The 142,747-nt window shown below is 38.9% G+C and overlaps 8 protein-coding genes, 2 long non-coding RNA genes and 3 other non-coding genes across 18 annotated transcripts; 6 read left to right on the top strand and 7 right to left on the bottom strand.

Moving 5' to 3' along the window:
- The first annotated feature begins 304 nt into the window (after positions 1-304).
- LOC126410326 (uncharacterized) lies at positions 305-787 on the top strand. Its single transcript, XR_007574137.1, has 3 exons — positions 305-552; positions 629-688; positions 776-787. It is a non-coding gene; the product is annotated as an uncharacterized LOC126410326 (long non-coding RNA).
- An 11,403-nt stretch (positions 788-12,190) lies between these two features.
- Positions 12,191-20,984, top strand: LOC116258645 (putative 1-phosphatidylinositol-3-phosphate 5-kinase FAB1C). The gene is made up of 11 exons (XM_031635914.2): positions 12,191-13,995; positions 14,203-14,997; positions 15,083-15,233; positions 15,317-15,661; positions 16,448-17,296; positions 17,395-17,726; positions 17,843-17,969; positions 18,053-18,223; positions 18,515-20,035; positions 20,136-20,393; positions 20,478-20,984. Exons 1-11 carry the CDS (start codon positions 13,376-13,378, stop codon positions 20,718-20,720), a joined length of 5,412 nt encoding a protein of 1,803 aa, XP_031491774.1. The 5' UTR covers positions 12,191-13,375; the 3' UTR covers positions 20,721-20,984.
- A 6,995-nt stretch (positions 20,985-27,979) lies between these two features.
- LOC116259465 (uncharacterized) lies at positions 27,980-32,412 on the bottom strand. 2 transcript variants are annotated; one of them, XR_004173941.2, is made up of 4 exons: positions 32,261-32,412; positions 30,468-32,143; positions 28,492-30,382; positions 27,980-28,303 (listed from the first exon to the last, which is right to left on the bottom strand). It is a non-coding gene; the product is annotated as an uncharacterized LOC116259465 (long non-coding RNA). The 2 variants fall into 2 exon arrangements; XR_004173940.2 differs by having other exon boundaries at positions 27,980-30,382.
- Positions 32,413-43,071: 10,659 nt separating this feature from the next.
- TRNAW-CCA (transfer RNA tryptophan (anticodon CCA)) lies at positions 43,072-43,143 on the top strand. Its single transcript has one exon. It is a non-coding gene; the product is annotated as a tRNA-Trp (tRNA).
- Positions 43,144-45,710: 2,567 nt separating this feature from the next.
- Positions 45,711-52,848, top strand: LOC116259254 (alanine--glyoxylate aminotransferase 2 homolog 1, mitochondrial). The gene is made up of 9 exons (XM_031636980.2): positions 45,711-46,066; positions 46,828-47,058; positions 47,809-47,979; positions 48,603-48,746; positions 48,816-48,995; positions 49,156-49,381; positions 51,978-52,091; positions 52,211-52,297; positions 52,500-52,848. Exons 1-9 carry the CDS (start codon positions 45,851-45,853, stop codon positions 52,541-52,543), a joined length of 1,413 nt encoding a protein of 470 aa, XP_031492840.1. The 5' UTR covers positions 45,711-45,850; the 3' UTR covers positions 52,544-52,848.
- A 1,359-nt stretch (positions 52,849-54,207) lies between these two features.
- TRNAR-ACG (transfer RNA arginine (anticodon ACG)) lies at positions 54,208-54,280 on the top strand. The gene has a single exon. It is a non-coding gene; the product is annotated as a tRNA-Arg (tRNA).
- Positions 54,281-54,718: 438 nt separating this feature from the next.
- Positions 54,719-54,792, top strand: TRNAV-AAC (transfer RNA valine (anticodon AAC)). Its single transcript has one exon. It is a non-coding gene; the product is annotated as a tRNA-Val (tRNA).
- A 552-nt stretch (positions 54,793-55,344) lies between these two features.
- LOC116258933 (transcription factor TGAL6-like) lies at positions 55,345-61,842 on the bottom strand. 4 transcript variants are annotated; one of them, XM_031636433.2, is made up of 9 exons: positions 61,299-61,842; positions 60,145-60,349; positions 59,995-60,069; positions 59,057-59,116; positions 58,892-58,969; positions 58,719-58,785; positions 58,052-58,323; positions 56,039-56,275; positions 55,345-55,818 (listed from the first exon to the last, which is right to left on the bottom strand). In XM_031636433.2, the coding sequence occupies exons 2-9, from the start codon at positions 60,274-60,276 to the stop codon at positions 55,666-55,668; spliced, it is 1,074 nt and encodes a 357-aa protein (XP_031492293.1). In that variant the 5' UTR covers positions 60,277-60,349; positions 61,299-61,842; the 3' UTR covers positions 55,345-55,665. The 4 variants fall into 4 exon arrangements, with proteins under 4 accessions (XP_031492293.1, XP_031492295.1, XP_031492292.1 ...); XM_031636435.2 differs by having other exon boundaries at positions 58,052-58,122; positions 60,145-60,335; XM_031636432.2 differs by having other exon boundaries at positions 60,145-60,335; positions 61,299-61,834.
- Positions 61,843-84,950: 23,108 nt separating this feature from the next.
- On the bottom strand, positions 84,951-90,920 carry LOC116258901 (ABSCISIC ACID-INSENSITIVE 5-like protein 2). The gene is made up of 3 exons (XM_031636349.2): positions 89,304-90,920; positions 89,145-89,216; positions 84,951-85,444 (listed from the first exon to the last, which is right to left on the bottom strand). Exons 1-3 carry the CDS (start codon positions 90,120-90,122, stop codon positions 85,367-85,369), a joined length of 969 nt encoding a protein of 322 aa, XP_031492209.1. The 5' UTR covers positions 90,123-90,920; the 3' UTR covers positions 84,951-85,366.
- Positions 90,921-92,955: 2,035 nt separating this feature from the next.
- Positions 92,956-100,629, bottom strand: LOC116258765 (nuclear pore complex protein NUP96). Its single transcript, XM_031636142.2, has 6 exons — positions 100,492-100,629; positions 97,286-99,930; positions 96,930-97,053; positions 96,011-96,156; positions 94,934-95,031; positions 92,956-93,734 (listed from the first exon to the last, which is right to left on the bottom strand). The coding sequence occupies exons 1-6, from the start codon at positions 100,535-100,537 to the stop codon at positions 93,527-93,529; spliced, it is 3,267 nt and encodes a 1,088-aa protein (XP_031492002.1). The 5' UTR covers positions 100,538-100,629; the 3' UTR covers positions 92,956-93,526.
- Positions 100,630-102,522: 1,893 nt separating this feature from the next.
- Positions 102,523-108,439, bottom strand: LOC116259324 (UDP-glucose 4-epimerase GEPI48-like). Its single transcript, XM_031637076.2, has 9 exons — positions 108,071-108,439; positions 107,180-107,229; positions 106,835-106,970; positions 105,600-105,701; positions 105,281-105,508; positions 104,225-104,306; positions 103,635-103,717; positions 103,405-103,496; positions 102,523-102,784 (listed from the first exon to the last, which is right to left on the bottom strand). The coding sequence occupies exons 1-9, from the start codon at positions 108,251-108,253 to the stop codon at positions 102,691-102,693; spliced, it is 1,050 nt and encodes a 349-aa protein (XP_031492936.1). The 5' UTR covers positions 108,254-108,439; the 3' UTR covers positions 102,523-102,690.
- A 3,401-nt stretch (positions 108,440-111,840) lies between these two features.
- LOC116259709 (uncharacterized) lies at positions 111,841-119,864 on the bottom strand. Its single transcript, XM_031637617.2, has 8 exons — positions 119,562-119,864; positions 119,257-119,461; positions 119,023-119,113; positions 117,335-117,483; positions 114,767-115,010; positions 113,092-113,379; positions 112,806-113,001; positions 111,841-112,718 (listed from the first exon to the last, which is right to left on the bottom strand). The coding sequence occupies exons 1-8, from the start codon at positions 119,809-119,811 to the stop codon at positions 112,159-112,161; spliced, it is 1,983 nt and encodes a 660-aa protein (XP_031493477.1). The 5' UTR covers positions 119,812-119,864; the 3' UTR covers positions 111,841-112,158.
- A 4,183-nt stretch (positions 119,865-124,047) lies between these two features.
- LOC116258512 (sodium/hydrogen exchanger 8) lies at positions 124,048-140,102 on the bottom strand. Of its 2 annotated transcripts, none has more exons than XM_031635683.2 (23): positions 139,605-140,102; positions 138,988-139,038; positions 138,733-138,824; positions 137,345-137,422; positions 137,089-137,246; positions 135,137-135,238; positions 134,941-135,058; positions 134,118-134,170; positions 133,972-134,037; positions 133,026-133,070; positions 132,797-132,852; positions 132,406-132,590; positions 130,570-130,623; positions 130,379-130,486; positions 129,221-129,452; positions 128,699-129,001; positions 127,363-127,460; positions 127,086-127,217; positions 126,791-127,009; positions 126,487-126,693; positions 126,096-126,348; positions 124,674-124,975; positions 124,048-124,583 (listed from the first exon to the last, which is right to left on the bottom strand). In XM_031635683.2, exons 1-23 carry the CDS (start codon positions 139,798-139,800, stop codon positions 124,233-124,235), a joined length of 3,459 nt encoding a protein of 1,152 aa, XP_031491543.1. In that variant the 5' UTR covers positions 139,801-140,102; the 3' UTR covers positions 124,048-124,232. The 2 variants fall into 2 exon arrangements, with proteins under 2 accessions (XP_031491543.1, XP_031491542.1); XM_031635682.2 differs by having other exon boundaries at positions 133,972-134,057; positions 134,135-134,170.
- Positions 140,103-142,747: the final 2,645 nt, after the last annotated feature.

Below are 142,747 nucleotides of genomic sequence, written 5' to 3'. Positions count from 1 at the left end.
TCGCAATTGCAGCTGTTTTGGATCCTAGGTTGAAGTTGTTATACTTGAAGTATTTGGTTGGCAATTTAGATAAACGTGAGCAATAGTGAAATATGAAATTATAGAGAGCACTCTTCATGAATTGTATGTTGAGTACAGAAATATGTATGAGGATAGTGATATGTGTGGTTTGGAAAAGGCCAATGCATCCACTAGTATCATGATTGCAACAGAAGAGTATAAAAGTGTGTTTAGATATGAGTTTAAAGCATATGTCAACTCTTTATCTCCTGTAGTGGTTCACACAGATTTAGACAAAATGGAAGAAATTTCACCTATTGTAGAGTTCAACATATTATCTTGGTGGAAGACAAATGAAAGCAAATATAAAATTCTAGCAAAGATGGCTCGAGATGTGTTAGCTATTCCTGTATCTACAGTTGCTTCAGAATCTGCATTTAGTACATCATGAAGAATTATTAATGATTATCGATATTCAACTACGTCTGAAAATGTAGAATCATTAATCTGCACACAAAGTTGGATTCGTGATGCAAACAACTTGTGTGAAAGGTAAGATGTTCATGTTTCATAGTTTATACATATTAACATAATAGTGTGCTTAAATTAATAAGTGTCTTTGTTACAGTTCTTATGATGCAGAGCACCGTTTTGACGAGGAATGTTAATCGAGTGCATGCTTATTATGGTAATTTTTTTAATTAATGCTTCGTATTCTATGCGGACAAGCACATGTTAATTTTTATTAACATTTCTTTTTCATGTTAAATTGCAGATGGACATTTCAGTCAAATGTCTCAGAGATCTTCTTCTCTTGCACGGGTTTATGCTTTATGGAATGCTACTTCGCTTTCCAACATCATAAGTACATTGTCATATATGCTCCTCTTTTTATAGTAGTTTTGTAATATTGGTTTGGAAATATTGAATTACATGATATATACAACTATGTACCATTTTGGAATCTCTCTCTCTCTCTCTCTCTCTTCCTGCTTTATTTCTTCATGCGAGCTAGTTCATTACAAAATGTAAAGGTTGAAAAGAAAAGTGTAGAGAAAGCTCCTGAGTCTCTCACATTGCTGGGGCCTATGAAGGCCTCTCGGTAGGCAATTGCTGCGTGTATAGCATCAAAGGTAAAGGTAAGCAGCTCCTTTGTTTCGTTCAAATCTTAGATGTTTTAGCATTATTGCCGCTTTTTTGAATCCTGTGTTCTATGCAAGTTTAAGAAGTTATAATCAGTTGTGAAAGAACGTGACCTTAATATTTTGAACGTAAATGTGCAACAAAACGCTTCTTGTTTCTCATTTCAATATGTATCTGGCCACAATGGACACTGTCCTTGAACCCTCCATTGTCGTTAAGATCTGGTTCCTTATTTGCTTATGAACTTTTACTATAATTGTTTAAGTTTTTCATAAATTACTGAAACTTTTTTCAGCCGTTTCAAGTGAACTCTGTCAGGGTAGCAGAACCATAATACTTCATCTCAGCCACCAGAACAGACAGTAGATCTAAAAGGTATGAAGTTGGAAAGGAAGCACTGAACACAAAGATGTTATGCAGCAGTGCAAGGTCACAGTGCTTAAATGAACACAAAAGTACTGAAGCCAATCTTAAAAGCAGGAGGTGATGAACAAGATCAGTGCAAGGGGGACCTGTGTGAAGAAAAGGAACATTAACTGTTGTTTCTCTGAAGTGGACCGATCAGTTGACAAGCATGCCGAGGCAACCATCACTGTGGGAGACAATGCTTCCAGTCAGCTGGATTCAGCCACCACTGCTGGTGGGTGCTTGTCAACTAGGCAGCCTTTAGGAATCTTCCTTCGTAATAACGTCGACATTGCCTTGTCTAAGTCGAGACATTCGTTGCCGAGTATAAGTTCAAGACATTAACTTCAACAAGAAATTTTGGGTTGGCACGGTTGACATGGTCATGCTGTTAATTCTTCCGTTAGACGAGTTCTTAGTTGTTAAAAGGAGACCATGATTGCTCTGAGGATCATATAATATGCTTTAAAGCCTTCAATCTTTTTCATTGTTATTTGTGAAATTGTGTTTTTGGTTATAACTTGTGATCCTCTTTTTTTTCCTATGCAGAAATAGGGAGGGTGATGGATGGTGGGTCTTGCCCGTTGTTCTTTTTCTCTTGAAATGCACTCAAGCACGGGTCTGGAGGTTTGTGGACTGGCACATTGAGAATTTGCCCGTTGCATTCTCGAATGTAAATATCGGTTTTAAATGTAAATTATGATTTGTCCTTTTGACCTCGAGGTTTTCGCAACCCCAAATCTAAAAAATACAAGGTGACGTTGTTTGTGTTCATAGTCACCAAGATTCCGTTGATAAAAAATTGTGAAGACTTGCTCAAGAAATGAATGTATAGCGAAAACGTATAGGGAAACAATTTGCCCGACCCGGCCCGGCCCAGCTAAACGGGCCGGGCTGGGCCTCAAACATGGTGGACCTGGCCCGGTACCCGGCCTGGCCCGGCCCAGCTAAACGGGCCGGGCTGGGCCTCAAACATGGTGGACCTGGCCCGGTACCCGGCCTGGCCCGGCCCGTCAATAATCGGGCAGGGCCCGGGCCCGGGCTTCGGGCCCAATGGGTCGACCCGGGCCGGGCCGATACCCACCCCTATGTGTGAACACTGAATTGATGGTGTTAATTAGTTTTTGGATACTTGAAATACACATATATGTATATCTATTTTTAATGTTGCAACCTTTAAATCATGTGATCTTAAGGGGCCCGTCTCTCATTCGGTTCTCATGAGTCAAAGACTCTGCGTCTTAAATGACGTGCCACTATCTCATTGCTGATGCCAATGTAAGCTAAGTTGAAGGGCTTACCATGCCATTATTGACAGCTAAGTTGAAGGGCTTACCCTGCCATTATTGACACTGATGCAGACCAGAACTCACTCTAGCGACAAGGAGAATAAAAAAACCTTCATGTCATTAGCTTCTCTGTGCTTTTGACATAAGACATACTTGTAATCTTGTCTCAACAATTCTTGACACTGCTTCACTATTTGAAATAAAAGGTCACGAAGCTGTACTTTTTATAGAACCTTATTCATAGGTAAGAGGGAATTTGATTCAACAATGACTTTACGAAAGCCACGTTTCAAAGCTAATTGCAAACCATGAAGAATAAAAGTAAGTTCACCCTTAGTTATATGGGACAAGTGAAACCAAATAACCGTTCTCTACTATCATTGTGAAATAAACCACATTAAGTCTTATGGATTTGTTCGAGCAGCCGCATTAACATTCAACTTAACAAAACCCAAAGGAGGTGAAAGGTATGAGCTTTTCATTGGGGTAATCAAAGTTATCTAAAAATTCATCCTAAGATAAGATTTTACACTACAAGTCTATCATATATATTGTTCACATTATAATGTCACACGTACGAGTCAGATTAATGATTTAAATAGTGGTACTCTTAACTAAACACCGAAATTACTAAACGAACAAGTGTTGAAACAGGTGTGTTTGCCATGACATACAATTGCCATTCATTGACATGAGCTCAGCGCTGGGCATGGGGGCTGGGGCCAGGTCGAAACCAAATCAGTCTGATATCTGACATTCAAGCCTGTGCCTAACCCAGTTAAAATAAAAAAATAATTTTTAATATAAAATAAAATTTTTAAATGCAAAATATATTTTTAATAATAATATATATATCATTATTAAATAAAAATATTATTAAAAAATAAATCAGGCCGAATTGGGTTCATCGGGTCAGCCTGAACCAATTTTTTTGGACCCGAACTCAGATCCAATCAAACCGGGTACCAGTCGGATAGCTAGGCCTATGCTCAAGATTAGGCTGAGTCTAAGGGTGATCCGGATCTGCACGTGCATACCGGTCCAGATAAGATCAAATCAGTGAAACGCCAGGCTCCTTGACAAAGGTACTCCAGTCGCCTGTGCCATGCATTCCCTTTATTTTCCCTCAGCCGGGCATTTGATTTCGACCAGCAATTCATCTTTCTCTGAAGCCCTTTAGCACCACCTCCCTCCTAATGCTTCCTCCTACTGTTGGAGTTTCTCCATCGATCGATGACATTTTCTGTTATGATCTTGTAAAAGTAATCTCCCTGGAGCGTCTCTCTTTCTTTCATAATAAAACCACATTTGAAATATTAATCTTGGTTGGATGTTACTTTTTAAGTGCTTGACAGAGTTGTATATTAAGGGTAGCACATTATATGTTTGGGTGAGCGGGGTTTGACCCACCGCCCAAAGAAGGTCAAAGCCCCCACTCAACCTCTCATTCCTTAAGGTACAAAGTCTGCGTCAGTGCTGGAGGTGCCACCCCTGCTGCTCTTCAATTTGCATGTCGATGGCTCCTTGTTTACAATACAGTGAGTTAGCACTTTCGGAGCTCGAAATGGTGACTGGTCGTCTGCGAGCCCCTACCCGATCCTGTTTTTCCAACCCCCTTGGGGATACACATCATATGTTATGGGCGACTTTTATGTTTGTGTTATTAGTTTCTCATTTATTTTATTATTTCTCAATTTTTAAGATTTTTATTTTCTTTTAAATTGACCATATCTTTTCTTTTTTTTCCTGCTCATTGTATTATACTCGAAAAAAACTTTACCATTCAAAATGCGAGAACGAATTTTGTAACTGTGAAGTTTATATTACCAAACACCCCAAAGAACTGTGCCAAGATTTGCCTACTACACAATACGTGTTATTTCTGAATCTTAAAAATATGATGATCCTCACTTACGAGGACATCTGATAAGAAAATTGTGGTAGTCTTAGAGCACATGGTTTCACAATACATATTCCCCAAAATACTACTGCATTCTTTTTTCAAGAATTACAGAGTCATTATAAGTAGCATTTCGTTATTAAATTTAGAACACCTAATAATCAGAATATGATTTCCAAAACAAAAACATAGTATATTTGTTATTAAAGATGATGAAAATCGATATCCATTAAAGGCTTCGAGATTTGTTAGTCGTAGAGAGCAAGAGGATCGTTCATTCATGTACTGGATCACGAGTTACACATTCTTTTCTGCCGTGCCTAGCTGAATATTAAAGTTTGTTATTTTTTAAAATTGTGAAATATCACAAACGTGATTCAATCAACACAAACACTCATACAATTTATTATTAGTTGATAAAAAAAAATCATTCTTCATCTACTTATAAAATAAATGCAAAAGTTACCAACAGATCCAACTGAGCCACCAAGTCAACCCTTCGATCCGGCGATCCAGTATTTTCAACCGATCCAACTTAAGGGGGCGTTTGGTTGGCAGGAAAAGCACTGTTCAACAGGAAAAAAAATTCAAATTTTTGAAACTTTTCCATTTCATCAAACATGGAAAAAAAATTTGGACCGTTGGAGATGATTCTGAAAAAATATTTCCGAAAAAATTTCTCCAGCCAGAGGGGTGGAGAAATTTTTCCGGAAAAATTTTTGTGACCGTTGGAAGAGGAAATTTTTTCTCCCTCCTCCCTCCTTCTCTTCTTCCTCCTTCTTCCTCACCATTCCCATCAAACAAAGAATTTTTTTCCTAGAAAAATTTTTCTTCCAAAACAAACACAAACCGGTTTTGGAAAAATGGAAAAATTTTTCCGTTTCTTCAATTCTAGAATTTTTTTTCTGAAATTTTTTTTTCAGAAATTTTTTTCTGACCATCAAACCGCCCCTAAAGGGGTCCAAAGTTTGAATCCTATCCGTTGTCACACTCTCGTGCGTAGCTCATCTAGCTAGGCTACAAATAATGACAACTGTGAGACCCAAATTAAAAGGACATATCATAGGTCTATCAATAAACAAGTCAGAACCTTAGAGACATAACGGCATGACTTTAAGGGTTTTAAGTCGAATGTAATTTTGCCTAAGTATATATTAAAAGAAAAGAAAAAAAACAGGTGATCGGCCAATCTAAGAAGCTGATGAGCGCCAATCCTCCTAACCTGTTTGGTGTTTCCTGTACATTTTTTTATCTTCGGTTCAAGTATCTACTGTCCGCTTCGAGAGACATAGTATAGCTGGTCAACCTGGTGGTGCTGGTGAAACTCTACATCATCAGTTTGATTCCAATAAACATCACAATTCTCATCAATTAGGCGGAAGTGTTATCTACGTTAGGTCTACAATAATTACAGTGACACACAGCCTTAGACGGTAGGAGCAAGGAAAAGGAAGAGTTTGGCCCTTATTCAAAGAAAAATGTTCCTTACTGTAAAAACATTTACTGTACAGATTCGAGTTACCAAACATTCAAATATTTGACCATTCCCAAACGAGATCATCCCAAAAAATTCAAGACTCCAACAGGAGCACCCCGAGTCCTGAACACAAGAGACCAACCGCCCTTCCACCGACGAACCGGCCTTTTCTGTGGAGGAAAAAGGAAAAAGAACTGTGCGGACGTCATCAACACAAGGGGCGGTAGGTGCAGCGACATCAAATGACGTACTTTGGTGGGGGACAAAACATATTACATATGACCATCCCTTTTAATTCAACCACCTAACCATCGCCATTCAACTATCAGCAACATGGAAGTCAATGTAAGAATAACTCAGTTCCTTCACCGCTTGCATGAGCTACTGCCTTTGATGGTTAGGCAAGATAGTTGGTAGATTTTCTTCTTCTACGTCCGCATAAGCAAGCCTTTCTGTAATTTATGTACATGTTTGGAGTGTGTATGTATGTGCAGCAAGCATTCTTCTGTAAACTGGTAAAGAATCTGCAAGGTTTTTGATGTCTCAGATTTCCCTTCGTTTCCGTCCGTTGAATTGATCTCCTCCTGTTCAAAGACTCGTAGATCTTCATGACTCTCTGAAATTTGAATGCGTAAGTCGATTAGTCATAATCTGCAAGATTAACCATTAAAACTTGATTTACGTGCAAGATTCTGCATAGCGTTAAGGAACGCGATTTATACACCCTGAAATATTTTAAGTGAAAAGCCATATTTTTCATTGAGGATGATGTAAAGCTGACGGGATCGATCTGAAGAATCAATCTGTACATATCTTTTAGTATTGCTAAAAGAAAAGGCAGATAAGAATAAACTTGTACAAGGGGATGCATCTTATGATGAAGCTGGAGCTTCCCATTTTGGTTTTTCTCAGTAAAACCCGCAGTTACCATTTCCTTATCCTTCCCATCGCAATGCATGCTCCTGCGTTTCAATAATAGTAAATAAACCATTGTTGTTGCTTTTTTTTTTAATATGTTCAACTTGCTCACCCGAAATGAACATAGTTTCCATACTCTGTTACAGTCCTCTTAATACACTGCTTAATTTAATTATACCATATTTATTTTTATCAAGAGCATAACGTAACTAGTCGGACTGGCGGAGCGGTGAACAACCGGATTCTTGTAGGAGCCACTCATTCAAAGGGTATACCGCTTTCCACCAAAGTCTTAAAGCAGCCCTATACCCCGAAAGCAGAAAGAAAAAGAGCAGGAGCTTCGGCCTCTTTGGGCTATCTCTCTTCTCCCAATCTTTATATTTACAGTAAGGTATACATGTTTTGATCAGTGTCAAAATCTTCATCATTATTACTTCAGAGTTTGCGAGAATTTCATTTCTTACACCAGTAGAAGTTGATATTAATCAAGATCAAACCAGACATTGGAGAAATGACAGAAACTGCAGACCAGTAACTGATAATATTTTTACCAAATATATGAATCCAATGGTACCTATCACAAACTGAAACCCCAACAAATATCAGACAGCGAAATGCATAGAAGTGGGTCTCAACAATCATCTTGGATTGTGTCTCACATATCAATGCCCAGTCTTGGTCACACTGGCAGCAGATGAAGATAATGACGTTTCACCACTTAAAGTTTCTGATACAATTTTCACCAACTTGCCAATAAGGACAGAAACATACATAGGTGACATGAGTCTAGCTGTTAAGAAAAAAAGGTTCTCATTATATTTCATCCAAACTTTGTTAGTTTGCCTGTCTTGTGAAGCAAAGAGAGCTCACTTTCTTTACTAGCAAAGGACAAATTGCAGGTGATGGGACATCAGAGCTTCTCTTTTTCTATTAGAAACCTTCAACATAACATTATTCCCATTTCCTGCGTGCATTATTGGTTCATCACTTGGAAACTTTTCCACTTGTGCGCGCAAAAGCTGAGTAGATTACATATGCATATATCTTCAGTGTCTGCTGATTCTTAGAATCCAATGTGAATCATTTCACAAGAAGACAGAAGAAAAGCGGCCTGTATGGGCCACGTCAAATCAGCCTAAACCTACTTTTCTGAAAAGTATTCTTTCTGTTTTACAAATACATTATTGAACATAAAGATTATATATAATTGATATGGTATTGTAGGTAAGGAGGGCGGTTACAACATGCATGCGTGCATGACAGGTATACAGACATAACCACAAGGATCTATCCATAGGGTGTCTTGTGGAATCTCTGTAACTTTAAGGAGGAAATGATTTTAAAAAAGTCATATCATATCATAATTATGTTAAAGTATGTGTAGGTGTATGTGTGTGTTTGTAGAAGATTTAAAATCCATCTTGAACTCCATCCCATCACAACCATTTAATGCATTGCATCGAGAGGTGTGATTAATTACAAATGCATAATATATCAGGTGGTTTACTGTGAAAGGTTAGAGGATTTCTCCACCCAAACCTGAACAAAGATTATATATAAAATACCTTAAAGTTTAGTTTCTTGTTTAAAATTGTAAGAGATTTTTAATAGCTTATAACAGATCCCCAGTAGTTTTTTTGGTTAGAATGGAAACTACTGGGGATCTGTTAGACCAAGGATTCGAACCCGGGCATGGGTTAGGTTATTAAAATATATATAGAATTGAAATCAACTAGCCAACTTTCATTGCCAAATGAGTAAATTTAAATTTCACGACAACAAAAAGTATCACAAAGAGCACATTCCACAATGACAAATCATTAGCCACAGTTTTCTAGCCATAGAATTATGATAGTTTTTAGTGTTGCAAAATTTTCAAAGACCCATCCGATAATGGATGTTGGCTATATATATGTATATATATATGTGAAGGAAACAGCTAGATAGCATATTCTTATATACCCGATTGTATGAGAATCACATGAGCCGTCGATTTTTAAGAAGATTAAATGATGGAGATCAAGTTAGAAAGAATAAAGACCAAACCATATTTTTAAGAGGCAAGAAATCTAAAGATTTGCTCTCTTACAGAAGAGAGCAAATCACATGAACAGATTTGCTGTCTTACAGAGAAGTAGTGTTTCATCACCTAGGTTCATATGAATGATTTTTCTACGTTCCATGAAATGCATACTTAAGTTTTACAGGTCTCAAGAGCCATCACCAACGCCGACGACTACGATCGTGGCCATCACGATAACACGGGAGAGTATACGAAAACAGGGAATTTGCATTTTAGGTCCCACCATTTGCCTGTAATTTTAATTAATCAACGGACTTTCGCTATTTTTTTTCGTAAGGGACATATTTTGCATGGAAATTGACTGTTCAATGAGAGTCTGAACTGAATTTCCATTGACCTGAAAAAAATACAAGGCATTCGCTCTAAGTTTTTTTCCTCAACATATTATTCTCTGGCAATCACCGACTTATAATCCTGCTGTTTTAGCTAACTTATATTATTTGCTTCTTTGACCTTTTTTTTAATGAAAGTATAGCTTTGATTAAAAAAAATATTTGTAGAAAAGGGTCCCTTTTTTAAAACCATATATAAGCGAAAGGTATTAACATGTGACGAGAGCTTTGGAAAAGATGTGGTGCGATTTCCAAAAGGTGATGTAGGTGCGGGGCGTGATAATTTGAAACAAAAAACATCTATGTTGAAAATAATAGACTTTTATATGTGAGGGTGCCAATGCATCAGAAAACATCAATAATTCTCTGTTGTTGGATATGATCCAAGTTAATTATTAGTGACACTCGTTTATTTTTCAAAGATTTTCAAAGTCAATTCGCAACCACATCAAGATCGCCCATTGCTTTACTCAAAGTCAGATTAAAGATTTCAATGCCTTGCGTGTATATATATATATACATGTCTCGGTCTCGGTTCATAAAATATAAACAATGCGTACCGATCTTTAACTGTTTGTTGTATTACATTAGATTATCATAAAACCATGAAGTGGAAAAAAGGAAGCATCAACTAGCTACTTTTTGAAAAGTTGCAAAAAATTAATTTACACGCATTCATTTGTAGGTCATCTGATGTTATGATAGTTGAATTTAATGTTCGTGTTTAGCAGCATTAATAATTTTCAGAGACATAATATTTCAAAGAACAAATATTGATAATTTGTCATTTTTTTGACATCCAAGTTGTGTGGAGCCCTAACTTGGAATTTCAAAGGCGGGTCCCTACTTCTCTCTCTCTCTCTCTCTGATTGTGAGTAAGGGTGAACAACGGCTCGTGAACGAGTTTGAGCTGAGTCATTTGTTTAACGAGTCGAGCTCGAGTTCATGAGTCGACTCGTTTAAATAATCGAGTTCAATTTAAACTCAACACGTAACTGTCGAGTCGAGTTCGAGCCTTAATCAAATCGATATATTCAAACAAGTTTACAAGTTTGTCGAGCTTAATCAAGTCGAGCTCGAACTCAACACGTAACGATGAATATCAATTCTATTCAAACTAGTTTCTCGAGTATTAATTGAGTCGAGCTGGAGCTCAACACATAACCGTCTAATCGAGCTGGAATTGCTTCTATCAAACTATATTAATGGGCCTTCATTAATTTGTACATACTAATCTTCCACAATAAAAAGCAATGGAGTGGATGTACTTGGTCAACCGGCATCCTCAATACTTGTTCTTATCTATTTATTTGTTTATTTATTTTAATGGGTTCAACTCAAGTGGGTCGGGTTAGACCAGCTCAGTGTGGTTTAGAATTGATATTAATACAAGAAATAATGAGAAACTATAAAAGTACTAAATATATGATTGAAATGATTCTGTATTAAAAAACGAAGCGTGGTAAGACAGAACTATGGAAAGTCATATTTTTTTGAAACCCATTTTCCCTAATAACTAGAATCCAAATCAAAAGGTGAAGCTTTATTAGACAAGGACCAAACAAATACACGAGATTTCCTAATGAGAATCATATTCAAGAAGGCCAAGCTGAAAGCTAGAATTCAAAAATATGTTTGATTCCCTTCTTCTTGAAAATCATATTCGAAGAAGAAAATTTTATGAGATCCAGAAGACTTGGACCTTATTCGAGATTGGATATGAAATGAGAATGAGAATTCAGAAGGGGAACCGGATCTCGTGAAATCCGTCCGGTTTGGGTTTGGTAAAAGTCACCACCTGAGCAAGACCTGCCCGTAAACCTAACGATTAAGGGGTTGACCGTTAGGAATCAAACCCGCACCCACTTTCGTGTTTGTCAGAAAAAAATTACTTAGAAAAGTTTTCCCACGGAACTGTTATTGGTGGGAAACCTTTTCCATCTTCGTTTTCTAAGTCCAACTTGGTTTTACACGTTAGTACAAGTCGCTTTTATTTTAGATGTTTTTGGGCAGGCAGTATCAAACCCCTTACTAAATTCGAGTATAAACGGTTTTGATTTTAGCTTTTACTCGATTCAACTTAATGAGATTCTGATTATTAAATTTGTTGCTTGAATTTAGACCATTCTTTAAAAACAAAATTGAATCCAACTAGCAGGATATTGAAATTTATATGTTACCAGGTCAAATCTTTATTGGACCTTACTCGCCTAATAAATTCAGATTACAAAATTGTATATTTTACCTGAATCTGGCCACTAATCCTAGTCGGTTTCAAATTTCTTCAGCCAATCCACTGAACCAGTCTGCGTCCAACAATCTGACTCCCATGCCGTCTAGATGATATTTTCTGGTTTCAACTCTCAAATTAGATTAGACCCAAAGCAAAGAGGTCGATCAAATCCATGGAAAACGCGAAAATCAAAAATTTCCCCGAAGATTTTCACCATACTTTCTTCTACAAGAAGGTATAAGATTCATAGGAAAAATCAGATACGACCCGACAAGGAAAGAAAAGAACGTCCGACGTGGGGCCCCGCCTCCACTTTCGGTACGCGCATCGTCAGCACTGCGTCTGCCGCTGTCCCAACTTCCCACCACTTCACCCTCAAATACGAAACTCCTCTCGGAGTTCCCTCCATTCCTCTTCAACGCCATTGCATTTGCTGCCCCTGTTTTTCCGCTGGCTGCTTCAGCCATTCTCATTAAGAAGAATTCAACGAAGAAAAAGAAAACCAGAGACACTTTGTTCGACTTTTTGTTGTTTTCGTCGTCCCTATAAGCGTGGTCATGGGAGTCCTGTTTTTGGATGTCATAGCTGAGAATAATTGTCGGGGAAGGAGGAGGAGGAGAGGAGAACCTCTTTCCGTCGCATTGTTGTCCTTCTTGCTCTTGATCCTGACCCTTATTTGAGTTTCTTGGGTAGGATCTGTTTTTGGTGGTGGTCAGATAAGTTCCGCCAGTTCAATCAGGCTTCTTCTTGGTCTATGTGATAGTTTCTGCGGTCTCGATTTCTGATCGTATCAGTCTTTCTTTGTTTCTGCTCTTTCTTTTGGGGTAGAAACTGCCCGTGCTTTTTTGGAATTAAACATTCAATCCGCAGAATGGAAACGGATTTCTTGATTGGTGTTTGGCTATGGAGTATGTATGTCATTTTGGTTTTTGGATTGGGTGTAATTGTGCTTGGGGATTAGGGGTTTGTGGCGTTCTTGGATTATCTGATGCCTGAAGAATTGTTTGGACGATTTCTCGATAAGTTGGGGATCGGTTGACTGGCTTTCTCTTGTCATCCGAACTGATAATTTCCTTGGATTGATTGGTTTCTCTTTTGATTTGTGCACGAAACTGTAAATAGCTTAAGCTTAAGGATTGTTGCTCCTTTGTCGTTGATGATACTTTGAGCTTCTCCACAGAGAGTTGTTTTGGATTTCTCAAGGAGGTTCTAACTGCTGTATCGAAATTTTAGTAGTAGAGGAACTAACGAAGACAGGCGAATTTGGTTGTATCTTAGTAGGTCTGCTTGCTGACCGGTTGTGTGAATGTAAGCATTTTCGTTGAGTGTTCATTCACACCGGCTAATCTTCGTAACTTATTTTGTGCAATCTATCATCTCGTCACCCTCTTGGTTTTAACTGAGGCTTGTTCCTATACCTGCATAGTTTTTCTCCGTTGAACACTCAAGCTTGTAATTCTAAAGATTCCTTGTTTTGCTTTCGCGGGATTCAACTTTAAACCTCCATATTTTTCTACGGAAGGTTGGGTTTGTTTATCCTTTTGTGCCATCCTTTTTTTTCCACTTCTTTGGAGAACGAAGGGTCTTGCTTTATCATGAATGACAGCAGCTTCCATCTATATGGATATTTAGATAGTTCTCTTTCCCATTTGTTTGAGAAAGTGAGATCTTGGCTAAATTTGAAGAGTGATTTGGCTGATTGTTCTGGGAATACTTGCACTTGTCATGAGGTCTACAACACGTGCTTTGAATGCAATTTACCTTGTGTGGCGTTCAACCATGGAAGGCGATGCTGTGTCTGCGGCAGGCCGTTTTGTGCAGGATGTATGCAGAACAGCACGGTTTCTTTGAAAAATTGTAAATCAGAAATCCGTTTAGGCAATATGCAGTTCACCACCACATTGTGTAAGCTGTGTCTTCGTGGTTTAGAACAGGATGGGCATGTGAAGCAAACTGAGAATGACACCCTTATGAATGCTTCAGAAAATAGTCTACATTCTTCATTTTCTTTCAGTGAGACAACTGGTGTTACTACCTTGGGTGGTGATTCAGAAGTAGCTCGACTCTGTGGCGCTGAAGAGTGCAAAAATGGCCTGGCCTGCAAACCTGATAATGCTAATGGCATTGGCAATGTTGTACATGAGCGAAATTGTTCCTTGAATATATTAAGTCCTGCAGATCAGCTACCACCAGTGTCTCTTAGATGTTATGACAAGTAAGTTCCCCGTGCCTAGATTATATTTTTTGTGCTTGATGATGTACGATACATTGGGAGAGAAATAATTTGGATTTTATTCTTGTCGGTGTTCGCTCACTGTACAAACTGATTGTCTTTTTTTTTTTTCTTCCGTTCTGTTACACTTCGTATTTGTTGTTGAGTTACTATGGATGGTGATCGGTTTTTTGATGCTTCTTGTTGTAGGACTTATGATGCAGAAACATGCGATTGTACAGACCCTGATGATACCGAGAACTTCTCAACTCCAAGATGTGAATATTATCGATTTATTTCTGATATAGATGCGAGTAGTACTTACACTATAAGTGATGTATGTAGTTTCAAGTCAGCTACATCGACTCCCTTTGACAACTCCTCTTTTACGGGCCTTAGCCCTGAGAAAGTTGATTCACCTGTCCCTGATTGTCAACTGGAATATGAAAAATCCCAGGGTTACTTCCACCTACACCAAAAACAGGTGCAGACTTCAGGGAGGTCGAGAAAAAATGTTGAGGAAATCGAAAGTCCTGCTTGCAGCGTTGATTATGACTCTCAGAATCAACAGCAGAAATTTTTGTTGGTTTTGGACTACAAAAATAATGACAAATTTTGGTTGCCTCCAGAGGATGAGAATGAGGAAACTGAAAACACTGTTTTCGAGTCTGATGACGAGTTCTCTGGTACTACTGACTTACAGTTTTCATCAAATAGTGTTGGAGATGATATTGTGAAGAAAAAAGACAAACTGAATGAGCAGCACAAAGAGTCTCTGAGAGCTGTGATTCATGGTCATTTCAGGGCTCTTATCTCACAGCTGTTGAAGGGGGAGGGTATTGATGCGGGGAGTGGCAAAATAGAGGATGGTTGGGTAGAGATAGTTACTTCCTTGGCTTGGCAATCTGCGAATTTTGTGAAACCTGATACAAACGATGGTGGCAGCATGGACCCTTGTGATTATGTAAAGGTTAAATGCATTGCATGTGGATATCCAAGGGAAAGGTAATTTTTTATGTTATCTTCATTTAATAACGCCTAGTTTCTTGCCTTGTACTGTTCTATAATAGAGGGGCTTTGCATTTGACAGTGTTTTAATAAAGGGGGTTGTTTTCTCCAAGAAAATGAAGCACAAGCGGATGACTTCACGGTACAAAAATCCCAAGTTGCTTCTGCTTGGAGCACTGGAATATGAGAAGCTTCCAAATCAGCTAGCATCAATTGATACTTTGATTAATCAGGTAGCATGTTTTTTCTCCATATCTGCTAACATGTTGACTTCATTTGGATGACAGTCTCTGAAACCTTGTGTTTTCTTAAGCAGGAGATGGATGATATTAAGATGAAAGTTTCAAAGATTCAGGCCCATCACCCAAATGTTGTCCTGGTGGAAAAGAGTGTATCACCTCGTGCCATAGAACACCTTCTGAGCAAGGACATATCCTTGGTCTTAAATGTTAAAAGATCAGTTCTGGAGCGCATTGCTAGGACCACAGGTGCTCAAATTATCCCTTCAGTTGATGATCTTATTTCACCAATGTTGGGGCAATGTGAGATTTTCCGGTTAGAAACATTTGAGGAATATCAAGCTACTGACACTCCTAACAAGAAACCGGCAAAGAAGACTTTGATGTTTCTTGAAGGTTGCCCGAGACGCTTAGGCTGCACGGTAAGATTGTGCTGACCTATTCCTAAATCATAATTTGGTTTGCTGATGAAAATTTTGCACTCAGTCTGATGTCATCTCAAGCGAAATTGGAATGTAAATTTTATCAATAGTTTGAAAATCCAGCACATTCCATGGCTTGCTAAATCAATCTAAACTGGATGGATCAGATGGGCTGCATGTGAAAAGTTTAAATTTGACCAAACTGGATCATCAGGAATGACTCACTCTCTTCACCGAGATTGCATTGACCTGATTGTATCTTGGCTTCACATGCACCAAGTCATTTGCAGTTCGGGTGTTTTGCCATTCAGGATGCACACTTCAAGTTGATTGTCGTCTCATGTAGTTATTCTTTTTGATCTGCTTGAGACCACCAGTATCATAAATGGTCACAGACTCAGCTGAATCTATTTCTGCTTTATTTGGCTATTATACAAGGATTATCAACTTGGTAGATTCCCCATACTATGTATTGTTTCTGAGAGACCAAATGAATAAATGGTTATTTATTATTATTATGTCTAATTTACAATTTATTCCTGTGTTTACAATGTAAATTGTCCATGGACATTTACCATTATTAGGTTTCTCCTGCAAAAATTTGAAAAGCTCTTGTTGCATCATGCACCTGGCACTTTTGAAAATGGTGTGCCTAAAGGGGAATAAATTTTCTGTCTAGTGCCTTTGTTGCTTGTGCAGTTTGCAGCTTTAGGTAGCAGATGCCATCTGATTGTACTGCAAAGATCTACACACTGACTAATATATATATATATATATATATTGAAGGTCCTACTTAGAGGAGCACCTCGTGAAGAGCTGAAGAAGGTGAAGCACGTTGTGCAATATGCTGTCTTTGCAGCTTATCATTTATTGCTTGAGACATCCTTCCTTGCTGATGAAGGTGCAACCCTGCCGAATTTCCCTGTGGAACCCCCGACTGCTTTACCAGAAAAGCCATTGAATGTTAACAGAACCAATTCAATCTCTAGGTCAAATGCCTACATAGGCACTGTCCAGGCTGTTGATAGAATTCAAGCATCTAGCTCGCTTAGTGAACTAACAATTCCTATTCCGAAGCTGGAAGTTCAAGCACAAAATACGTGGACATCAAGTTTCAATTCAGAACATGAAATCCTCCAGTTACCGCATGAATGTGCTGAGTCAAGCTTCATGTTTGCTTCATCTCCTACAGCTTTAGATTCCAAGACGGATAGAGACATGGATATGACTGTGCCTCCTGGAGGTCCTGAGGCTTTTGTTTCACATGTAATGCCAAGCTCATGCCTTGAATCTCAGTGTGAGAAGGTAAAGGATTTGTTGGTACATTCTTCTCATGATGCAATTATGACAGGGATGCCTAAGGAGATCTGGGCAGCGGAAGAAGGAGGTTTAGACATTGCGAGCAAGAATGATAGTTCTGGTGAGAGAATGAAAATGAATGCCATTGAAGGAGAAAACCTATCCCAAGAATTTATACCAAGAGTAGAGACAAAGCAAGGTATAGCAGTTTTGTTTTCTAGACGATGCTTGACCAAAGGAACAGTATGTGAACAATCCCAGCTCTTACGGATTAAGTTTTATGGTATTTCTGATAAGCCACTAGGAAGATTCCTTCAAGACGATCTCTTTAACCAGGTTAGTTTAGTGCCTTCATGTCTTTGCTGTTTTATTTATGCATCTGGTTAACTTAATGCAATGTTCTGACTGACTGCTTGCTGCTGCTTGCTTATCAGGCTTCACCCTGCATGTCATGCAGTCAACCAGCTGAAGCTCATGTTAGACGCTACATCCACGAGCAAGGTAGTGTAAGTATGTACGTAAAGTGTATCCCTTCATTAAACCTTCCTGGAAAGCCTGAAGGGAAAATATGGATGTGGCATCGATGTTTAAAGTGTGCCCGTAAAGACGGAGTTTCAGAGGCAAAGAACAGAGTCATCATGTCTGATGCTGCCTGGGGATTGTCTTTTGGAAAGTTCTTGGAGCTTAGCTTCTCAGATAATGCAACTGCAAAACGTGTTGCAAGCTGCAGCCACTCTCTGCAGAGAGATTGCCTTCACTACTACGGGTATGCTATTAACTTCTTTTAGCTTGTGGCAATCTGTCTTCGTTTAGAACCTCCTTTTTTTTGTTGTTGTGGTTTATATCTGCTGGATACTAAAGGTCAAAAGTTGACTCTTATAGGTACGGGGACACAGTTGCCTTTTTCTGTTATGATCCCATTGACATATTCACCGTGTTCCTGCCATCATTACTCCTGGAATATAGAAGTCAGGTTCAACAGGAGTGGATCACAAAGGAGGCAGCTGATGTATGCTGTAAATAGTGATTTTCACATCTTGATAAAAAAAGGCATCGGTACATATTTAATATTGTTTCCTTTTCGTTCTACAGGTTTCTGAAAAAATGAAAATTCTTTACACTGAAGTTTTTGATGCACTTCAAAGGATGGAAGAACAATATACCACTGTTGGACCTGGTTCTGAGTCCATGTCTCTAAATGACTTCATCAACTACATGGCAGAACTGAAAATTTTGATCAGAGCCGAAAAAAGTGAATATGATGTAAGTCATTCTGTCCCTAGACTTGATTGTTAGCTGTTATGAATAAATTATCTCATAATGGTTGCAGTAATAATTGAACAATGGTGTGAAATGTTTTTTATTTACATGTCACTAGTAATCGTGAAGAATGATTGATTGTTAAAGTGGGTTGGACTTATCTTAGTTTGGCAAACAATCCAGCCAGAATTCTGCTTTTTGCTCCTGCTTCTTTCATTTATCTGGTTAAATTTGATAAATGTATTTACAATACAGATTTTTGTAATGAAGTTGTTTGATTGGTAAATCTGCCAGAGCTTGCTGCGAGGAGCTGCTATTGAGAATTGTTGTCAGGTGGTGTCAGGGGCAAGTATCTTTGAGCTTGCTTACCTCAGGTGGTGTCTCCTAGTTGACTCGTACGTTTGGGATCATCGTCTCCATACGTTGGACTCATTGGTTAAAACAACAAGATCCCCAACAAAGTTTGACCTCGGAATTCAGTGCATAAGTTCTTCTGCATCCAATAGTTGCACTGAGGCTGATACATCTCTTAGAGATGGTGCCTTTGCTCCTCTACATAACGGGAATTCTCCAAAGTTCTGCAGTGCCTTGGACAAATTCTTTGGTTTTCAGGAAAATCTGCTTCTCAACCATGATTCCAGTGATGTAGATGTATTCGATTATGTTAGATCTACTGAAGGCAGTCCATATACTGAAGATCCTCAATCAGATTCTTGTCATCTCACTGAGGCATCTGAATCCATGTCATTAGAGTGTTCCATTCTGTCTGAGAACATAGATGTTGCCTGGACGGGCTCCACAGAATCTCTGAGTGGTCTGAACACCCAGGTGTCACCATCAGAAGATGCTGAGAAATTTGGTTCCATTTCCCGAGCAAATCAAATTGTTAGTGACCGTTGCCGGAAAGCCATGGCTCCTGTGAGAGTTTATTCTTTTGATTCTGTACTGAGATTTGGAGAGAGGAGTAGAAGAAGCCTTTTCCATACCTCACCGGGTTTATCTCCAGCCAAGTCCTTTCATGTTTCAGGGGATTGCGACAGCTTAGTTAAGACCCCGGTTCCAAACATGCGGAAATTCTACTACAGAGGCCTTCCTAAAACATCTCAAAGATTTGATGCCATCTTAAATTATACTCCATCTTTTCTTACATCTTCATATCACATGTTAAGTGAAGGACCAAGCTTGCTGTTGCCATCAACAGGTCGAAACAATATAGTGGTAGCTGTTTACGATAATGAACCTACAAGTATCATCACATATGCCCTTAGTTCCAAGGAGTACGAGTCCTTTATATATGATAAATCAATTCATGTAGATGGATCTAAACCTGTTGATGAAAATAATTTGGCCCATAGTCAGATCAACTACCAGATAGGTTCTGATGATATCCAGCTCAGAAGTTATGGATCTGATGCCAGTGCCTTATCTCCCAGACGACTTTATTGTTCTGACTCACCAAAGTCACCACATTTTAAGATGTCATTTGATGGTGATTCACTACTCCCCGGTGGCAAGGTCAGATTTGCTGTTACATGTTATTTTGCAAAACATTTTGATGGTTTGAGGAGAAAATGCTCTCCGAACGAGATTGATTTTTTGCAATCTCTAAGCCGTTGCCGGAGGTGGAGGGCCCAAGGTGGAAAAAGCAACGTCTATTTTGCAAAGACGCTGGATGAGAGATTCATTATAAAGCAGGTCACAAGGACTGAGCTGGCATCCTTTGAGGAGTTTGCGCTGTATTACTTCAAGTACTTGTCAGATGCACTTAGCTCAGGTTACCCGACCTGCCTCGCAAAAGTCCTCGGCATATATCAGGTTGGTTGTGTTGTGTGTTACTGATAATCTCCTTTAAAAGCTTTAAAGTGCTTCTCCTTTTCTTGTGTATGATCTGGCTCTCTTGCTGCAACATATCTAGGTTACAACAAAATATCTCAAGACTGGAAAAGAAGAAAAGATGGACTTCATGGTGATGGAGAATCTGTTTTTTGGAAGAACAATTTCACGAACATACGATCTAAAGGGGTCTACCCGATCACGTTACAATGCAGACAATTCTGAGGTTCTGTTAGACGAGAATTTTCTGGAGGTGCTGCGGACAAACCCAATATTTCTTAGGAGTGAGGACAAGCACTGTTTAGAAAGGGCTGTGTGGAATGATACCTCCTTCTTGACGGTAATTTTGGTATCTAAGTTCCATCTGATTTCTCCATCAATCTGTTTCCATATGCTCATTTTAGTTTTCTGATTTATTTTCCAGTCAGTGGACGTGATGGATTACTCGTTGCTCGTTGGAGTCGATGAAGAGAGGAAGGAGCTGGTTTTGGGAATAATTGATTTCATGAGACAATACACATGGGACAAGCATCTCGAGACATGGGCGAAGACTGCTGGCATTCTTCGCGGGCAGAATTCCGAACCCACTGTTATTTCACCCAAACAGTACAAGAAGAGGTTCAGGAGAGCCATTGCCTCCTACTTTCTCATGGTCCCTGAGCAGTGATCCTCATTGCCTGTCCTTCGTCCTTTTCTCGTACTGAGTTCGTGGTCTAAAATTGATCTTCATGTAACCAATAAGGAATGCCATTCCATTGAATATGCCTGCATCTTTTGTAAACAATACATGTATCCATGTTTCCAATATTTTTGCTCCTTTGATTGCATAATTGTATGATATTCATTCGTCAGCAGGAGATGTTACTGGCGATAGCAGCAACAATTTCTTATTATCCAAATGTTGGTTTTTGTAAAGGTCATGTTAAGGAAAACTTCTCCTCCTCTCTTCCTCTCTCTCTCTCTCTCTCACACACACACACACACACACACACTCCTCCACGTGAATGCATCATTGTTGCAAATGTTTGAAAAATCTGGTACCTTCCAGTTTTTTCATAACATCAATCCAATTTCTAGGAGGGCTTGAAATATTCGGCCCTCATGTAAAGCTTCTGAATAACCTTAGCGGTGGCATCTCTGAAGAGCCCAGGCATCCTGTGAAGGCTGTGAGCCGCTGAAGAATGGGAATGGAGTCTGTTCATGCTGCGACAGTGAAGGCCATGGCATGAAGAGAAGACACTCCGCCATCCTCCTGGGAGGCCCCTTAAAAGGGACAGGAGGAGGCATCGGCCTCGCGCACAGCAGACAGCGTGGCTGCTGTTGCCTACCGTGGCTACAAGAAAAACAAAGATCCCTGAGGGTGTCCCTTTCGCCGCCGTCAGAGGCTTTCAGTATCCTTGACGATGCACACGACTCTCACCGATGCTCGCAATATTTTCTGATGCCGGCAAGCGACATCGTCAGTCGATAATCGTTAGAAGGAGCTCCTCTAACGCGTCTCGTTGCCCCGTCGTTGCCGTGACGTAATATCTTTTTCAGTGCTTTCTTCCCTCCATCAATGCATGTTTCGATTGACGACGCCTCATGTCGTTGATGACCGTCGTTTTCTTAAACGCTGACCGATGGTTCTGGAATTAGAGATACCCCGACGGTGGAAGGTAAACAGAAAAGAGCGACTCGGTGATGCAATGACGGGATCTTGCTTATGATCAGAAATCGCCTTTTCCGATGCGTTAAAGCTCTGCCGATGAAGGTGATTTTGCAATCTCTATAATGAGGTCGCCATTGAATCCGATTATGATGAAGACCATTTGTTACCGCGGGAAACGTCACACGACTGTTGGACTTCTTCGTTGCTTTTCTCCAGTACTGTTCATTGCGAGTGTTGGTGGGCGTGCTTGGCCAGGTGAAGAAGGTGACGTACGGCAGAGACTGTTGTTTAGCGGAGAAAGCGTAAGGCACTTCTCTTTCTATCGCTATATAACTCTCATTTCTGTCTCTTTGTCTCTGTTGTTATCTGTTTCTCTTCATTCTCTTGCCCTCTTGCCATGTAGCTCTAATGGTGTGAACAGGAAACTTCAAAAACAATTATATGCACCTCGTAATAACGTTCCAATACAGGCTATTTGTTTCCTGTATTACCGATGCCATGAACAGCCAAGGTGTGAGAGAGATAGAACCCAATGATATAGATTCAGCTATGTCCGCAATCAAAAGAATTCGACAACATTTGGCATGACCCTCAAAATATATTTTGTTCATTTTAGATCAAAGGTTTACTTTATAACCTAATCCACTCAAACCAACTACAAACATCAGAAATTACAAGTCGATTCCATGATTATAAGTTCATAACCCCAATTCTTTAACTTTAGTAAGGTTTTCTAATGAAACTAACTCGACGATCTTCTTCTTTCCCGTTGGCGACACACTTAATTTTCACAAAACTGAGTAGTAGCAAATGTTCTTAGGTATCATATATTTTGAAAAAATTTCTTAAATTGATTTTTTTTAGAACATGTGTATGTGTATCTATATGTGAGCTTGCTTGCATGCCCAACTTCTAAAAACTCTTTCAAATTCATGTCCCATATGTAAGTAAATACATATAACATTTCCATATCATTGTGGGATAGATACTTGCCAAAGCATGACTGTTTGCCAGAGAGCACATCAAGCCACACCCTTAGACATAAAATGTTTCCGCCCATTAAAATTCAATCAATGTGAAAAAGACTCCATAACAACCTAGCTTCCAATGTCAATCAATCAATTAGCAGAAGTATTTGCCACTCCTGACTTCACCCTTATAAAGGAGCGAACACAAAATCAAGAAAGAAAACTGCATAGAAGCATGACATCTGTCCCCATTACAAAAAGAATTAGCGTGATCCACCCCCAACCCCCAGTCTCCATATGACCAGCTCTATTTATCCAACACAAAACTGTCTTTTCTTTTATCTCCACAGCAAGAAATTTCCTATTGAACTTGATCCCAAGTGGATCATCAAGTCTGCAATCTGCAACTTAAGAGTGAAAAACCAAAACTCAAGGCACTCAGAACAGATGATTTGTTTACCTTAAACTATTAGCACATAGAACAGAGATGGGGGAAGGGACGATATGGAACAGAGATAAACTTTTAGCATATAACCTACAATCAACAAAATCATTGTCTTCTTAACTCTTTTGACAAATACTATCATACTTTCCTAACTCTTAAAAGATCTTCTTGTGAACCACTTCTAGACATCAATTTCAGAAGTATATTGTTCTAAATTCAAATACTTTAGAAACCAATGCGTGAGGCACTTAATATGTTTATCATCATATAAGGCATTCCCTATATATATATATATATATATATATATATATATATATATATATATATATATATATAGTGTGTGTGTGTGTGTGACGTTATCTTTTTATACCCAACCCTACAGATGTAATATGTCGAGTCAATTTCCTGGATTTGAACCGCGGGAATCCAACATGTACTGAGGATTTTTCGTGGTCCAGGAATTCAATTGCTATAATTAAATTGTTGTATAATTTCTTCACTGCACGTCCTTGCTATGTATGATGGTGGCACACAACAGTGAAGGAGTGAAGGCTTCTTTCTTGGACAATTTAAGTTTTCCCAAGTTGTTATTGGAACATTGTTGCGTTTTGACTATTTGAATCTTGTTGCTTTTGGGCTGAGTGGGTTTTGTTGTTTTTGGGGGAATTTTGTTGCTTTTGGTTGTTGCTGCTAGACCATCTTCAATATCTATACAAGTCCATGTTCTTTTTGGTTAAGCATGTAGACTCTCTCTCTCTCACTCTGTTTTCAAGAGAGTTTATTTAGCTTGACTTAGCAGCTAGCAGAAGGAAACTATGACAGTGGGCTTGTTACTCAACATCGGGCAACGTTCTGAGAGGCCGGATTGCTCCGGCTGGCCCCGTCTTGCGCGACTGGAATACAAAATGACCAAACTAGTCATGGTCCATCAAAGAGAAAACTCCTTATAAGGACAAAAGATGGGAAGCAACAAGGTGAAATCCTGAATGTAGGCCTTTGGTGCACGTGCGTGCATTCCCTGAACTAACGCTTTTTAATATTCTCGTGCATGATGCATGGGAATGGGAGAGGGAGAATATGTGGAGATCTACCTAATGAATGGCTTGAACTTGGAGGAACCTTCCGTCCAGCTTCAAGTTCAATTTCTTTTTCCAAAAGAGAAATTGAAGAACAGTTGAAATTTCGGACATGAACTCTGAAGCTTCGTTGAGGATGACAAGCTATGGAGTGGGAGAGTCAGAATGTGGTGCCACATTGTAATCATTTATAATATGCTCTAATTGTTGGGAATCCATATATATAACTAGGCCTATACATCGATAATCATCCAGTACATGTCCATCTACTTAAAGTGGCCATTTAAAGTGATCTAGTTTAATTGAACCTTGTATTGACAATTTGATGTTAATAAATAGTGATCTTTAATTTTCTTCACAGTGACAATTTGAGATGTAATTCTAATATATACAGTGTATTATGCCTACTAACTGCTTATTTTGATGACGTATCGCACTATACTACAGGTTGGTTCAAGCTGTTTACACTTCTCTTAAGCATGACAGAAGCCGTGGTTTGATGGGCTGGAAGCTGAAAGACCTTTCCTTACACTCGATAAATCATCGCCGTTCATACCATCCTCTCATCAGCAATCAAACTGACAATAAATCGTCAGTCTCCGTCAGAATACGATATTGTTCAAATTTCACTACCCTGATCAAGTCCACTAATCAGATGGTTGAAAGGGAAATGAAGCAGAGAAGGAGAAGAAGACGACTCTTCAAAGGAAGTCAGTTCCCTCCCTTGCCTACTATTTCCTCTAAGCAACTGTTATCCTCGCTTTACTCGACATTGAAAATTTCATTTGCTCGGCTACCATGTGCCATTGTTGCCACAACCTGTGCATTTACTGGAGAAATAGTTATTTCTCATGTGTTTCCTTTTCACGTATGACCTAACGCCATGCATGAGAAGCTTACTGAGCATAAGGCAGAATATTCCACTCAACGTCTTTGTGCCAGAGCTATGCAACATTTCACATACAATTTATAAAGGTTTATGCTTGACTTAGATCTAATTGTTAATTTCCTTCAACAAGCACCATTATCAACATTAGCTGCATTCATCACTCACAATTGAGATCGATTAACAGTGTGGATTTGAGTTTGAGGTGCCTTTCTAGTGATGGGAATTTTGACACTTGTTTAGAGGCCTGACCCAGAATTTCACTATCACCTTGTCTGTCCAAAGTTACGTCCATTATCTTAATGCTTTTATAACTTTTGAAATTTGTTCAGTGTTCCAGAAAAGAACTCTGCTCGTCGATTGTTTCTATATATGTTTAGAAAATAATTTTTGTCAAGTAAAATATTGTAAAAACTCGATCGATGCATGCTTTTTATGTAGAACAGATACAGATCTGTTAATGCCACTCGAGCCCCCTGTAACCGCCACATGTCTGAAACACCACTTCACATTAATCATACCCTGCAGATTCTATGATAAATACGAACTAAGCAAGCTACAATAGATCAAAAGGAGATGCTATATCCGTTAGGGCCTTTTACAATGTTTTGTGCTTGAGAAATTATCTAACTTTCTTTAAAAGAATCTTTTCTTTGCAATATTATGGACAATCTAGCTCCATACTTTTATGAACTAATATTGAATCAATGACGAAAAGATGAAATGAAAACTATAGAACACAAGAATTGTAGTAGACAATTGAAAGAATGAAGAGTCGGCCTACTTTGTGAAAAACATGCACGCCCGGTAGAAGCAACAACGACTTCAAGCGAACCATAGTTCAAGATTTTGGCTCACAAGTGAAAGCTGCTTCTGTACTAGAGGATTAATTGACAGCATCAGGGGCCCAGATTGGTCTGGCAGGGTGAACTGCTTGAAGAAGCCAATGGCCCCTTCGGGAACATGTTGCCTAACAAGCTTGTGCGATCAGAGTTCATGGCGTCCGATGAATGAGATACCTTCAGCATCTTCCTGCACCAACAACTAGAGGCCATTGCGAGGAGAACCAACAAAAGATACAAGAAGGTCTGAGCTGCAGCCTGATCTCGTCTTCATCTTCTTGCTTCTCCTTCTTAGAATATGTTGTCAATTTGTGATTGAAGCTCACTTTGCGAGATTCTGTTCCATGGTTAGAAGCTTATATATACACTTCTGGAACACTCCAAGTATGCCCTTTTCTGGGAAGTTGCACCCTGCGTGTTTTACATGTTTGAATATGGGAGAAGGTCATGGCTAGCCAGAAAACGCTTGCGTCGGTTCTGGAAATCTGATTTGGCGGATTTTTTTTTTCTTCCTTCTAAAAACCATTCAGAGTAAGAGCCCAGTTTCTTGAAAATACCTGCTGGATTGCATTCACGAACCAACTTTTTGCTCTCATTTAAGACAAAAAGAGGGCAAGCGTCTGAATACTTTTCGATGAATTTGTTTTGCAGAAATCACCAAAACCACATGGTTTAATAGCTGACAGTCAAATTGAAACGTGGTAGAAACAAGAATTTTTTTTTTCCTTGACAGTCAAATTGAAACGTGGTGGAAACAAGAAAATTTTTTTTCCTTGCGACATGGGTCGAGGGCTATTTTGAGACCAAGGTGAATACTAAGGTGATAAATATTAGTCAACCAAAGTGTCATATAAAAAATTGAACTAATGATCGCTGACCCACTGGTCCATAGTCCAACCAGCTAGAATAGGCCCTCATGGCTTTTTTTTCTGTGAACTTTAAAAAGTAAAAAGGTTGTCCTTGGAAATGGAGGAGGTAAACTTGGATCGCTTTTGGCAGTTTCTTAAAACTTTAGAAAGATCCATATCCAAAAGTCGTGGAAATGAAACTCTTTTTTGGTAATTAATATATATATATATATATATATATATATTAATAGGTAAGAAAGGTGATAAAAATCAGACCACTTGGATAAGAGACAAAAACCAAACCTTTTTTTTTTTACAAAAATGACTTGAACTAAAGCTTGATCTATATTGAATTAGTATTTATAAATTCTTATAAGGTTTGCATTTTACTTAAAACACCTTTTAGAAATCGCAGTGGGTTTTTTTGTCCACAAGGGAAGAGTCGATCGAAGTGGGGGAATTCGGCCAGGGAGGGTTCCTTGTCAAACAGAAAGTCGCGTAAATGTGGAGAACGAAAGTGGCAGAAAAGATGAGCTGGTGGGGAAACACAGAAGTTAAGAAGCCAGTGGCAGAAAAGATGAGCTGGTCGGGAAACACAGAAGTTAAGAAGCCAGTGGCAGACATTTTTGAGAAGACATGAAACGGAGGTGAACAAAATAATCCAAGAACAAAAACGGACGGCTAGAAAAGGCACTTTGACGGATTCGAAAAAGTGACGGCCCTGTCTGCATGCCAGCCGGAGGCACAACTTAGGCGCTTTTTTCAGGCCACAAATGGAGGTGGAGGTGAGGATTTGATGCAGATCAAATGGGCATTTCAATTCAATCATCATTTCCGTTCATTACTGCTTAATTTTTACCGGCAATATATAGGAACATGGATGAGATAAAAATTGAGATATTAATTTTTACTGCACATATAGACCTCCTCTGTAATTTCTTATCGCTGAACCCCATTTTCCTACCTTTGATTGAAGAAAGCTACCAGGCCTCCTTTCCTTAATCAATTTCTTAGCTTTCTTTCATTCTGTTCCCCACTTATGCATACATTTGAGGCATACCTTCTGCCAAATCTGGAGCAAAATTCAGAAGAATCGGCTATATGAATTCGAGAAAATATTATTACATTTATCTTTGTTTAAAAAATAAATCCTTAATTTTGAACATGATTGACATTAACAAGAGAAATGACACATGACACCCTTTATCCGTTGATGAATCAATTCTGTTCGTCGCAAGTAATAAGGTTCAAGCCATTAATCCTGCAACATGCAGTACTGGTTCATATATGGCCATCCGATTTTTACAACCATGTTGTTTTTTGATGTTCTAGGGGGAACGGAGAGATCATCCAATTCCCGAAACAAAGGATTCCTGATGCCCGATTACATGCAGGAATTAATGGAAAGTTGGGCTCTGGTGGCTGGAATACGCGCCCTGAGTGCTGATGATACCACCCTCTTCTCCTGACTTCAACATGAGGTTAAGCAATTCTCATGATTCATTAAGAAACTAAAAGTAGAAGCCCTTTCATCCTGTTTATAAAAGAAGAAACTTAATGATGCATTTCTAATAGAAATTACCAAGTCAATATGTACATACTAGACAGTGTGAAGACAACTAGCCAGCCAGGCCATGTTCTGTTCCATGCAAGTTAAATTACAAGCAAATCAAAGAAACATGGAGGAGCAAATCAAGAAATGTATGTTTTCTTTTCCTTTACCTCAATGTTGTTTGACTGATCTGTTGGGAATCTCAGCTTCGTTCTTCCACTCCAGGGTGTCAATATCCATGTCAAGCTTTGCCACGTACACAGTCCTCGCTTTCCCTTCGATTTCGTCGGCTGTCCGACCTATTCGTTTTTTTTCACTGGATCGATCTTCGGCTTATTAGGCATCCTTTTTTACTTTCATTAACTAAAACTAGCTAGTAGTTTGGTTGTATTATTTTAATATTTAATTAAGAAAAACCACCTTCAGCCTAAAACCCTCAAACCTTATACCCCTATACCTCTAAGGCTCTATCTTGCTTCGGGGCTAGGGTGTACTTGCGGAGTAAATATTTTGGGTGCATCTATTATCCATAATTTTTAGGTCAATGTATAACTTGTTTGCTTGCAATTTTCTGATATGGAAAATAGGCAAGTATGCATATGGTTTAGTTAGAATACACAATTAACCATCCTTCTGTGTATAACTTTGACAGTACTTGGAAAAAATTTCATATAATATTTGTGTTAAGCCATAAATGCATGAAAGTACTTTCTCATCCCAGATGAAATGTCAAGAACAGAAACTGCAATTAATTGCCCCGGGGGAAAATTAATCATATGAAATCGAGCAATAAAAGTTAAAGTCATGAAATACTTCCACCCCCACCCCCCACCCCTAGTACTTGGAAAAATTTTCATATAATATTTGTGTTAAGCCATAAATCCAAGACCAGAAACTGCAATTAATTGCCTCGAGGGAAAATTAATCATATGAAATCGAGCAATAAAAGTTAAAGTCATGAATCACACACACATAATCCCACCAAAACACTACTAGTTGTAGCTATCATATATTGTAAATGAAGGCGAAATGGCCTGTTGGATAGTGGCCATTGAGCCCTATCCGGATATCTCGTAACTGCAAGGCAGTTACGAAGGCAGTTACGAGATTCACTCAAAACTTCTCACGAGATAAAGTTCATTTTTATCTCAACATTTTTCTAAAAAAACTCTCACGCTAACCACTGATGGGCTTTGGAAAAAACCTAAAGAGCTGGCTATTTATACTCAACAATGTTTAATGTTTAATTTCTAAAAGAGGATCATGAGGAGCAGGAAACCCTAAATCCCTAAATCTGACTTATTCTTCTTCTTCTTCCACTTGCTCTGCAGCTTTTTACAAGGGACAGTCGCTGGTGAACTTACTGGCGACAACTGCAACTTCGGCTGTGACTTCAATTGCTCCAACATGACCATACTGAGATAATGCAGCCGACAGTCGTATCTTGGGTAGTTGACATTTATTCTACTTGAAAAGTGTGATGTACCTCTGTTTCAAAAAGGAGAGCCAAACTGAACAACCCCCTCACTTTTTCCAAAACAACCGAGATATCCCATAACTTGGCCTCAATTTCTCGGCACTCTCAATGCATGTCATCCACCACACTGTAACTTTTCTAACATCCTACATCTTTCTCTAACCTAATTCGAGCTCATACTTACGTTTAAGAATCCAAGCCACAGCCTTACAGTCCTCTGCAGAGTTCAAAGCCACTTCCATTACTGAACTAGGATCAATGTTCATTCCTGATCTCTCTCTCTCTCTCTCTCTCTCTCAACCAGTGATGGATTTAGTTGTTAGGATTGCTTTCACTTTCTCTTCCTCCTAGCGGACACCATGCCAACAGCAATAACATCACATGATCCCAAAGAACTATTATTTGGACTTGCAACTAAAGCAGCCAAACACAGCAGAAATGTGAGCAGATCTGCCACCAATAGAGAACCAGAGACGAAACAAGTGCGTCCGAGCGTAGTAGAACTTCGAACACACAGTTGAAAACTAATTAATGGGAGTCACCTTTCATGTCTGTGCACTATATATGTATATGTCACTGCGATTCTGCATAAAGAAAGAAAGATGTTCCTCAATCATTTGTCTTTTCTTATGAAAGGGTTAAAATTCAAACGATGATCTTTGGACTCACATGCGAAGTGGCCGACATCTTCTGGTTTTGAATTCTGGAATGGAAGTGTACGAGTCTATGAGCATAATTGTTCTCAGACTCTTCCATTTAGGACAGGAGGAAGAGAGAGAGAGAGAGAGAGATTAGAGACCTTTCACATCACCCCCTCGAGGCAAGGAAGGGACGGTTTGCCTTGAGTCGCGGCACCGTCCATGATCCCTTCTGCCCCTCTTCACTTTATCCTTTCATCTTGCCAGCAGTCAAGCTACAGCAAGCAAGGGAGTAGACTTGTCTAAGCCATTGTGGCCGTGGCAATGCTACTATCACCATTCATGGCGGAAAATGAAAGGACCCATCTAACACGAGCACGTACCATGACTCTAGCACTGCATGCAACTACAATTCCGAGCAGGCCTTCAAAAAGAGCGTACCTACCCTCCCCCAGCCTCTCTGTCTCTTTCTGGTTTCTCACCTAACAAAGCCCATGCTTCCCCATTATTGCATTCCATAGACTTTGGACGATGACGGCAGCCCATGCACATGACGGCATCAGCTCCTTCTTTATGAGTTTTTCAATGTCTTCTTTCCGCTTCTTCCGTCCAGCTCCCCGCCATTTTTAGCAGCCTGATCAGTGCTGTAGCTCGTGGCTGCACTTATTCCTTTAATAATGGCAGTACTATGCAAAATATCACATCCCCACTACTCCTACCTCAAAGAACTTAGGGACATGCCTCCATGGGCCGGAGAGCACTGTCAAGGGTTAGCTGACAAGCAAAGTCCGGTCGTTTCCCGGCAACAATGGCCGGAATTCTCCGTTTGCTTAGGCAAAACCAAGGAACAAGGGCACATGCACTTCTTACCATGGTTTAAACAATACAGTACCAGTCATAAACCAAAGGCCGCACTGTTTCCTCTCTTTTAGACTCTCAGGGTGTAAACAAATGTAGATCTTAGATGGAAACAGTCATCCAAATACTTGGTTTATACTCGGATCACTACAATTTGTAGAAGGAACTCGGACAAGCTCGGCCTTTAACGAAAGCAACCAGTTTAATTTACTTAACGAACCGCTTAATTTGTCCATGCCCGGTGCATCTCCCAGGTCTGATTGAGCAGATCTACTTATACAACCTTGATTCCCGCAAGATGTTACAAACAAGTGCATCGGCACCTTATTCACACACACCAGCTATATATGAAATCCCTATTATATGTAAAAATTCCCATATATTACATGTATTGTGATTTATATATGCTCGCGTTTATTGGAGTATAGAGGAGGAGATGGTGAATGATTCACATCTGATTCACAAGAAAAGGTCAATCAGACATTAAAATCTCACCGGAAAAACTGAACTGCAGTATCTCCGATCACCGGAGATGCGAACTGAAAACTTATTGATCTGTTTTGCAACGCTGAGGGGGATAGGTCCTCACTTCTGTTATTCAAAGCAAACCGACTGATCTGCTTTCACGCATACACACACACACACGCACATACATATCCTTTTTATTATTTTGTGTAAGCTCTGAAAGATCCAGGTTTATGCAAGGTCGAACAGACAACGAGAGCGAGACCCAAAAGCGTAGGAGTGTTCACGTAACAAGCATAACATGGAGATCACTCACCCAAACCGTTGCACCAGAGGAAGAGTATATGGTCTGTGTTTGCTTCTTGTCATGCTCTTCCACGTTACCTGCAAATTTTCAAAGCATAAGAAGAAGAGGAAGGTGGGAGCTCAGATCAGGAAGTTGCAGAGATGATATTTTGCTTCTGTGTTTTACATATCACAAGATTTCAAGAAAATAATTACCATGGAGGAGCCGATGAACGGATCATCAGACCCTGATTCCCTTGTGTTTCTTGTCTCAAAACCATGGGGGGCTCATCTTGAAGCTTTATAGAGAAGAAGAGAGGCGTGATGGACTCTCCCTTCTCCCTTTCTCACACACATACAGAAAAACAACATCACCATCATCATCATATCCTCTTCCTCTAGCACGCAAGCAAAGACGTACACACACGCATCATCATCATATCATGATGATGTCATCATCTACCCTCAACAGGGGAGAGCGATTGACTCACGGGTGGCCAACGAAGAGCGCGTGCCCATCGGTTTGGACAACCTCGTCTTCCTCACCTTCTCCCTCTCCAACCACCCTTTGTTTACACTAACAAACACAGAGCACAGACGAACTTCTGAATATTTTACCTTCCACTGAATCCTCCTCACGGTATCTTGCTCTTGTAAACTCTCTGCCAAGAATCCTGCAATCTGACCTTCTCCCTATATAATTACTGAGAGTTGAAATCGGAATTCTGTTATCTCGCAGTCAAATAGGTAAACTTTTTGCAATCCCGAGCTTTGAGATGCGGACAGCGATCTGTTTACACTTGTAGAGTTAGTTCTTTGGAAAAAAGAAAACGACAACTCGATTTCACTTTATATAAGTGCAAAAAGAACTCTGTAAGTCCAAAGATGGATTGGAAAAATACATTTTAAAGTTAATTGTTAGGTTTTTCAGCATAGAGTTAGCATGAAGTTGACTTTGAAAACCCTCATTATTTGACAATTAATATATATATATATATATATATATATATATATATATATATATATAACATACTCACAAAAAACACATTTTAAAAAAACGTCATTATCTTGGAAAAAATTATCAAACTAAAAAACATGAAAAACCTCGTTTGTAATTATTTTTATTTTTTTTTAATTTTCAGCATTTTTCACGTTTTAATACCAATCTGCTTGTTTCCATTTTTTATTTGTTGTTTATTCACTTACATTTTTATGTTGTCTTGCTAGTTCATTAGTTCCCGTTCGTTTTATTTTCCTTAACTTTTATGATTTTTTAAAATTTATCTTATTTTTCTTTTTCTTTTTTCAAACTCGTTATATTATAATTAAAAAAAAAACTCACCATTAAAAGTACCATTAAAAATCTGAAAACGATACTTGTGACTATGATACATGTATGACATCGTCATTTAAAACTTTAAAAATGATGTTTGTGACTACGATATATTTAGCTGTTCACATTATATTTCCAATATCATCCTTATGTTTTCATTAAATGATGTCCAAACTCCCCTATCTAAGCAAGGGTAAATCTGTCTTTTCCTAACAAATATTGGCCATTCGATGGATTTGGAAATTGTGAAAATGAGAAGATGCGGCCGGAATATAGCTAATAAGGTGAACCATGGCTGTGGAAAAAACTGTAAATCTTACTACCTCTACTATGAACGTTCAATGAAAGGAAATATCTTGGTCCCCTCATTGCCCTGATCGACCATATCAATATGTTGGCTCTTAGAAGCAAACAGGTTAAATTTACTTTTGCTGGTAGGTATTCAAAAGGTGCAGTCAAATAATTTCATTTATTTCTTCAATTAAACAGTTATTATGTTCTTCAATATGAGCTTGTTTTATCGGTTAATAATGGTCGTAATCTTGGTTCAGCGAGGGGCATTCATCCTATGATTGATCCTCTAATTAATCAGGATCAGCTGGTTAATTATCAGCAGCCGGGAGCAAAGTTTGTTGTCCCCTCAGCCTTAGACATTATCATATAAAAAATGTTTGTTTGGTCATATCTCACTTTCACGTGTTGTTTTCGCGGTTGGAAAAGAGATGTAAAAGGTTTGGGGAGATACTGGGAAGAGGTTAAAAGGCTAAAGCATTCTTCTTTCCTCTTATTCGGGCTCAGGATTGTTTCGGGATCTTGGTAAAGAGCGATGAACCTATTAACGAGAGTATTGCATATCTACCATTTGTAGTTAAGAAAAATAGTTCCCATGAAACCAAACTTGCACTGCTCACCAATCCAACCAACTATTCTACGCCCTTTAAAGAGAGAGGTAAAGGATTTGGATTTAAAATCTACAATCTACCAAATTCCATTTAGTTGGATCCTATGCATTTGGCATTGGATCAGGTCTAAATCTAAAATGCCAAGTTAATAACAAATATATAGACTGACGATATATGTCACTAATCTATCGTATGTATCAATTAATCCGTCAGCCTAATGATCTTGGTACATTAATATATGAGATATTCCTATAGATCTATTGATATGCTATATGAATGTCAACACTAATGACATTAATTGGTAACTACTAACAAATTCAAAGACTGCAGTCGGTCAAACTTATTGAAAGTGTGAAAATTAAAATAGAGAGTGAAATGTCATGTAAAACTACCACTCGATTAGAGCATGTCATGATTAATATTGCCTTGGTGGATGTGTATATCTAGAGATCAAGTTGAGTGTACAATATGCACCTGAAAAAAAAAAAAAAACCAAAGAGTTGGGTATTTTAAAATATTTTTTAAAGGAAATATCTTTTCTGGACTTTTAACCTTTTTTTTTTTGGTTGGTGTAGGAGGCTCCCTTTTTTGCTGGTTAGAGGTATTCTGATCATCACGTACTTGGGTACATTTTTTTTTTTGTGAATGAATGTACATCAGCTTCGGTATACCTAACAATATGTCGCGAGATTTAATTCACACCGTACTAGAGGAATAAAGTCCAATTAATTGGCGATTGTAAAGAATGGATCTTTTGGTATCCTGAGATGGCTTTTGGATGCGGACACTCTTATGCGGCGTGTGAACTAAAACCCTAATCCTAGACATTCGACATGTTGTCAATTCCTTTGTTTTAACCGTGTTTGGTCCGCCACTAGCCTACACAAATTGTCTGGACACACTAGCCCACACAAATTGTCTTATTTATATATTGATACGTTACTTATTTATATATGGTTTCCCTCGAAGTATAAACTTTTAAATTTTAAATGTCCATAGCAAAAACTTTTTGACTCCGCCACTGATTGGCGGGGTGCAAGTACCGACCTCACGGTTCTGAGCCGATGAGTCAGTTACAAAGTCTCTCAGTCCGAGTGCAAGTCACAATTGAAAAAGGAAAGCTATTGTAATGGATAAATAGGTAGAGATCTGCCTAACCACAGCCTGACATGGAGGAAAAAAAAAGTAGTCAAGACCTTGATTATTTCCAACAAGTTGTAGATCCAACTACATATTAAGGTTATGAATAATTAAGCTTACCTAACTTGTACCATAGTAAATTGGATTGGTTCAAATTGTGCATGAACTGAACTATTGAGGGGATGAACAAATGAGATTGATTTAGCAAAAAGACCCAACGATGGAGTACTATAGAACTGCAAGCAGTACTTAAACGCGGTTAAATGGGAAATTCCGCAGGTCTACGGCGGCATTAATCAAGTGTCTCAACAAGAGAAAATAGTATTATTAGGTCCATTCAAGTGACATTTTAACCAATTATGTGGGGTTGTGTAAGTAGTTCATGTCCTTCTACCAATTAGTAATCATAATGATCGGCGGTTTGGGTATTATCTTCTCCTCTAATAATGGTGGATTCCGTCTGTTTTAGCGAAGTAGGTGAGGCCCATCTCGCACCAACCCCCAGCAATTCTTTCTTCTACCATTGTTACAGTTTCAGATAAAAGGTGAGAAGAAAAGGGAAGAAGACAAAGAACAGAAAAGGATGGTGGTTGGGATGAGCTATCTATATCAGCATGATTCATGTGGCAAATTGCAATCAACGTTGGAAACACTTCACATGTGAGATTAAATTATAATTAGTAGGCCAGCACATGTGATCTTGAGTTTTCTATGAACATCAAGTTATTTTGGTATATTTAATTAGTAAACGGCACATGGAATGTACTTCATTGGCTTCCCTCCGAATAAAATTCAAGGCGAAAAGGGTGTGTTTGATAGCATCAGATCTAAGGTTGATTTAAGATCCTTATGGCATACACAAGCACAAGACTTTTACCACTATGTAAAAAAAAAAAAAGGTCATATTATGGTCACAAACTTAGATTTAAGGTCGATGAAAGGGAGATCTGGACCTAAGATTCGCGCCTTGGATCTCAAATAGAAGGCTATCAAATGCTTAGATTAAACAGATTCAAGGTGTTCTGGAAGAGGTCAAAGTGTGAGGGCTCAACGCTAGGATAGATCATAAATATACAAAAGGTCGGATCAGAATCGATCTCAGCATACCAGATCGGACCCATTTATAAAGACCACCGCAAAGAAAATATGCTGGTAAAAAGAGATTCTTGATAAAAAAAAATATGTTGCAATCACGTAAAACGTTGTTCATGCATGCACAAAGAGAAAGAAAGAGCATATACGGTAGAAAGCGAAAAACCTTTCATTTTCTTCTCAATTGGATTTACATTAGAACATCATTTTCATTTTCTCACTTTCCTTTTCCTCCCTTTGCAACCAAACAAGTTTTTTACTCTTCTTTCATTTCTCTTCTTCTTAATTAATCAACCAAACATAGGATTGAAACCAAACAAGTTTTTTACTCTTCTTTCATTTCTCTTCTTCTTAATTAATCAACCAAACATAAGATTGATTGTTCTTTCCTTCCTTTTTTCTTCCCTTTCCTCCATCCAAACAACGCTTAAAAGTAATTTTTATTAACTATATTTTTTACCATAAGACTAGTGGCCTAGAGGCACGAGGGTTCCAGTCCATCAAAAGTTTTATAGGTAAAATTCAAAATTACATTTCCATGACTTCAAAAATGTACAAGACCCTACAATCTCGCCAATGGTCCCTTCCATAAGTTTTCATGAAAAAGGAAGATTCATCGCATCCGGCACTAAGGGTGCTGGTTTGGATTGATAAAGGAAGAATCAAGCTGCGGTCACTTTCTCAAAAGTGGCTGCGTACGTCAAATCAATTCCAAACTTCAAATATAATATTGAGTACGAAAATAGAGAAGGACATTGATTCCTTGCTTTCGTTTCGTTTTTATCTTTCAACAGTAAGATGCTTCAACTTTATTAGGTCTCACCAATTTTATCCTTCTAATTTAATGATTTATAATCAGTTGAACGCAACTAATGTTAAGTACACACATTAACGGCAGGCTAGTCAAATAATAATTCATTCTCTTGCTATTTTTTCCATGTAACTTCTCGGCGATAGCCTCGCTAATGCTTCAACTTGTATGTAGGTGCCCCTTTCCTTCTAACGTACAATAAGTTTGATGTTTTGGGAGCTCGAAACAGCCACCTACCAAGCCCCTCTCAGTCTCCTGGCCAACACCTTATAAAATTTGCATACTTACTAGTTACTATTAAATAGATGAAAGCAACATTCACATCTACCTTTCTTACCATGTTGGAACCCTAACTTTTTTACCCACTCTTGGACCTCATATCTTTTGTCATATCCAAAAGGTACTTTCCTTTTTTGTGTAAAAGAGGTTCTGTACTCACTTTTCTCTTTTCATATTGGAAAACAGTTTTAGTCTTTTTAAGATATTTTGGTTTTTTTTTTCAAGGTGGTTAAATTTCTCGATGGTCAAAAATTAAAAATCCATCATTAAAAACACCATATGCCAGTACTAAGAATCATGCATGAACCATTGCTGCATCGGCATCTTGCATATTTCAATCCTTTTACATACATACATATGTGTAAGAGAGAGAGAGTGTGTGTATGTACATATATATTAGGGAGAAAGAGTAATTGGGGTGCAAGTGATAAAAACCAGGCCTCTTAAATTTGTGTTGAAAAATATTTTAAACAAAAATATGAACTTCCTAATGTGTTTGTAAACACTAATTTTATATAAATCATGTTGTAGTTCAAGATATTTGTATAAAAAATTGCTCTTTTCTACTATCAAAATTTTGATGTTATAAGAGTTGTTCATTTTTTTATTATTAAAAAAATATTATTAAGTAAAAAATGACTGACATAATATATGTTTCTCACCAAATTAATTTTAAGATCATAACTACAAGATTAGGTTGCAGAAAAATGTTTGAATAATTAATTTTATTAAATCCGCTCTTGTCCCTTACCCAAGTGGACTGACTTTTGCCAGTTACCTTTTTCCTTTATATTTTTCTCTTAATTGTCCTAGTTAGATTGCTGGATCACTTTGGATATTAACAACTCTTTTTCTTTGATTTTTTCTTATCCTTCCATCTTGAAAAGATCCATGACTAAGATGATTCCTTACTGGTATTGCTTGTGAGAGTCACACACCTGCCAATTTCTATATATATAGAAATCCCCTTTGTTCCTAATCTTTTGTCAAGCATTTTTTGTGAATGATAAATCTTTATATGGATCTTAGGCCAGAGTTCATATTCCAAATTTGATGATGTGGATCTTTTGCCAATCAACAAGAGGTTTTGTCACATCATACCTATGAGGCAATTATATGTTTTTTGATACATGCACTCTCATTGAAATATTGTTTTCTTTTATGAAAACGACGGTCCGTTTAAAGGATCATTAAAGATGTAAATGATAATATTGTGAAAAATACAGGCAACAGATTAAAACTGATGTAAGAAATTCATAAACATTGGTATAAATTTGGGTTGAAGGGTGGAGCTGAAAATGAAATTTTGATTTTAATTTTTCCGGAAAATCTCATGATTTTTTTTTCTGGCTTTCCACAGGAAATTTTAAGTACAAAAGTCAACGTATTATTTGAATGCTTAGCGATGTAGTGATGGTTTTTGCCGAAATTTTATCGGCAAAAATTTTAATTGTAACAGTTGAATGATACTCTCCTTATGTAATTGGCTGCAGAATTCGACCATATTGGTAAATACTGCAAGTTGCTTAGATTGATATAGGACTTGGATTTTCTTTGTATAGAATTATAGATTCATCAAATAAACTAAAACTTTGGAGTTTTCTTACTCCTTACGGATATTTATTGAAATCACATTAAACTTTCAGATAGCAACCAATATTATATATTTTAGATTAAACAAACTGTCGATAAATTCATAAAGGCCTGTCATTGACTTATTTTATATTTCACGTAGGTTACCTCACATCATGAGAAAGATGGAAAGAGAGAGAGAGAGAGAGAGAGAGAGAGATCTATGCATGCATGGAACTCGTCCAGAGTTGATATTTATAAAAAACCTTGCTTTATAAGCTTGTCTTGCAAGTCACGAGCTAAGGACAATTTTAAAATTCGAAGACAAACAGTAGACATGTGATCAGTTTTTAGAAGTGCTGGAGAGGAAACTAATTTTAAAGAGCACTGCGTGCCCCCACTTCTGCAATCTTATATATAATACTTAAGATAAGAAAGGTAGAACTTTCCCATTTCATCCTAACTTTTTTTTTTTCTTTTTTTGAAAATATAATATTGTGGGTATTTTCCCTTTTCATCTCTCGTTTATAGCGAGAAACTCTGTTGGTGACCTTATATTTCACAAAAATGAAGACTTTATGGAACGAATTGGGCTCATATTTGATTCTTTCCGAACGCTCGTGTGGAGCAATGAAAGCCTAAGATTCACATTCAATTTTTTATGGGATTAAATGACTCTACAAGAAGGCAAATTCTTCTTTACACCCCCTGCTAAATGTGATGGAAGTTTTATGCATTAATTCTGCAAAAAGAAAAACAATGACAAGCTACGATCTCTGGCATAGCAAATGAAGGGACTGCTGCATTGGGCGTCTTCATGTTTACGGAAATTGTGCAATGTGTTGATGGAGTAGAACTCGCGTGTCCATAACGTTCCATTATACAGCAACGTCACTCACGATCCAGTGTAGAGATCATGTGTAATGCTTGTTTCTTGATAATGTGTAACTGGATTTTCACTAACCAACCAACCCTGCGCTCCCCGCGACGATTGAACGCATCGAAGGAACACATGATCCAATGTAAAGGACGAACAACTTTTTATCATGCAATGAAAACTGACAGGTTTGGTGGCAAAGATCTGGAGGCAAGGTTAAGTTGCCGGAGGAAATTAAAGATCCAGCACATGCGTAGTGCAAATTAAGTACTGAATTACATTCGGTGCCAGCTACACACCATTGAATCAGGCCGGCGAGATGAAGCTTGATACTTAAAAATTTATCCCATGGAAAGAGACAGATAACATCCATTCTTCTTCCAACCACCTGCATATGGAGAAAGTCGGTCGATGTATGAACTGTTTGGTCTTCTTTTTTTAGCAATCTGTATGGTAATCTTTGCATGTATGAATCTATAAAAGCTGATTAATTCTTTCAAAGGCGTAGATAAAATTTTATGAGATTTTGAAATCAATTGTCTGAATCTTTTTTGGCTTAATCTAAAATCCATATTGTCTGTCCTGAAGACATGTTTGTGTGATCAATTTGTATGTTGAAAACATCTAAATCACAATATAATCAGACAACTGTTTCTTGAAAAATTGTTGAAAGTATGGGATCTCATGATCATCCAACCACTTTCAAGCGCACTTCTTCTGCAAAATGGGAATTGGTAGAAATGGTGGTTGAATAATGTCTTTCATGTCTTTGTCTGCTTGGCATGTAGTATTGTCAAAACAAGAGAGAATCTCCGCTTGACATCGACGAATTACCACACTGGAATCTCCACGTGATAACGTCGTAGACAACTATCAGTCCAGTTCGAGTCAATAAGTTTGCAGTTGGCACATTCCTTTCCTTTCTTCATCTGCTTCAACTTCTCTGCTCATCTTCCATTCTTCCTTAGAAAGCAGCTGACTTTGTGTTCGCCACTGATGGAGCTCCCCATCGCAGGCAATGGCCATGAGCATGCACCAAGTTAATTTACCAGAAGAATTAGGGATTTAACATGGACGGATTTTGATATCTCTGTGTTTGATGAACTAGTCTGCATCCGATTTTCAAAGATGTTTAGATCAATAGCAGAATCCAGAGCTAATACATACCAGTTGATCGCCACCCAACAGTAAGCTTCATGTTGCAAAGCTACTATCAACCACAAACTTGGAGGTGGTAGATGAAAAGGGCACGCCCACAACTACCACAGACTAAGGTGCAGATCCTGATAAGGATGTTAATTTAATCAGACAATCATTTTAATTGCTTCTGTTCATTTATCATGCTTCGGTTAACATTTATGCAGCTTTCTAGTCATGTGCTCTCTCTATCTTCCTTGCCAAGATTTCCACGTTGAATCTTGAAATGCTGTTACTTTCAAAACTCACCACTCCTGCTAGACTACATGATAAGAGAAGAAATGGTGTATATCTTGGTTTAGCATTCTCAAGTCTATTCCTTCTTCTTCGTCGACGACATCAGTAACATTTTCAATTTTGGTAGTTGCAGCAACTCCAACATTGTCTTCGAGTTGTCAAAAATTGGTACTCTTGCACAGAGTCATATATATAGCGTCTATTTTTTGTTTTATTTACAAATTTTATTCCACAAAACGAGTGAAATTATTTGGCAGATGCAGTTTTAAATCAATAAAATTGTGCAGTACATGAATATTTGCTAGCTGTATCTCAACTAAGATTCAAACAGAAACTGTTCTGTATGTATGTGTTCTTTCATGTGGGAATTCATGCATGCTTGCTTTTTTAATATTTTAACCTTTTTTTTTTCGTGATGGCTTTGCTTGTAAAAGCATAAGAATGGCATAAACTTTCCACATTTTTCAGAATACTTTTGTGGTCAAGAAGCTGCACTTGGAAGCTCTTGCTTGGGTACTTCCCTTCTTAGTGAGGAAGCTCGTATTCTACAAGCTCTGTACTTATAATCTATGATTTTTTGTTACCTTGAGCTATCATAATGTTTGCGTGACCCGAATTGCTCTGCAATTGTACTCAAGTTCCATAGGCACCATATCAAGGAACGACTTTTCTATGGAGACTAATCTTGAATACAGGATTGCTCAATTGAACAAAATTGTTGTTTTCTCCTGTTAAATTAGTTCCAGCAAAAATTCATGGATATTGCAGTACCCTGTAATGAGTATAAAGAATGAAAACAAAGCAATTAAAGGAACTTTAATTTTTTTGAGTTACTAATCTGATTACTCATCTTTCTTGCAGAGAACAAGTCAACGAAACAGAATCATCGAACTGCAAACATCAATGTAATTGAGTCTCCTTGCTCCATGTTGCCATTTCTTGTTACTTCATTGTGTTGCTTCCTGCTTGGAACAAATGATCTTAAACTTTTGCTGTGGATTTATACTGCCAAAGAGGCAGCTAACCCATATCGGCGCTTTAATTGTAGATGCCAAATAGGCGCAAATAGCACCTTCCAATGCATGAGAGCGGATTCATTGAGCATTACTGCTCTTCCTCTCTTTCTATGAACATAGTCCTGTGGTGGTGCCAATGATGATCCAACCAAAAGTATATTTATGAAGAAGCTGATCCATACTTGAATCTGGTTTCAATTGGGTAAACGGTAAGTGGACGTAGTTGGAGTGTTAAAGCATATTAGGAACCCATGAACATATACATGTCAGATTCGGATTACGACGATCATGAAAGAGCATTAATATGTATTTATATGAAACGGGATTGGATCTCCGGTATTGGATTCGGTTGTGGAAGCCTAAAATAAAAATCAATTGAGCTACCTTTATGATCCTGCCAATCAGAGATGATAACCATACGAAACCCAACTCGTTTATATGTACTCAGGCTTGGTTTTCCCTCTCCCCTCAAAGCGAACCCGGAACCTAGAGTGGACCTAGATTTAGGTTTGGGAAGCCAAAAAACATTAGTCCAAATAATTAACATGTTTCTGCACGCATTCCCATAAGTGGATCCGTGGCGCAATGGTAGCGCGTCTGACTCCAGATCAGAAGGTTGCGTGTTCGATTCACGTCGGGTTCAATACCCAAAATCTCACATCCACATTCTTTTTTCCTTCGCAGGAGATGCGCATTTCTTATGCGAAATCTTTTTCCGCTCCTTTTTGTTATTTTCAAGCACCCCTCTTATTAGTTAATGCTTGAGAGGGAAGTGTTCCGCTTTATAATTTATCTATTAAAGTCTCCATTGTTTGATGGGCAAAGATCGTTTTGAGTCTCCCACTCGAGATTTTCTCCTTTGCTTTGTAATCTTTCAAGTTAGTCAAGCTGATCTTCCCCGTGTAACACCCAAATGATTTTGTAAAAATATTCGTTGGATCTTCAAAAGCAAAAAACTTGTTGATCTTCATTTCCAAATCACTTGAATATCAGTTCAAATTCTCCCAATCAGAGGCTTGATGCATCCCGATCGTCCAAAAATTACGAAAATTGATATGTGTCAGCCAGTTCTATAGTTACTGCAGTTTAATCGATCTTAGAAGCCCAATTGTTAGCTGATTCGTATCTGATTAATGTGAGTTGAAGATTGGAGCATGTGGTGAGGATCTTGACGAGATTCCTGTGCCTGACTCCGCCTAGTATTCTGCATTCGGCATCAAACCTCCTTGATGCACTGCTAGAATGCATATTTATAATCTTTAGGTGCCATCAGACATAATTCTGTTATAAACTGAACCAAAACTGCGGGCTCCGAGCAAGTTTTCTTCTTTGAAACTGTCGGTTGCGCTAGCAAGATCGTAATATGTGACAGTCACTGACCTTTTCCTAGTGTTTTTACAACAGAAGCGTGTCTTCTTGTCCTCTTCTGATTCATTGTTGCTAGAAGCAAGCGCAGAAGCAAAGATACAAGGCAAACCATTGGAAGGGCAATTACCATTATCAACACTTTTTGCGAAGTGTGCTTCTTTCTGGAGCTCGTCTTACCAGGACTCGAACCTGCAGGCACCTGAAAATTGGGTGCTCCACAGAGTGAAGGATTTCCCGGAAATGATTTACCTGTGGGGCTCCCAAAGATTCCTCCACTGGGGATGTCACCAGCTTTGCTTCCGAGTAACGTATAAATTTTATTAGACCAAGATCACCGCTTCTCACAGATCACGATTTCTATTTAGTCAGGGATCTGCTCTACCTTTAGTGCATGATTACACTGTCTTCCTTGCAACAATGAGGAGTATTTGTTTACTTTCTCTACCAGAAGAAAAGAAACGATTACACCATACTTGATGTCCAGGACAGAAAAGGTTCTTACAGACTGGGCAACATAAACAGTATCAACTTCGGATTTTTCCGATAACATGAACAGTATCAACTTTACAATCAAGGCTCCAAAACAGCTGTAAATTTCAAGAAAAAGAATAAAGGAGAGCACATCAATAATAAAAGATAAGAACATTAACTTATGTATATATATATATATATGTTCTCTCAGGGGGCGTTTGGATGACACTCTCATCTGACTCTGTTTTGTTTGTAGAAGCTAAGTTTTAAGAAACCTAATGAGTTTTAGAAATTTTACTGTTTTGTTTGGACGACAGATTCAAAACTTGGTTTTTGAACAACCTAGAGGGGAATCAAGTTTTTCATGTTCTTTTATAAAACCAAGTATTGTCAGAGCTGGGTTTTCATTAAACCCAATTTTGATGTTTTCCAAACACTTTAAAAACCAGATTTACCAGGTTTTGGAATAATTTTCAGTTTTTTTTTTTTTTTACCTTCGTTTTAAAAACAGAGGGGATTAGATAAGCATTGACGCTGACACGTGAACAGCCAACATCCACGTGTACGGCTGGTCCACTTTCCTTTTTTTACCTGTGCGGGCCTCCACGTTGTTGGTTCAAGCGTCGTACAAACCATTTTAAATGCGTTCTGACAAATTGACGACCAGATTCCGGTAGGCAAGATTGCCAGCAGGAATCCGGGCCAGCCCTTGCTTCTTTTTGCGCAAGGAACCATACTTTCGTCCATAATCGCTGCAGACACCCTGAATCTTCTCCAAACTTCAAAAAGACCCTTGAGCTTTCTCTATAAAGCTTGGGGATGGTGGGGCTCATAATAATAAAAAAAAAAAGGAAACAACTTTCAATTCTTGGTTATAACAGGGTTTACCTTTAACAAGACTTAAAACCTGTCTACCAGCTGCCCTTTAAGAAAGTATGCATCGAAAAGCAAGAGGAAGACATATGTAACTCTACTGTTGTTCCACGTTCATGTGAAATGAAGGGTTGAGTGCTCCAATATTCAAAGATCATCCAAAGAGTGTAGTACAAGTGACTTTTAGAGCCACCGGCTGGTTATTAATTTGAATGGCATGGACACTTTCTCTTTTATTTCATTAATGAAGAGGAACCATTGTATAAGTTGCAATATTATCAAAGAATTGGCACAGGCTTAAAACCTACAGATAGTACAGAAAAGATTTGCTTTTAGTTAGAAACTTGAGACAGTAGGATCAGGGGAAGAGGCTCTAAGTTGATCATCCCAATTGTCTCAAATGGTATATAAATACCTTTTTCTATCGCGGGTTTAGCGGACCTCGTTGGGACTGTTGATAAGTTTGAATTGTCCAGGGCCTCACTCTGTGATACCGATGAAATAAGAGGCGGTTTCACTGAAAAGATTTTCTTGCCACCCATCAACCTCCTTTCCTGCGGGAAGTTCAAGTGTTGCACGCTTGCCTGCTGGGCTTCTGCGTCTCTCTCTCTCTCTCTCCGTAGCCCTGCGAATCCGCCATGCCGATCCACCTAAGGTTCTTAAGCATGGCAGTCAAGCACCGGGGGGAGCGGTGGCGGGAGATCCGCCGCTGTTACTCGGTGGTCTCTGCACCCCCTGTAATACCTCCCTTCGACTACGAGCCCAAACCTTATCATGGATTGAGGGCTGACGAGGTTTTGGAGAAGAGGAAGAAGTTCCTGGGCCCTTCTCTCTTCCATTACTACCAAAAACCCGTAAGAGTTCCCTTTTTTTGGGTATCCCGTCCATGGTTTATAAACTAGAATTCGAGAAATCGGTTCCTTTGGATTTGCTAAAAGATTTCGTGTGTGTTTGGATGGTGATCTTTAGACACGTTTGTTTAAGTTGATGATGTATCCTCTTGGAAGTGGCGCTATGAGGAAATGCTGAGTCTAAAATGAAGCTGCGTGGCTGTGCCAGATGGATGGCCTATCATTTTCCGGCGAAAGTAATGCTCACTAATGAAGGAACCTTGGTGTCCATCGGAACCTGAAACGACAACGCCCATGTGTTAAGAAAATTAATCAAGAACATCAGTTTTTATTTCTCATGGCGGTGTAGGCAAGGCGGAGATCGGTCGACGCGAACTATTCTTGCTTGCATTGTCAGAACCATTATGATTTTCGTCTTTTCATGGTTGCATCCATTGGTGGGTAGGTATGCACGTAACTCTGAAAGAGTTTGACTACCATTTTCCAGCAGAAGCGCTTCTCAGATGTTGGTCTTCAAGGAAGGAACTGTGCTGTCAAAACCAAACTGTACAGAGTTCCCCTACTTGTCAATGGCGCTCGCCATGTAGTTGTGGCTGTGGAAAGGCCAGATATTAGTTGACGAGAAACGCCGTCAATTCTCACTTTACCTTTTCGTTGACAGATATAACTCTTGTTCATGATCTTAGTTATGCAGCCTATTCTTGTGGTATCTTAGAAAGACTGGACAGAGTAACCTACTTGTTAATTCCCCATTTTTTATGCAGCTCAATATCGTGGAAGGCAAGATGCAATACTTATTTGATGAGGATGGAAAACGTTACCTCGACGCTATTGCAGGAGTCGTTACTGTATCTTGTGGACATTGTCATCCAGATGTTGTTAATGCCATCATGGAGCAGAGTAAGTTGCTCCAGCACACCACAACTATATACCTGCACCATGCTATTGCAGAATATGCAGAAGCTCTGGCCTCTAAAATGCCCGGAGATCTAAAGGTTATGTTCCTCTTTGTCTAAGTAGCCTTCATCTGCTCTAAGTTTGTCAATGTTGGATACACGTCCAGCTACATGTAGGAACATGATTTTCTGGTGATTTATCATGGTGTATTTAAACTTCCACAGCTGTTTTTAGCCATTCTGAAAAGGATGGTCTATTGGAAGTCGGTTGCTCATGTTGGTAAATATTGGTGATGAGTTGCAGTATGCGGTGCATTCAATGGATGGGCTACAAAAATATAGAAAAAACAGAATAAGTTGTTCAAAGTTTAACCTCAGCTTGGCAATGTTGGATTGTGTTAGCAAAGAAACCAAAATGAAGAAAAAACAAGAGGAAAAGTAGGATCAGATATCTACCTTAGCTGTTAAAGGAATTGATTAAAATGGATTAATTTTGCATTTTATTCAAAACAAAATTTGAATCATTCATTCATTTGAAAGGCAGAATAATGTCACTGAGCAGTAGAACTTAATACAAAAATGACTTCAATCCTAATGCTGTAGAGGGCATATCCTTTTTGTTGTTTTTCCTGTCTATTTCTCCATCTGCAATTCAGCTACTTTGCTTGAGCTTTATTTTCATATATTTTCAGTCCTCTGTCTAATCATTATTTTATGTTCTGCATACTTTTTCTATTAGCAGTAGAAGATGAACTAGCATCCTATAGTGTACGCCGGGATCTTATCTTGTGTCACTTGACTTGCACTATTATGCCTGATTAAGGTTTTCTTTTGATGAATGAAGTACAGGTTGTGTATTTTGTAAACTCTGGAACTGAAGCAAATGAACTAGCAATGCTTATGGCACGCCTTTACACTGGTAATGTTAGGATGGTTGCCTTGAGAAATGCATATCATGGTGGAAGTTCAGGTACACTTGGATTGACAGCCATGAAAACATGGAAATACAACATACCTCAGGTTGGCAGTAGCTTCTAGTCTATGTTTGTTTTTAAATTCTAAACTGTAGATGTTGCATAGTTTCTTCTTTAGGTGAAGATTCCGCATGTGCGTCGAACAATTTTTTCTTTGTTAATTTTCCCATTCTGTTTTGCCAATTATTGATTGTGAGAAGTGTATTGCTCTTGCAAAATAAAGTACATAGATTATACCATTCACCATTTCATATAGCGGTCAATTTTGATATTCTCAAGGAATCAATATGCGTGGACAATTTATATACATAATCCATCCCTTCTTCTTTTACTTTAAAGCCTTCACAGTTGTTCTGTTTCACCATTTAATTCCTAGATCACATTTTTTTGTCTGAGAACTTCAGGTAAATGATTATCAACCAACATAAGTAAACAGAAAGAACACCTAGGTTGAATGTCGCTCAGGTACATGAAGATTAAAGAGCTTTATTATTTATGCTTTCCACCAGTTCTTTGTTTTTTTTTTTTTTTCGTTTTTGGGTTTCATATTTTTCTTTTGTTGGCACTTGGTATTCTTCTGTTTAATTTTTCGCTTCCATGCACGCCAGTAAGGAATTCACTGTCCTTGTGTCTAGTTTGCTAAAACTAAAAACATTTAAACTTGCACAGGGCGAAATTGGCCATGTTATGAACCCAGATCCATATCATGGTGTATTTGGTTCTGATAGTGTCCGTTATGCCAAAGAGGTGCAAGATCATATCGACTATGGAACTGCTGGTCAAGTTGCAGGTTTCATTGCGGAAACCTTCCAGGTTGCTTTTTTCATAACCTAACAATATTACTATTATTATTGCCTCTTAAGCTGTTTCAATACCATTTAGGGCGCTGGAGGGGCAGTTGAGTTGGCTCCTGGATATTTAAAGTTAGTATATGACATTGTTCGTAAAGCTGGAGGTGTATGCATAGCAGATGAAGTACAGAGTGGATTTGGTCGAACTGGAAGTCATTATTGGGGATTTGAAACACAGGGTGTCGTCCCTGATATTGTCACCATGGCAAAGGTTCCTACGTTTTCATCACAGATTTTGCATATAACGATTCTTTTTACCTTATACATTGTGCTAGTTTAATCAAACTATGCATAGGATTTACATATTGAACAATGTACTGGATGTTGTCCATGCTTTTAAGTTTTAAGCTTATTTCTTTTGGCACTAACAGGGTATTGGCAATGGTCTGCCTTTAGGAGCAGTTGTAACAACACCAGAAATTGCACATGTAATGTCACAAAAAATTCAATTCAATACATTTGGTGGGAACCCTGTATGTTCTGCTGGTGGACTTGCTGTACTGAAGGTGCTTGACAAAGAGAACCGTCAAAAACATTGTGCTGATGTTGGTTCCCAGCTGCTTGATCGTTTGAGATATCTTCAGAAGAAACATGAAAGTAACGATCATCTTTTGTTCTTTATATTTCTTGTTATGTTGTCACAGTTGGATATATTTTGAAGAACCATACTATTGATCCTGTTATTTATAATTTTATATTATACACATTTAGTTTTTTGTCCTTCTACAGCATTGACTTGGCTTGGAAGATGCCATTGTTGATGCTGTATCTGCACATTACTTTGGTAGACATTATCTTCTATGCCCATTCTATTAGTTGTCCAGCATTTTTTTTTTTTTTTTCTTGAATCTACATGGAAACACCTTTCTCTCTCTCTCTCTCTCTCAGGCCAATGCTCCCTTGACCTTTTCTTCTGCCTTCCTCTGTTATGGTGTTGATGTTCAGCACAATGAAACTGTTTTCATCATTTTAGAACCTAACATGGACTTTTACACATCCCCAAGTGGTCGCTGTATTGTGATTAGTTTAAGAAAAGTTGAAGAACCAGTAGTGCCTTAAACTATGTCACATAGGTGCGGGGTGTGGGTGCGGATGCGGATGTGGGTGGCGGAGCGGCACATCCCAAAAAATTTAGGTGTGACGGTGCCGTGAGAATATTTATTATTATTATTATTAATTTATTATATAAATATAAAGATATATATATAGCAAATTGTCTATAAACAATTATCATTTATCAAATAACAAATTCAAAATTGCAAATCAACAACCCAACGAGTCTTTTAAGTTATTAATGTATTGAACATAATGCATACGACCATATTAGAAGTTTAGAACAGCATATATTATATATAGTAAATATTGTAACTTAGTAATATAACATACTAAGATATATGCAAAGGGAGAAATTAAAATTAATATTTGGAAAGTAGAACACGGCTGCACCTATAATATAAGTAACAAAATTTATATATTAATATATTACAACCAACAGCCAACAATGTATACCATGATACAAAACAGCAGTAAAAGTGTAAAACAAAATGTTAAAATGGCAAGTTACAACGCAACTGTATATCGTATATTATAAAAACAGCAATAAAACAATTACATATTTCAGACGATAATTATAAAATCCTAAAAAAACGGTACATCACCAATAAGAACTGAAAAACACACAGTAAATATAAAAAATCAGGGTTGCAGCAAGAGCAAACAATTATTCATCAGTCATCACACACGTTAAAAAAGAAACTGGAAAAAAAATGGACAACAGTGAAAAAATGAGTGGTAGTTGACACTTGATAGAATAATAAAACTCAACTGAGAATGTTGGAGGACTGGACTACAGCCCACCATCTCATATCATTGTCGCTGGTCACCGAATGACTAAAAGCTGATAAAAGAAAAACACTGGCTGCTAGAGGACTGAATGTCGGTTGCCTTGTGCCAGGGAAGGGCTGAAGGTCGCTACTGGAAGACAGTCTCAGGTCGCCGTCGCACTGATGGCCACTGGAAATCCATCGTCTATCAAGTCTCTCCACACACACATGGAAGGCCGAATTCCAAAGGGATTGGGCAGTTCCCTAACCCCCTTTTCAATACTTATAATGAAATAATTTAAAAACAAAAGACAAAAAAAAAGGACACATAGAATTGACATGGGTTGATCACACCTGACTTGAGTCAAACACGAGTTAGGTGCGTGTTGAAAATGGAGAAATGGTTGGGTGCGGCTGACCGCATCCGACTCCTCTTGACCGATTGTGGGTTTAAGTTGAAGTCGCACCCGCTTATGCACCCTCACCCAAGTTGTGTCGACGGGGGTGCAGCGGCAAAAGTGAAACGTCCGTGTGACTTAGGCCCTAAATTCCACTGCCTGTTTGAAATTTTCTGTGTCAAGTGAAGCAGCTATGGGAAGCATTTATTCATCTTCAAGCTGAAATTAGTGAAACATGGGCTAGACTGTGTGTGAAGCACCTTTACCAAGTTACCAACTTAAGTTCTAGCTGTAGACTCTATGACTGATTTTAGCCAACTTGCACACTGCAAGTTTATTGCTACTCATCTCAATCTTTCAATGAATATGATCAAAGTTCCTGCCCTTCTGTCCATTATTGGAGTCATCAGTGCAGCTGTTAATGTCCTTCCTAATCCTCATTCAACCTCTCAGCATACGGCAGCATTTCTAGCTTTTTAGACCATGGGATGTCTTAGCCAGATGAAAGAGATCCTGCATGCATTAGAGCTGTCATTCATGTGTAAGCTTTGTCTGATAAACCACAAAGAGGCGAACTGCTGTCATGGCCAATTGGTGATGGTAAGTTTCTACGTGAAACGGCTGCTACTGTATCTGATCCAAATTAATGTCTTTGATCTGAAAGTGCCTTTCCTTTCTGAAATCATATTAATCACAACTTTGTTTCTTAATTATTGAAAATAGGTTTACAGTCTGCATTTTCTTCATGTTCAATTTCATCTGTATTGAAAAGAGTATAAATATAATATAACAAGTCTTCAGAAAGTCTTCTTTACTTCCATACCTTTTTTCATGCACTTTTCTATTTCTCTGTACCGAAATGAACTGTCCACTTAATAGGCTAATTTGTGACTTAACTCCCTTTGGCCACTGAGTTGTCTTTATTGTGACTAGCAGCAGACTCCTCTAGCTAAAAGTTTAAACTTTTTGTAGTTATTGGGGATGTAAGAGGAAGGGGCTTAATGGTGGGGGTTGAACTTGTGACTGATAGACAAATGAAGACGCCAGCCAAGGCAGAAACTTCGATCATCTTTGAAAAATTAAAAGGTAATATGTTGAATGCCTACCACAGCAAGTTCCCGTAGGTAAAGCTATTAGGTGAACCTATTATTTTTACTTTTCTCTTTCTGGTTGATTTCTTTCTGAAGTTATGCTATATATCTCAGACTTGGGAGTGTTGATTGGAAAAGGTGGACTTCATGGCAACGTTTTCAGGATAAAGCCACCTATGTGTTTCACAAAGGAAGATGCAGGTCTCTCTCTCTCTCTCTCTCTCTCGCTAGCGCGTGCATTTATGGACGAAATAAAAAACATGGTTTTAGTGGTCCTGTCTTGACAATTTCAATCAAGGATCTTTAGTGCTTCGGGGACCCCTGTGACGTTTGGTTCTAGTAATTGCGGTCATCTTCTTAGCAGGAGCTGTTAACATCTTGGTTTCTTTTTCATTGCCTGCAGACTTCCTTGTAGATGCAGTGGACTATGCAATGTCAGGGATTTGACGAGATCTTGGTGTAGAATCTGATCCAACTCTATGGAGGACGAAGTTAGTATTCTTTGTTTCCCCTGCGAATGGACATCAATAACTGGGGATTCTTCAGATCTGCGTGCACTTTTTGTCAAAGCGTTGTTAAACTTATGAGTTTGATCTCTTCTCTCTTGCATCACGCAATTATGGGCAAAAATCTTGTAATCTTGTGAAAAATTGGAGCAAGAGTTTGTGAATTCTGAAGTTTTTGTCTGCGAAGACCAGATATCTGCTGTTTCAGATACTCCTCGAGAACTATTCAAACACGACTTTAACTTATTGGATAGATATATCCTGCCATCCAGAATTGAGTAGGGGAGAGAAGTCGGACGTCAACGCCATTGTGCTAACCGCTATCTCTCTCCCTCTCCCTGAGGAGAAGTCTGCAGGAACGTACCTCTTTTCCTTGCCAGCCGGTGAGGGGTGGTGGCAGCGGGGAATGAGACTCACATTGAGAAGTCATGGCAGCATAGAGGAAGCATTCAAGTCCTCACGCCGTCATTGTAGTTCAACTGGTAGATGGAGCGGCGGTTGATCTTTTCCATCCTTGCCTGCAAGATCCAACCAATACCTCCCAGACGCCAAATACAGGAACAGCCACCTAATTGTCAACACTAGAAAGGACATACCTTAGGATGCTTGTGGTAAAAGACGAGGTGGTTGGAGGCGATGGATCCATGGCTGTGAGAGGCAGGAGATGAGTTTTCTAGAGAGAGGAAGTGAATGGGCGGGATGTGTACCTTGAGAAAGGAAAAAAGGATGAGCTATTTAGTATTGAGGGAGAAGATGAAGGCCATTTTCTTAGGGTGAAGAAGATTGAGTTCTTGGGAGAGGCATGTGCTGTCTGCAAATGTAGTTGCCTACATAGATATACGTATATACCTGGAGACATCTTTTGCATTATGTACCCTTCACTATTCGTTGTGGTACCTTTGGACACCTGAGACTGTTCATTTTCCTGCTTTTGATTGGTCAATCCTGCTCGGTAGAAACTAGAAACTGATGCAACTAACACAAACAGTTTGCATAGTAATATGTTGGATTCCTGCAAATTAACAGTCCTTTGATACTTGGTCTGTCACATGTTGAAACTTGAAAGTGAGATTGCATATTACAACTTCTTTCTGAGTTGCAAACCACTGTGGTGTTTTTATAAAATCACTATTGCAATGACAAAGATTTCATCAAAGCGAAGAGAAAAAACTAAACGAAGATCAGATTATTCTATTTTTTCGTACAGTAGTCTGAGAACACTTTGCTGAATTGATGGACCTAGCTGAGTGATTGGACTCTCGTACAGTTGTTTTATTATATTTCCGCTGCATCCGACTTTTGACATTACGATGTCACTTCCAACCTTATGATTCACATTTCTCGCTTTAAGATAATATCCGTCTTCCAAACTCGCAATCCGTCCCTAACTGGATTCACATGAAACCTCCTTGAGAGCAGAGGTCCGAATGCAGATAACCGGATAATTTGCACCCTTGGCTTCTTCTGGTATTGGGTCAGCAAAGTCCGAATATTTTTGCTTGGGGTCTTCAAACTGGCATAGATTTAATGTTACGGTAGGTGGAGCGACGATCCAGTGCGCCTGGCAGAATCAAGTAAAAAACGTTAGTGAGCATCGTCAACTACGACTCCATGGCCCAATGGATAAGGCGCTGGTCTACGGAACCAGAGATTCTGGGTTCGATCCCCAGTGGAGTCGCTTGCTTCGTTTTACCTTAGATATTTTTTTGGCGGAATTTTTTTTTCCCCACTTCGTGGGATTCAAATGGGTCCGATCCACGACTTACAAACACATGAAACCACCACGAATATTGCAAAAGCTTCCAACATACATCTGTTATTATGAATGGCCTCACTCATTGTCAGATCTTTGCCTTCTGTCCCATATCCTTTTCCATATTTAAACTAACTTGAAACAGGGGACCAAATATTTTAAAATCCGACGTCCGAAGTCTTCTGGATACAAATCCAATTAACAGCAATGCTTCAAATGGAGAGAATATTACTTGGAAACGGTTACTCCTCTATCGTTGCAACCCGACGATGAGAACAGCATTGTGGAAAAAGACCAAGTCCACTCTACCTTATATCTCTAAATTCACGGGTATTTATCCCCTCATCAAAGATAAACATGTAAGGTGTCGTGGTGTAGTTGGTTATCACGTCAGTCTAACAGACTGAAGGTCTCCGGTTCGAGTCCGGGCGACGCCATTTTGAATTTCCTTTTGTTGTCCTCTTGGTTTCATTCACTCACTCTTCTTTTTTCCGACCTCTGAGTTTCTTAGAAAAGCAAAGTGATAATCGATAGATCGCTATAATTTGCTCAGAAAACTGTCTCCAGTGAATACCTCGGCTTTACTGATGAAGACATTGATTTGTCAATATCAGTTTCCATCACTGCCATTATCCAGAGAACGCCAGAAACAAACACACTATGAATCGAACATGTACCTCAAATCCTCAAAAGCAAGGATCTGAAGCCGGTTGTTTGAGGGCATCCGAAGCACAGAGCAAACGTGAAACAGAGGTCCACGAACACGCATTGTCAGCATTTCAAACTTCAAAGGCATCCATTGCTTAGTAAAAAGGGGCCGCGTTTGTCCCGCAGTTCCACAGACGCGAGGAACTGGACCTGAATTGACATTCTTCTCGCAACTGTATCCACCTCAAACAACAGATTATTATAACTCCCAACAACATCACAGTAGCCCATCGATGCATAAACCACCATCGATGCGTAAACCACGTCACCAGAAATGATACTGGCAATTGCAAATTAAAACTTACTTGGAACTAATGACATGTTCTCCACATGTGAATTGACACAGCTTTTTCACCATGCTCACTAAAATAACAGGACCCAACTTTAGCACCATAATATACAATTTTCTGCCGAGCAGAAAACTAACACAACAAAGATAAATACTACAAGTAGCTTCAGTGAAGATGCTTCATCAACATAGCTGCTGCTGTTTCATATGTTTCCTTGAGTTACAATGGCTTGCCTTGTACAGTTTCGTTTCATTCAAAGAAATCAGAGCTGGAAGGCACACGTTGGAAACGAGAGCAGACCAGGTTGTTTGTTTAGGCAGGTTCACGCGGACGGGCTGTCCAAAGTGAACTTAGAGCCCGGAGACGCTGGAAGTAATCGCCCAAAACAAGAAGGCCTCGAGCAGATTGTCTGACTGTCAGGATCCGATACATCCGCTGCAGAGTTTGCTGTCTCAGGTTGTCAGCCTGCTTCAAAAGTTTTATTCATAGGAATGAGTTAACTAATGAGTTGAATCTTGGTGGGGATTTTTTTCTTTTTTTTCCTCCTCCCTACAGATAAGTTTGCTGAATCTGGATTCACATGGTTATCCCCCTAACTAAATCCCACCTGACTTAAAAGGAAATTTAAGAAGGCAAACTGATTGAAAGTGCATCAAGCCCACATAGCTGAACAAAGAAACTTCACCTGCAGCACAAAGTTCGCAAGCCCCTCCAGTTTGTCCATGGCAGAAGCCATTTGCCCCATATAGTCTGCAACATTTGGTGAGCCCACAGAAGTGGATACTAATGCCTCGGCCAAGGTTTCCTGCAATTTCTCCATTCCTTGAGATAGAGCATCTTCAGCCTGCAATGATGATTGCTCCAAGCTACAAATAGCCAGGACCTGGTTCTCAGCTAGAGGATAAAGTTGTGGTCTGAGAATCTGCAAGTACGAAAATGAGGAAAACACAACCATAAGGCAATATGACATAAATGGGTACATGACACTGTTTGTCCGAAGATGCAAGCTACATTTCTTCAAACCCCTTAATATCAAATTTGCAGATATATCAACCGCTCCTGGTATATCCAACTCTTAACAAACAGAATCCAAATGTAAACCCAATAGATACAAATCGAATTTATGCATGTTGAGGTGAATGTTATAAGAAACAACAACATGGAAAATTCAGGATATTCAAGAACCACCTTATGAAAATTTTTATTCATATGAGCTAAAATGTTTTCATGTGCTGCTGATTTCCATTTTGTGCATGGATGTAGGTATATTTGTATGCATTTAGATTCCCAAAAAAATAGTGATATGAAGCTTGGTGTTTGATCCTTCCCACCACAAGTTGTGAAATTATTCAACAACAGTTCTGAGAGTTTTGAACATACTAGGAATAGCATAAAACTGAGTGACTATAGTCCCTGCTTGGATAGCATGACATAATGAACCCCAACCATGGGTGTAAACATCCAAAATCCATGTGATGGAGAACACATAAGTTTCAGGTAAGCACATGGAGAAAGACTGGCAAAAGGGCCAAAAGGATCTTACAAGCAAAGGATACAAGAAAGAGTAACAACTACAACCAATTAACCATCCAAAGAAATTAAGATTCACATGTTCATAAACAGAGGGATATAAATTTTCAGATATTTATGATTTAGAAATTTCCATTTCTTGATGCATGGTTTTAATTTTTTTACGACGAAATTTTTGCAAGTTTATTTGGGAATGACAGTGCAATAAAGATGCCAAAATAAAGGCCAACTTCATAGCTATGATATCACTTTAAGGTGTACAACAATGAAAGTATCAGCAAAAAAGGGAAAAGATTGTCATGACGTTCAGAATTAAGAAGGAAATAAGATCAAAGATAATAAAGCTGCATATCCTGACAGAAGTTCAAATCATAATATTCCGTAAGCGTAAATAATAGACAAAACAGAAAAAACAAAGAAGAATAATAATAAGTACAAGGAATGAAAGGAACAACTAAATCATTCCTCAAATTTAGCAAAAGTAGCAGCAGAATCTTGGATTCATATAAAAAAGAAGCTCAAACAATGGGGTACAAAAAATCATTGTAGTAAAGCAATATAAAGTTCCAAGGTAGCAATGCACTGAACGTTGAATTTTTCCATCATCAATAGCAAGTAACTAGAATTTTTTTTTTGCAGCAAAAAAAAAAGAAAAAAGAAATAAAACTAGCATATTTTCTTCATCCTAGCAATGGATATTTCGCTCTGATATTCATAGATTCAACAATGCCTTTTCGAGGCATACAGACAGAGATACAACTTCTGGATACTTATAAACTTAATCAAGTTTTTGCCAACTACCTAACTATCTAACACCAACAACAAGAAGCAGGTGTAACAAAAGACACAGTACCACAATAACGACCAGCTAACTTGTAAGAGCATATATGGTACAGATGGAAAAAGATACCAACATGGTAAAATTAAAAGCTAGGCCCCAAAAAGTTCTCAATTAGGCATGAAAAAATTTTGTAACCAATACTTCGTATAAAGCTACATTTAAAAGGCACACATAGCGCTAAAAAAGTTAAAAGGACTACATTCACAGTCAAACAACAACAAGCATGTTCAAAACTTATATTAACCAACCTTAAGCCACAAGCAAATACCTTAGCTATTAAGGAGAAAGACAAAGAACTAGCAAAATAATAAAACAGCAAATTGAGACCTTAAGGAGTTCTGAAGGGCGGAATCCACCAATCCAAAGAAAAAAGCGCTCAGCAGAAGTTCTCCACATGCCTGATAGTAGATAAAAGACATCAGATTTTGCTGCCAATGCTTTCATGCTGAAAAGGTCATCATAATGTGCAAGACCAGTTTCCACAAGCATCCGAAGCTCTAGATCAGTCACATGTGCCTGACAAGCAGCTCTAAGTTCACGAGTTTGCCTATTTTGCCCTTCGACCCAGTTATTGTAGTTCATCTCGAACATTGCAATGCCTACAATTTCCCATGGCAATGCATCAAAAGTTGAAAATGAAGGCATAGAATATAAACCCCAAAGTGTCAAGACAGTGCATATGTGTGTGTGTGTGTGTGTGTTCATATTGAATGCAAAAGCATCATGTCCCTACTTGAATTTTTTTTTTTTTTCCATTTCTTCTTCAAGACGAGTATCAATATCCTCCCAAGATGTTTAGAATATTACTTTTTCTCAATCTCAAATACTTGGGTATAGACCCGTCAGAGCAATTGTCATGAAATTTCATAGTGACAATACAGAACTACTTCTATTAAAGCACATGCCATTTAGGAACATCCAAGTTTTCTGAAAATTAATCCACTGTGTCTACTTGAAACAAATATAAAAGAGCATTTCTTTAAAAATAGTAAACCTGTATTGGTACTAGCTCCAGGGATTCCATGATTGGAATCTCCACAGCTTCCACTAAAATGTACACCCTGTATTTGGTACAACACCACCAATTGAGTATTTAGTTCAATAAATGTCAAATCAAAATTAGAAAAGGAAAAAAGAAGCGGAATAGCTTGCATGGGACCCACATACCGGCTGTCTCGCCCTTTCAAGTTCCTGCTCTAACTGTGTCAACTTTAAACGACTTGACTCTAGCTGCTGAACATATGCCTATTACAAGAACATCAAATTGGACATGAATCATGATAGTGCCACCATATCTTGCTTCATTGACTTACACAGATACTTTCACCTTACCTTTTTCCGCAAACGGCTTTTTCGTGCAGCCTCTCGATTTTGTGCCAAACGCCTGAGCACCTGCACATATACTATCCCAATCAACAACCCAGTTGCAAACTTTAACATATCATCAACCTTGGTAATTAAACAGAAAACTGATGCCAAGGAGAAAGACAAACATTAAGTTAGAATAACTACCCATCAGTTCTTATCTGAGATTTCAAATACGAACATACATGAACATGGAGCAAAGACATGGAAAAACATGAGGTAAGTTTGAAATCATGAGGATTGATCACTTATAGCTGTTAAAAGTAACCGCAATATCAAATTTAGATAAGAAAACAATAAAACACCTACAGAAGCAGAGCAGAAAAAAATCCTCACTAGAACTTGAAGCCTAGACAAACAACAAATTTTTAAATAGTTGATAACAGGGTAATCCTTTCAGTAAATAGAACCAACAACTGATTGTTTGTCCCTAGACATTCAACAGATAAAACATAAAATTACATGAGATTCACATTGAACAAGCGGATGAAGAAAAAAGTAATTATTATGTATGTGCATTTAGAAGACAACATACTGCATAGAATAGAAATCAAACCCATTTCCCACAGGAAAAAAAAAGGGGATATGGTTTGTGTTCCTTGAAAAGCACACAACCTAATACATCCATCCGTTATGTGTTGGATTGAAACAGATTCAATGTTGTACAAAAAACTTTTCCAAGCTTCAAACATTGGAAGAAGAAAGGGTTGAGAGAGAGATAGAGACGGTTACCAAATCATAGGTTAACTAAGTGCTCAAAGATAGCACTTTCAAAACGATATAGTTAAAAGGTCGAAGTTTAATTGGATGAGGTAAGAAAAATAAGCAAGGTTAAAATAGGAAGAACTAATGTCATATGACAAATTCTACAAACAGTCAATCAAAAAGCGCAAAAACACACTCACCTTATCATTCGGCTTATTTGTCTCTTGATCAGAACTCTTTGAAGTCTCTGGTGTCCCATGAAGTGAATCTTCCACCTATAAAATGTAATCCAACATGATTCAGCATGTCAAGCCAAATTAACAAACTCTGATGCCTACTCTGATGTCTACCTTTTGATCCGGTTCCAAAATCATAGACGTAAGGCTACTTTCAGGTTTAAATGATTGTCCCCAATGGTTATGACTTGCTTCGTACAAACCCATCCTCCCTGAGATGGCAAACTGTGCTACTGGAGAGTTCATGGTGCTTGAAATTGTTTTTCCGCTTTGTTCAGCTGGTAAAAGCCAACACAAATAGCCACCTACCACAAAAGTACTGATGAGAAAATGTATAAGGCAAATAAGCAGGCCAAAAAGAAACATAAAGAGTTATTCCAAGAGGCAGCAAAGCAGTAAAGAAATTTCTAAACCGAAAAAAGGAGTCGAAGAAAGGAAAACATCTAAGATCCATGAATCTTATATTCGTGTATATAACAACCATAACAATGGAAAGAAAAAAAAAATCGACCAATATATTAATAGTATCGATAGTATCTAACTTAAAACATACCCCAGAAATCCAAAGATTGCTAATCATGTTCTAGCTGGAATTCCTCCTCCATCATCATGATACTAGCCAAAGGACCATGATTCCGAAAAAAAAAATGACCTGTTGATCTAGAAGAGCAGCTCAAAGCAGACTATAGAGGCAGGGGCTTAAAGCTACCGGTGAATCGAGCTAGCATCCATAGACCAACAGCACAATAGAAGTAAAAAGGAATTCGTGCAGTATCGACCTTCTCCAAATAGAACAAGAAAGACTATCTCAAATCGTACTTTCTCAGGCACAGAAAGCAAAGCGGTACTTTATCGACCACATAAATCAAAGAACCAAAGCAAACTTCATCAACAAGGCATCGTAAGCCGTAGAACAATCAGCGCATCAAAAGGAATACAAGCCCATCAAGACGATATGGAGAACGTCAACAGAATGCAACTAAGTCTTCACTATTCGTCGACTTAACTGGAAAAGAAAATTCTAAAGAAAAAAGTGAGATGGGCTCTATTATCCTCAGGAGAAATATATGAAGAAGCCAATACATGCACGCAAACTTCTCTTGAAGGCTGGAACATGAAACACGATAAACAAGTTCTCCCACTAGGGATACCCCCAAGAATCTATCGAGCAAATGCAGCTCCATCGTCAAAGAATTACTTGAACACCCCACGAGACGATGCTTTTCTTAGCACAGAGAGAGACAGAGAGTGGGAGCACGAATTCTCACCTGAGGCAGACTCATCAATCAAGGAAAGCGAATTCCACCCTCATGCCGGATTCTGGTGGCCAGAAAAACCACCAGCCCATCGACCAGAACATGGCGAACATGCCCGAAATTTAAACTGAATTAAGGCGATCCTCCCTGTCAACACCCACACACACTCACACGCAGAGGGCGAATTCTCTAGCGGGTCCTCCTCCCTTTCTCTTTCTCCAAAATTGTCAAGTCTTGTCTTCGCAGGACGGCCTCTCGCGGCTGACAAGATCGATCAGAAAAGAAAGAAGAGCAACGGGAACAAGTTGAACCTGAATCAATAACCTTTCGTATCACCCTCTCACCCTCTTTCTTGCACACACACGCACACTTTTTCTTCGAATATTTTTAGAGGACGTCTACACATTTCAATCAGTGCTACAGTCAACGACTAATGGCGTCACATTCCACGCTGCAGACCTTCTGAGAGCAAAAGGGAAAAAATAAAAAAAAAGGTGGGAGGAAGTTGGTGCCGTGCAAATATGGAATCCACTTCACTCGCCCTTTTCTCTTTAATGACCTCTGTGACCCAGAGAGAGAGAGAGAGAGAGAGAGATGGTGCTTCATCTGACGACCCCACCACGCAGAAGACGTCACCTGCTTTCCCGCCGACGACAGCATAAAACGCCATAGAAAACAACCAAGTGGGGAAGGGTACTGCTGCCATCCCCTCTTCGAATGTCTTTTGTTCTTATCATTTCTTCCTTTGAAATCGCTTCCTGCTCCACCGCCAAATGCCAATCTTTCCAAGTCGAGAAGAACTTTGACATTTTCCCTTTTCGGCGGTGGAAAAACTCTGCGTTTATCAGAAAAATTCAGGAACGTTTGGTCGTTCCTCGGATTATGACGAAAAAGTGAGCCACTCTGAATGGAAAAGTTTCCCCTTTTTTCATTAACGCCAAACTTGTACATTAATAAGTAAAAGCTTTCACATTTCTGAACTTCTTAATGCAGGCCAACCTCGTCCACACTTGCAGAGAAGAACTAGGATCCGGTACCCATATTGTTGTCCATTAGTCTGGAAGATCTGAAAAATCCTAGGGATAATGCACGTGCAAGTCTTAAAAAGGTTAGGTATTGTGATCGATCATTGAAATAGATCTTGTATTCGTTCAATTTCATCTTGAAATTGAGCACTTCTTTTTTTTCCTTTTCTTTCTTACTCTCTCGCTTTTCTTTTCACAATTAGATTGCTTACTTTAGAATTGGTGGATCCTAACAAGAAACGACCCTAAAAACTGGTTCGAACTGAGACTGACTTTACTTGTTTGTTATACGTAAGTTAACAACTATCATTCGGACAACTTTGGTTAAGCGGCTCTACAGATCAAAAGAGCCAGAATTTTGGGAGGAAAGGAGCATTTACTTTCGACGTATTTTGAGTGCAGAGAACAGCCTATTTCTGAAGTTCTTTTCCATCGCTCACATATGCCGTAAGATTTTAATTTGCTACAAAAGTTTTAACAGAATAGATCTTGTGAAGTTGAGGGGGGCAAACTGTTGCACAAGGGAATGACAAACATATTTTTTTATGAGAAAATGTCAAGTACCATGCGAGAGACAAACTTGAGAAGCTGTTCGATAATTGTTTGGTGAGTACAATGAATATTTCATCTGCTGCTTAAGGAACCCTTCACCCTTTCACCCATCTTCTTATGATACCAAGCTACAAGCTAGCTTTCGGTATATTAGAGTTTCAGTATATGAGGGTGACTTTATTGTTATGATTTAACTTGCATATCAATACCCATTTTTCCTTTTTCAGCACAAAAAAATTGATGCACGAAAGCTTCAAACAAAGACTAATCACCCACCAGCGTCTGCCCCATTCAACTGTCAAAAAAACTCATTACAATGAAAGCATGAAAAAGATTAAGGTGAATAATGTAAAGGAGTTCAGACTTTTAAGAGAGTTTCCACTTCCTTATATCTATAGATAGTAAGATAATATTTTCTATTGACTGCCCATAAACAATAATTTGTAGCCATTCCTACTAGTTAAAACCCAACTTAGATAAGCTTTATCATCTCAAGCTAATTAAATAATTGAGATGAAAGACTGCGTGTCAAGTATTGTGAAATTATAGAGCAAATCTCTCTTACATAAAAACTCCTCCCAAAGTTGTTCACCAGCTTTACGCCTTAGTGTATCAAATTTTGGAAAACAGGACAATCCTAAAAGAATCGGACTATTCTCTTGTACAGTACACCAGGGCAAAACAATCCATCGATATATATATATATATATATATATATATAGACGCACATTAATAGCTGTGCTGCTTGGGATAGTGTGTCATGCTGTCCCTATCACATACATAGATTAAGAATTATAGGTGATGCTTACGAGGACTATTATTTTTGTGTAAGTCAAAGCGCTCTAGATGTAAAACTTGAGATGGAGAAGTACAACCAAAGGTTTTCCATGCTGCTTTTCTATCTATATCCATATTTTCCTTTGAACACGTACTCGGAAAGCACTGCATTTACATAATCTTTTAAATGCGTCACATGTTGCATGGAAATCGCAAAAGCGATAACATCCCAATGCCATTTGCTTCAAATGTTATGTTCATCATAAAGTTAATGTACTTGTATAGTCCTCTAACCTTACCAAATATAGCCTTGATTATTTTTTTCTCTACTGGATCAATGATTGTCGTCGCCACACAAAGAAGTACTGAATGTAGTAATCTTTAACGCATCCAATCTATGGGATGTTCATATATTTGGATTCAAATGTGAGTGAAACTACATTATGATATGTTAAGAGTCCACTTTCAAAATAAATGGACATTAGATATAAGAAATTTAAAATTTTAAACTGACCATATTGATACTCGTTACACGATGGAATATTCATTTAAAACCAAACCTAATTCAGAATCAAACCAAATGGTATTTTATGAAATCTGAATCTGACCCGATTTCTTAATAAAATTTTAGATTCCTTCATATTTTATCTTTTTAAAAGTCATTCAACTTAATAATATGTGATTCTAACCCAAATCCGATTCATTGACATCTCCAACAAGATGGTAGCAAATTCATGGGCCATAAGCTCAATAGTGTCATATTTTCAAGACGAAATCAAAGATTATTCACCTTCTTTCACTATTTCCGTGCGAGTTTGAAGAGATATATCAGAATCCAGATTTGGATCAAGCGCATCTTTAAAGAGAACCTCTTCTGTCCACTTTCCTACCATTCATAACTGGTGAGTTTTAAATTATGGTTCTCCATTATTGAAGTGGTTAACGACTGAGACGAGTTTGTTCGTGCGGCAGGGTGGGGATGGCAGCTTCTGTTTTTTTTAACTTAGTAGTTCAGACCATTCAATTAAGTATTGCCTTCTTTTTAGTTTTTCCTGAAAATCGTGCACGTACTTCCAAGATTGATCCTTGCGTAAGAAAATAACAAAGCTTTCTACTTCTTCTGGATATATATAAACCAGAGGGTTACTCATGCGACTACCATTTATTTAAGCAAAACAGGCGGCCATTGCGAATGATCGTATTAAATAGTTACCTCCATAATGTGGATGAGAACTAAGAGCCTTATCCTCTCAAGCAGTGACTGTATGCATGTGAAAGAGAGAGAATCAGAAATATACCAAATGAGATCTATTAATTTGCCAACTTCTTTGTTTTGGGGTAGATTTAATGTCATGAAATTATTTAATTTATTAAGATAGTGTTTGGATGGCACTCTAAAAACATATTTTTTGAGATAAAATCGCCTTTTGCCTCCAAAACACCTTTTCTGGGTTAGTTTTGATTGTTGATTCTTGCAAACCTAGACAAAAATCATAATCATATGCAAATATTTAGTTTGGTAGCATATTCAACTAGCCATATCACAAGTGCCCGTATAGTTTCACAGGAGAGAACCATGCCTCAGTTTGATTTTTTGTTTTCAATTCATACATTTTTCTATCAGTAAAATATTGTTCTCAAGACTGTGTTTGATTGATCTAGCTGTGACCAATATGTATGTATCTTCACCTTGAACTCGAGTGAAAATAGCTCTCTCTCAACTTTGATTTCTTGTGCGTAGAACAAAACTTATATTGAAAATTCAAGAAAACTGACACGCCACAGATTTCTTTGCTTCTTGGAGAATTTGGACATGGTGCATTTCTTGCAGAACAAAGTGAAACTAGATCCATCCACATTCATAGTAACAAGAAAGGGAAAAAATAATTTGTGGGTGGTGGACGCATGCACATGGACCATGTGATGTCACGTATAGATACTGTCAGGGTATCACATCCAGGTAAAAGCCCGACAGTAGTGTGCCTGTCAGGAACAATGACGAAGTACTTGTGGCCATTATAAATCCACCCAGAAAAAAGAAATCCCAGGGGAAAACAAATAGCGGATTGTCAGCATCGAGGAATCCTCTCAGATGTGAGAAGATGCGTTAATATAACCAACAAAACCACGGCCACACTCTGGCCTTCTTCTTTCTACAGCCCTCCAAGTTGCTGTTGATGATATAATTCTTTTGAACGGTTCCTAATTTGTTGGATGGCAATACATCCTTTGAACAGTGGTTTGCTGAGAATGTGAGAAAGAAAAAGATGAGAATTAAAAAATCGAGATTGAAGAAGTTTAGTGGGATTTCTAGTTTACAATGGAGAGAGCGAGAGTTTTGGGTTGTATGAAACTCCTGTCATGAAACTTGGATCAGGTGGGGAGACTACAGGATTCTAATTGTAAACTAAATTTGAAATATAATCTCTTATCTGTATTTGGCAAACTGGGTAATAGTCTTTTTAAAGATACAAAAACCTTTAACGTTTACATATGAGCAAGAGATTAACAACCTACCACCCGAAAAAGAGGTTCGAAAATCCCTCGTCCCCGTCTCCAAATCTTGAATTGTGTTGGGGCTTGAGTGCGCAGCGGATTGCGTTCGACTCCCCACACTTGAAAGTTCAGAGAAGCAGCACCCACAAAAATCCAAGATACCCACAACTTAAAAGCAAGTTTTAACATTTAATTTTATTGACTTTGCCGCCATTGTTGGGAAATATACATTACTGAGTGGTGAGTGCGGGCGTGATGCTATCACATGGCTCCTTACCATTAGGAATCTAAAAGAGTTGGATTCGCTCATGGCACCCTTTTGCAAGACTGCTCTTCGCTTATCCTTATTGTGCAGAGCGCAATAACATAAAAAAATTTAATACTTTTTCTTTTTTTATCTTCGAAATTCAGGGAGAAAGTGGAGATGAAGTATGATTTTCTTCACCTGAATTTGGCGTGAAAGTGCACTCTACTGAGAATACACCTATATATATATATATATGTGTGTGTGTGTGTGTGCGTGGGTGCACGTGCATTAGATACCCACATAGGAAATGCATGTTTACAATGTCTTATAGTCATTGATGAGGAACATTAATGCTTGAAGAGCCCAAATTCCTCATCTTTTCCTCTTTCATATAAAACTGTAGATTTGGTCGAGGATGGGTATAGGAACAATGCACCTTCAGCTCTATAGGGCCCAAGAGAATAGGCCCACAGGAATGAAACTTATATCACATGCAATTTGTATGCTTGCCAGCCACTTCGACTAACTGTGTTATGCCGCCGCTTCAATTTCAAGGTGCCGTAATCTCATAGTATGAAAAATTTGCACATAAAGTCAGCTTTCCATTTTACTGTTAAACTGAGTCTTAAGTTGACTCTTAGAACTGTTAGTCATTATGCAATCGACAACGTATATGGCAGCTGCCTGGGATACCATGATTTGTTTCTCCTTTTGTTATTTATTACATTTGGCCTTTTATGGGCAGATGTTTTAAAAAAAAAAAAAAATTGGTCAAAGCTGAGTCATCAATTCGATTCTCGTGAACCTTATGGCGAACTGCTCTTGAGTTGAAAGGAGTAACAGTAAGTTCACCGATGTCCCAAAGCAACTCTGGACTCTTGAGAAAAAGGGCTTCTCGTGAACCCTATCACAAACGGTGACCAACACTACTCTTGAGTTGAAATGAGTAACTCATAAGTTCACTTAAGTCCAAAACAACTCTACACTCTTGGAAAGGCTTCAGCCTCTTTGAGGTACCCCAGTAGAAGCATTGTGGAAACATTTTACCAGCACAACTTATTCAAAAGCCAAGTCCAGTTTCATTTTCAGGGATATGAAAGATTTTGTTGATCCAAACCTTTTCCAAAATGCCTCTTTTAAAGCCATGGCAGGTTCCACTTTGCAATTTCCCAAGACATGGCGGTCTAAACCCAAATATCTAGCAATTGGAGGCCTGTCCTTGAAGCAAGACAAGTCAGAGCTCTGGCAACGAGAAAAATTCCAAAATATTTTTCAGGAACCTAAGTTAGGCGATCATGTCAAGTGCAAACCATAAAATAATTTTCATTCTTTAGCAAAAGGTGCAACTTAAATGAAGATTTAAACCCCCAAAAAAAAAGAGAAAAAAAAAAACACTAACTGGGGTTGTTCTAGAGCCTAACATTAGGTCAGACTGTCTGGGTAACTCTACCCCACCAAGTACAAAATTCAATCGCCTGTACGTCTTTGGTCCTCACCTTTTGAATTTCATTCAAAGCCAAATTCTCCCAACTTGGATTTGACCTGTGTGGAACCAAAGAGGATACATGTCTAGTCCCAACCTCACGTTACCAAGAGTTTTCTCAGCCATTCAAAAAGTATATACCCCTTCCGTCATCTAAGCTGTATATATTTGGACTCTCTTAGTAGTTAGCAGTTAAGACTTCAATTAATTAACCCTAAAATGGGATTAACTCCTTGTAGCTTGCAATTTAGCCCGGCAACGAGATCAGATCAGTACATGCCCGATCCGATTCCGAAATGCAGCATAGTATGACTAAGAATGGCAAAACCCCAGTACTGGATTCAACCCATTTGCAAACTTATAATTTGTACTTGCAAAGAAATCAACCATAAGATCATCAAAGTTTGCCAAGATTAGTCATGTTTAGCCGACAAAAATTTATTCAATTATCAAAGAAATATGATGCAGATCAATCAAAGAATAAAGCAATGAATAACTAGTTACATGACAGAAGGACAAAAACTTCTATAAGAAAGAACAGAAAACATCAAGAGGAACCAAATCTAATGGTGAAGAAATATTTTAAAGATTGATCATGTTTAGTCATAGATGGGGTTGGCATGAGTACTGTGTTGCTTGCAATGGTTGCCAAATTGTTCTATTCTAAGGGTCCAAAAAAGTGGATTCCAGATTCTTCTAGCCTTTTAGACCTTTACAGCCCACAATGTGATGCCTGCAAGTGATTGCTTACAATGCAAAAAAGGGGGGCCCTTTAGGCCACAAAGGCATGTGGGTCTGCCTTGGACATGGCTTTAATGGGGAAGCATTTTTCTGAGTTCTTTGGGGAGAAGGAGCCATGTCAAAAAGTTGAGACATCCCTGTGAGTGGAATTTATCCTGCACTTTTTGCCAATTGACTTGACCCAGTGGAGTTGGCTTGGTAAGGTTTTTGTCAGACGATTAATCAAAGGTCTGAATCACACTGTGCTGTCCTTTTGTGAAAACCGAAGGAAGGTGATCTTGCTCCTGTTGGTTGAGATACATCTTACATGTTTTAGTACTTCTCTCTCTAGAAGGTTCAGGCCATGGATTCTGTAAAACTCTTATCAATTAGTCTGCTCTAATAGCCATGGACTTCTACGCGGTGAAATGCTGATTGCTTCGCTGACATTCTTCCTGTAGATCAGTTGCTCTAAGATCCAAACAGTACGTACCTTTCTGTAGGTTATAGATCCTTCAAGAGTCTTACCAACCTGATGGTGTGATTGTTTTGAGGGTGTCTTCTTGTTGAGGGATGTTCCCCATGCATGATTGATTGAGAGAAAGAGATATGTAGTGCTTCTTTTGGATGAAATTATTGATTAGTGGATTACAGGTCCCAAAAAAAGTATAGGATAGTGTTGAACGTTTTCCTAGTGCTCAAAGATAAGATAAAATTAGCACCTCATGAGAGACGCAACCCAGTGGGGTCCTTGAACTGCATAATGTTCTCATGTCCCCCAAATTCCTATATACAGTTACGCTAAAGACAGCAAATTATTGAGCCCTACCGTATGATAAGATAGAATTTAGAAAGGGGAAAGAAACCTTGCAGAAAAATCCAGCTACAGGAAGAAGGGCCTTTTCTTTCTAGTTATACCTGTTGCAAAATCTGCTGCCAGTCACAATAGATTCACAGTGCTTCTTCCAGGCAAGTTTTTATCACAGAAGGGTAACTGTCATGGATGCAAGCTCAAGTAGTGCTTTCCATTTTACAATTGTGGATGCTTTTCAACCTCAAAAGGGTGCTCTCACCGTTAGATGATGCCAAGAAAGATTAAGAAAATACTCGAGATCTCATCGAACTCTTAACAGTTCTTCTGATTCCAATCTCCTAATTCTAAACTCCCAACAAGGTAAACCAGCTTTCAACAAGTTTTCCGTAGCTAGTTTCAGAATGGAGGACCTGGCTCCGCAATGGCTTCCCCAAGTCTTGCACTGCAAGGACAACCATGCACGCGTGCACCACAAAGTAAAAGCCAGTGTGCCACTGCATTGGTATCTTACCATAGCAAATGAAAAGAACAATAATCAAAGGCACTAACCAGGTGTCTCCTAGCTTTACTCTAAAAGAGAAAAGGGAAAGACAGGCTGATGTGATGTTAAAGCAATGGGCCTTCGCCAGTCCCAAACTTCTAGTAGTGCTGCAAGCCATTGTCATGCCCAACTTCTTATCAACTTAAAGTTCAGTACTACTGTCACCACTATGCTGTAGCATTATGAAAAAAAATGTAAGAATAACTTTTGGTAAGAAAATTGGAAAATATCAATAGAAATTCTGAAAAGAAATTGTCTCCAGTTTTTTTTTTTTTTTGAGAAAAAAGAGCATATTTGAGACTGTTGGGGATGATTCAGACTTCCAGTGGTTCAACAAGTATATGCCTGAGCATCAGGAGAGGGCGGGCCCTTATTTCACTGGTTTCTGCATCAGATATCCTTGATCAAAGGAAGGACTCCACCACCTTTGTCACATAGACAACTTACGACGTGAGGTTCAACTCACCAACGCCGAACCTTTTCTGAAAGCGAGACATGAAGAGACCAAGTTCATTTAAGCAGGGGCAAAGGTAGGTGTAGGCGACGTGTGGGCAATTGCCCACATGGAGCCACAAAAAATACTTGTTGTACCTTAGGACTATTTTTTCTCATTTAAATGTTGATGCTGTTTGAAAATTTAAAATTTTTAACCAGAAATTTATGGCTTTGCCCTGCTTTTCAGAAATGAAAAATAAAAATGTAATTTTGTATACCACGCACTTTGGTAAAATGAGGTTAGTTCAAAAATATTAGAACTTAAAAATGAACTCTTGTCTGGACTAGAATGCAGACACGAATTGAACTCTTGACCGACACTCTGGGTAGGCTTTTCTGAGGTTCAGAATTTGCTACGGATCAGAACTTCTTTTTCTAAAGTTTCTCTTCCAGCAGTCTTGAATTGCCGCACATATTCTAATCCCATCTTGTCAAATTTAACTCAAATCCAAATTTGCTTTCGATTCTAATATCTGAATCGTAACTCTCTAGATCTGGAATTAGGATAAAGGTGGCATGAAATGATCCATTTGTTCCTCTTGCATTGGAGGAGGAAGATGGTAGCTGCCCATTCGGATCGCAGATGTAATGGAGAGATCCCTTCAAATAAGGGCACCTTTCAAAGCCAACTCTGTCTTCTCCCAGAAAAGGGGGAATGGGTACTTCCTCTTTGGGTTAGTAGAAGAACAAACACAACCAAAGTTACCTGATCTTCTGAAGTATTTTCAACTGGACGGGATTTTCGATGAATCTTTTTGAAGTTCAAAAGCCTCTTGCTCTGGATCCACTAAGGCTCCTAGAGTATAAAATTTTCTTCTTCTTGGATTAATCTTTACAAAAAACGTGGATTCCTCCAAAAGAACAGGAGTGTGGTTCAGTTGTGGTTGAAGGCGCCAACAAATCACATTCAGTAGCATCACTGATTTGGATCCAAAATATCATTTTATGCACTACAGCCACAAGCAGCAGCTAATAATTTTCAAGCATCAAGTATGTGGTTTCTAATGAAGCCCATGTCCTTCTGCTTAATTTGTGTAAATCTTAATCAATTTGATATAAGATTAGACATTCTCCAACCTATTCGAATCTGTGGACATTAGGATAATGGGAACTAATTATTTTTTGTGCTAACAGCATGGGTGGTAGGTCTACTATTATAAACTGGTATTGACAAAGGATTAATACTGCATTCAACTAGGTTCCACAGCCTCTGAAGCGATCTTTGCTAGTCCAGAGCTATCGGTTCAAGTTTATTTTCGAATCCTGAGAATCTCTCTCTCTCTCTCTCTCTCTCTCTGTCTCACACACACACACACACACACAAACAAGCAGACGGACACATTGTCTCTAGGCAAAAAAATAGGAAGTCTCTTTCCCTAGACTGAACAATGCAGAGACAGATTGTGACAATTTATGTGCGATGCACTTTCGTATAGTTCTACGCAGCTTGGCTCGCACGTCTTAAGTTGGAGAACGTGACAAGTTTGGCAACCGATTTGATCGGGCCTAGAGGTGCACAATGAGCCAAGCCGCTTAAACTCAGACCAGGTTCAACTGGCATGAGCTCATTCTAGGCACACTCTTATAAGAAACAAGTCCAGCTTGAGCTAAGAGTCCAGTTCCATTTATTAAATGAACTGAGCTCAATTACACGCTTTTGGGCTTGGTAATTAGGCTCAAATAGGCTTTCTTTCAAGAGCCTAGGGCAGGTTGTGTTACTCATTATGACGGCTGGTTTTGTAGCAATGGTTTGGTAATTAGCCTTGCGATCCTCTAAATGGGAGTTTTCTCTTGGAAACTCAACGGTGGTTTCTTTCCCTTCCCATTGGAAGTTGCAAAAACAAGAACAACAAATCTTTCTACTTTCAGCTATCTCGAGCTTAGCAGAGCCGTTCAAGCTTGGAGAACTCAGTTCTGAGACTGAGCTTAAGCTCCAGACTAAGTTTGCCAATCCGTAGCCTACGGTGGAATATAACGTCCTACTGACAACCAAAAGCCTTCAGCTTGCACTGGCAATAATATGCCGATGCCCTTTGCATCAAACTGAGATGGAGAGCGAGATATTATGAACACAGCTTAAAGTCTTTTTAGAACAAGAATTACCACCAGCACCATAACATGGTTTCTTGTCGAAAGCAGTTGGTTTGACACTTTACCTTCATACACAACAAAGATAAGATTACAGTCATTCTTTGCGAATAAAATTGCTACCAAAGGTCGGCCCTCAAATGGAAAGGTCCTTAGACAAAAAACTGCAACATTACAAAGTACCAAATTTGCAGTATGAAAATTTTGCGAAAGTCTTTATTTTGCAATCCGACAGTAATACATAATCTCAAGTTCCCGGCTAAGAAATGCTCAAGAAACGGAATTTCCCCATTCTGCAGAACCGCGATAAAAAGATGAAAAGTACATGGACTACAATTGTCATCAGAATAGATTAAGCAATGGACCTTTCTCTCAGATGAAGCCCAAATGAAGTCATTGGGGTTGTCCCGTGACCGCTTGTCAGGTTTGCATGAGTAAATGCACGTTAGATTTAGGACCGTAGGATTTGCATATGGAAGTTCTGAGGTTTACCTAATACATAAGAAAACAAACTAATATCATGGACTTGAACTTTTCTGCAGTTTTTGGTAGGAAATCCAAAGAGGAAACGCCTCACTTCTTCCTTTTCTTTGGAGGCTGGATTGCTTCCTCCTCCTCGTCCTCCTCGTCATTCTCCTGGTCGTCTTCCTCAACTACCTCATCCTCCTCCTCGCCGCCATCTTCCTCATCTTCTTCTTCATCATCGTCCCCTTCATCATCCTCACCCTCATCGTCCTCATCGCCTCCATCTTCTTCCCCGCCGTTCTCCTCTCCTTCCCCATCACTACCCGCAGCAGTTTCATCTGGACCATTGTTAGGGTCGTCCTTGTTACCATTGATTTCATCGCCGCCTCCATCCTCTGATGACAGCTCTTCTTCCCCTTCACCGTCTCCATTATCGTTGTCGTTATCATCATCTTCATCACCGTCAGCTTCACCTGCATCCGTAGGCTTTCTTTCGTGGTAGCTCTCATGGTGCCCATCAGTGTTTAGCTTCTCCATTAGCACCGACGGATCCTACAAAAATTAGATTATTAGAGGTTGAGGGACGAATAAATAGGGGAGTTCAAGGTTCAAACAATTTGATTAGGAAAAGATTTATACCAGTTCTGTTAGTTTTCTTTGGCTGCCCATTAATAACAGCTCCAAGTTACAGCCAGCCTCAAGGTACTTCTGTAAAAGAACAAAAGGCACCCAGAAAGGGCGTGGATCATCTCATAAAGATGGCACATGTAATGGAGATAAAAAGAGTAAAGATCAGGTCATTGCTGCTCTACGTAACACTGCTCGCTTCAGATGCCGTTCGTCAGTGTAATGAACGACCCTATGTCCATAATTGTCAATAGATATCCTCAATTCCGCATTTCTGTATGCTTTTAAATGGACAGTGTTTATGTAAAGCATGAATAATCCAAACAAAATTGTGAGCCAACATCGAACGCGAGAAACGAATACCCTCAATACGAAAATTTGCACAGGGAAACCCTTATGCAGCGCTCAACCAAACCAGGCTATGGAGATGTATTCACTCATTCCGACCTACGTGAAATATTTTCACAAGTATAAACAATCCACTGGTGTATTTTTCAATATATGATTTATAGGTCTAATTGTAGGAAATGGATTTGACCATCCATGTGGTCCAATTTCATTCAAACAATATTGAACAAGATTGTGCAGATGCTGTTTTCTCGGAGTTGCATGGACAAGGTCAGGCGGTACTGATACGCAATATCAAAATTTTTATGGGTGACGGCCATAACTCGCCGGCATTAAAATGAATGCTTCAAATTATATAATAACACATGGGGAGGAAGATTAACGAGTAACAGTAGATCACAATTGATATTGGTGCTCAATTTGTGGTACAAATAAAAAACGTTAAACAGCCGATATCGGAGAGAGAGAGAGACGGAGACAGAGAGAGGACTCCCTAGTGGTGCTAGTAATATGGGCTTGCAATTTAAAAAAATGTCCTCAAAGACGAAGTCCTGTCTATTTAGCGTGGAAAAACGTCCATCTTCATACTTCTCATAAGATTAGTCAATTTGATTTCTCAGTGGAAATAAACCAATACTAGTCCATGAACAGCACACCCAATCCGTGCTTAATCATGTCGTTTCAGGCGAAGCAAGCGTTGGTTATCACTTATCACTTAATCGACTTGCGCAAAATTCTATACAAGTTGTACATGCTGTACTTTACGAAAATAATAAAAAAGATGAAGGTTGGAGGCCTAACCTTCGGCACCGGTAGCGCCGTTTCCGAAAATAAAAGGAAACAAGCAGTGAAGGACGCATAGAGAAGTAAAAATTTCCGTCATACCAAACGAGAAGTTTTTTTGAGACAAAAATTTTCTGAAAGCTAGAAAACTTTTGCCAGAAGAAATCTTCCAGATTTCGAAAATGAATGATTTTTTTAGCAGAATTTAGCAGTGTCGTAGAATCGGAAATCGTAATTGAGTCAGCCAGGCTGCCAATTCAGCGAATCGGCCAATTGGTAATATATAAATTAATTAAAAGTAGAAAAGTAATTGAAGTACTTTAAAATAAATTACGTGCAACACGAGGAACCTCCCTGCCAAATGAAGTATTTAAAGAAGTATTTCCTCTTCACAACACTTAAATTTTCTATCTTTTTACCTTGTTTTTCTCAGAAAAAATTCCTGTCTTATCCCTTTTCTTCTCGTACAAATAAAAGAATTTTTTTCCTTGTCCAACGAAAGAAAATTTTTTTAAGCAAAATATTCTTTGCAGATCTTTTTCTCCGTCTCAAATCATTTTTTATGGGGCATCAGGCCAGGTATCCAACGGGTTACCGCCTGATACCTGCAAGCAGACCTATTACGCACTGATTGAGGGCCCGGCACCTTCTGACTCGAATATCAATTGGTCCCGCATAAACAAATCTTAACGGGCCTAATCCTATGCCTGATAATAAGTTCGCTGCGACAACGCTCTTTCCCGTGGGTCTTTTCGTCTTCCCGCCACACAATCTCCACCACTGCTTTTAAATCTTTCCTTGCTGCTAGTGGAATATTTAGATTATCTATTTATCAAGAATTTGTCGACGCAGTTGACTTTTACATTTAAAAAAGAAAAGGAAACCTAGACAAAAAACCAAAAACCGCTTAAAATCTACAAATAAAAGCCCAAAAAGGGTATAGCGTTAATGAATTTGAGAATGACCAGAGCTGGCCCTTACCACGTTGAAGCGCGAAGAGAAAAATTTCGGCAAGAGAAATACTAAATCTGGAAATATTCTAATTTCTCCGACGGAACTCGTGGACAAACATCATAACACATAAAATTTAGATATTATGAATGCAAAAACCTAGCCTAGACATGCACGCAAAGAAGATACGAGAACTGCCCAAACAGTTCCTGAGTAGTTGACATCCTAAAACAGGTGATATATATTTACATTGTGACCAGAGGCCGCTCTCCTCTTTCAAGTTCTGAAAAAATAAAGGTGTACTGCTTAATATTTTAAAAATCAAAAATTGAATCTGACCCTCTAAAAAAAAATCTTGCCTCGGCCAAAAGAACCCTCGGGCTCAACACTATCAGGGAAAGCTCTCACAAGAGATAAGCCAAAACAAAAGTACCATAAAAATGTTCAGCATATGGCTGTATTTTTGTGATATTAGACTTGTTTTGAAATGACATTGGTCCTACGGTAGAAAGGTTTTCATAAAACTCCCGTGACATCCAAAAATATCGATAAGGACTACCAAAATATCACAAATCCGTCACCGCCCTCTTATGTGCACAATAGCCTTAGCATAAGGCGTTCTCTGGGCGACCACAACCGAACCATTTCCAAAAGTTTTCAAGAAGTTGGTCGCAGGGGATGGTCCCCACTCCAATTATTAGGTATACAATAACCAAAAAATGGGCCCCAAAGTGCCTTAAATTTCACCTCTCAGATTTAGTTAACTGACGGTGGGAGATCGAATGGGCAGCAAGGCCGGGCCCACATAAAAAGCGAAGCAATGCAAGGATATTCTTGCGGGGCGAGTCGCTTTTACTGTAGAACTGACAGACAATTTTGCCCCCAAGTTCAGAAACATCTAGGTTGCCTATCCGTTGCAAACGTCGAATTCAAACGGGCAATTCAGCCATTATATGCCCAGAAAACATCTCCTCCCTCGGACCTGCCTCCCGTGGGAGCATCCAATCTTCTTCACCACACTCTCTCGGTGTCAACGCCCTCTCGGGAGTGAGCCAGGGCGCTGGGAGGACATGCCAAGAGGTAAGAAGAAAGCAAAAGAATGGAGAAATGGGAAAACTGTTTCCCCTTCCTTTTCTCAAGTAAAAATTGGAAGAGAGAAAACAAAAACCGTTGGGATCGTGTGGAGACTCGTTGCCGGTAGGAAAAGCAGCAACCGTAGACGGTATAAGATTTTAGACAAAAACAAAATCTGTGACTGAAATTTCGAAAAAGGAAATAACTTTTCTCGAGAATAAAATTAATCAAAAATTGAAAGCAGCATAAGGAACACGCTCGAAGAATATGCCGCGCCTTGTGAACGAGCGAGCGAGCGAGCGAGCGAGAGAGAGAGAGATAATCTAATAGAAAAAAGGGAAAACCATAGAAAACTATTTCTGTTATGCTAGCAGACGAGGGGAACTGAACCAAAGGAATGCTTAAAAAAAGAGGAAGAAGAAGAAGAAGGACAAAAACAAAGAACGGAGGGGAGAGGGAGGGAAAAGAGCTTTACTTGGATGAGAGTCGCCTTCAAGCTCAGGAGGTTAACGACCGCGAGCGTTTCCAACGCCTTGCCTACGCAGAGCTCAACTAGCACCGGGACGGTACTCAACCGGGCTTCTACCGGAGCCAACGCCATCTTCACGGCGTAGATCTGAGACCAATGGCCTTTGCTAGGAAAATAAACAAAACCGCAGCTGTTAGATCATTACGTCCATGACATGGAGTGAAAAAGAGAGAGAGAGAGAGGACAAGCTTTCACGGATCTCGTTCGCAAAGTCGGACTTGGAGAGCCGACGTGTGGCAAACGAGAGAAATCCCGTGAAGCCTTTGCCGATCTGGCTTTCCACCGGCTCCGGACCAGAATTCCGGCGATTCCGAGAGCGAGGGAAGTCATTTCTCACCCGGAAGTGGCAGGAACTCACCCTGAAAGCAGAAACTTCGAGAGAAACTAGGCACGGGAACGAGGGAAACGGATAGAAACGAAAGGTTTCGACGTGAAAACTGCAAGGGGTCGCAGGAGGGAAAAGGGAGAAGGAAGGTACCTGAGAGCCGAAATCCCGCTGGAACCCTAGAAGATCTGGCTCCTCCCCGCCACTGAGACAGCGCCACAGAGTAGAGCGCTCGGGAGCATCCTCAGCCGTCCATCTCGAGGGCCCTTCACCGCGAGAAGAGAGAACAATTTTTCCCTTTTTTTTTTTCCCACGCCCAGGCTCAGGAGAACCGGTTTAGAGGATCACCGGGCAGTCCGGGCAGCGTCCCTGCCGTTGGCCTCTCCCCTGCCGTTGGCCTCTCCCCTGCCCGAACAAATATTGCGGTCAGACGGATTTGTTAGCGTTCACTTGACTCTTTTTCATCAAAGCCACCTCCACGATTTTTCTTTTCTAATATCCTTTTGTGGTGATGCCAAGTTACCCTGGTTAGCCGACGCAACTCAACCATGGTCAGTCAGTGGAAAGGAAAAAAAAAAAAAATCCACTTGCGTCTGATCTGAATGTGATGAGATCTTTAGTTGGTCAACGACTGCTTTGTGTTTCGGTCGGTCAAGGTGGTCAAAGTCATCTTAGCCTTCGAGTCGTCGAACCCACACCTGCACCCGCACCCGACTCGAGCATACTCACTACTTGGATCGGATTTCCTGATCGGACTTTAAATTCATGGTTTTTACTGAAATCCTAACTGAAAATCTTCTGAAATAACTATCAAACACAACCTTAGCCGGTAACCAAGGTTGGTGATGGTGGACAAATAGAAAACGGAGGAAAAGGTTGGAGAAAGAAAAGGGAGACTGAAACGGAACATTCTCACGTGTTGCCTCGCCGGAAATGGTGGTGGGAAGACGTGGGAAAAATATCTCCATCCCACTTTTCCTCCTCTTTTTCCCTTTTGTTCCTCGGGAATCGAATTCTCTCCTCCCCCTCGACAAAACTTTTCCAACAGATACGATTCTTATCCTGCTCCTACAAAAAGTTCTATGATGACGCTCTCCCGATATCCGTTTGAGGCATCATCGTCGGTCCGTCCAGCGTTCGTAGCCTGAAACATGTTTGACAGAACTAAATATCAAGGACATTTTGTTTCCATAATTTCTTTGTCTGTGTTTCACTTTCTCTATCTCACTTTAGAGAGGATAAGATAGAAAAGGTGAGATACGTTGGACCTGCGCCTTAGACAAAGTGAAAATTCACCTTAATGTCTCAAACACCCTCCAAAAAGATGACTTCACCAAAAGTTCAACCATTGTAGTATTTCCAAAATCCCCATTTCATGCTTTAGGTTTTTGAATCTAATTAAGGTTGGATCCAACTGGGGTTTGAGATATTCATTGTAGTCCCAGACTTTTAAAAATGAACACTGAGATTCCTACTACAAGTTCTATTGGTTGGGCCTTTATTCAAACCTGACAATGTAGATCACCTACAAACTTGATTTAATAATGATAAAACCCTTCAATCATGAGAACCTGAATTTTTACCACTCTCAAACAACTCAAAATTTCAATGGCTTGAAAATGCCCAAAAAAAGTTGGTTTATGAGTATATTTCTTTGCATTAAAAAAGAAACAAAGAAAGAAAAAAACAGGATGCAGCGGTCAACTCTTACACTATCAATTAAAAAAGGACTTATTGAATCATTTTGTGTGTCTTCTCTTGTTGTCGCTTTTTCTCTCCTGTTCATACGTAGATTATAGATATAAAATAGCAAAAGGTTTTTTTGCTATAATGTAGTCTTGACAATAACGGTTAGCCATCAATATCATTACAAGAAATATTTACTTATCTTCCGCCACGTCCCAACTACTCTCGTGCTCTAATTTTTAATATTTTGCTTCTGTCACCCAACACGCAATCGAGTGCGGTTCGACTTTACACAGGGAACAAAATCAGACATGCTACAGATTTTGAATACAAAAGTCCATGGAACAAGACTATCCATCTTTGTCCATTTCATTTATGAGCTCATAATCCAACCCAGCTAGAAAATCTCTCTCTACCAGCACACCTTTAACAACCCTGACTTCTTAATTTATGAGCCTCTACTTCATTAAATGTGAAGGGAAATAAAGAAAGGCAGGCTATGAAGTAATTCTTTATGAATTATGAAGACTCAGGATATTATACATATATGAATATAAGAATCCAGGAAAAGAACAAGGTTTTATATATAAGCATCCAGGAAAGGAATAAGGTTTCAGTCTGCGCCCAATGTTTACCTCATTGCGTACATTAAATTCACATTATGCAAGATTTCTTAAACCAATGCTGACTGTATGAATCTGGATAATTTAATCGTTTAAGCTTCCTTCATATTAAAATGCTACCATGAACGTTAATGTGTCTGCCGACAAAATCGTTCCTACGAGCGCCCAACTCAAAGCATTGAATGGACACGGAAGAGATGGTCGTGCTCAAAAGAGCTGCAATCGCTCGCTTAGGTATTGGATTTAATCATTCCAAGTTCAATATCAGTAGACACGCATCCTAATGTCAGCTGGCATTAAGGATGTCAATATATCCGATTTAAATCGGATATACAACCGATCCAATCCGAAAAAATCAGATATAAATAAAAATTTAATATCCGATTAATAAATCAGATCGGATTCGGATTTAATAAATGACATCCGATCTCGGATTCGGATATACATGAATGTCGGATCGGATTCAGATTCGGATTGGATTCAGTTTTAGACAAATATCCTCTATCTAATACTTGAAAAATGGCAAAATCCGGTTCAAAATTCGGATTCGGATATAAATATAAAAATCGGATTCAGATTGTAAAATCGGATTCGGATATGACTCTTTGCTTTATTCGAATTCGAATATATGAATATCCAAAAAAACGGATATTGTTGAAGATGTATCTGATCCGAATCCAATCCGTTGACATCCCTAGCTAGCATAAGGTCGGTTTAGGTATCCAATTTGGCCGACGTGTTTCAGATGAAAAGACGTCGCGCTAAGGCTTCTAGATACTGACAACACCGCTACCAGATCAAGATTATCATCTTTTCAGTCACACTGTTAGGTCTCAACTTAATAGTTAGTTGGGTACCCCACTCTAGCGTAGAAGGTTTCTTCAGAAGGTGGGGAACACAGTAAATCCATCAACTAAGCACAACACACATCCACCGTTTGCAGCAATGTATAGCGAATCGGCTATGAGAAAACCATCCACGTTTGGCCTTTCAGCGTTTGCAGCATTTTGAGTTTAGATTCTCAACAATCAAGGAATAATATATCAACGACCAAGAGAAAATGATGAACCGACCCAGAAGAACCGAAAACGCCGGTTTTCAGGCTCCACCGACTCACCACACAACCCAGCCGGTTCGACCTCATTTTGTATATGGGAAAAAGAAAAAGAATCCCTTCCCTTTACCAAGATTGGATTTCAGATATTTTAATTTGGTTATTTACACGTACATAAGCCTGCGTACGACAAGGAGAAGGAGAGGTAAAGGGAGGGAGCAGGTTCGAGGAAGAGACTGCACATGGGAGTCCCATAAGAATTCATTGTGATCTTCGCCAGATAGATAATTGAGAAAAAGGCAACGATAAAAAAAAGTTGGTAATTATTACTAATTGACTAAAATACCTTATCTCCTTGTTCTTCTTTTTAACCAAACATTTTGAAAAAATAAACTATCACAATGATTCCTTCTGACTCTATAACCTAAGGGCCTCGCACCTACTAGTTTCTCATGTATAAAAATTGGTAAGTACAAGACTCTTCTGCAATGAACCTTTTTAAGATGGACTGTTGAAAAAGAAACCAAAGAGAAAAAAATCGGCAATTACTTTTCAGTGGCTTAAAATACACTATTTCTTCTTCTTTTTTCTCTCAATTACCATCTTTAAAAAAAAAAAAAAAAAAAAAAAAAAAAAAAAAAAAACAGTCGCCATGATTCATCACCGGTCTATCACATAAATGTCTCGCATCTATCAATTTCTTTATTTATACAACTCTTTTTGGCTACATTCCAGGAAAAAGAAAGGTAGTTGTTTTTATCGAAACTACCGACAACTGTTTACCATCTTCCGTGTAAACAAAAAGCTTTATAAATCAATTGACACTTGTTTTATTTTTTAGAAGGCCAAAGTCAATAATTTAACTTGCACAAAACTTTTCATTTAATTTGATCGAAAGTATGCTTTATATTACGCCAGCATTAGAGAACAAACTCATCAGCTTAAGTTTACCAAAGAACATAACCTACACGCCCTTTCTTGAAATTTAACGAAAGTCCTAGACAAAAGGAGTCAGGACTAAGATGCATGCAGTATACATATTCTTTTCACAATCATGACAACCTTACTTTCTAGTCTATCATCACATCCCCGTATTCTATTACATTTAACGAGAGAAGGATACAATCATTACCATGATCACTGGCAGCCAAAATCTACCATCACATGCACAAGTAGTTCAATCTTCTGATCTCTAATTCAATCTACAATCCTTGTTAAATATTCAACGTTCAGTGGTAAAAACATGTTTGATTGCTTAAATAATATTCCCAAAAAGTACTAAAGGTTATTACTAACATATAGAAAAACGAACATACAAATGGTGAAAAATCTAAAATATTCTCTCCTTTTCAGCCTCAATTTCTTTTTTTAAGAAATGATTAATAGAAGAGAATCGTAAGTCCCTTCACACTTCATTTGAGATGAAAAATTCACCCCATTGAGTATCAATAAATAAAAGAGTTGTTTACCTTGGCTCAGCATCGCATTGTTAGGAATCCTTTCTGTCAATACATAAGGATCCAGTTCATACACATATATATACTATACCCTTATGAGCTATTTGGCTAATAGAACAGTAACATACCGTTTTATAAACCTGTCCCAAAAATTGAGCAGGTTCATAAAACACCATACAAGAGCCTACCCTAATTGTTGGACAGTTCATGAAATGGTATGTTACCATTACATTACCCAGATGACCCCTTAAGTACTAGATCCATTCGAAATTATCTTGGGTGTGGGGCATTTTAATCATTCAATATTAATTCATATTTTTCTCCTTTCCATTCGTGTACACAAAATCAATGGCCAAAATAATTCTTCACGGATCTAGCACCCAAGGGTCTGATTCTTATATATATATATATAGCCTCCTAAATTCTCTTCTTTAAAACAATTTAAGCAAGTGGTCAAATGACCAAAATAATTTGAACGATGTGATTGATATAATTTATTGAACGAAGAAAGACTTTTCTAGCACATTCCATGTTTTGAAAAAGGCAACAGCATAGAAAAAATCGACGGGACAAACATCATCATTTTTATTTTCGAAAAAGCAAAGCTGAAAGCATGACATGTAGCAAGGAAATTATGTTTAACCATTACATAGGTAAAAACATTGTCATTTGGTTTGAAGCACACAAAGGCATAAAAAAGAACTTGGGACATGTAATGTTCAGTGCTTCTACCGATAAATTTTGATCATAAAAAGTTTAAAGCTCAGAGACACAGGTGCTTCAAAAAGGTTCAACGAATCATGTCACTCTCAACATCAAACGTGAAAATAATAAATAAAACCTATTCACATAGGACCAAATTTAGTTTTTCTTTTATGAAAATGAAAGACGTACCACCATGCTCTCTCTCTCTCTAATCCATCGATAGTCTTTTCCGGTTTGGGTTTTTACTAAAGAAGCAAATTTTTACTAAAGAAGCAAATTTTAAAAATCAAAGCTCCACGGACGAACTCCCTCCCCCAACTACGTCGTTTAACTGCAAAAAAAATACCAAATCTTGCTAATGATTATCACATTAAATCATAAACTTTTCTATCAATTTGAACACACTAAGTTAGCCCACTGAGATCACAGGACTCATCGTCTCCTCCACTTTCATACAAAACTGAATTATCACTTTCGGTGGCACCAGTAAAGCCAGCAGTGAGAACATTATTGCAGCTATTGTTCCTTCAATCTATCGTAACAAAGATTAACGTTAATCAGTCAATCAATCAAATGATTCCTTTAGCCAAGCTCGGGAATTCTAACACTACCCAAGAATCGCTACTTACAGAGTGGTTCAATCTTAGCATCTTGCACAACTGCGAGTTAAAAGGCACCGAATCTTGGGTCCTTGTTTGCTGTACACCTGAAGCTAGATCTGCCACACTTGACATAGGTCAAGAACTATAAACATGTAGCTTTTAGTTACCATAGCATCTTTCGCGACAACAACTTTTGCCAAGGTCTTGCAAGATCACCTAAATTGATGGAGCTTGTGTACCAAATACAATTCAAGATACACTCTTGTCATGCAGATCCTTCATGATCGTAAGGGATATTCAGTGTTGCACAACAGTAACAAGCTTCAACAGAACCTGTTCTAAATTTATGGATTCCTAATTATTCAAAAGTCCAATCGATGATTTGATTGAAGACTACCACTTCAAAATCAACCATTATCATCAAACAACTAGAAGACAAGAATCATCTTCTGAGGGCATTTACGCGCCTCTAGAACGGATGTTCTCAATTGGTATTTACATAGAGATATTTTACCACTATGCTAAACATAACGCCAAAACAGAGAAAAAAGTCCTGAACAAAAGAACCTATATTAAGAAAATATAACCTTATCCTTTTTTTTTTTCCAAAATCAGAGGTGTCCTGTTTTCCTTATGCTTCTCTTTCCTAATATTATAAATGGATATCTTTAGGAGCTATAAATTTGAGAAAGTATCAAAATGTAGCACGATTCATGACATGAAAAATGATATCCAAAATTTCAAAACGTTAATCTAAAAACAGCTCTCCACAGTTGTATAAAATCCATATGGAGAACTGATGCACTTCTACATGTTCATGTCACAGATAAAATGGTCAAACATTTGCAGTTTTTCCCAAGTATCCATGCAACCTCTGGGAATAAAATAACCCTGCAAAGTAGTAACTTATGCATTGATGGACTTAATAGCAGTAAATATCCCACCATCAACATGTTAATAATACATAGAACACAACTGAGGAAAAAGGGTCACCACCAATGCCGTTGAGATTGACTTAATCTACTCAAAGAGGAAGGAACTACAGTAAAGCACTAGCTTTGGTTTTACACCCCATGTTGTGTGACAACTATGTCATAAAAACCCCTCCACAACATAATCTCCTCTGAAGATAATCCCATTTCCCAGAAAGATATAACCCAGATGAGCAATGACTTAAGCTACAATGAACTACAAATATGAGATCTACAAGGGGGTCTTATGCTTCACTTTTCTTATTTCACAAGCTGCTGCAGTGCCAGCATTCAATTTTAATTGCACATTCGTCCAAGCAGCGATAAAGAAGCAAATCTGCTCAGTCAAATTGTTCAAAAAGAAAAATGACAGCTATATAGTTTAATGCAAACCAAAGTAGTCACAGAATGTCTTATGTAATTAATTAACTTCCAAAAAAATATCCAGCATGAAAAAACATGGAGAAAATGCAATTTCCTATAAGAATAAATTACGGAGGCAGAACAAAGATACAGCGATGATCATTCAAGAAAAAAGTGTGAACCTTCCAAAAGTGAATCCGGTGAGAGAGGCTGGACCAACTTGTGCTTGTTGATAAAAAGAAGGTCTACTTACAAAAGAATATGTCATCAAGTAATGATTTAAACTGGTGCAGAGTTGGTCCTACGGAGCTGATACCTTGGGGCTGAAATTTGAGTGGATAGGATATTGTCCAACTCCTGCATCAGTAAAAGTTGTTTCAGTTACTGATTTTTATGACTCGAATGGATAGTAAAAATAGTCAAGCACAATCATTCTGAAGCGTCAAAGTATTTTCCGACAAACTAATTCAGTTTGTTATTAGTTACACAGATGAAAGGAAGTTGGCTCTGCGACACAGCGTAGCTGAGGCTAACAAACTGGTGCTACAATGCAAAGAAAAAAACACTCTTCCAGAAGCCCAACCGCTGGTCACTTTGCACAACCCAGTATGATTCCCACAGATTGCTTGGATCTGTTAGAACAAATCATAAATGTCATAGGACGAACAAGCAATATGGACATCATAAATGTTGTAGGAAGAACAAGCAATATGGAAACTTGGAAGATCATGCACGTCAAGTGGCAGCGGCCAGGAGCATGAAAAATTAAAGGGTATCTGAGCCCATCTCCTGTGCCCTAGATATACGTAATTCCACGTATAAAAAATTATAACTAAAAATCAGACTCTTGGAACAAGGAACAATTCCATTATAAAAACATTTTCTACTTTTCCTTGTCCACTGATAGATCCATCCTTGCAAGTCAAATTCAGCTCCAAATTTTTCCACAGATGAGCATCTTAAGGTCTTTTCAATAATGTCAACTCAATATATGGGGTACCCTTTCACATAAAAAGGATCTCGAAATTATCCATCTGCTTCAGCTTGTCGCAGGGAATGAGATCATTTCTCATGTTTGTTGGCAAGAGGAGACGTCATCCGATTATGAATTTTACTAGATAGGGTGTGATTTCACTTTCGAGTTTCACATTTACTTGGACTACTGTTTGTACGAAACAGGAGCCATTTTTGTGACAGTTTCTCCTTGTTTGGCTTGCCAAGTCATCCCAACTCCACTTACAACAAAGAGAGCCACCACTCCAGTGGCAACAAATGTAGCCAGATGATATCTGCAAGAGGTCCAATTAGGCCAAGTGAAACAAGAACCACCTAGAGCATTTGTCTTGAAGTATGAACCTGCAAAGTAAGGCAAACAAGTTCCAACTTCCAACGGCAGCCCAAGAATGGGGATTATTATACAGTACAATCAACCTATGATGCCTGATTTCATAATCTACAATCAATCAGATGAACTATGAGTCCATGATGCCTTACTTCCAGCAATCTCCAAGTCCATGATGCCTTACTTGCAGGCTTGCAGCATATCAAATAAGAAAGCTAGCACAACAGGAGCTAAGGTAGCCTTGTAACAGCACAGCCTTTAGACCATCTTTCACCCTTAACAATTGGTATTGTCAATCTCATTGGCAATCCTAAGAAAACCTTTAAACGCAAGAAAAACATCTAATGGGAAAATGAAGAATAATTGCATCCTGATCTCTGTTCAAAGGCCTCCACTGAACCACGATAACTTGTTTCAGAATATGTTGACATTTACACTGACATCGTCAAATTAAAACAGTAAAAAAATAAGCAAAATCATCAGCACGGCCATCGAAGTTTCAAGATCCCACAATGGGGACAGCTAATTCAGTCATCTTGCAGAACCCAATGATAAAATATGCTTCCAGCCTTCCACTAATATGAAGCAAATATTTCTGATAAATGCAGTTCTTGAGTGTGGCTTAACATGACAAAGCTGTGTACAATGTAAGTATATGAAGCAAGTATTGATCTCACTCCAGGACCCAGGTGCTAGCTTCACCAACATTGACAATTAGAACAGAGCAAGACATATGAAGATCTATCAGAAGAAGAAGACACCACAATGAAACAACTGTGATCAATTGAAGGTTGGTAACCAGTGTTCTATGCAACATAACCATGAATGTAGACATCATGATACAACCCCAAAACATACCGTATTGGTTGTGCCCTATGATATACACCTTGTATTGCATGTTCAGGTGCAATGCAGCTGTACCTTATGTTACACCTTGGTAACATCAAAAAGTGCCATTTTTTTTCCTTTTGGATTGAAAGTTACATCAACTTCTTAAGATTAAGTTTTACATGCAATGCATCGTACACATTTTTGAAAAATACAATTTAGGGATGATTTCATTCAACAAAAACAGAGCACTCATGGTATTTTTATTAGATCGTGTGTTTGTTCTCAAAAATAAAAAATAGAAAATCACATTTTATGACCATAAGTTGATTAAGCCTTAATGACTCCAAGGAGTAAATCATAGATGATGTAAACTTATTTGTTTTGACATCCGTTTACATATTGGGAGTTTAATGAAAGCATGCATGTTTTAAGCAACACATATTTGTTATTTTCTTATGTTTTTTCATGGAGAATTTTTCATATCCTCAGATTTTAAATTTTTTTGTGAATCTTTAATATTAAAAGTTGTGATACTTTATGTTATATTACATTATGTTACGCTGTGTATCTAACTGTGCACCTGGTGTGTACAGGTTAAATTGCACGTTTTACAACACTGCTCCTACCTGTAAAAGCATAGTAATATGGGACTTCTATAATAAAACAAAAACACCACTTTCAATGAACAAGTTAGTTGACACTTTCTTCATGCCCAAGCCCATAAAAGCAGCAATATTCACAAAAAATATCTAATGCAACCATAAGAGGTTTGACCATCTATCCAGACAACAGCAGTTGCAGTCCACTGCTACATCACCCAGCATCTAGAACTGGGAAGCAAGCCAAATGCCTAAAAACACACTTACAGCAAAGTAGACTTAATTATATGAGCTAAAAGAATGTTAGGAAATCTAGCTGCCTACAGACACACATTTCCTATCTGAACTTAGGAATTTTCAATGTGTTTATGATCTTTCGGTCATGTGTTCTTATTGATTATCACAATATTCTCTACCAGGAAACATCCCTCCCAACCACAGTCAAAATAACTGACCAATTTCATTGGACTTATAGTGACCAATAAGTGAAATCCTCATAGAAAACCTACTGCACTGAACCGGCCATTCTCCAGAATCATCAGCTGAGAATGAGATAGGATTCTGACAAGAAAATTATCATGCTGAATAACAAATTTACAAATGACAGACCATATGGTGCAGCTAAAAACTTAAAACCAACCAAACCTGCAGTTGTGGAAATCATTTCAGTGCTGTGGCTCCACAATATAGACCTTAGATTAGAAAAGGTGAAAAACAAATAAACAGAAATCATGTCTGACCACACGTTTCAGGCATTTCCCTTGGCTTCCCACCAGAAATTAGAGAAAATCGTGCCACTCGATTCTGAAACCAGATCAAGGACATGAGAAAACCCTAGGGCTTCCACAGGAGAAAGAAATGTTGTAGAACGAACAACATGGTAAACGCAGAGAGAAGGGGAGTGGTCTTCTACCTCTGTCCTTTCCCAGACATTCATCCTTCTGATTTATTGCACTTTTGCATCCGCTACTGGTCCTGCTGTACAGGCCTACTTCATGAACGCCCCCACAATTTTACATATTTGATCTGTTTAGCAAGTTTTTGCTGGCTTACATGATTTACATTGTCTTTTAAAACTAGTATGTGTTCTGCATGTGAAGTATGTTGTAATTTGTATACAAAGGAGCATTCCTCCCAAAGCTTGCGGCTAAAGAAACTACTGTCAGGCTATCATCTGTCCTTTCGGCTCATCGTGCAACCCAGCATTTACGAATCATATAAGGCGTGCATGGGTTGAAGAAAACCAACTGAAATGCAATAATATAGCCTTCAAGGTGACACTTACTTTCTCCTTTTTAAGCCTCGTATTCACATCCTTCAATTGCGAAACTTCTCCCTCCAGCTGACTCGTATAAGCCTGGAGAACAAAGCCCAAAACTTCATAAAATGTGAACGAGGAGGAGAAAACTGAAACCATAACCACCCAGAAGGATACCCCACAAACCTGCTTCCTGGCACGGGAACGTGCAGCAGACTCTCTGTTCTTGATCATCCGTTTCTGCCTCCGGTCAATTGCTCTATCCCTGACTTCATCCGAGGCCGTCCGCTTTCTGTCTACATTCTCTAGGGGCATGGCCATGAGCGGTGAAGATGCTGTCATCGGATTCTCCATGTACCCAACATCCAAAACCGGACTGCTGACGCCCACCCCAAAGCCAGGCATATACATGCCTGTCAAATTCTGATGCGGTGGAGGCGGAGCTGAAGATGAACATGAAGCCGCGACGGCAGTTGCATTGGCAAGCTGATATTCTATCCAATCCTGCTGAGGAACAGGCATCACTTCAACCGGCATCAGCGGCATTGCCGGGGGAGCAAGAGAAGGATCCGAGTTTTGGCTTAAAGCACCCGCCCGGAACAAGAAATCTTCAAGCGTCATCTCTCCCAGCGTCGGCTGCCGTTGAACCTTCCCTTCCTCCGGCGGGATCTTTCCCTGAACCTGCTGAATTTCTCTCCAAATGTCGTCGACAGTCTTGTTTCCTAAGTCTTGGTTCAACAAAAAACTGGGTTGCCTCTGAATTTCGGAAACCGCAGTAGAAGAGATAAACTGAGCGGGATCTGCAGCATCCACGGCGTTGGCACCCAGGCTCTCTTCTGCAGACGTTATCGTCCTTAAGAACTCTTCCAAATTCATGCTCATCAACGGCTTCCCAAGTTCTCCCAAATGGTTCTGGACCTCATCCAACGTCAGATTATACAAGGAACCCTGCCTCGTTAGAGGCCCCTGACCTCCGTTTGTTGACGTCATCGTCGTCTCTCCCATCCAACAAAACGGACCAACTCTAAACCCTAGGCAACCGACATCCCAAACCACAACCCACACAGTCCAGGAAGATTCAGAACAAAAACCCTAATAGTACGATTCACCAACACCCTTCGCGAACTCCAGAACAATCGCTCCCAAGCCCCCACCAATACGAAAAAGAAGGGGAAAATCCCAACGCCAAAACCACCCACAATTAACAAAGAAACATGTCGAGCCTCCCAACAACCCCCAACTCTTTTAAGAGAAAAAGAGGGGAACGGAGGACGCGGAGTTTGTCGGAGTATCAGAGAGAGAGAGAGAGAGAGAGTACAACGGCGACGACAATGCCGAAGACGATATCAGAAGACGACGACGACGACGGCGATGACGAAAAGGAGAGAGAGTATGAGAGATTGCCACCGTTCGTCCGCTTGTTTGGTGAATGATCCCAGCAGAACAAAGGTCGAGTAATGGTGTATTATCATTAATGATGATTAGCGGAGAGAGCCTTACAGTTTGGCTGATTCCTGGTGGTGGACTGATGGAGGAAGGGAGGTCTGGAGCTGTATCTTTCCTGAAATTGTCTCGGGAAAAATGAAAGACAAAAAGGACAGGAAAGACGGCCTCTGAGTATCATGTTCGGCCCTTCAGGGGTCGCAGTGAGAGCGATGGTGTGCGGGGGAAGTGGATCGCCGCTGGGCCCAATCTATGCTCGGCCGCTTCCGGTTCCCTATCTTCCCCCTCTCAATTAAGGGACTAAGGTACGTCTGACTGGATGGCTTCAGGTATTTGACGGCGACTCCTCTGGCTGAGCTCTGCTTGTGGCCTTCTTGTCTTCTCTTGCCTGCGACTTTATTTTTGTGTCAGCCTTCTTTGCTTACGACATTGCTCATTAAACCGTTCATCAGGATGGAAGCCTGGGACCATCCTCTTTCCCCTCTCCCTCATATATATATATATATATAATAAGCCTGGGACTCTCTCCCTCATATATATATAATATATATATATATATATAAAAAGATAGTGTCCCTTGAAACTTGGTCCAGACCAAGAATGTTGCCCTATTTTAAATCTTTGTGCTCGTCTGACAAATTTTCTGGTTTGTGTAAATAGAAAGTTGTGTATGTCAGTTGCTAGATAGGCCTTATTTTTCTTGTTTTTGAGGGTTAGTTTCTATCTTTTTTTTATTGATAATGGAAAAAAAAAAAAACTTTTGGATCAAATCCTCATTACCCCACCCCACCTAGTAGTGACCCTTAACAAATGCCGACTCTTATGTACCTGAAGTTTATCAAATCCTACTGTGTCGTGTTCTTTTTTCAACTCTTTTTCAAGGTAAGTGATTATTTTCAACCGGCGTGTGCCCCTCACTCCTGAGACCCATAGAGCATAATTCGAGATCTTTTACGGTTCAAAGGGGTATGAAACCCATAGAGCATAATTCGAGATCTTTTATGGTTCAAAGGGGTATGAGACCCATAGAACATAATTCGAGGTCTTTTACGGTTCAAAGGGGTATGAGACCCATAGAGCATAATTTGAGATCTTTTAGGGTTCAAAGGGGTAATACACTGAATCGTGACAGCAACCATAGGTTTAGTGACATAAACTCTGTTGGAGTAAACCACTTAGGCGCCCAATGCACTACAACCCTTGGGGCCCTACTCCCTACTGTGGTGTTAGGCATTCCAAGATAGATACATGCCATAGAGATGACAGACAGATGTGAATGATAAATACACAAATCTGGTGGCAAGAGATTGGACTTAAGTTTTCAATGTGCAACTAAAGCTTTCATCACCTCCTCTGCCAGACATTTTTAGTTCTGAAAATTTCTTGGCTTTGCTTTCTGTCCTATGCTTCTATCTGAGGAGACATTTGACCCACTTTAAATTAAAGACTAATAAATTCTAAATTTGCAAACTATGAATTCACATCGTATTTCACTATGAATTACAAGTGTGAAGAAACTTAAAGATTTATGAATTTCAAAATGCAAGGTTTACAAGTCCATTATATATAACCCATGCGTCTTTCAGACCATTGTTAAAAGTCACAGACTCCAAATCATAAAATTAAGATCTCAGATCTATGATTTGTGATGATAGAATGCCCCCCAAAGATGTCAAGTTAGAATTTCTACATCTAGCCAGGGGCAGTGATGATTTATTTCCCCTCACAGAATCGTTTCGATTGGTCAAAAACACTATACTGATCAATGATCACAAATTTTCACTTTTTCTCTAAATCCACCGCCAAAAAGTAAAAAATATATACATCAACAAATGGAACACGAAACCCTCTTGGTGAAAGTAATCAAAATTCCTGACAGTACCTGATGTGATTCCTCGCAATGGCTAATATCATAATAAAATCTCGGCCCTCAGCTGATCCATTTATCCAGATCCTACTGCAGATAAAAGTACACATATCGATGGAGGAAGAATACAGAGCAGAGCAGATGGTCCGCCACCTTCCAAAAGTAAGCATAAATACCAACATCCCTGCCCCAGTGAATTTTATCCAACTTTGACTACAATCAATGAAGGGGAAACCAAATCACGTTAACAAATGACAAAAAATAGAAATTCCCAACTTTTTGTTTTCTTCATCAAGATGAGACAGTCAAATTTATGTAAAGTCGGGACGGATTGCCACCACCAGAAAGACGGCAACAGTGTATGCCAACATATAAAGGAAAAGACAAGTAGACAACACGTAATCGGACTGTTATGGCATTCATGCTAATCAAACGCTTCTCAGAATTATGAGGGGTGTTAGATTCCTGGCCGCATGTCCCTTCAAAACATAGGCCTATTACATCGAAAGTAACAAACCGATTGGTTGATTAAGCTGAAGAACAATTATCAATTATATGCAAATATCCACCAATCCATTGAAAAACTGAGCAGGAAAAACAGAGATTACCATAGAACCTACAAAGATATTACAAAATATTCTATGGTACAACATTGATCACCTCTTAAATCTTACAGAGACTCACTGAAGTCTAGCTGCCTATACAGCTTCAAGATAGAAAAGCCATCTAGCTGAAGATCCTACGAGTCGCTTGGTTTCAACCTGGCGACTCAAACCTTTCGCAAATAATATATCCTCTGCAGAGCTTTGATGTGCCAAAAGCACCATCCCAAGGAAAACGAAGAGGAAGAATTTTCTATTTCACTGGCACCTGTCTCACTCGAACAAAGATTAAAATCAGTTGTGCCGTTTCCCCAGAGTATGCTGTTGCCGAATAAAGATGATATCATGCACTGTCTCCATCATTTTCAGGCATAATAAGGATAAAAGTTTCTCTTCTCCAGTCAACCGTAAGTGGCATTTGTGCTTGGGCATATTTGATGGGGAGAAAGAGAGAGAGAGAGAGAGACTTTTTTCTAAAAGCTTAGCTACCATTCAGGTCATAAATCTGTTGCCAAGACGCCTTCTTTAAGCCAAAATGTGAAAGCCGACACTGCATCCTGCATATGAGAAAACCTTTGGTCTTCTGGTATGGGTGCACCAAGAAGAGTATTGAACCGGCTCAATTGATTAGCACAGGTAGATTTCTCCCCATTGCTGGACATGAGTAGCATGCACAATTCATTTGCCATCTCTGAATAGGTTGCCCTGCACGTTATGAGCATCAATCAAGAGCCTGGAACAAGTAAATAGGCAAAATCTACTTTGCAAAGTACACAAACAGAACTGAACATTGGGGAACTGAAGTCCAAAGTTGCAAACGTTTGCAAAAGAGGCAGCTACGGCCGCTGCTGCCCTCTTCAAATGTCACAAGTCCCATGCCCATCAAATGTCAGAAGTCCCACAGCTAGAGAAGCAAGTTGTAGGATCGGTAGGCACATGATCTAAAGACTAAAGTCCAAAATCCAAGCAGCCCACATCAGACTCGACAGTAAGCCACAGTATCACATCATTCATCCTGAATCTAATATCCAATAATGTCCAAGCGTAAAAGCTACTCAAGGCTTTGGGAGACATTAAAAAGGCATACCTTTTTGCAACTTTTGTACCATACAGAATGGCTGCTTTAAAAAGAATATTCTTGTTATTTTATCTATATATAATATAATCAAAGCAGCCACAAATTTTCAGAAAATTAGGAAGTAGCAAATAGGCAGTAGACTAGTAGTACAGTTTTAAAAGGATATCCTGAAAGGGGTATCCTGAAAGGCATGCTAAGGAATAAATTCTTGGGAAAGAAACGACTATGCGAGAGGATGATTATTTCAAGAAACGACCCCAAATTCTTTACATTGAAGGTAAAAAAAGTTTATGAGGGTCATATCTGCCTATTGTCAAGTCAACCACTGGTTCAAAGACAACACATGTAAAGGCCACCCTTGCAAAAATGGCAATATAAACAAAATCAGAAAGGTTAGTACTCAATGCCTTGTGATTCAGAGCTCCTCGTTTCTCAGGGCTGTCAAACGAAATAGGTTCATTATGGGCCAGCTCAGTCTAAACTCATGTCCAGCTTATTTCAAGATCATCATTCTGGTTAATGCAATTCTGACAGGACTCTTCCAGAGAGCCGACCCAAGCTGGATGTAAGCCCAAAAAACTGAACCTAAGTGCCAAACTCTCAACTCATTCAGGTTCTCTACTCGCCCACATCACTCATCCACCAGAGGGAGGCTCGGTCCAACCTGGTAAGAAACATTTTTTCTATAGGAAAAAGGCTATGACTTGGAAATCAAATAAAAACCATAACAAGTAAATGAAGAGTGAGGTTTCTATAATGCCTAGCACCTCCTGATGAAGACTGCTGGGGGGTAAGCCCCGACCTTTATTGAAGGGCTACAACTTACCTCACATCTAAAGGCAATTTGCTTCCCCATACTAGCAGTGACTTATTCAAGCGTGTGAAAAAGTCTCTACAGGCCACGTTCTTCTTATCAATAGAATCCTGAAACAACGATTCCTCCTCGTTAGAAAATTTCCTGAAGAAGGTAGAAGTAATTGGAATCATCTTTTTAGGAATAAAGGAAATAAAAACTTAGCCAAAAACATCACACTCAATCAGTTGATGCCTCCCAGTAACTGTAGACTCAAAGGCACAAAGACATATGGATGTTTAGATTTTAAGCATCCTAATCTGATCAACAAATACCAAGCAAAATAGTTTTTCTGAGTTCCAGAAACTAGAATTTACCAGTAAAAGTAATGGTTCATAGGTTATACTCCAGCTAATGCACAAAAAAGATTTTGTGGATCTGAAACAAACTACAGCTCATAAAAGCAGAAAGTCAAAACTCTGGCTCACATTGTCCACAGATTCAAGGCATGCATCTAATCCATCTTTCAATATGCTATCAAGAGTACAACAAATTCAATCTATTAGCCTAATAACATCAATTACCAAAAGTAAGAAAAGAAAATTGTACAACAAGCAACATCTGCCACGTTATTGAAGCCAATCTACTCAGGTTCAAACAAATTAATAATCATGCTGACGCTGGTGGGTCTACATCAAATTGCAAAGAGAACATTACATGATGAAATGGTGACCCTTAACAATCTGATTGATGACATCAATTAGCGCACCTATGAATCATACTCGCAACTCAGATGTTCCAGATTCAGAGCCACAGAACTCCCTATTCAGTTTCATATAAAAATACAAACCAGAAAAGATAAAAGGTAAAAGAATTTTAAAAAGTATCATCAAATCCCCATTACTTGTCTGTATGTGTTTGGCTCATATATGAGGGGTTATTCAAGGAGTCAGAGTCAAACTGACAATTATACCAACACTGCATGGAATGTATAAGTTTTTTTTTTAATTATATTTTGTCTATCATTGTATAACATTTATGTACTTATATGTTGTCAACAAATTATTGTCTGGTTAAATTTCTGCAGGGAACAGATACGAACTATCTCACCAACTCAGGCATTGTATCTTCCCCTCTCAAAGAACCCCGTAGCAGATAAAAGTCAATATAGATTCCAGCACCCAAATCCCAGTCTGCAATTTCTGACTTGTGCTCTTCCAAGGATGTTGCAAGCTTCCACAACCGTGAATCTTCAGCTGAACCCAGAAAAAAAAAAAAAAGTGTTACCTCAAAAAGATATACAGAACACAAAAGAAAGACCATTAATACAGCTTAAAAAAAGAAGATAGTGTTCCAACTTTTGCAACAAGAGCATTACATCTTAAATTAACATTTAATTCAAAAGCATTTTACTTTTTTAGCTTTGAAAAATGAAATTTTAAGGCAGAAATAAGTCATTTCTGTGACAATAAAAACTAAACTACAGGAAGGCCTAAAAGTTAGAGACATAATCCATCTGACAATCTACAAAGGAGGACAACCAGAGGTGAAGTCATCGTCCATTTTGCGATCTCAGCTAATATAACCAAGGTGTAGCAAATAGAATTATGGACAAACTAATTAGTAATCATCAGAGACATTTCTAAACATAGGAGCAGCTTTTTAGCTTCCACAGACTAATCAAACCCCTTGAAAAAAAATGTCTGTGTAGCACAACCAAGTTCCACTTGACCATCTGAATTTACATTTTACACCAGCAAGTGAACTGCATTCCATTTTAGACGCCTGAGAGGGAGGGATGTAGAGAGGAGGTGTTATTTTATAATTGAGAGCAACTCGTGCTTGAAAATCTAGAATGCAAGATAAGAATCATGTTATTTTCTTACATTAAAAAGGATGACATAATCTTATTGTCTAACGATAATTTTATGACAGAAGAATCAAAGCACATGCAATAAACAAGCAACTATTTTCAGGCAGGCTTCTTCTTACATAAATGAGATTCCATCAATAAAGAGTATCTACTTACAGGACAAAAATAAGGAATGTGCAATTGATATGACAAAGATTAAATGAGCTTTCTGCCAGCTAGAACAAGCAAGAAGATGATTGAAGGCCTTCATCTGGTTACCATAGTACTGGAAATAGATAGCCTGCATTTAGAAAAGGAAAAGGATTATGAAAAACCAGACAAGAAAAAAGAAGGCTTAAAAAGAGAGACCTGAAGCTACGATGCTAGTATGAAAAGTGCAGAAAGTATGAAAGGTAGAAACTTTAACCTGCAAGACTCTTAGTTCTATCTGTCGCAATAACCAACCAAGTTACATAATAACGTGTATGTGTGTGAGTGTGTTGAGGGTGTTCGGGGGGAAGAGGAAGATATACCAAAGCCTCGTCCATCCATGCTGATGGTATTCCTAGATCTTCAATGAATTTGCGTTGCTCTTCATGTGAACTCCAAATTTCACAGTACTGAAATAAGATTTCTTTTATCACACTGGCATGCAAACCGGGAACATCTAAATCCTGTGGCATGTTAAGGACAACGTAGATGGCCCAATGACACTGCCTAAGACATAGAAGTTGAGAAACAAGACTCATGTCAAGTACATAAAGGTCTTTATAATTGAAAGCACCAACTGCTTCTAATATAGAACGTTGATGCCAAATTATATGGTGATCAAGGGCATCAAAAGTTGAAGAAAAAGAGCTGAACATGGTTTTCAGCACTCCAGAGGTCTCCTCTTTTTTAGCATGCAAAAGCATAAGATAATATGCCAAATCATAATGGACGCCTGTACTGATATCAGTAGCTTGATCAAGAAGTCCTTCATCAATATATACAGGAACTGGATCCGGAGCAATTTCTTGATCAAGAAGATGTTCATACGTGTCAATAATGACAGGCAATGATGTGTCTGGTGGAAGTTGATACCACATCAGCAACCCAAGGTACCTTTTCCAATCTAATACTGAATCATGAAGTGCCCCTTGAATATTACCAGCAAGAAGCTCATATAGTCGTAATCTGTCTTTTTCAATAAAGTTGAAGTCTAGACCATTGCTTCTCCATACCTCAAGCTGTGATGCCATATCTGATCGGCTCACCATAGATCCACCAGCTTGGCTCAAAAGACAAGCCAATCTGACATCCCCTTGACATGCAGCCAATTCCACAGCAGCATCAAGCTGTCGTCCAGTCAAAAGCGAAAAAATATGAATCAAGTTATCACCATCATTTAGACAACTTACTTCAGCTTGAACACGATGACAAACACTCTCCTGCAACCAAGAACTGAACTCTGCACGGCGAACAAATGGCTCTGCCTCTGGTTCTATATCCAATGGTTCCATCTTTTTATCTGCAAGCATGTCTACAACATCATCAACCCTGGTGAGTGCTAAGGTACTGCTACCTTCTCTTTCTGAAAATAGAACCTTAATTAACTCCCATATCATAACTTGATGCATCAGAATGACACGATCAGATGCACATAATCCTGAAACATCGAACTGCTGTTCAACAATCTCAGTATAATGCCTGCAAACCTCTGGAAGTTTTAAGGAACTACAAATGGGTCTCCGGAGCTTTAGGTTAAAGGAACCCACCTGGATGCTAACTGTTTCATATTCCAATGACTTATGCAGATTCAGGGGAGAAATAAATCGCAAATCAATCAGCTCCTCTTTTACCTTTTTCTCCTCATCTCTAACAGTTTGATCAAAAGCAACTCTTTCGATGTTAACTAGAGAAGATAATCCCTTCTCATAACCATTATTTCTAACAGGAAGGCCGCTATGAGCAAGTAATCCATTTGGCCCCCATCCAACACGAAAGGACCTCCCCATGAACAATGCAGCATCGACTATAGCATTAGATAGGTTACCAACAGGGCTATCACATTTCAAGTCCACCCTGAAACCATCAATTTTCCTCATCCTTGGCAGAACAGCTTTGTTCTGCTGAGCCATGAGAATGTTTGTTGACGGGCCCGGGCTAGTTTTGCTAACGTCATACTCAATTAATGCCTGCTTACTGGATGGAGATGAACTTAGAGGGCTCGGTGTTCCCCATATTGCAGTTGGAGTTATCCTGTGACTTTTCCTCTGACCAGATGATTGGAGTGTTGAGACCTGACCACTTGTCAAAGGAGGGGTATTGGCAGCATCAGTTCTTGAAGCTTGTTTCTTAAAGGACAGCTTCTGGCGGGAAAAGGAATCAAAAAGCTCTTCATCCTCCTCTCCAGTGGGAAACATTACCATTCTTAATTCCTGCATCTTCAAAGGATCAAGACCAAGATGTGCTGGAAGAGAATGAGACAATACAGCTCCAGATGGACTAAGCCTCGGATCATCAACCATCATTCCATCATTCTCATGCCTTTTCTCCTCTTCCCTAGTTCCCTCACGTGAATTTTCTGGACCTTCCTCTACAGTTGCATCAGCTATGTCCATATCATCCTCGTCTTCCTCGGTAAATCCAAATCTACTAAAATGACGGACAGCAAACTTCCATTCACGATTAGAAGCATTGAATGAAATAAAACGGGCGCCCTGCTTCTCTGTCTTGTTCTTCAATTTGAATACAAAATTTTCCATACCGTTGTCATCTAAAGCAAATAAGGCCTCCTTAGGAGGAAAGTTAAGTACCAAAGTGACTTCAGCAGCCTTATTAAGGCCAGAGCCAATTTTAGGTTTGCTGCCTTCATCTTCATAAACAACAACTTGGTTCTGGTCAAAACGGACAATCTGATCCAAATTCAACCACCTCACATCCGTTTCACCGAAGAATCTAATGCTCCCATAATTCACTCTACCCACCGTAAAATTGGAAACTCTGCTGCAGTATCCAGCATCAGCATGTTCTCTGTTAGCTAAATCTATCAAGGATGGCTCAATATAATAATCATCGTAGGTCAATGTCGGTAACAACGCTGCGATGCAATCATAATCTGCAGTCCTTAAAGCAACCGTACTCGGAGAAAATTTCCTTTTCTTCAACAAAGACATCTCGCCCAAGGCAGATACGCCTAAATGCAATTCATCCACCAACAGGAAAAAAAAACAAAAATCAACGGATGCCTAATTCATCCATAAAAACCATTAACAAAGAAAAGCAACCAAACTCACGAACATATCTTTTATTAAGTGCCTGCTCTGACAAAACTTTCACGAGTTTTCCACACAATACAACGATTCACTATACACCAAAATCAGTTGAGGAAAAACTAAAAGCATCTTTTGAGCATCACTTCACTGAAAATCAAATGCGAATAAACTTTCACCAAACCAGAAAAGGAATTTCAATCTTACGGTCGACAGCGCTCTAAACCCTCACGATCAAAAACCCTAAAACCTGGCTCGAAGAAAAAGAGAAACGAGCGTAGGAACAAAAAACTATAGAATAGTAATGTCCCACAAACAACAAACGAACATTTTAGCTCACAAGCCCAGAACCAAACAAATAATGGCAGAAACCAGGAAAGTCGTGTCCAAATGAAGAAGAGCGATTCCCCTCGCAAGTGAAAAGAATGAAAAGGAAATGAGAAAAAACAAAAACAGCAACAAAGACAGACATATAAGGACTCTACCGTGGCTTCGAGAAACGGAGACGGGATCTGAGCTCGTTGCCGCCATTGAAGCAGACCCCTACAAATAGAGAGAGAGAGAGAGAGAGAAAGGCGAGCGCGCGCGACTTTGCGAAATTGCTGCGTGGGTAGTTAGGTAAATTACGCTCCAAGCAATTGTACTATAGGTGTTTCGGACTCGATCTGATATTGGACTCGAATCCGAATTCATGTGCTTTTGCATAAAAAAAAAATTAATCAACTCAGCAAAACCGATAAATATTCAATTTTCACGGAAATCCAACCTTAGAATTCTGGATGACTTCATATTTCCTTTTCTATTGGTACCAAAATCCAGTCCCAAAAAATGAAGCGTGGATCGAGCGAGCCCGATGGCATTCCAACCTAGAAGGTTTGCAAGTTTGGGCCGTCTTCGTAGTCCTGGACGCTGGAGACAAGAGGGATGGGAGCTTGTCTCTCACTCAAGCAAGCAAGTGGATTCTCCTCCTGCTCAACCGACCAGTTGAATGAACCCATCTGCCTTGTTCAGACATGAGGTCCGAACATGTCTGCCCGACGCGGCCCCATTAAAAATGCTATGTTCCCAAATTACAACCCCTTTCCGTCCCGCAACCGAAGCTCCACGCTAGGCAAGACGAACATGGGACATCCTGACTAGTAATGTGTCAATATTGAATTGGATTATGTGGGGGCATATTGGATTTGAATTGGATGTATTGTTCATTGTATTTTTACGTAGGTTTATATATTTGGATTTGAATCTGTTTTTATATATGAATAAAGAAAGTCGATACTATATCTGACCTATTCTTTTAAATTCACCATCTTAATCCAATTCATGTACAAGTATTATTTTTACATCCAAAGTCAAATGTGACTTTTAAATACACAATTCCAAATTCAAATGAATGCCTTTTTTTACATCCAAATCCAATTGATTTCTTAAAAGAATTCCAAATTTTGTCATAACTAATTTTTTTTTTTAATATTTCTATTAGATTGTCCAATTCAAATCCAATCTGTTGACACCTCTTAATCTGGCCTTGGTTGTGCCGTTCCTTAGAAGGTGAAGTTCTGCCAGCGTTCTCTCGACAACGACATAGGCAAACTCTTATTGGAAGTGGAACTGGTCGAACTACCTTATGTGGCCGCATCTTAGGATCGAACTACAGTCGACCTAAACATGCTTGATTCTTGGTAGAGTTGTCATACTAATAGGAGTGGGCATCGGGCTGGGCCCGGACAGTAAAGTAAGGGCTCATATTTGTTTATTAAATGAGGTTGGAGCGGACAGGGCCGAGCCAGAACCCATCAGCTCGAGCCTGACTTCGAATCGGGCTGGACTAGGCCGATGGCCAGCCCTACATTGCAAATAGATTGTAATTGTAGACATGTCGGTTTGGACATTTTTAGTGGCACGGAATTCCAACAACAACTGATGCAATTTATGGAATTAGTTGACATAAACTGGCAAAGGCTGCATTTTACATTCCACGAAATAAACCCTTATCAAGCTAGTGGTTTTCCTAACCCAGATTCAATCTGTTTGAACCCAACATAACCAATCATACCGGAGGTCTCTATACACTGCACCAGCAGTGACGTATGTTTGACATTGTCTGGATAGGAAAAAGCACTGCCAATCGGCGTTTTGACATGGCAAAGTACAATATGTTGAATATGTGGTCACATCAACGTTTAACACGCCAATGCATCACATGTCGAAGATGTGACATCATCGTCTTGATTGTTCATGAAATCGGGGGACGTCCTTCAAAATTTAGAAACCGTCTTCAAGGAAATTTGTTCATAATTGACGATGCTGAAAGCTAGATGTGCTTCGGTCGCAGGCGGACTCTTAACCTCACGTGTTTTTTTTTATTATTATCTTTCAAAGTTTAGGCGTGTTAAGAAAATCCTTCCTTGCCACAAGAAATTTTGAGAGATACCAGCCTATCAAAATACCTTTCGCGATCTCACCAGAAACATCACATCCGTTCATAGTCGGTTATCACTTATCATGATGCAAAATCAGATTCAAATGGTGAATATTATTCGCTATAGCACAAAGCATCCTTAGTATGGGCTCTGAGTACTTCCAGCTTCAAAGATGGACATGGTAAGCGGAGGCAACTGAGTTATGCATCATACAGAATATAAGCAGGTCGGTTAGTGAGACATATGATGTATTGCTTTGACTTTTCAGTTCTGATCGTCAGGTGATCCATAACCCCAAGGATTCCGATTCGCCCAATTCCACTGATCCCGACACATTTCTTCAATGCCGAATTTTGCCCTGAAAGGAAACCATATGAGTCAAGGAAACTCAAGTCAGCAAGGGAAGCTCCTTACTGAAGATGGTGTTATGAAGAAAGAAATAACATTGACATGCTGTTCAAGTTCATCCAGTAAAAAAAATGAAAGGCCAGCATACTTGCACGCCCATCATGAAAGTGCATAAAAGGGAGGAGAAATTCCTGGATATCATAAGCATTTTACTAAACTTGCAGCAGTGAAGACTGAAACTCCAAATTAGGATGTTGGACTAACATCCACGCCTTTTTTTTTGAAAAGCATGGAGTTTAAGAACCTCTCTAAGCACCCGTCTAGGCTCCCTAAGCCAGGCCACCTTTTTTTTTAGGCTTTGGTACATAGGCACCAAATTTAAAATGGTAATAAGAAACTCTTCTTTATTTCTAATAAGAGATAAAGACTGACTAGGCAGTATTGGAGAAGACGTACCATACCAAGTCTGACTGAAAAAAAAAAAAAAGACATAAACCGAATACAGTTTGCCGCTAGCAGATTAATGTATCATGCTCTTTTATGGCATATAAATGTATGTGCATATGTATGTATGTTCATGAGCATGTGAGCACATCTGCATACAACGAGAGAGAGTAAAGAAGAGAGTACTTCCAGTTCAATTCACGTTCTGCTTTCTCCGTTGACGCATATACTATTTCAGCATCACCACCTCTCCTTCCAGCCATGACAAGAGGTATTTTCTGTGGAAACATCAAAATGAGATAAAAACATGCCCATATATATCAGAGAAAGTCTGACTTGCAAATTGGGACCACAATCATGGTGAACAACCATAAATGAAGTTTAAATAAACCACAAAAGAGAATTAACTAAAGTACCTTCCCAGAGGCTTTCTCGAACGCAGTTACCATCTCCAGAACTGAAGTCCCTTTTCCAGTGCCTAAGTTGTACACTTCACAACCTACATTAGGACAGAAACTTTTAGTGTATAGTTTATAAATTCACCAAGGAAATCAATATAACATGAAAAGATAAATGGAAGACCAAATAACATGTGAACTCAGTATAGTGTGGAATGGAAACCATCCACCACGTACAGTTATGGAGTCATGGACTGATATTCTTCAACTTGAGCAATATATATTCATGAAGTGCCTAATTGTGAAATAAAGAGAACTGCTGTTTTGTACTCGGAAGTTAAATACTCAAAACCGTCATAGCTGCTGTGTGTCATCTGCTTTAAGAGGAAAAATGTGTAGACATATTCCTGTATTTTAGAGGTTGAAAGCAAAAGTTGTTCAAACAACTAGTTCCAAGATACCTAAATGGGATACAGTTCATAGTATGAATCATGTCCCCCACCTAAGGATCATCTATGCATGCTTTTTATCTGGCCTTATAAAGCCCCATGAAATCGCATCTCCAAGAAAGAATATCAAAAGGAAAGAGCTCGTCGTTGAGGATATACCAATGTTAGAGTCTTCAAATAGCTTTCTCACTGCAGCAATATGCCCATCTGATAAGTCAACAACATGAATGTAGTCTCTAACCTGAAGGAAAATAGTGGAAGCATTAATATCATGGCATGAATCCAATATGTCGGCTGTAAAATTAGATAAAACTTGTAAAGGAGATGAGTACAGAAGAGAAAAACACAACGTGAGAAGATTAGGCCATGGAGGTAGCAGCAGGATCTTCAGATAAAGAGAACCAAAGTGCAAAAGGATTAGTACATGTAGTAATGGTGGAACACGCAAACAAGCAGTAGTTTTTACTAAAACTATCAGATTCATCTAGATTTAAGAGGCATATTAATATTCCGCATTCCTTTATTTTTTCTGACTTTATGGATACTATAAGCTCAATTAAGAAAAAATTACAACAGCTTAGAACCAAGTTATATGCATGTTTTTCATATAATATTCCACATGCAAATATGCATACTTGACCATAATGTAGGATGTCTGGTAAACAAATACTTGGCAGTGTCTGGGTTTTGTTACTGTTGCTATTATTATTAGTAGTAGTAGTAATAGCAGTACTAGTAATAGCGGCAGTAGCAGTAGCACATGAGCACTTATAGTTGAACCATAATTTAGGATGTCTGGTTAACAAATACTTGGCAGTGTCTGGGTTTTGTTATTGTCATTATTATTATTATTAGTAGTAGTAATAGCAGCAGCAGCAGTAGCACATGAGCACTTATAGTTGAATCTTTATCTCATCTGCCTTTTAATGATTGCTGGAGAAACAATTCAACATTCATATCACGGTTCACAACTGATATGAAACATGGAAGCATATTGCAGCAGCAGACGTTCGCATAACAATGGATAAGGCACATGGAATCACATTATGTACTCTAGCTTTAATTCAGCATATTCCAGACCTACAGTGGCATGTTATATGCACTCTAGCTTCAAGTTTCATATTCCAGGCCTACAGCAGTATTATGGTTGGACATAGTTTCAAAGTTATGGAAACATAACTAGTTAGTAACAAAGGGCTGTGGCTGAGAGTATACCCCAGTGCCATCTTTTGTTGAATAATCATTTCCATAGACGGTCAAAGTAGGTCTCCTTCCGACAGCAACTTGTTGCACAAAAGGCATCAGATTATTTGGAATTCCACTAGGATCTTCACCAATGAAGCCACTAGGATGAGCACCCACTGGATTAAAATATCGAAGCAGTATAATCTTCCATTCAGGATCTGAACGATACATATCACGGCAAATTTCTTCAATAAAAAACTTCAAAAGGAAAGACAAGAAGCAACAATTAGCTTAAGTCCACAATTTTTAAGTAAAAATAACACAAGTTATCAGCTATCAAGTAAAGAACCTTGGTTCGACCATATGGGTTCATTCCACATAGTGGGAAATCTTCAGTACAAGGAACTTTTTTTGGCCATCCATACACAGTGGCAGAAGATGAAAAGACAAGCTGAAATAATAGAAGAAAGAAAAGTTTAGGTTCATGTTTGATGGTAAAGTAAACAGAAGAGAAAGTACATTTAATAATAAATTAGAAAATATCACAATTAAAAGTTCCTTTGATATTGAATCACATTTTTCCAAGCAAAAGTTTTAGACAATTTAGTGTTGTATTCAAGCTATCTACAATTCTAATGCCATAAGTCTGAAAAATCACACTTTATGCTAGTGTCAAATTTTAGCTAAATAATCTCATGGAGCTTATCAATTGAGTTCTATAACAGGCAAAAAAAAAAAGCTCATAATGACAGTAATTACTTTTTCTATTCTCCTGCTTGGCCTTCATGTCATGTACATTTGTCTATTACATTGTCAATACTGAATCCTGTGCAAAGGTTTTACGTCAATTGGATGTTTATGATTCCACATGAGTTATATGATTGCTGCAAAACTGAATTTTGTGGCAGTTCATGAATCAAGTCAGTTGTTTAAGGATCCTTTAACTTGATTCCTGCAGAAATTCTCCTAATGAATCAATGTTCAGAACTGTAGCTTGCTAAGATCTTCCACAAACATTATGTCAACAGAAGAAACTTTTAAATACTTAATAGTTATGGGGATAAGGAAAGGATTTCCCGATATCTTTGGCTTTGCATTTTTGTGTTTTGCCAAGATTTTGTTGGATTAAATTACTTTACAGACATGGATATAGTGCAGAGATTTCACATTTCAGCCAAGATGGATTGAGGCTAGTTCATTATAAAAGTGACACTCAACCTTCTTTGGCTTGGGCCTGGATAACGAAGCAAAAAATTTATCTTTATATCCTATAAAAGTTCTCAGAGCAAAGAAAAAAAATGACAGAAAGAATATGCATAAACAAGCATTTATCAAGCAGAAATTACGTATAAACAGGCATAGGCCTGAAAGGACCATAATATTTCACAAAATTTGGATACCTCCGATCACCAATGAAAAGGGGAAGATATTCACAGAAACCAACAGCCAAGGAACTTATAATGCCTTCATCAAGGAAATTTATCATGCAATAGGGACTTCAAGGAAAGTTTCAAGAGCGACTTTATGTGCAATTGCAAAAATCATTGTTTATATTCGAAGATATAACATAACGTGCTTCTTAACCTCTTTGCATCCATGTGCTGCCATGACTTCCAGAAGAGTTATTGTGCCGATTAAATTGTTGTTATAGTAGAGTAGTGGTTTCTGCACACTTTCGCCCACCGCTTTCAATCCAGCAAAGTGGATGACAGCATTGAAACTGCATAAAATGCAGCGAGGAGTGTTTAATAAGAATCACATGAAAATACATGAAGAATTAATAAGAATCATATAAATCATGTGAAACATCAAGCTACCGACACAGTTTGTGACGACAAAGCCTTAACAATATTAACAGCATGCTAGAACATATTATTTAATCGATAAACAAGGCAAAAGAATTCTAGTATATAACCAATTAAATCTTGCCTTGATGAAGTAAAGACCCGGTCTAATGCTGCTTTGTCCCTCAGATCAAGCTGTAAGCAACAGACAAGAGTTTAAATATGGAGGCCTGCAACAAGATGAAGACGGAGGAGTGGAGAGAACAAATATCGCCAAAAATCTAGACATGCATGACGGACTCATAATCCTCATGTATAAACGTAACTACATAAAACATGATTAGGATCACAAGATCTCCAAGGTGATCAACCAAAAACTGACAAAAGAGAAAAACCTAAAAAAATCTACAATTTACGAGCAAAGACGAAAACGAAAGGAAGCAAACTTTAAAAATTAGAAGACTGTTCTTAAACCGCTACAAAAAACGCAGAACTCAGGTATATTAACCCGATATTGTAGAATTAACTGTTCAACAGAGTGAAGAACGTTAAATTTATAAAAGAAGTTGTATTTTCCAGTACAGAGGAAGTTACGAAGAAATAATGATTTATACGTGAACAAAATATTCGTTAATGCAAAAATTACACGATAGAGTTATCAGAAGGAATACAAGCAAATCAGTCATGTAAACAAAAACAGAGTCAAGAAGCATGACTACTGCACAGGAGAACAATGCTCAGATGAAGCAGTGGTTCGAAGTACGGTAAACCAAAAAAATCTCGTCCTCCTGGTTTTCTCTTCTGGTTTCTTAAAACACAGTTCTGAGAAAAATTTCAATTAGTTTGGCTCCATAACTAGGCCAAACCCTGAACGCTGTACGTAAGAGCCTCGCCCTGAACTTCAAAAAAACACACAAAACCAAGAGTTAATTCATTCACTCAACTTGAAACCCCAGGGAAACCAAACTTCGACAAAATCTCTCCGAAATTAACCGCAACAGAAGCCACAAAGCCACTTCATATAGAGAAAATCCACCTTGTGAAATGTAAGGTTCCGGCCGAATTCACCGGCGAGCACCGCGACTCGAGAGATTGCCGTTTCCGACGAATTGTCAAGGTTGTCGACGACGACGACCTTGAATCCTCCAAGAAGAAGCTGGAGAACGGTGTGGCTGCCTACGTAGCCAGCCCCGCCGGTCACCAGAATCTTCTTGTCCATCTCTCTGGGATGCTATACACGCATCCGTCTCCTCAGGGCCGAGGTTCTCACAATGAAACAGAGAAAAGAAGAAGAATAAAAAGAAGAAGAAAAGAAGAGAGGGAAGCGGGGGCGACAGATGTGGCTACGCGAAACTCGAGAGGGCGAGAGGACGGGTAGCTGCACGCGAATATCGCGGACGAGTTGCATAAGCCGTTACAGAGTTGCCATTTATAGCAAAGAACGGAGGACGGAGAGGAGGGAATGCATCCGGACCCCACCATGGCGTCTTTCACTCTAGGTCTAAATTGTTTATAAATTCTCAAGTACCCACCCATATTTTAGATAAATTAACGAAAGCCGATCGACACCACGGCGCATGTTATATTACAGCGCCATCGGACTTCGTCGTTGTAAGGGTCAGGCTTTCACACTCATCAATCTTGCGATTGATTTTGTCGAGATCGTCGTGGTTGATAGAAGCCTATTTCTGCAAACATTAAAAAGAAAAATTAATTTTTTTATTTGAGTGAAGATGAATTAAAAAGTGATGTTATTTGATGGTCGTAGGTGAAATGTTGTAATACCTAAAATACTTTCTGCAAACATTAAAAAGAAAAATTAATTTTTTTATTTGAGTGAAGATGAATTAAAAAGTGATATATTGATCGTGGTAGGTGAAATGCTGTAATAACTAAATTACCTTAAAAATGAAGTGGTTGAGATTTTCGTTTTTTTGTTAAAAAATCGTTGAATTTTCAGCTCAAGAGACGTAAGTTTAAACCATTGACTAGTTAGTTGTCTCTTGCAACAAAAATAACAAACGCTACTATTGCTTGTTGCTCAAGGCAAACAATGCATGTCTTTAATTTAAGACCTCTCTCAAAGTTCAAGAGAAGTCACTTAGACCATGTCTATAGAACAGTGCATAAATGTGAAGAGTTTTCTACTTGTACCTAATGGTTTTACATTATTTTCAGCAAACAGAAACTAACATGCTATGCAGATGGGATTCACGTGACATCCATCTGAAATAATTTGTTGGTATCCTTAATTTGGATTTGCTTTTTTTTTTTTCAAAAGGACAAGCACTTTTGGGTCATCACATGTCCAAGAAGAAGCTGGTAAGAGTAGTTGGCTTTCACTTTTCAGCTCAGCTGGACCCGTATACGCATGCTGAGTAAGAGTATAAATATTATGTATAGTCTCGCGCCATAAGTTTAATTTGGAATTCAGATCTTTTGGGCTTTTAGTTCAAAAATAAGAACTTGCTTATAAACATGTCAGTTCAGTTTGAATTTGATATGTAAATTAACCTTGGTTATATTCTTTGAGGATTCAATTTTTATCTTCACAAACTTATCCGAGTCCATCCAGCCCGTAGCTTGAACGGTTTAGGCTCTACTCATCTTCAAGGAAAAACTACAAACACCATCAAATTTTTCATTAAACTTGGGGATTAAGTCTATGGATCAAGCGTGTAGTATCGATTTTCAATTTGTCAACTCTTAACATTTTCTTTAAGATGACGAGAAACCCTACAAAGACTAAGACAAGTTAACCGCCCATCTCTTGGAAGTCAAGTAAAACTCGGCCATGTTTTGACCAGTTGAGGAGGCACATGTGGGTTTGTGTAGGCAATTGCTCGTCGTACAAATTGCCTATCTATGAACGCTTTCTCACCATTTACTTTATTTACATATTGGTTGCTCTTGAAGTACTGGTATTTTCAGCCAAAGAAACTCTTAACCATGTAAAGCTGGCAGCAACATATTGAAGATACTATTCAGCCTTGCTTTTCTGTAGTGCCGTTGTTAAGAGGAAAAGGATTACTTTAAGCTCACTTTTTAAATTTCAAAAGATGTATTTCTTTTTCCCAAAAGCCTGCCAACCTAACCTTAACCTCAGATTGAAGAAAAAAAATGGTGCGTGAGTGGGAAAAGTGAAAGGTGTAAAGAGAAGTGGACATATCTCCAATCCAGTGCACCCAACTTTTTAAACTAAAAATTAAAACAATAGGGCCAAAAGTAAACGCATGCTTCATTCGTCTTGTTTCATGTGCCATTTGGATGCCCTTTGCTTGAATTCTACTTGTTAACAGAAATGAAAATACATATAAGATCTCTCGGGTTTTAGAAATTTCTGTAAGTGTTGACCACTGAATGAAAATTTCCAATGTACGTCATAAAGCGCAGCCCCTACCATTTGGACGTTCGGCAGGTTGCACATCATGTGATAGCCATAAATTATTCGGAAGGACAAAATGTCGAAGAATTGTGAACACGGGCAAGAAGGGGGAAGCAATAAATGACTGAATCTCAATAATCTTTATCACAATAATCTAAGATTTTTTTTTTTCGAAATTTTAAATTAGAATAACACGAAGAAAAAAGTTTAATATTTGGCGTTTTGATCAGCCTATCAGATATGTGAATGAGATCATATGATTTTTATGGATCCTCAATTTGACATCACAATAAACCGTTTTGGAGAATCCATTTTCGGATATTAAATGACATATATAGATGATAACAGATAACTGTATGGTTCAATCCTGAAAAGGACATGACAGTACATGGCAGTAAATCGATAATTATTTCTTCACAACCGATATGAAGAAGTTTAGTATGACCCCTACACGAGGATGACAGGCATTGATGGAGAATAATTGTTTTTTTTTTTCGGCTTGTCTTTGAACGGGTGGAGATATATTTCATAATAAAAACTATACTCGCTAAAGTTCGTTATGTGCATATTTAATTTATATATTCATTTCAATAATCTAAAGATTTCGATTTTTTCTGAAAAATTACAAATAAGCACTTAAGATTTAAGCAACAAATTACCCGTCAACTAGACATACCAGATACAACTCTCACTATCATTTTACATGCTGATTTTTTAGACATTTGCATTCCTATGCTAGCTTCATGGAGTGCTACTCCAAACCATAATCCTCGAGCTTTAAAATAGATGGCTCGCTTTCATATGATAGATTGGTGAATGCAATTTCATAGTAACAGTGATAATATGCAGCAGCTGAATGGTTCTTCTTGCCACAAACTTGGCATGAAATTCAACTTCAATCGTCCGTAAATTTTTCCGTAACCCCAGTTTCAGTTTTTTGAACACCATCATCAGATTTAGGCACAGCATCTTGCAGTTCATTTGATGAGTTTTATCTTGAGTGAAGGTCCTCACTGTGGGATTAATTTTGTAATATATAATTGTTTTTCTTCTTAGTTCTTATTGTAGGAACCTCGATTTCCATAATAGGCCGCATGGGTAGAAGCTATCCTGCAAAACTTTCTACCAACGCCAGGACTTGTGTCTTCCAATGTAGAAAACTGGAGCGGTTTAAGTTCAATGAAACAAAGTTGGAAATATTCAATTAGGTTTAAGTTCAATGAAACTAAGTTGGAAATATTCAATGTGGATGTTACCTGATGGAGTGGAGGCCATTGGAAATATTCAATGTGGATGTTAGGTTTAAGTTCAATGAAACTAAGTTGGAAATATTCAATGTGGATGTTACCTGATGGAGTGGAGGCCATTGATTAATAAGGAAAATAAAACCCCGCTGTTTGTATATGCTCTGATCACCATGAAAAAAAGCAATGAAAAAGATGGTTCACGTGGCGTTGGGGCCTGGATTACAAACCTGCATCCAGGCCACGTGTAGTAAACCCCTCTCCAATCTTTAGCTTCAAAATATGCGATACAAATAGCAGGCAGTATACGTCTGCTCTGGTAACTAGAGCATATAAGACACATTACCATAACTAGTAAGTACACATCATTATCTCCCGACTCGTAACAAATTTTGTCCACAGCGCGAAGCAGCCACAAACAAATGGGCCACATTTATGCAACGATTGGCACAAGGAGCCCAGAAAAAATGACCTTTACAAACGACGGTTACCATATCAATAAGAAGGAAAGAAAGAAGAAGACGACGCTGCTGTAGAAGAAAAGGAGATGCCGTCGGGGGAAGGGTGCCGTGACCGGACCTTCATTCTGAGGCCGAAGCCGAAGGGGAAGAGCGGGTCGTAGTGCGCGTCGTCCACGTTCATGGGCAGCTGATCGACCCGACGGAACCACGTTCTGGGCAGTTTCCCCTGGAAGTCGTACTTACCGAAGATGACGTCCGCTATACCTGGTCCTGCCTCGCTGCCGGGTAGCCAAGCGGCCACCAGCGCGTCGATGGAGTCCAAGTACGGCTCCACGACGAGGGGCCGCCCGGAGATCAAGATCACGAGGCACCGAATTCTCGAGCAAACGTCTTCGATGATCTTGTCGCCACCGAGCGGCAGCACCAGGTTGGGATCGTCGCCGTCCGTCTCGGCATAGGGGAGCTCCCCTACCACCACGATGGCGTAGGAGAAGTTCTTGGCGTTCCTGAAGAAGGCTTCATTCGGCCGTTGCTCGTAGACCACTTCCGTCCGCTTGCTTACCGCTTCCTTTATACCTTCCAAGATGGTCGTCCCTGAGACAGGGAAAATGGCAGCGAGATGAGAGCTTAAAAGGAACCAGGACCAAACTCATAACAGGTCAGAGGAAGGGGCTTAATTACCGCTGGTGGTGTTGCCGCTGCCGCCCTGCCAGGAGACCGTCCATCCACCACACTGATAACCGACGTCGTGGGCGTGCGTCCCCGCAACCAGAATCCTTGGTGCTTTCCTGCTAAGGGGCAGCATGGGCTTGTTCTTCCCGTTCTTCAGCAGAACCAGGCTCTTCCTTACTGCCTCCCTAGCCAGCTCCCGGTGGTCCTGCATGATACATTTCCAAGATCAATTAAGGACGTCACTGCATTTCCTTGCTGAATTTCCAATAGGGAAGCGGGATCCTCTGGTGCTTACCTTGTGCCCGACTTGGTTCAAGAGGGTTCGATTCGCCCGGGGCTGTTCAAACAAACCGGCAACGAACTTGACCCTGAGTATCCGGCTGACTGCGTCGTCGATGCGGCTCATTGGGATTCGGCCCTCAGCCACCAGATCGGTGACATCTCCTATGAAGCGCACATAGTCGTAAGGAACCATAATCATGTCGATCCCGGCGATGATGGCTGCTAGGACACTGGTCTTGTAGTCCCGACCTGGTGGGCTGGTTATCCGATCAACGCCCTCCCAGTCGGAGATCAGAAACCCCTGCTCCCGATGGAAACATTTATTACAAGGTGATTGCAGATGAAAAGTAGATGTCAACGCAGCACCAACAGCATTTGGATTCAGTAATAATCCTCATAAAACCTTACTTTTATAATTTTACACTAAAGGAGCCGTTTGGTGGCCAGGTGCACTTTTTTTTTTTTAAACATTTGCCAAAAATAAAGTGAATCTTATATGGACTAAACGTATGCAAGAACAATGTTGTTTAAAATGATAGCTTTTAGATGGCAAAAACATCCCAAAATGGTTTCAAAAAGCTTTTAGATATCAAATACATCACAAAAAAAAAAAGATGAGTTGTAAAGAAAAGAAAACATGCTAAGTTCACCTTTAAAAAAAAAAGGTGGAGCTTATAGTCATCAGCAAGGGCGTAACAAAGGGGTAGGCCGGAGCCTGACTTGTAGAAAGAGTTCAAGCATACAGGCGAGACACTATTAGCTAACGAACTCAGGGCTTTGAGCAACCCAGACTCAATCTCATTTAAGTCGGTTAGGCTCTCCATAAGCAACATACCGGTACTAATTAAAAATCACTGTAACACACTGGAGGATATGTATGAGTTTACTCGTCTACATAAAAATACAAAAAATATTTTTGTTTCAGGCTGACTTCAGCTGAGCCTAGCCTAGCTCAAGCCAAGTTCGAACTTTCATTGAGAAGCTACATACGAGTTCAAGCTTGGCTCGAGATTGAGCTCAGCGGTTTTCATCGGAGCCAAGCTCAAGCCAACTCAAGCTGGAACAAACTAAACTCATCACAAGAATTATAAGCTTTATGTGGTTCGATGCGGCGTGCATCACGTGTTCAGTAGGTGACAAACGGTGTTTGAATGCAGAAAGAATCTAATTTAAACATGCCATTGAAAAAACCATTTTAGGGCTGTTTGGATGACAACCCAAGACTGGGTGCAGCTTTAGGGTTGTTTGGGTAATCTAAAAAATGGGCTTCTGAAAAACTCATTTTTGTCAAAAACTCATTTTTAACGAAGAGCGGCCTTTCGAAAAAATTAAGTTTTTGACATGCCACATAAATGCCAAAACCAGTTTTCGGAAATTGCTTAAAAATCCTTTTTGGCAAAACATGGTTTTCACAAAACAGTGTTCGCAAAAAGTGTCATCCAAATGCTACCTAAAAAAAACACCCGTATGGCCCCTTACCAAGTTTTGAAAAAATAATAGTTTAGCCTAAACAGATTGTTTGCTTTTAACTCTGATCGTATAAGATTTAAAAAATTAAGTCATCAGCAATTAAAATATACAGTTCTAATCCACAAAAATAAAAACCGTACTCGAAATTTTACAATCAAAGATGTCAAAGCAACATGTACAATGAGAGAGAGAGAGAGAGAGAGAGAGAGAGAGAGAACCTGGAAGCCTATTTCTTGTTTGAGGACCCTGGTGAGGAGGTAGGGATTGGCGTGCATCTTGACGCCGTTCCAGCTCGAATAGGAGACCATGACCGTGGAGACACCCATGGCGACGGCATCGAGGTACGGCTTGATGTGAACGTGAAAGAGCTCCGGGTAGCTTGCTATCGTATTGTTCTCGTTGATGCCCCTCACCGTCCCACCGTCGCCGGTGAAATGCTTAGCACACGCCGCCACGCTGTTGCTGCTCCCCAACAGAAACAATAAAATCCTTCCACCGTGAGCGCTTCATTTCGTGAAGAATAGCCTGTGTTTAATATCTAGACAGTATATGATTTTGAAGAAAGCCTGCATGCTAAGGTCCATCCTGCAGGCTGCACTGCATGTTTGTCTTTCTTTTGGAAAGTTTCACCCTCAAACTAGACTGTTGTCTTATGGTAAGAAAGAATCAAATTTTATCTGAAGATTAATCTCTGAACTAAGCCGAGGTTCTGTTTTTAACTCTTAGGAACTCATTTCCATTTTGAGTAGTCCAGGTTCATCATGTGGCTGGCATTCAAACGAACGCCAGAGGCGATACAGGTGCTTTTCATTTTTAATAAAGAAATTATTCTTTTAACATCAAAATTGCATTCAACAAAAACTAAAAATAATTAAAAATATGATTAAATAACATTAGCATTTATAAACATATACTATATGTATCATTTCATTTTTGTTCCTGAAAAGCGAAAACCTCGAAACAGTGGAACTTCATGATTACAAGGTGACCTTTAAATACTAGAAACTCCTGTCCGCAAGCCAGGATTGCATGAAAAAGTACGTAATTAGAATGTTACATTCTGACAACCATACATTTACTAATTCATCAAGCTTACCAACTATAATAGAATATTAAATAATAATGACCATAGACTCTCAAGGAAAAGAAAAAATGACACAAAAGGCCCCAGAGCCTTGGGTTTGGAGGCTGAAATAATTGAACTATCATGGGAAAAACAAGAATATCTGTAAAGACAAATTAGAAAATTGTCTTTTCTGAAAAGATGAAAATGCACGTCACACACACGATCGTGTGATGTTCACGGGTTGGCTTGTAAAGGGTGGAACTGTTCAGTAGGTATTGGGCCCCGAACACACTACAACGCTGCTCGAAAGGTCTTGTCTACCGGCAAAAAGTTTTGACCTCTTTCTATTCGTCAGCAGATCCTGCCGACAGTAACGTAACTAATTGGACGGCGGAGAGAGATGGTGGAATAGCAGATCTTTCGTCCCCATAAAGAAATGAAAACTTCCCAATTATGCATAAAAGAACCATGGAGCGTTGTAGGTAGGGAGCTAGGTTGCAACAGAGAGACTAAGGACTAGTCTTATCGGTATGCAACTGCCATCGTCTCACTCGCTTATGAATGCACATTTTATTCTCTTCTTTATGGGGCGGGACCTGTTTTTTTAGATCCAAAGTCCCTTGGCCTTTTCTTTCATCATGTGGGAAGGAAACCGGTTCTCCTTGAATTGAGTTCAAGGACCGGCTCCTTTGTCAGGACAGAAGAGAAAATTGAACCCTACCATCTCAAGTGATTTTCATGGTTGCGTTAGAAAAAGGGTGAAAAGCGTGTGAGGCTGCATACCCACACTTCCTTTAGTAGCACTTGTGAAGATATAAATATCTGTGTGAAAGGCCGTCCTTTCAAATTAAGGGACACCAATATGTAAATAAGAAAATAAGTACGCAAATGGCTATGAGACACTAACATATAAACAAGCAATTTGTGTGGTTCTGTGTCAACAATTGTCCATACAAACATAAGCTTGACAGCAAACTTTGATATTGGTTTCCTTTAGTGCTGGAAAAGTATTGAATTTCTTTTCCACCTCAACATTTTTCATTATCTTGAGCTGCAAAAGTCAGGCCCTAAAACTTTCTACGTATGATTCACGGGAAAAATCAGAAAATTTCCTGACCGGGTTCAACAATATGGGGAGGGACCCAGGGGCTGCACTTTGTTTTCAAGATGACAATGAATTTATGGAATCAGCTGAATTTCATGAATTTTCTTATAAGAATGCCAATGGGTAAGATTCAAATCAGATAGACTCTCGGTTTGGTTATTCAGATGTTCAAATTCGAATTCGGATTCAAATAAGAAGATTGAAAAGTTATATCCAAATCTGAATCCAATTTTTACATTTACATTTGAAATGGGACCCAAATTTTGAACCGAATCTAGCCGTTCAAAATGTAAAAGCATTGAATATAGAAACTTATTTAAAAATAAATCTGATTCGAATCGAAATTCGAATTTGATCAAACGATCAAATCTAAATCCGATCAAATGTCATTTCTTAAATCCAAATCTGATGTGATCTATTAATCGGATATTAACTTTTTTTCATTGGGCCCTCTAATGCCACTTGCCTAATGGAGAAAAAAAGACGATCTCATCCTATTCGACCCGGTTGCCGTAGGCATGGTCCTAAAAGCCCCTCCTGGTTAACTTTGTCCAAGCCAAGCCATGAGAACCACCGACAACAACGTCGAGAAGGCTAGGGATAGATCAACATTACCCTCCTTGAGCTATGAAAGGGTATCCTCTGGGGTGGCCAGATGGTGGAGAGCCTTGAAGACCAATTATGATCTCCGCCATACTCCTCACTACCTCCGTATCTTCACTGTAGCTTTCGTAGCACCGTCCCCATCTCGGGTCCCTGCACACCTACAAGGCACAAACCAACAATAAAAAACAATCCGGTCAACCAGGGGCCTTTTGAGAAATTTACACACATCTGGATGTATCAAAGGAATTAAGGGGTCCTTCTAGTCAGCAGAAAAGGATGGGCTAAGTGTCCCCAAGGGCCCCTCGGATTGGCTCTCCTGTGGGAGGAAGGAGCTATGGAGAATTATTTTGTGCACGCGCATATAAACAGGTTCGCTCTCTGCAGGGAGCCAAGAAAACCTGGGGCCAAATGTAGGGTCCATTTAAAAACATGTTGCAGAAAAAACCAAAGTTTCCATATTCTTACCTAGTGGCAGTGTCTACATTATTTCAGCCAGCACGAGAAAACAAACATTAGCTGAACTCGTTGCCGGCGGACGCCACACACACTCTAATTTTAATGCCATTTGGGCCAATCATTTATCCGTGAAGCTTCTGTTTTAGCGGAAATCAACACCGTTTTAGATGAAATTCGAGAGTCTTCACATGAAATAGACAGACTCCATGTTTATTATCGAGATAGACACAGGCACCACATATGGCCGGACCTCAGTCCAAATTACACCGAACTGGTGTGGGCACAGCCCACAAGTAGCTCTGCTAGCGCGTGAACCATGCAAATATGTGTATGGAACAATATTCTGGATTGCCAGCATTTAACTGAAGATTGAAAGAAATGGAGGATAATTGTTTTTATTTATGTATATTGACAGGCTTTTAGCATGTAAAACTCTTTAGGTTGACCCCTCCTCTCTGTCCAGCCTCATGATCATTCCTGGCTTGAGACTTGCAACAATCTAGGCGCTATTGAAATGACGAGTCACTTTTTATGGCTTTTATTTTAAGAATAACTTGTAGGTTCGTAAACATAGGAGGAGGCGCTATGGTTCCAATCGTCCAATGCGTAAGCGCCTCGTTTGTCTAGTAAGGGAACAAATCTCCTCTCACAAGAAGCAGCCTTCTCATGGATGGGGGCCGCAACTATAAGCTCTCAAGACTCAAGAGAGAACAAAAAAACCCTTTCGGAGACCGGATTGGAATGATCAACTAAAAATGTCTGGCATATTGAGGGAAACCAAAGCAAGGATCTTCTAAAAGGGGCATACTTCCCTTTGAGTTAATAAGTGCTACAACCAAACGTGGAAGTCAGAGGTCAGGATTTCCTATGACCTTTCCAATTCCTTTCAGTTAATAAGTGCTACAACCAAACGTGGAAGTCAGAGGTCAGGATTTCCTAAGCCTTAAGCTGACTTAAGAAAGTAAGAGGCAAGGAAAAAGATATAAAGATCAAAATGAAAAGAACAGAACAAGCATGCTGCAGAAAAATTTCAGAATTGCGAGAAGTGGAGCAGATTTCTGGAGTAAAAACGTCACAGGCGGTAACAAATAAAAGGGGCCACTCGTTTTTACAAGGCGTTGTTAATCATGGGCACATTTTCAAGCAAAGAACCGAAAGCTTGTGAACTAATTTAGTTTCTTTCTTGAAATCTAAAGGGACAGATATCAGAAGAAAGAAGAGAGAATTTCTTAGTTTCTTACCGCAAGACAAGGAGCAAATGTGTACGGGATTCCGGTTGCCCGGAGCTCAAGCGCCGTTGCGATCCCTATCCTCCTCATGAGGTCTTTATCCCTGTGAAGAGAAGAAAAAGCATCACAATTACGAGGATGCCCTTAGTTAGTTCGACGACATGAACAGCTTCGTCGATAATATTTTATATGGCCAGGGACAATAACGGAAATAGTCCGTTTCGGATTCTTTTTCCCGCGCCTCACCTTGCCGCGCCGAGGCCAACGTTGTGAGGGAAGACGGTAGCTCCGACGACGTTGTTATGGCCGTGGACGGCGTCGGTGCCGTAGATGACAGGGATCCCCAGTCGCGTGTCCATCGCAGACTCCTGGAAGCCGTCGATCATATCCGCCCACATCTCCGGCGTGGCATCCTCTGCCGGGTTGCTCCCTCCTCCGTTCAGAACGCTCCCTGAACAAAAAGAAAGCACAAGAAAGATCATCATCCATTTTTCTGACACGATCTTCATCCCTCAGCGAGAGGCAAAGAGAGAGAGAGAGAGAGAGAGAACCGATGAACTGGGAGCGGAGAACAGCGGGTGAGGCGACGGAGCGGTCAATCTGCGTCATCTGGCCGATCTTCTCAGCGAGAGTCATCCGGGAGAGGAGGTCGTTGACGCGTGCTTCGACGGGGAGGGTTGGGTTCTTGTACGGCAGCAGCGGCGGGGTCACCACTTCCGCCATTGCCACCTTCATCGATATGATTGAGAGCAGCAGCAGGCGCAGAAGAAGGAAGACGGGATGGTTTTTCTTGGCGGCCATGCTCGTCTTCTGAGGGGAAGAAAGCTTAGGAACGAGAGGAAGCGAATAACGAAAGTGAAAGACAGAAAGAGAAAATGATTTGGTCTAGCACCAAGGTGGCGCATAAATAAGAGCGCAAGCGCTTCGTTTTCCCCAGATTACCCTTTCGAAATCTCCTAATCACCTTCATGCCACGAACCGGTTGCCCGTACGCAACAGCAAGATCGGATTTCGGGTCAGGATGGCCCGAAAACCAGTTCAAGAATCGGCAGCCGGCCGCCCTGCCAAGTGCCAAGTTCTGGGTATAAAAAATTTGAATCTATTTCATATTTCTTGCCGGAGCCATTATTAGCGGAGAAAATTAAATCATAACCCCTTGACGATTCAATTTAACGAAACTAACCGAATAAAAAGCAATACTAATAAAGTAAGTACTTAAATTTTTTGTCAATATTTGTTGGGTTTTAACAGTTTTTATTTATTTTTTAATTAATAAATTTGCATTAATTTTTATTTTCTAACTTAAAAATAAGAAAAAACCAGATCCCATGGCACCCGATTCAATGCCCAGATTATGGGATAAGATCGGATTGATTTGCTTAGTTTGTTCTAGATCTGGTCTCGTAGAACACGATTGATCGGACTCTGACTCAGCTCGCCTATCTTCATTACATCATGGTCGTTGGTCTTAAGCGTATGGTCATGCCATTGACCATACCCCCTGACATCACATGCCCGTCTTCTTATACATCAAGCCAATATTGTTCTTTTCGAGTAAAATAAATGTAGCTTCTCGTGTTTATACCGTGACAATACTTTGGATTAAACAAGTTTTTAGTTTTGGATGGATCTCTGGTCCTATTCATTTTGTACGTGATGACTCTTTTCTTCATGAGCAAGTTGATTAGGATTGATTAAACAAATGTGAAATGTCCAACAAAGTTATGTGAGGAATATACATATTTTGGGCACTGAACGATCTTAAAGTTTTGAATCTGTTTCTAAGAAGAAGCAAATCGTGTAGGGCAAGTTTGTCCGGACAGTTTTATATCTTGGTCATCGTCTTCTTCCTTGCCGCCGAGCCCACGTTACTGTCAACAGAATGAGAAGTTCCCACGTAATATGTGAAATGGTTTGAGCTTATCGAAAATTTTCGAGGAAGAAGGCAAAAAACATGGTCAATCTATGGGGAAGCAGAAAGGGTCGGGTTCAGGTTCATAATTTCATTGCCAAGTTTGACCTGATAGGGTTTAAGATTAGTGGAAACTGCAACCGTGTATAAATGGGACTAAAATGAACTGATTTGCATAACCTTAGTCACTGAACTGAGCCGAGTACTGAAAAAAACCACAAAACCTCCACCTATGTTGAAACCATTTGCATCCTCATGATCTAAGTTTAGCCATCCAGTTTGACTAAAGAAACATGAATTGCCTCCTAACATATTATAATGCTCTAGTTCGAAAAAGTTTAATATTGTATCTAAAATTATGAGAAATATTGAGGGACTTATAAAGGAGTTGTTAAGTGGCTGATTGTCTTGGTTCTTAACCTTTTTGTATCTGCAACCAAAAGTGTTGGAGGAGCGAGTTGGGATCCATCAGACCAGAGGTCCAAGATCGGTGCGGGATAAAGACGTGGAAAAACAGACTGCGATACCGATGAAGTAAATATCTCTGTTTCAATACGTGTGACTTATGAGAGGTAGGGCTATGAACCGTTAGGCTGTAGGCTGCCCCCTAGTTATAAGCTGATTCTCTCGGATTGATTCAAGTTTATGCTCCTTCAAAGGAGAAAGAGATCAAAGTTGGGGAGGAGTGTTATCAGTTTAATTGATCACTCAAGCTGCATTTGAGTTTCTTAAGTTAGATCCCATCCCAGAAATCATAGCAGCGAAAAATCGCAGAGGGAGTATGCAACCAGAGGCACAACCAGGAAATTTATGCAAGGGTTCGTTTTATTGTTATTTTGCCAAAATTTCATAAGGTGCCAGTATTCATTTAGTTAGATCTGGCAAATTTAGATTGGACATGCAGTTCAGAATTGACTCTCAATTTGAGTCCACTATCCAACTGGGATTGGATAAAGATCCAATATGATTACATACAAATGTCTGACTTTATGCTTGTAAACTCAAGTTCATTTTTTGATAGTTTGAGTTCAAATTCAAATCCAGTTACACAAATCCGCTTGAAGTCTAATCCTTTAAAGGCTAGATCCAATGCAGATCCAAGCTCTTCACATCCCTGAGGGCCATAATCGCCCCGCCCAGGCCCATCGAAAGACTACATGAAGGCTAAACGATCATCTAAGATCCTCCAACTTTAGACGTCCCTTGCCTTCACGCAGAAAAGGAAAAGGAGAAAATCCAAGCGCACTGTCACTTTCTTAGCCAGAGAATGGAAAGCCCATGCATTGTTAAAAAAAGAGAAAATGTCGTTGTGTTCTAGCCCTTCCTAATCTGCTGCTAGGTTGCCCCCAAGATAAGACATAACTAGGGTTATGGTCACGACAAAACTGCTACTCAAAATCAAACAATCCTACCTGCTCCCTAACAAAAAACTGTAATTTTATAGTTATGCATATGATGAATCGATACTCCATGTTTTTCTCAAACTAAAAATGTAAAACAATTTCTTTCAGAAGTTGAGTTGAGTGGGCTGTCGACCAAGGAAGTAAATTCTACACGTGCAGTTACCCATGAATCATGACGGTGTGAATAGTAGGAGTCTTCTGTTTCGTGGACAGGAAGGCAGAGAGAGGTATGGGGAGAAAAAACTTTAGACCAATAGACAGGGAGGAGGGGCGAAGATCGTCTGCGAAAACATTTCTTGGGGAGTGGAAAAGTTTGAGGATTCGGTGGGATAAAAGAAAACTTTGTAAGTAGAGAGCCCAATAAAGAAGCTCCACCTCGTGAAGGACAAGCGGGACACCAAATCTGTGTTCGTTCCCGGTGGGTGAGACGGTGGACCTATCGGCTACCCAACATGATCTGAATCTAAAATCTCCAATTCCGATGTAAAAGTACCCCAATCTGAACGCTATCCAGATCAAGCATCAAATCTTGGTAGTTCGCACAAACTTCAAGTATTTTGCTTTTAAACGACAATACACATCCAACGTGCTGTGTACACACGGGAACGGACTTCATATTTCCTCCTCTCGATGACCGTAGCCCACCAAAGTCTGAAACAGCACAAGCTATAACGCGAAGGCACGACACCCAGTCGAAGCTCAACAATGCCAATAAACTAAAGCTACCTGAACACATAAAACGGTAAATGAGCCCTACCTTCCTCTCCTCCCATTCATCTGATCTTGACGATCGGATCATTGGACCGTCGTTTCCGTAAACAACACGAAACAGTGTATGCTAGTCCGATTGGATTATTGGACCGTCGTTTCCGTAAACAACTCGAAACAGTGTATGCTAGTCTTCCCCCTTGGAAGCGTGATCCTTTGGGCTTCTCCAGACAAACATTTCTAGCATTGGGTCATGAGAAGGATATGAGGGACGAGATCCTTAAAAACCTAAATGAACAAAGAATTTTAAGTTGAAAAGTTCCTCTTTAATTTCAGGTAAAACATAAATCAGAAACTATTACAGGGAAAATATGGCATCGGGTCCCCACAAATGCAAACTTCCAGATATTACAATGTTGCGACTAGGAAGGAGAAATGCAGTGGCTATTCACTTTAAAGCTTACAGGAATGTTCAATCATATTACGAAGCCTTGCAGGGAACTTCAATGCCCAATAGTGCACTTAACAGGAAAACTGCCCAATGTTAGTGGCAAAAAGTTAAATTAAACTAGCCACCACAAATAAAAGGAATATCAAGAGAAACAGATACTCCCCTGAGCAAGTAGAACAGACAGAGGAAGGTAACCAGGCAAGCTCATCAAACGTTGATGTCTGTTCCGGATACAGGAAGGCAACTAAAGGAAATCATTAAATAGCTTCACTCATAGTCATAGTAGTCACAACACAAGCACTAGCGATCTCAACAACAGGACCTTTGAAATGCCTATAGGCTAGTCTGGGCCAAACAATGTCGAAAAAAGTAACCAAAATATTGGAATCTTAACTTGAAAACAATGAAAAGACCTCGTAATAGAAAACTCTATCAATTTCAACAGTTTAAAACATTAAAAAAGAAAGACTAAAAAAAAGCCTTTGATTTCTAACCCATCATCAGCCATCATCTAGGCAGTTGTGGTCTTTGGCAACTTATGGCTAAGGAGCCTAGTCATAGGCTTCAATCACAAAAGCTGCACTTGATTTTATTAGAGAAGGCCCAAAATGACTTCCACAAAGGCAAATGCCAGAAGCCACATAAAATATGAATTCTACCACAAAAGTTGCTTACAGATAGCATATGATACAAGATACTACATTGTAACATAGACCGATGATGTATATGAATGAACAATATAACTCTTCTAAGGATTTGGATGTGATGTTTTACCAGGACGTTGATGGAAGATAAGCCGGCTTGGAGAGTCAATTCTCACTATAACCTCATCATCTCCAGATTCCTCGCTTGACTCATCTGCCGTGCGTTTCCCTTTCCTGCTATCACTTACCAATGCAGGAGCAGGATCAACCTTGGTGGAGCGGTCAAGTCTCTGACTCCCCATCACTGTTTCACCTTCTGAACGAACAGATTTAAGTGGACGAGCAGATGCCTGTCTCTTAAACTTTGAAGGCATTCTTGGAAATGACATACTGTGAAATGATTTAGAACGATAACTCCATGGAAAACTTCTGTTTCGTCTAGCTCGCAAATTCACCTTAATGATGCATATAAGCTCAAGTAAGATTAAGCAAAATCTCAAGAATGAGAGATGGGAAGTTGAGAAAGCCAAGTAGGAAGCAAATACCATGCTACCAAAGATGCCAACTTGCATTGCTCTTTCAGAGTACTTCTTTGATTGAAAAGCAGCTTCAGGTGGGAGCTCTAAGTGCTTTCGGGACAAGAAGGCATGCTCGGGCCAACTTACAAGGCCTCCATGTTCTCGAGTCTGGTGTCCTGGCAGTTCAAAGGAATGTGAAATCCACGAAGCTGATGACCTTTGCAGTATACCGTCTGTATGAGTAGAACCAATATCAAAGAAGATAATTCTTGATCTTGTTTCAGCCTGATAGGATGACGCATGATAACAAAAGCTTGTTGCTTGACCACCTGTAAAGTACAACAAGATAGACATCGTTAGTAGGAGAACAGCTGGTTCAGAAATTAAATCATGAGATGACAGTTAATTTTCTCAAAATTTTTTAGCATATGCATTTTTCATAGGTTCCACTGAATAAGCAGATAAAAGTGAAAAGACCCATGATAGTAAATCAAACAAATCAACAGACCACAAAACCATGTATTCACATGAAGCAAACTAAATGAACGCCTAAAAGAGAAAACATAATCTAGATAAAAGTGTCATGTGCTTACATGTTTTTCAATGGCAAAAAAGTGAATTGATTGCTTCATTTTTTCAATCAATAAAAATAATTAAATTATAAACTGAATACTCAACCAGAAAATTTGCTTCAATAGAAGGCAGATAAAATGGGGAGATCTCATGCTTGTTTAATGAATGTCTGCACAGAAACATACATAGATGCACATGAACTCACTCTCTTTCTATCTGTGCAGAGGTTCAGTTGTTTTTTCCCTTTCTTTTAAGTTTTATAAACTTTAAATTTAAAAAAGACTTAGAAGCTTGATTTTCATAGGAAATAACTCTTCAGATTGCAATACGTGGGCATGTCTTCTAGTAATGAGAAAAATCAACAGTCCCGAAATTTTTATAAATTTCAAGGTGCAGAGGTTTTCCTTTTCTTTTTTCAGGGTGGGGGAGGTTGGCTTCGGATGAACTAACAGCCACTTCCCAAGTTTTGGACTATGCTGAACGCAGCTGCAGCAGCTTGAGCACCACACTCAAGTTACCTATAACTCAACTTCCCACCTCCTCTGACCATTTGATATGTTAAATAGTTAAGAAGATGGTACTGTGGTCATCTACATGCATGAATCACTTAGTTTATTTTTTATAGTATTGGATAAAATTGAATTACAGGCTTTGTGCCTGTCATAGACTTATAACACATCACACAACAACAAATAGTTCAAACCAGTTAGGCACATAAAAACATCCTTGAAAGCAATAATCAATCCAACACCTGTTCAAGATAACAAGCAGAGAAAAAAGAGGACAGTGTACATGTAAGAACTTTCTATGAATGAGAATATGGAATTATATGCAACCACTTTAGGTTAATAAGAAAACAAAGAAAAATCCGATTACCAAAACTGAAAAGTAGCTTTTCTTCATGAAAAGGAAGAAGTACTGCTGGAGCTCTAATCAAATCCGCCTTGTCATCCTGGTTGATAAAACCTTCCAATACAAATCCTACTACATTTGGAGACAAGTCTATAACTTCGCCCCTCAGGAAAATGTTCACAGTTGACCTTTCAGCCACAAGAGATCTTAATTCTTGCAGAGAAATTTCCTCAAATGTTTGAGGTAGCAAGAGTTTAGCCAACACAATTGCACTTTCCTGCATAAGTAAATTCTTGTTACTATAGATAACATTAAAAGATGGAAATGCCAGGGATGAACGAGAAAGAAAGATGAGAAGTGGATGCAAAAGCTTAACAAATTAAAGAAGCACAAAAGTAGAATATGCTAAAAGTACCTGCCAGAAAAATTCTTCTAATGATGGATTCGATCTAAGTACTGACAATATCTTCTCTGTTTCAATGAAGAAACAGTGTACCACAGAATCAGTAACTATGTCACACAGGTATGGTTTCCCAACTAGAGCTTCATAAAGTCCCAAAGTGCTTCCATGTGAAAATGTTGGATGCATAGAATGTCTATTTCTCAGACTCTTACTGGTCCACTGCAAAAGATACGAACAGGACCATCATGTGTACTAAACAGCAGAGGGTACTCATAGGGCTCAGTTTAGACACTTAAAGGATACTTCCTAAACTTACTTTCACCACTCCATTTGAAATAAGCCATACTCCATTTGGTTTTGAACCTTCTCGATATAAGTAAACTCCACGTAATTTCATCATTTCCTTTGCAGAGCCTTCAATAGGTTCACGGATGATGGTTGGGAGTGCTCCAAGAAGGGGCTGCATGCTTAATATATCACCCAATTTAGGCATCTTTACCAGGGGAGGATTTCTTAAAAGCTTTTTCAGGTCAGTCTGCAACATAGAAGGATATTAGTAGAAACATCTCTGATGCATAATCAAATTATAGAATGAAAAGGAGCTCAGCTACCTGTACTGCATCATGAAGTTGGTTCATCTCTTTTGCTTCAAGCAATCCAACCTTCTCAAGGTTCTGTATATACTCACTGAGATGAACTAGTACAGCATATGTCACTTGACGTGTCTTCACAACACGCAACACCTGACATTTTTGCATATAAAATTCACAGGGTATGGAACAGTAAGTTAATTTTGTAGGAGAAAATTTTCTGATCATCTTAAAGGGATTAAAGGAAAAAGCCCATGATATCATATTTGAGAAGAACATGGTAAAAAAATAAGAGAACCTGCGGGAATGAAAGCCGGACATCTTCCAAGAACTTTTGTGCTTCTTCACCTTCAGCTTCACTTTCCTGAATGACTATAGCAGCAATCTCACTTTCCCCTGCAAACAAGATAACACTTCAAAGCCTAGTAACAGACTCTTTCTCTCTCTAACACAAGAGCGTGTATTCAGGTTCTTTCAAAACTTTAGGCGAATACTCTAGAAGCTTACATGACATTTAGGTGTACCTACGACATTAAATTATGTAAAAGCGAACACATATGCATATACATAAAATTTTTACATATTTCGTTTTGTTTCGGACATGGCTGGGTCATTCATTCAGTTTCAATTGAACTCAGAAGAGGATTATTCCTCTCGTACACTGAGTGATTCCAGAGCACTTATTCGCAGTAGCATATGGTATTCTTTCCTACATATTACATTTTTTGCCCTTTATTGACTGCGCCCTTCTGAACTTTCTAAATTTACTTTCTTACTCTGGTCTTTGTGCAAGCTCAAACTTTTTCTGTGCCTCATGTATGCTGTTTTACATCTTACATAAATGGCTGGGAAGGGATTAGCATTGAGTTATCTTCATCAATTATTTGTGCCTTTTGCTTTCCAGACTATGTTGAAACTTGAAATTCTGATGACCATCCTCCCACAATCTATGTCATATTCCACTTCCACTATTTCTGGTTATCCTACTCATGGATTTAATCTGTCTATGGACGGGAAAAAGGATGTAACTAGAAGCGCCCATATTTTATAGACCTTACATGATAGGCATTTTGATTCATGATTCCTCATTTGAGTTTCCGAAATTTATGCTCTTACTTACGGACTTTAATAGCCTTCTTACTCTCTTGATTTCAAAATGAAACTTATTCTCCAGAAGAGAGAGATAGGGATGTGGAAGTTTGACGAGGCCACTGAACAAAATCATGACAGACATTTCAAAAACTTTCAAATGGATCTTTGAACCAAATAATGCCCCTTGTCATGAAAAAAGACTTAAACATTTAAAATTAAGTGGAGCACCACCCTTCATTACTTCTTTATGTATTGCACAGAAATATAATATACATTGCATGAACAAAGAAATTCATGGATTTAGGTAATCCAATGCTTTAGCCGTGGGAAGCAGATGAAGCATGTAGAAAGCATAGCAAAAAGATAGTGAGCGCAAGTTTGAAAATATCGGGTCCAACTTGCCTTAGCCCTTAGGTTATCTCTCAGCATGCATTGCAGTAAAGAAGAGTAAGACAATGTAATTTACCACATGTCATTCATGCACATAAATGAAAAAATAAATAACTCATCTGATATATGTATAAATTGGATGTGAATATTACCAATAAAATCATGCAATTGCCTCCTTGCAATTCTGTGAGCACGGAGAAATGCTGCACATATATAACAGGCAGACTCCAGCCGCTCCACTGTAAAATATGTCACCAGCTTTTGAGGCAAACGGCTAAACTGGAGATATTTATAGTAGCTTGGGAAATGTACATTGGCCTTTAAACCCTTCCAATCACATAAAGGTTCATGAGATACAACATCCAGCGCCTCATCAACTGATTGCATTAATAGAATAGCAGAAGTTTGGTTTATCCGTCCCTCTTCCAGCATTCCCCAATAAGCAGCTTGAACACCTGAAAAGGACAAATTGGCATATTAGCATCTGTTACGAGAAGTTCCATGACAAACTTAGATCAAGATACACTCTAAAAGAGTGAATGTGAGGATCATTCTCAACATAGGGAGACACTGGTGTAAGAAACACCAGTATTTTGCAGGGTCAAAAATAGAATTTATTTGTTTTTTGAGAACTTGATTCTGAAAGTGACTTAAAACAATTCTAAAAAACTTGCCATTTAAAAGGCGTACTCGAATATCTTTCAAATTCAAGTTATGTAAATGGCGCTGGCTCTCAGATATGATATGAGGATGTATTTTCTCTGCATCATTCTCATCCAAGCACGTTATATATCTCTTCACTGTAGACCACTCTGCAGGCCCTAACTCTTCATCGTCTCCAAGTTCCCCAAAGGCTTCCAAGGCCTTGTTCATCAGCTCAAATCTTGTATAGTCTAGTATGCGTATCTGTCATCACAAATAATGAATTACTGTTTCTGTAAGGATTTCTTTGTATATAAAACCAGGAAAAAAAAACATGCAAGAAGCCAAGGCTCTAGACATCTAAAAGCAACAAAAACTACAAAAAGGATGAGAATCTAGTGTACAGAAGAATAAATCAGGACCTGGGAAACAATTTAACATATTGTCGACCTGTGGTCATGGACCTAGCAAAATTAATACTATAACCATTTAACGACAGATTATAAATGAATAGCAACAGTGCAACAATGACTACAAGACCATGCTTTGAGTGTTCAAACACACAAACTTGTTCAGCCATCAGGAGAAATATGACCATGTTCAGCCAACAGCCTAAATGGAGTTGTCCAGAGCAAAGTCACCAATGCTCTTCTTCATAAGGCTTCTTTACATCATTTAGTAGGAGCCTTTTTCCAAATGTGTTTTTCTTCAGTGAAACTTTGAAAGTTCTAAAACAAAGAAGCAGATAAAGGCAGCTATGAACCAATAGTTTCTACAGCATTTTTCCTCCAAAAAAGCAAAATGAACAATCGTAAGAGTTCCTTGAGATATATAAGAAAGAAAATAAACTGAAATAACAAATATAAAATATACAAAGAAATTGAATAAAAAATCTTGCAGAAATTATTGTGATAGTACCAGCAAATCTATTTCTTGAAGTCTTGAAGATACCATATTTTGGTATCATTTTTTTAATATTATTGACTACATCCAACAAGCTGACTTTATCGGGGAGTTTTCAAAATATAGAATATATCAACAGAAATGGTTTCAGAGAAAGATTATTAACATAGTACCATAAATTACATGAAACGGCTTCCAGCCAAGCACATACATAACCTCAAACCACACCACCAATTCAATGGAATAAGGCCTATACATTTTAGGTACTCAGGCACCCATTCTCATACCTTCTCAGGTGACGCTTTATCCATTCCAAGGAGGTGAAGTACAAATTGTGTGGTAGAACCATTCACAATAAGAGTCAAAAATACAATCCCACCAGTGAAGAAAACAAACTGTAAAAGGTGAAAAAGAAATGTTATATTTAAAATTAAAGGAAATATGCAATGAAATGACAAAAAATTCTCCAATGACATACCAGGGATCCTGTCTCTGCATTTAGATACGCTGTAGTTATTTTGGTGCTAGCACGCTGTTCATGGTTAAATGACAGTTACAAGCTAAACTTTAGAAATTGCAGGATGACAGGTGAATCTCAAAAACACCACATAATGGAAAAAGCAATATAATGTACATGTAAAGAGAGCAAAACCAGCATCAGCAGGTCACCTATAAGCCATGACATTTATGCTTCTGTTTTGGACATTAAAAAGTTTAAATTTCTGGCCACTCAAGACCTGTCATGTTCCTCATAAACAAAGAACAGACAGAAAATGCCACAATTTGCAAAGCAGATGACTAAACAAACAGATAGGAGTGACAGACAACGTATTCCATTCGAAGAATTTTGATCTGTAGCAGTAGCCAAGCAAAATTCTAGTGTAGACGTGGAAAATGGGATTATTTGAAGTTAAAAGGGAGAAAAGTGGGTTAGCTATACACTTTCCATCTGGCGCAAAGAAAAAGTAGCAGAAATTGAAACATTTGGCAGACGTAAAAGACTGGACTGTACAGCGTGCCATTATGCAAAAATATAAATGGAAGGACATCTAAGAGTATCCCTTAAAGCAGTCTAATTTGTAACTTTTCCCCAAACTCCTTTGTGAAATGAACAGCCAAAACAGAAAAAAATAACTGCCTTCCAGGTGTGCGCAAAACGTTACAAATTACAAGAATGTTTCAAAAAATGCTGGCATCACCTAGAGGTTATCAGTGAAGTTCATGCTATTGCTAGAATAGTTGATGCATGTGTCAATCTAGAGGTAAAATAAACACTTCTGGTTATCAAGAAATACTTTCAGGAGAATCCTCAACTCAGAAAGAGTGAGTAGGTTGTGTCGCTGGATGCTTATGGTGACCTACTTTCAACACAAGACCTATTATGGAGAAAAGAGGAAAATTTGGAGAGTTCAAATCCAATTCATGCTCACCTCTTTCATTTCAAAATGCCAGAGACACTTGCAGGAGAATTGTACATCTCCCTTACTGTACATGCTCTTTTAGACACACACACACACACACATCCTCTTCATCCTCTACAAAAGCTCTCTGTTATTTCTTTGGCATGTCTCTGATAATTGCAGCTGCTAAAAGTTGTGGTAGCTCAAAATACTTAAAATGTGTTGTACGACCAACAAGCAATGAACATAAGGAATTACATATTCATGGCTTTGCTCTAAGATGTTACACAATATTATGGAATTTTATTTTCCCAAACATGCTAGAGGATATGTACAAATGATCAGTTCAGCATTATAATTCTTCATCAAGTTACACTTCATGGGACAAGGAAAACATTGATGGAAACCATTGCCACATATGTCATGTACGGGTATTATATGACAAGGAATTTCTAGGGTATAATACGACAAAGTTGTATATCTCGAGATATCAGGAAAATCTCAGCAAATTTTTAAAAAATTCAAAACATTTAAAAATACTGAAAATTATAAAAAAAATAAAATAAATAAGAAATTAATAAAAAATACAAAAACACGAAAAAACACGTATAATACATGTTTTTTTTATATTCTAGCGTTTTTTCAAAAGGACATGTCTTATGCTGTTTTACACATCTGACTTTTTTTTCGCGTATTTAATGCATCTTTTTCAATTAAGACGCGATATTTATGACAGTGATGGAAACCATAATGATTTCATAACTGACTGGGGCTGAAGCAAATGGTGACAACAGTAACAAAATCAACATAGTAAGCATTTGAAATTAATAGAAGGGACATTTGCCAGACCAATCTCTAAAACTATAAAATAGAGTAGCAAATTATGAGTAGACACGAGAAAGCAAATTACTTACTTTAACTGACAATGATAATGATAATGCAACAGCTCCACGCAAGCCAGACCAAATAAGAATTGCTGCTTCCTTCCAGTCCAAACCATAGCCAAAATATCGTAGCAAGGGAAAGAGTGTTCCCACAACAATGAATCGGGACACTTGAATGAATACATAAAGAACAAAGAGATAGCCCCATTTAACTCCTGAAACAAATTTAAATAAAGGAAACAGTCAAGGAAATGTAAGTATTACATCCAATCAATAACCCCTTTATTTGGATTGTACAAATATAATACCATCCAACAGTAGATATATGCAAAGCAATCTTTTTTAACCAGAAATGGTGATAGGGGGAACTAGAACATTCGCCTGAACAATCTCACTACCATCAGAACCAAATGATAAATACCTTGGTACTTCTCACTGATGCTGCTCCCAAGAACGCTTTCAGCTATAACAACCCCACTGCCACGAAAGAAGGAAGAACCAAATTCAGATGACTACCATATTTTTTAAGGCAAACTTGCACAATCTCTAGAATGAGTACCCGATAGATCAAATCAGGCAGCAGTTTCAAGATACAGAAAAAAAAGTCTATGTTCAAGTGATGCAGAAGAGGTTTATAACAAAGCAAGTACCTTAATATAAAGATTAGTGTATTTGCAATATAAGCAACCATTTCCCTGGAAAACAAAGAACCAAGTCCAGTTATTGATATTTCAATGTTCAGAATGATCATCAGGCATACAACCGAACAAAAAAGGAACAATTTTCGTAAAAGTTACATAGAAACTGAGAAAGACAAACACTGTGATTAAGCACGCTTGGCTTTCGGTTCGGTGGGACTGAGCTTACTATCGCATAGCTATGTCATATTTTTTCCAAATTTTCCTGCAACGCTTTTTTATTTTTTTGCCTATGCAAAGCTTCCAAGAGAAAAATTTTACACAAAAACCGTGTCCAATAAGATGAGTCTTAGCCATTTGATGCCGCACAACAGTCACTTTTCTACCGAACTTCACTGCTTTTCAGCAAGACTATGCTCATTATTTTATGTATCTAATTGTTGTTTTCTTTTAAAAATTGGTTGAGAACATACTGGTCATAATACGAATACTGGCATCCATAAACCTATTTCTGCACCTCAAAACTCATGAATAAAATTTATCATGTCATTCTTTACTCTTTGCTGGAACAGCCACACACTATATATATCATGTCATTCTTTATTTTACAAATCTGACCATCCACCATACACATCAAATGATCAAATATATCTGACCAGTGACCAAACAGATGTGCTCAGATTATTTAAACCTATAGGAAAAAAGCGCAGACACAAACAGAGTTTTGCTGTACAGCTTGGAATTTAGAAGGGTTCAAAATTCAACAACTCTAGTTTTTTGAGTCATAAAACCCGATCCACACATCAGTTTTCCTTCCACTAAGATAAGTCGGTTAATATTTTCCTTCTTGCTTCCTTTCCAAAACTAGTATCTTAACCATGTCTTTTAGTACTGATAAACATACAGTTTTCAGCCAAATGAGTAAGAGGAAAAGTATACATAGTTTTATATACAGTACCAGAAATGATGCAAGCTCTGCTGACTGTCACCCTTAAAAGCTGTTCTAGCAACTGCAGAATAAAACCTGGGAAAGGCATAACATGACTGATTGAAAGCTTTAAAATTTAGTTAACACCAAGAGATGAAATTTTCAATTTGACTTACATTCCTAATGTCATTACCGTTAAGACACCAGAAACATCAGCTGCCTTGTCAGCCTGTAACATAAGAATTGATCACACTTCTACTAGATAATATACAGATTTTGAGAGTCAAACTATTTCATCAAACCAAAAATCATTCCCTTCAAGGCTTCAACCACACAGGAACAATTGTAGAAAAGAATGCGATAAGGATTCTACCACAAAGCTCCATAAGCTAGTCAGGAGTAAAAATCCCAGAACACATTTACATATACAAGAGCACAGAGGAAGACAAGTAGACAAAGGAGGAGACTTAGGGCAAAGGTTATTCAGTCAAACGCAGCAAGCTGGACACTCTGTGATATTTATATAAAGGTACTCCAATTTATGAAAGTAAGACCAAGTAATCATAATTTGAAGTAAGTTAACATCTGTTCAAATACACATATTCTAATTAGCATGTGATGTCAACACATTACAAGATCATTACTTGGAGAGCATTCCTCTGCAAGAATTCCTGTCAGACCACATGAGCCAGAAAAGGATGCAGTGAAACAACGGACAGAGACTAAAACAGAAATCTTGATATTCAACTCGGTCCATCAGCATATCAGTCAATCAATAGTGACAAAATGTAACACATATTTTTAAGATATAAATGATGTTGTCATTATCACAGTGTACTGTCCTCTTAGAGGCTGATACAGCCCCACAAAAGCATCAGACAGATTTTGCTAATTGCTATGCATAACAGAACAAGAAAAATGAGTGGATTCTTTAAGGTAAGCCTCAAGCAGATAATGACATAGGAATCCATGTATGAATAAAAATAGATAGAATCTTACAGTGAAGTAAGCAATGTAGCTAACTGCCAGTGTCAAAGTGATTTCTATGACGGTGTCATTGAAAATAAACCCCAGCCACAAAACAGATGCTATCCCGAAAGCAAGACCAACAGCTACACTGAATCACCAAAGAAAAGTATCACCACTAGCATCATATATAACATTAACTATCCAAGCTAAAGCTAATGGTACTTACGCGCCAAGAGAAACTTTTGATAGAAACTTAACCACATCAGCCGCATCAAAAGTCTCGCCAAGCACCATTTCATAAAAAAGTTGATACACCACAATTGCTGTCCTGTGAATAGAAACTACATGATTTTAGTAACTATAGTGTCAGCAGATAAGCACCTTGAAAAATGATCATCTAGCTAAATTAAAAAATAATTAGCTAACCCATTCAGTACAATGGATTCAATGCTTAATCCTTATGTCATCTTCCATTTTGATTAGTTACCCAGCAATTCAAGAAGCTCCATCATACAATTCCAACAAAATTTGCAACTTAACATGGATAGAACAATTACAATCATAGGACAACAACACATATTTAGGTAGTAAGGAATGTCAGCTCCTAATACTAAATATCATGATTTGCCTATATCTGTCCCTGTCAGCAAGACAATCACCAGCCTAGAGACATATTAACACTCGTTAGACCGAATTCACCACCAACAAGGAAGATACCCGCTAGAAGTTCTTCCTTCCAGTTATATTAACAGATTCTTAACATATAAACCATACAAAGATCTTCTCATAACTCAAACGGAATAGGGCAAGATTGAAGACAAGTACAGTGCTCAAGTTGCAAACTCTTATGAACAAAGATTATAAGAAATTCATTTCTACTGAAGCAAAAAAAAAAAAAAGGAACATTAGTTAGCAATTTCAGATAGCCCTATGCATGCAATGTGTGTGTGTCTCTGTGAAGAGAGAGAAAAGAGAGAGTAACAAAAAAGTACATAAAGAGGGCAGGATGCAGCAACATTGGTGAAGTAAGCCAAATTGAGAGAGACATTTATGCACGGACCATGCCAACTATTGAGTTAGGAGAGATATAGAAGATGATTTTGTTTTCCAAAACTATCATCTGATACTAGTAAATTTTTTTTTTAGGCAATTATTTGTTTTTGTTTTTGTTTTCTTTACGCTCTTCTTATAACCTGTAATATGAAGCCTTCCTCATGCATTCCACTAAGAAGTGAACACTAATTTGCAGTAATTCGCACACATTTTTTATGGCGCATGTTAAACTCTCTCCACTTTGGCTAATACAAGGCCAATGCGATGCTGGCATTTAAGAAGGATCACGTTCCAACGAAAAGGTCACTTGGAAGATTACTAAGCCATTCCCATGATCAAATAGGAAGGTTGGCCAAGCAGTAGAAGCAATCTGACATAGTGACACTGCTATTGGGGAACACCCAAGAACTTTGGGTTATCTGTAAATGAAAGAGCATCCTGCAAACGTGACGTATCTTAGAGGTGTACTTCCTGAGATCTGAATTGTCCAAGCACAACTAACACAATATGTCCTTCCCTGCAACAATTATGTCGAAGACAAACTAATCATACATTTTAGCAGATACAGATGTCACTGACTATAAATTAGCCGAGCGCACCAGCATTACTGCCATGGTTGAGAAGATTCAGAAGGAAATACTCAAAAACATCTGTACATCTATTCAAATCACTCATATATTCATTCAGTTCCTCAAAAGAAAAAGTAGACTCCCTAAGCAAGTATGTGAACAGCAGTTTTGGATAGCATCTTCTTCCTTCACTTGCTCAACATAAATTTTCACATAAAAACAGCAAACACAGTGAAAAAGAAAGCAATGCATCTGATAAAAAAGAATGGACTAGCTAAAGGGTAAAGAAATCATTTTCTATTTTTCTTATAAAAGGGTAACATGGGCTAATATGTTACTGAAAGAAAAGCTTAAATCAAATCTGTATGCAGTTTGCTATATATTATCAACGCTTTAAGACTCATCGAGGTCTTATAACTGCGAGTGCAAAACAATAATATATGATGATCAAGCATATTCACTATTCAGTTACTTAAGTATTCATCGTGTAATTAAGAAATTTATTCTTCACCGTCAAGTTCAACATTAATAAACCTTACTGAAAGCTACATCATACCCGTCATTCATTAGTGACTCCCCTTCAATTATTGTACTCAACTTTTTGCTTGCTCCTAGCTCCTTTAACAGAGCAACAACAGCTACAGGGTCCGTGGCACTAAGAAGACCTCCCAACAACAATGAAGTTTTCCAGCTCCAGTTGTAAGGAAAGGTGAGCTACAACAAATTTTTCATCAACTAGGGGATTGAATGGAAAGAATGCAAAAATATACCAGAGACTTAATGGGGAACATTAGACATCATGAATGGTGTACCTTCATGGCAGTTCCAAGACAAAATGTTGATATTAGCACACCAGGGCCAGCAAGGAGCAACATTTGAACCAGGCACCTCTGCAGATATTCAGTACCATAAACTCGATTACTACCACCCCATGACTCAGACAAACTGCATATGCATGGAATGTGCTTCTTCCAGATCAGAAACCATAACATCAAAGCTTATCTCCAACAGACTGTTGACTGAACAGAATAGTGTGATTACAACCGTCCATTATCCAAGCTCTGGATGATGCTCATGAAATTCACCTTGAGACATCATCAAAAGGACTGGTTGCTCCGAAGATGAAGAAAAGGACTTGATGTCAACACCACATCATAGTCATTAGTTCATCTAATATTGAATATTTTGGCTTTATAATTCCTTCATTTTGCGTCAAGAATATAAAAATAACATATGTACATAATTTAAAAAATGATTTAATATTATTGTGTAATAGTCTGACCATGACCACTGGGGTTTAGTTTCTGTTATTGGTGTTTTGAGATTTTTCATTGTGTGATACGCCTAATTTGGTATATTGAAAGGAATGGTTATGGATCATTATTTTGGTAAATAATATTGAACCTTGTAACAATTCAACTGTTCTCTTTTTTAAAAAAATTTTATCATATACATTTGGCTGGGATTTACTTGAGATAACAAGGTATCTTCCAGAAAATTTCTTCACTTGTTTCTAAATTTTATGATTTTCACAAGATCAAAATGTCCAGGACTCCCGGGATATTTTAGTTCCTTTTAGAATTGTTATGACCAGATTCTTGTGATAAGAGAATATGTTTCAAGATTTCCAACAAAAAAGCTCTTTTCATAAGAGCGATTTAGAGGAAAGCTTTTCGTCTTGTTCCAGGAAAAAAAAAATAGTCCCCTCAAAATTTTAGAAGATATCATTAGTAAGTAAATCATGCTTAGTGAAATTGGGGCATCACAGAATTAGTATTATGTCACATAAATTATATGCACATCCTATCACTTTTTCCACTCATTACAAACTGCATCATGATTTTTTGTGTCCTGAGACAACAAGAAATATTCGGTTTCAACGGCTGTAAATAGAGATGTAACAGGCTTATAAATGTACTAGAAAGATCATTCTTCTATGATGACCATTTATCACCACATAGGTATTTCATCTAGGTTCTAAATTCAAATGCATGTCCACCTCAAAAAGGTTATGAAGACCAAGGCAGCAAAAAGGTCAACCAAAGGTTATTTCAATTGTCGGGAAGTAAATGACTACAGGAAACTGGATACCACACTGACTTGTGAAAAACTCGAGAGAGGCATTCATTTGCCTACACACAGAGAGACATCATAGCTGTACGCACATTTCCTTATGACGAACATAAGTTCAGGTTCATACCTTTATCTGGTGAATTTCCATGGAGAACGAACTCTCAAATAGCAAGGCAGGAAGGAAAACAGCGAGAAGAAGACCGGGATTGATTTCTGACCCTACATGCCAATGAGAAGGAAACGTTCACAATCGCATTGAGAATTCAGTCACATATCACCACAATTCGAGCAATCATTGAAGACTGAGAGCCGATTAGTGGTGCTTCCCTTTCGCAGCAAATACAACCACAAAAGACAGAGGAAAGCATCAAATCCTACTCACAGAGTCGAATGCCTTCTCCCAGAAGGCCCAACTTTTGATTCGTACCATGTGCTGAAAAAGGACATATGCAAAACAAGAATTAGCTTGTGACTTGGGCCATGCCAACCAAAGTTCTACTGTAATTCTTTGAATTGAAGAACAAAAATATCGAAGTATAAACTCGAGGGAAGTCTTTAGTGATATATAGCTAAAATGTTAAATGGATAGCATATATCCAATTGATAATGCTTCTTCCCGTATATCTTATAAAATGTAACAGAAAAACCACAATATCAATAATAAGGAGCAGCATCTCCATCGATTATCTTTCCATCGATCTGATTCATAAACATCAGGAAGCAAAAAAAGTCAGAGAAGAACGCCTGATGGAAGCAACCATGTGCTCTCCACAGATCAAAGAATTAAATTGTCCAAGTGTGAAGACAAAAAAAAGGTAAAACCACAAATGATTGTCCTAGCAGCTATTGATCCTAAAGTATTCAGATATTTAGAAAATTTTTACAGGCTGAAGAACGAAAGAGGAAAAATAGCAAGAAGCAAGAAGCAGCCCCAGAAATGATCTAATGCAGAATGCATGAAAGAGAGAGAGATCCGTCCAATTCAAAATCGCAGCGGACCTACGGCTCCTAGCGCTATGCCAAGGATGAGAAGCGCGACAGTGTAAGGAACTCTCGTCCCGCGAAGGAGATGCCTGGAGGCGATCCCAAGAACCAAGGACACGCCCGCGAAGATCACCGCCACCTCGGGCCCTGCGGACGAGTTCTCCTCGCGGACGAATTCGTCGATGGACGGCCCCTCCGTCACAGCGGCCATCCCTCCCACAACCTACAACCGCGATCGTCGTTTCACCACGACGAGCCAAGATAACAACCAGCGGAGAGAAAAAGACGTCCAACGACGACAGGGAAAGGAAAGCGCGCGATCACCACGCGATCCGAGTGCACAGCTACGAACTGAGGAAAGAAGGAACAGAAAGACAGGGAAGAGTGACGGGGCAAAGATAAGCAGTGGAGAGCTGAGACTGTCCTCTCTCTCTTCTTTTTATTTCTCGCCAGAAGATGACGGGGAACGACGGCGACTCGGAGGAACAGGGAAGCGCTCCGTCGTTCCGTTCTTGCCATCACCGCCTCGAATCGAACTTTACGGGGGACGTCAACGACTGTCACGCGCTCCTTTTGACCGCGGTTATCTCTGACGCGGCGAAGCGTGGTTTCCATGACCCCGAAACTTTTCACCCGATAATAAAAGGCGAATAATGTAAAAGAAAAAAAAATCGAGGCGAACTTACACGTCGGAAATTGAAATATAAAAGTAAAAAAAAAACTTATTAAGTGAAATACTTTATCTGTAAGATGCGTATTAACTAACTCTTACAATACACATTTCCTATCTATGGTCGCTTATGAAAATAATAAATTTATAACTTCTATAAATTTCTCATCACCGTTCAATGAATTTTATCCATTTCTCATCCAGCTGAAAATCATAAGCATAAGAACCATCTCCTTAAGGCATGAATAAATATTAACTGACGAAGATTAGAGCTTTAAAACAACAAGCGAATGCAACATAATATATGCAAGCTCTTTGGAAGTACATGGCACCGTTGGCGTGATCCGCTTAGTGCAAACAGGAACCACACAAACGATCAGAACCGATCCGGTACAGAGTTCGGGATGGTATCCGGTTCAAATCGGTTGTTTCCATAGTAATGAGGAGGAATCCAAATGGAACAAGGAACCTGGTTGATTAATAAATGTTATTTTATATATCGCATATTCAAATATAACTTCTCATGCACAGGTGTCTGCAGAGCAAGCCAGGTGACTGGAGAAGAATTTTTTTCTTTTTTCTTAAATAAAAATTTAGCTGGCCTCTAAGGTTGGAGACTTCTGCTACAGGTGTCCTGTCAGATCTGTTCCGTTCGAGATTAAAAAAGAACTTGATCGACGATTGGGCCGGTGGACCTAAAAAGTATCTGAGAACATCTGATACGAAGGACATCAATGGAGGCGAATTTAAAGACTTTGGATGTTATTCATTTGTAGTTTTATTATGTGTTTCTTTTGTAAGATTTTGTGGTCGGGTCGTCCAAGGTCCCTGGTTTGGTTGGTTGGGCAACTCACTGGTTCGATGGCCATATCAAGTTCCTAATCTGCAAACACAGGACTCAAAAGTAGGGACATTAGCTTCATAGTATGAACAACCACCAAGTAAGCAATAAACTTTCTCGGCCTCGCTACAGTTTCTTTTAAACATAAACAAAAGAATGAGAGGGAGAGAGAGAGATTAGCATTCGATCTCAACAACTAAAAATCAAATGGGTAGTTTGATAATAACATGCGAGTGTTTAATTTGCCTAACATTTAAGGTTTTAAGTAAGTGTTCTACGAATATATCTCAATTTCATGTTGTTCCTGATGCCAAACGACCTTTAGTGCTAAGCAATAGACGGAGTTACGCGATACCCAACTAGCGCGCATGGAAATCAAAAAGCCTTTCCCTGGAAAACTTGTTGGGGAAAAGGCTTTGGTGGTGGATGAGAAAATATTTTCAGTGGATTGTAAAGTTTCCAAGTGGGATCATGAGTGCGGCCTGTCAGTACAAAGCATCCTCTTTTGTTTTTCTGAGTGCGGGACAACGGTACGAGCCTCAGCTTCAATATGGCAGGAATCTGGCCGTCTTTTGGTCGGCGGGTAGAATTAAGAGGACAAGGTAGTGGTACGGGTAAAAGGTGCTCGTATCGGTACAAGTCGGTCCCCCATAGGCTTCCGGTACGTACGGTGGAAAAACTGCAGAGCTTCCCTTATTGCTTATATCACCTAATAAATCGTAGCAGTTACTAGAATGAATTGCCTCATATATATATATCAATGAACTTCAAGGTGTGTTTCGAAGGCATTTTTTAATATGAAAACTGGACCAATGGCTGGAATTCATGAGCCTGATGATGAGTCACATGTCAACTTGACCAACTTGTATTATGAGAATCCAGTGGAGAATTTATGGAATGAGTTGGATTTGGATCAGCTAATCGTACAGAAAATTGAGCTCAAATCACATTAAGTACAATAAAATGTGTTGTATTTAGATCAGCCAGCTGACCACATAAATCTACCAAATTATCGTTTGAATCGGATTTGAAATTAGGTTAAGAACTTGCAAACCTCGAAACTATAAAGTAGAGAATGTTGAAATCTAGACCCACCTTGGATCTAAAGGTTTTATCGCCGAATTCGCGTCCCTCGTTGTTTAACACGCTAAGTGGATTCATGTTCTAACTGGGCAGGCCGCACTAGCACCTGACAACAGCACTACGGCCCACTACCATTGTTCATTGACCGTCTTATCTAAACGCCTCTTGTGTGGTAGCTAGTGGATCAAAGGTAGTGGATTTCCAAGCCAGCTTTGTAAGTGCCTTTGTCCATATCTTCTCCTGCTTCCTCATAAATATTATTTTGCAAGTATGGGGAGGTGCTTCAAGATAGAGACAAGTTATCCAAGTGAAATTTGTCTTGAACCAGTTTTCTCTACAATCAACTCGCCCCTACGACTAACTATAAAGCATCGCATCACTTCTCTGCTGACATGACCGATCAAATTTGTGGTGTGACGCCTACTTCGTTTTCATGAAAATGATGACCAAAGGGAAAATGGACAGCAAAATTGGCTAAGTTTTGGGCTTATCAACTATATACAATTTTTTTTTTTTTAAAGCGTGGTAGTGGAACAAACAAAAAAGTTAAAAGCAGATTCAGAT

Source organism: Nymphaea colorata, chromosome 8, assembly GCF_008831285.2.
Source record: "Nymphaea colorata isolate Beijing-Zhang1983 chromosome 8, ASM883128v2, whole genome shotgun sequence".
Classification (NCBI taxonomy): Eukaryota; Viridiplantae; Streptophyta; class Magnoliopsida; order Nymphaeales; family Nymphaeaceae; genus Nymphaea; species Nymphaea colorata.
The sequence above is the reverse complement of the archived record's forward strand: the minus strand, read 5'-3'. Positions and strand labels throughout refer to the sequence as shown.

What these genes read in the sequence shown, in the direction of transcription:
- LOC116258645 (XM_031635914.2), top strand. Translation starts at nt 13,376, where the DNA reads ATGAATGACAGCAGCTTCCATCTATATGGATATTTAGATAGTTCTCTT. An exon ending in CGAGACGCTTAGGCTGCACG is followed by an intron (nt 15,662 to 16,447) that starts GTAAGATTGTGC and finishes TATATATTGAAG; the next exon opens with GTCCTACTTAGAGGAGCACC. An exon ending in GATTGCCTTCACTACTACGG is followed by an intron (nt 17,727 to 17,842) that starts GTATGCTATTAA and finishes TGACTCTTATAG; the next exon opens with GTACGGGGACACAGTTGCCT.
- LOC116259254 (XM_031636980.2), top strand. Translation starts at nt 45,851, where the DNA reads ATGCCGATCCACCTAAGGTTCTTAAGCATGGCAGTCAAGCACCGGGGG. An exon ending in ATATTGTCACCATGGCAAAG is followed by an intron (nt 48,996 to 49,155) that starts GTTCCTACGTTT and finishes TGGCACTAACAG; the next exon opens with GGTATTGGCAATGGTCTGCC. An exon ending in TTTCACAAAGGAAGATGCAG is followed by an intron (nt 52,298 to 52,499) that starts GTCTCTCTCTCT and finishes CATTGCCTGCAG; the next exon opens with ACTTCCTTGTAGATGCAGTG.
- LOC116258933 (XM_031636433.2), bottom strand. Translation starts at nt 60,276, where the DNA reads ATGAACTCTCCAGTAGCACAGTTTGCCATCTCAGGGAGGATGGGTTTG. An exon ending in CAAATAAGCCGAATGATAAG is followed by an intron (nt 59,117 to 59,994) that starts GTGAGTGTGTTT and finishes GTATATGTGCAG; the next exon opens with GTGCTCAGGCGTTTGGCACA. An exon ending in GCCCTTCAGAACTCCTTAAG is followed by an intron (nt 56,276 to 58,051) that starts GTCTCAATTTGC and finishes TCGTACTTGCAG; the next exon opens with ATTCTCAGACCACAACTTTA.
- LOC116258901 (XM_031636349.2), bottom strand. Translation starts at nt 90,122, where the DNA reads ATGGGAGAGACGACGATGACGTCAACAAACGGAGGTCAGGGGCCTCTA. An exon ending in GTTCCCGTGCCAGGAAGCAG is followed by an intron (nt 89,217 to 89,303) that starts GTTTGTGGGGTA and finishes TTTGTTCTCCAG; the next exon opens with GCTTATACGAGTCAGCTGGA. An exon ending in CGAGGCTTAAAAAGGAGAAA is followed by an intron (nt 85,445 to 89,144) that starts GTAAGTGTCACC and finishes TTACTGATGCAG; the next exon opens with GAGTTGGACAATATCCTATC.
- LOC116258765 (XM_031636142.2), bottom strand. Translation starts at nt 100,537, where the DNA reads ATGGCGGCAACGAGCTCAGATCCCGTCTCCGTTTCTCGAAGCCACG. An exon ending in CATGGATGGACGAGGCTTTG is followed by an intron (nt 97,054 to 97,285) that starts GTATATCTTCCT and finishes TTCTAAATGCAG; the next exon opens with GCTATCTATTTCCAGTACTA. An exon ending in ACATTCCTTATTTTTGTCCT is followed by an intron (nt 96,157 to 96,929) that starts GTAAGTAGATAC and finishes TTCTGGGTTCAG; the next exon opens with CTGAAGATTCACGGTTGTGG.
- LOC116259324 (XM_031637076.2), bottom strand. Translation starts at nt 108,253, where the DNA reads ATGGACAAGAAGATTCTGGTGACCGGCGGGGCTGGCTACGTAGGCAGC. An exon ending in CGGGTCTTTACTTCATCAAG is followed by an intron (nt 106,971 to 107,179) that starts GCAAGATTTAAT and finishes CATTTTATGCAG; the next exon opens with TTTCAATGCTGTCATCCACT. An exon ending in GAACGTGAATTGAACTGGAA is followed by an intron (nt 102,785 to 103,404) that starts GTACTCTCTTCT and finishes GTTTCCTTTCAG; the next exon opens with GGCAAAATTCGGCATTGAAG.
- LOC116259709 (XM_031637617.2), bottom strand. Translation starts at nt 119,811, where the DNA reads ATGGCCGCCAAGAAAAACCATCCCGTCTTCCTTCTTCTGCGCCTGCTG. An exon ending in TCTCCGCTCCCAGTTCATCG is followed by an intron (nt 119,462 to 119,561) that starts GTTCTCTCTCTC and finishes CTTTTTGTTCAG; the next exon opens with GGAGCGTTCTGAACGGAGGA. An exon ending in CAGCGGCAACACCACCAGCG is followed by an intron (nt 112,719 to 112,805) that starts GTAATTAAGCCC and finishes TCCCTGTCTCAG; the next exon opens with GGACGACCATCTTGGAAGGT.
- LOC116258512 (XM_031635682.2), bottom strand. Translation starts at nt 139,800, where the DNA reads ATGGCCGCTGTGACGGAGGGGCCGTCCATCGACGAATTCGTCCGCGAG. An exon ending in GAGTCACTAATGAATGACGG is followed by an intron (nt 135,239 to 137,088) that starts GTATGATGTAGC and finishes TTCTATTCACAG; the next exon opens with GACAGCAATTGTGGTGTATC. An exon ending in AAAGCTACTTTTCAGTTTTG is followed by an intron (nt 124,976 to 126,095) that starts GTAATCGGATTT and finishes TGTACTTTACAG; the next exon opens with GTGGTCAAGCAACAAGCTTT.